Raw genomic sequence first — 135,296 nt, forward strand, 5'->3', positions numbered from 1 at the left:
TTGTGGCTATTGTTATGGACATTGTGATGTGATCAGTTTATTTCAAAAATGGATAATAAATTACCTAAATATATTATGAATTTAAATATAACTATGATATTTGTCTTGCACTAATGTTTATTTTAATTTTAGAAGGCTCCCTTCTTTATAGTAGTATTTCATTTGTACCCCCAAAAGTATGTAACAAGTAGGTTATATTAACAAGTTTCTTAATTCAGGTGTACCATATGTATTGCTTCAGCCTTCTCCTCGCACTCATTTTTTCCTCGCAAAAATGTAAACTCCATTCCCCAAACTCCTCCTAAGTTTACCACTTGGTTTGTGAATGTCCACCTAGGGTATAGTTGTTATTTCTATGTACATAATAATTATATGTAATAAACTTTGAAAATCAAAGGTATTGTATGATTTCTTGAACACATATGTCAAAATAATGCAATTTCCTTTGTTTATGACCTTTTTGTTTTGTTTTTGATTATGTTTTTATTTAACTTTACTTTTTTTAATTCGTCAAAATACATATATTTAAAAGTTACAATAGTACTTTTTGAATGCTTTGAACTTTGTTAGGAATGAGCTCAAAATAATGTATATTTACTAATATTAACTAAATAATATGTAGATGACAAGTCAAACATGACAACGATTGTTTTTCAAAACCAAAAGTGAGTAATGCTACAAAAATAGTTTAGGGTTTCTCATTTTCCAATGAATTATGTTTGACTGGGATACCGAGAAAAAATGTTGAGGTAATGGGATCTCAGGAATTATCAAGATCCCATAGGGAATAATAAATACTGTTAAGTTGAAGTATTTCTTTTAAAAAAGTTATTTAAAAACGAATAAATTTTAGACTAGTCTTACCCAAGGCTATAAACCAAGTGGTGAAACAAAGACCACGTGATCAATATTGGGACAAGTTCTGTTTTTGCCATCACACTTTCGCAAGATGCATTCTTGATGGATCTGTTCTTTGTCACTATTATAATTTTTGTATGGTCGATATGACTCCTTTATATACCAAAAAACCAAACTTACGATTACAAGTTACAAGTATTTTTTAAACTTGCATATGGCGAAAATTAAGATCAAAATCACTGATTTGATGATACTTATTTTGTTCATAAAACGATATTTGAGGGTCCTTTGAAAAATTATTCGGATGCTTATACCCTCTAAAATAGACGAATACAGTATATAACAATAATATTAAAAAAAAATCTGAATCTTACAAAAGTAAAATCAGATGAAGACAAATAAATAAACCATTTGCACAAATGCTTGAGCAAGGAAAACCAACATTTAAAATAAAATACCTTTAAGAGCAATATATAGCACTTGAAATCTTCGAGGCCCTGTGACATTTCCATAGAGTTGGGCTCAACCATGTGTATTGAAATTAATCAAATTAGATGAATATATAGAGTTGTAATATTCATATTCTTCAATAAATACCACTTGAGACATTTACCACAAACAAAGTTACATATTCCTAAATCCTTCTATCACACAAGAAAAAATAAGCTTAAAAAATCATTCAAAAAACATATAAGTCACTTGTTTTGGTTGTCATAACTTGACTTGATATCCATTGGAGGTATACACTCATAGTCCTGGATATGCAACTCTAAGGATTCGATTTCCTTGAGAACAAAGTAATACAGCCTGTTTCGTCTCTTTGGACAAGAAATACGATTTACGAAGAGACAAATACCATCGTTCTTACTTCATTTTTTTCTGTTTTCAGATTGCTCATACTCTACAAAGCTTTACGATTTTCCTCGCTTACATCGCTCATTTCCTGATGCTCTCACACGATTCCACCTTTGAGTGCCTCCCGAATCCTTTCAGTAGTTTGCCTCACGATAGTCAACCGCCTCTTCTTCTAAAACATCCAGGATCATGAAAAGTGGAAATCCATGCTATTGTTGGATATTATATTTGTTCGTCAATCATGGGTCTTTTCCAATATGAATACTCCATCAACTCATGTCTAATCATAATCGATAACAGAGAAGAAGTGATTGCCACTTCTTCAATTCGAATCCATCTTTTTTATTTGTTCTTTTATCTTGTTATAAGAATTAACTTTACTTAAATAATATAGATAATATGTGCTCCCCTTTTCTTTCCATTTGTAATATGACGCTTTGCTACACAGTTTATTCTTATGAATATTAAATATGACACGCTAAACATTAGCTACTCAAATTCGTTGTTACAACGTTAATTCTTAGATCAAAAATGGCTTTACAGCATCTAAACATCCATTCATTCAGACATACTTTGCTTTATTAATATAGAAAAGAATATTAATATTAATTATATGATCTATTTTTTGTCTGAATTTAATTTCTTTATATAATGAAATTTTGATAGTATGCATCAAAATGTTGGAACATAGTTCCAACACTATCTCAATAAAAAGCAACCATTAATGTTTTTATAGTAATAAACGTCCCATATTTTAGTTAAAAAAATCAAAAGAAACATCAATTTTAATAAATAATTAACCATAACAACATTTATACCTTATTTATTTATATATTAAGGCAAAATGATTAGTTTAAGGCAAAATTCTCTAGCGTCATTGAGACAATATACTAGGTGTGTACAAAAATAAAGTGACTTTGTATTTTATAAAAAAAAAATTATTTATTAATCAATATTTATGTAATTTTGTGTTGTATTAATAGAGTATTTCTCCTCCGATACAATACACTTGTGCCATACCTTTTTTTCCAACCCTCGAAGCACTTCTCATAAACACTTTTCGGTATAGCCTTGAGCTTTTCCAGCAAAGCAGTCTTTATCTCCTCAATCGTTGCAAATCTCCGTCCTTTCATAGGCCTCTTCATTTTTGGGGACAAGAAAAAGTCACATGGGACCAAATCCGGTGAATGTGGTGGCTGAGGCATGATTGTGGTGTTGTTTTTTTGGCTAAATGACCCAGCTTTGGGATCACTTTCTTCATTTTTTTACGCCGAATATAATTATCACCGTAATTATATTAACGTTATTGTCCTCCAGACCCTTCAAGTTTAAACTAACTAATGATCTCAGAATATGTAATTGTGGACATTCCGAATTTTTTTTTTTTTTTGGTTAATAAATACGACGATATTTTTGGTCAAAATTAAGTTGTTTTGGAACAAACTTCGCTCACCCATCATCTCATAGCCAAAACGTTCGTAAAAAAATTATAACACGAGCCAACCAATATGTTAATATCCTCAGTAATTTTCTCTATTGCTTCAACGTTTTCATCTGTTGTTGACGTGTTTGGGTGTCCAGAGCGAAGTTCGTCATTTGCATCTTCACGGTCATCTTGGAAGAGTGAATATCACTTGTAACTATTTTTTTTTACTCAGAACAGTTTCGCCGTATGTCACTCTCGACATTTCAAGTGCTTTAGAACACTTAATTTCATTTTTTGCACAAAATTTGATGCAAATTCTTTGATCCATGTTTTTTAATAGCAAAATTTCGCCAAACACGCGAAATACGTCTACAAACAAACTAAACATATTATATAGTTTAAACAGTAAATAAGTGTTCGTGGCGAGTGTCCTAATATAAAAAAATCGAACATACAAATATACGTTGCCTGCAAAATTTGAAAAGTTACCTTACTTTTTGAACATACCTCTTACGCTGTTCATACAAATAATTTAATTAAATCTGCTTTAAATCTGTCATTATTTAAATTTATTATTTGAATATTTACAGTATTATGTGACTTTACATTAAAATATTTAAAAAAAGTGTTGAAGGTTCAGACATGCATAATTTATTTAGATTTCATTAATATTCTCGGGATTTGTGGGAGTTATTTTATAATAGTATCGTAGGTATAATATTCGGACAATTTAAATCAAATAATTAACACTTTTAAAAAAATTGATAACTTATAGATAAATTTGAGATCCTTTGAATAAATAATATTATGGGAATGACATTGGAAAGATAATTAGAAACTCAGTTATTAAAAATCTCAGATATAGTAATTTAATTATTATTTTCTAAGTAACATTTGGCAAATTATGTTTAAGTAAGGGATAAGTAGAAAGTCAATTCTTTGATTTTATAAGAGACATAAGGGCAGTCTCTGAGGTCAATGCACGATCAACATATTTGGTTGTTGGACCCATTTCACAAATTCCCTTAGAATATCATCCTAGTACACTCTAAATAATACTTTCAGAGCACCATTACCATATAAAAGATATAGATATTCAAATCAAATTACAGTAAAATAATCTAAAATGCTCATTAATTAGTTTTTTAAGCCCTTAGTATTTATACGGGTTTTTTTCCAATAAGATGTATTATTTTAAATAAACCACTATTTCGGTAGATGTCACTTTTGAAGCTCTAATTTGTTTACATTTGACAGGTAAAACCTACACTATTAATAAAAATGGAACAATACAGATTTCAACTATGTATGAAATTATTAAAATTCACTATAAAAATGGGGAAAACTTGACAGAGACAGTTTGTAAAACTTAAACATTTTTGGTTGTCGGACCACAATACAGTAAAAGTTGGGATAGGCTAGTGGTGTGAAGAATAATTAATTGAATAAAATATATTTTCAACCCGGCACATTTTTGGAAGGAAAGTTTTCTAGACGGCGAACAATCTTAGATACGATATTTCAATGAGTGTTGTATTAGTCTTTAAAGAGTGGCGCTGTCTTACTGTCAAATAATACAAACCCCTAAATGATGGCATTACAAACGTTAGGATAAAATTATTTTGTTATTAGATGACAAAAAACCATTTTAATAATGGTGTAATCTATGCTACAAAATATAAAAAGGTATACTTATTTGTTGAATATTAAAAAAAAATTAAATTAATATATTTTTCATAAGTACAAAGTTTTTTGCATAAAAGGCTGTTGTGAAGTTTTTCATTTGAAGATCATTTTAATAAAATCCATCATTTTCATGTAAACATAGCAGTACTGGCATTTTCAAACGCTCCGGTATATCCTCATAATACATTTCCTGGATTGTAAATATTTCAATTCGTTTCTCGTATTGCTCTGTCATATTTTAAACAATTTTAATTTATAGGTACTGACTTAAAGTATCCTAATAAGGAAGAGATAAAGACAAGCCAAAAATTATGCAATGTCTGTAAGATGAATTAGTGTCCCATATATGTACATACTAAAATTTTAGATTAACATACATGTAGCGTTTGTTTGTAAGTTATGAATATAATCAACTCATTCAATTGAATTAACTAGGCAAATTCATAAGTATAAGCAAATATTATAGTATTAACTACAATAATATATAATCCAAAACTTAAGGAATGTTCTTTGAAGCCTATATAAATTAAGTATATTTTCTTCGCTAGGAACGACCAGGCACAAACTTACGCATATTGATTTCAAAAGAATAATTCTCCCGAGCGCGTATTCATTGAGTTACGTTGTTCCATTGTAAGATTGATATGTATTGAAGTAGTAGAAAAGACCTGGGACAGTTGCAACAGTCCCACTTCCTCGAACATAAAAAACCACAGCCATAAAATTTACATCATAATTTTATAATATAGAGTAGATTATTGTAAGATTATTGTTTCAGTAATTCTCATTTGCTGTGTTTGGAGGGCCCTTCATCTTTATTGGATCTGGGAACTTTGGCACAGAGGTCATTTATGGAGTGATTACCTCAGAAAATTTTAATGAAATATGGTGCTGAGTATTCAAGGGACCCTTGTACTGGACTGGCAAAAATTCTGAAGAAGTTAAGTCAGTACTCTCCAAGAATACATTTTGAAAAATATTTGGAGTGGGAGATGTCAGTAATAGGGTAAATTTATGCAATGAATTTGAAAACTAAAGGTTTGAACATTGCTGCTGATGCTGCAATCTCCCCAACTCTTATTAATCGAATTGGCCTACTCCATTATTGTTCTATTTTCCTTGGGGAGAATAGGGTAGCACACCCAATTTTTCCCTTTAGAATGAGGATTTCAGTGGTGCCGTTGTCTTTATTTGGAAAATCCTCTCAAACTCCAATTGCTTTCCTTTTCTTTTTCTAAAGGGTTGTTCATCTAAATGTTCACAAGCCAAAAGAAAAAAGTAATTCTGCAGGGACTTTATTTTTTTGGACCACACCTTCTAACGGCCATGGAAACATCCCTCTGCCTTCTTGATCGTCCCACTGAGTAAAGTCCAGAATGCACTCCTTATCCCAGCTCGCAGTGATCTTGTGGTACTGTGAGGAGCTTCATTGGAAACAACATTGCCCTGGATCATGGTTCAATGGTTCAATTCTGGCAAGTTAGAAGGCCAATAATTCGGCGGGGCGTACATTACATTCTCAGAATCAAGAAAACCGAGTGTTTTTTTGCTGGTGTGATCGATTTTCCCATCTTCCTGGCAGATTCAAGGTAGATCTTTCATGATGCGGCGGATCCAGGGGAAGACTTTGGTGCACAGAACACTGGTGTTGACCTTGGTGTTGATCCTCTTTACCTACTTGCAGATAAAGGGCGGTATAACGGGACTCTCGCAACAAACAACGCCGAGAACTATAACTTACACGTTATAAGGATTTTTTGCCAACCATCTATTGCTTCTCAAGTTATGATTCTGGATTTGACATAAATATTTGTCATCTAAAAAGAACCAGACAAGATCTATCACTGGGAGCTTCTGCTTTAGTTTGATCAAAGCCTTGGTTCGGGTGACACTTTTCTACCTATTTGACGGTGTTAGAATCTGTCCCTTGGGACGTGCATACCTGTAATAAGTACAGAGAGGTAATGTAAAATATTAGCTTAAAAGTGAACATATAACGTCATAAAACATCAAATTATAATTTAAAAATGCCTGATTTGACAAACAATGGCTTATATTTATCTACTAATATGCAAATCATTATTCAAGCTCTTAAATAAGGAAGGTAGAGACTTGAAACTTGCAGAAACACGGTCTTCTGTTCTGTTGGGAATGGGCCACCCCTCACCTGCTAGGGAGATTTCTGTTTTGGAATTTTTGTCCTTTTCGGGACGGGGACTTATCTTTAGTCTTTTAATCCTTTTTTTGGTTCCCTAAACAGGGATCACTAGTGCACCATGTTCCCTATAGTTATTTGCTCTCTACCTCCCTTTGTATATTCTGTTCTAGTACAAATATTTACATTCATATATAAAAATTTAAAAAATTGAGAGATAAATATGTGAAATAAAATAAAAACAATGTGCATTAAAGTACAATATATCAAAGGGATAATCAGAAAATATTTTTAGAATAGTTTAATATGGCATTGTCTTCGACTTGTCCATCATGTTATTAAGCGTCAGATGTGTTTGAAAACGTATAATTTATCCATTGTTTAAAATTTTAAAGACTTGTCCAAATTGCAATTCCGTAAACCAATTGACACCCAGTATTTAATTAGAGGTTAAAGATATTGGGTTAGTAAATATACGATTTAGAACAAGCTTTGTTTTTTTTTTTTTTAAATGAATGAATTAAACTTAACCATTCTCCCACTTTACCCACGCTATGAAATGGGGAGTGGGCTTAAAAAAGAATATAACACTAAATGATTTTAGACTAAATACTACTTATCTAGTTGAATAAAAATAAAAACATGTGAGTTGGTGCGCTCCTATGACCGATAGTACAAATTCATACTGATTCGATCATAAGGAGGCTAAAATAAAATAAAAGCCCACGTTTGGGTATAGCAAGTTTGTGTTAAAATATGTATAGCCCCTAGCTATAAAATATTTTATACAAAATTGTGCTAAAATTTACTTTTATTTCTCTTCCCCCGTTCACAACTACACTAGTGTACTGGGTGAGAGCTAAAATGAATAAAACCCACGCTCGGGAATACATAAATTTACTTTAAAAACAGATCATATAGAAATAAAATAGAAAAAACAAATGTATATATTTTTTAACTTTAATATAACTTAATTTGAAATATTAGTTACTTGTTCACCTAACACCCTTCTTTACCCGTTTGTGAATTGGAGGAAAATGGAGGGGAACTAAATGTACGTAAATCAGTTATTCTAAAACCATGGCCTCTGCATCATATTACGATCCATTCTGTATAGAGCATGCTGGGTTTTGAGTACTTTTAGTTGGATCTATTTAATGCACATTGGAGGGATACCCAGAGCCTTATTTAGGTCAATATAGGCCTGTTTAGACATTACCCCTCTCTAATTTATTACTACAGGTATTACAATATCATTTAGTTCATACTTGTCACTGAGTTCAAGATACGCAATTATTGATTTTTTAAATACCGTAACTTATTTCTTTTTCTCGGTCCGCAAGTTCACACGCATCCGATACAACGATCGGATCCGCCACGTAAACCTTGTCACCCTTAAAAATTATAATCTCTGGCTTCAAGCACGATCCTTCATGCGGCAAAACGTTACTTTCCTGGGATTTTATTCCCCTCTGGCTCAGGGAGCTCACAATCATCCTTTGAATCAGATTGTGTCTTTCTGTACGGGCATTTTTTAATTTTGGACATGTCTGGAGGATATGAGCTAGGTTTTTTTACTTTTTCTGGGCATAAGTTGAATTTATTTCCCACTTCCACTGTCCTGAATCAGGACTGCTTTGATTTAGTGCTGACAGACCCGGCCCTTATTTGCAGATCAGGTGCAAATCCTTTGTCTGAAACATTAATATGCCGTGTCAGCAAGAAAGAGAAGTTTTGATGCCTTTGCTGATTTGAGTCTAGCCCTTTGTGCCTACTTTTAAATAAAGTGCCTTTTTGTACAACTCGGAGGTCTGATCACTGGAGGAGCATGATACCCCCCTCCCTATATGGACCTTCTTTAACTCCAGCATAGGGCTGTTATATCTGCAGACCTCTATGATGGTTGCTCTCCCGGAGCGCCCGAGCTTTATCGTTTGCTAGGGTCCGGCTGGAGATGAGAAGCTCTTTTAGCCCCAGCCCTCCATCGGTCCCCTGAGTATGGTAAAATTCTTTTGGAGTATCGTGGGACAGCCCTACCACTCTCTTACGGATCTCCTTATCAGTAGGACACACCCCTTTATATCTGTAAACCTGTATATTGCGTAGGCGAGTGGGTAGTTTAGACAAGGGATGAGACGATCTCTTAGACCTATATATCTGTCAAACACACTGAGCTTACTGGCCTCAAGGTTTCTTATCCAATCTCTCAACTGGTCAAATATGCTGGTATAGCTGACTCCCAATGGCGAGTAATGCACCCCCAAGGTACTTATACGTTTCATTTACTGGCATTGGGGTCACACTCTGGCCATCTATGACCAGTTTAGTGCCTGCATCAATAAAATGGCTATTTGTTTTGGAGTTATGGTCGATATAAGTGTACGTGCACTTTTTATAGTTTGCGCTAAGGCCTACTTCCTTACATTGACCCAAGAAAACGTCACAGATTTACTGGAGACTTTTAGCGTCCTCCGTGTCATCCGCGAAGAGGAGATATTTTATTGTTTCTTTTCCTAGTTTAAAGCCCTTAAAACCTCTCATTGGGGTTTTGTTCATTTCTGCCAGGCATCGAAGTTAAAGAGGTACCGCAACAGGGAGTCCCCTTGCAAGATGCCTGACTTGAACTATATATTTTCACTACCCTGTAGGATGGCGGAGGCGTTACCATGAGGCAATGTCTGCAACACTGGAAGATCATAGATCGTCTATTGATTATATATTTGCATCGATGTTGTTTTTGAGTAAAAAAACTGTTCAGCTTCTGAAATCAACCATTCCAAAAACTCACGTATTCAATATGATACGTATGAGGTTCTAGGGTTAAGAGATGACTTTGATGCAAGGTCAAATTTTGCATGATGCTACTCACGGTGAACTAAAAATTCATCTCTACTCACTAATGCATTTTGATAATTTAGATTTTAGAATGACGTTAATTCTTTTTAATGATAGAGAGTTATATATAGTTGTACATCCTAAACATTTTTTTGCGTGCGATCTGTTTTATGATGAGGTCTGTCACTCCACTTCTAGGTTCCAACATATTGTAGTTGTTAAATCAAAAAATAATATTAGGACTTTTTCCCCTTAAGTAACTAATTCAATTGAATCAATTCTATTTAATTAATTATGTAAAGCGCAATATCATTTGTATAAATCAGATTGACTAAACAGAGGGATTTGAATTCCCATAATATGAATGCGAGTAAATGTTCACTTAACTTATGAAAATAAGTGCACAGTTAGAAATAAAAAGTTTTAGTTATGTCAGATATAGATCGAAACTAATTCAACTAGTACAATGAAAAAAAGAAGATTGATTATATCTCATTATTATTTCTGAGGTTGTTTCTATTTATATATTATGAAATCAACATATTATTTTAGTTATTAAACAATAAAACTGATGACATAAACACACATAAGAGGTTGAAGTAGTTTACAACTACATTTTTTGTTTCAATATTTCAAGTCATCTCTGATAGTTGTTTTTTTTGTGATAATTTCCTTAACTAAACATAAAGGTTGATAACAATTTATTTACCGTATGTTTCAATATTGCTCGGGCACTTTTATTATATACACAAAAAGTTAATAACTTTTTGAATACTAATTTTACTTAATTTTTTAGTTATAACAAGTTAAGCTACTTAACACATGGGCTGAAAAGTTCATGGCTTTAACACTTTTTTTTCGTTCAAAATTGGTGTTATTCATCAATATAATCTTCATCAAGAGCAACACAATCATTCCAGCGCCATTTTGACTTTTTAATGCCATTTTTATAAAAAAACATTATCTTTTTCCTCAAAATAGTCCTCAATTTCAGCGACAACATTTTCATTGGTGCTAAATTTATCAGCGTCAAGCTTCTTTTTTTTGTAGATCTGCGAATGGTCAGTAGTCACTGAAAGCCAAATCTGGAGAGTGAGGGGGACGTGGAAGAAATTTGAAGTTAAATTCATTGGCCATTGTTTTGATTGACTTGTGACACAGTGCGTTATCCTGGAGAAGCAACCCTTTCTTCTTCTTCAAATGGTGGAGTTTTCTCTTGATTTCTTCCTTCAAATTCACTAATAATACTATATAAAATTCGATGTTGATGATATTTCCTTTCTGAAGGTACTTTATGAATATTATGCTATGCACATCCCAAAATATTAAGGACATAACCTTTCCATCTAATTATTATGCTTTCGGGCTCTTTGGATCAGGTTAACCAGTTGCTGTACACTCAAATTATAATCATTTTGATTCTGGAGTAAAGAGATGCATCCATGTTTTTGTCATTGTCACATAAAGACCCAAGAATTCCGGTTTTTTTTTAGGTTTAAACATGGCAAACTACTGCTTAGGATCATTAGCACACTTTTGTTTTTGGTCAAAATTGAGCTAACGCAGTATCCATATTGAAAACCATCTTTTCAAGATGAATAATGGTGTTTTCTAAATTTTTCAAAAATATGGATCTGATCAATTTACTTCAACAGTCTGAATTTCTCTTTTTTTAAGTATTAACATTAAATATTAGACTTCTAGGATAACATATCTGCAATAACGCTAATATTTGTAATTTTTGAGCTACGACAATTTGACCCTCAACCCTCGACATAGTAGTAAAATGGATTTAGATATAGTGATGATTGAGGCCAAAATTAGACTGAGCGAAATCCCCTTACCCTAATTTTATTTTTAAATAAGATTGAATGGCCTTTGATGTGTAACATGGATAGGTATCAATACCCAATTCCCGACCCCATAGGAAAAGCATTGTGTGCTAGTATACTTTTAGATTGAATGCTATGCATTTTGTCATTGACTTTAGTCCGTTTTCCATAAATTATAATTGCCAATCATTCCCAACATCTTGGGTGATTGAGGACACTTTGACTTTCCCATATATCTACAGGAGCACTCTTTCTAAAATATGTATAAATTTAAATTTACACTCACCACAATTTGAACAATTTTTCCATTCCTAATTATGAAATAGTTACTTATTAAATCTTTAAATCAGTATTAAAAGTCAATGTTACATTCGGATATTTATAAAATATTAGATTATTGACATATGTGAAAGTGATTTCTGTCAGCGATATGTTTTCTTTCTCAAACTTACCGTATTTTTATGAAACTTTTTAATACGTGGAATTACGCTCACCGCATTTTTTCAATCCCTAGTTATGATAGATATACATATATCTAGGAAAGTATCATGGAAACCAGAAAACAAGATATCACAATATTCCCAATTGACAAAATAAGAACTTTTAAACAAATCGATTTCTTCGGGACCTGATTGAATAGGTATTTGCAGTATCTACTACATGTATATAACTCTCAAAACGTCTTCTTTAAAACAAAGACATATGCATCCCAAATCTATAAGCCAAGTGGCGAAATGAAGACCACGTGATTGCCATTTTTCCAATTTAGTTATCTTTGCAGAACCTGTTTTTGTCCACTAGGGAAGTTATACTTCCATGAATATAAATCTAAAAAGAACTATAATGAATTCATCCTTTTTATTGAATTAACATTATGAATTCTGCGACGAAGGAAAATGATTAACATATGCTACCGATCCTCTAACATCAAATGAACCCATGGAGTTTGTCTCTGATTCGAGCAGTGTATTAGTTAGGTATTTAAATCTACTACGTATTAATAAGTGGTGAGACTCTGTCCAACACTATTTTTTTCCTTTATTGTGTCTTAAGTGATGTTTCTAATCTGGAACTATATTTCGATTTTAATCCGCGGAAAAAAATGTATTCTTCTTAGAAAAGGTAATACATGACAAAAAAAATATTTAAAAAAAAAGTTATTTTAATGGGACCGATAGATCAAGACAGCTATTTTTTTGCATGTTGACCGAATTTTATTACGAAACTGGTCAAGATCAACCTTAACCCAAATTAGCTTAGGACTTACACAAATTATGATGGTCTTACACCAAAAGCAATCACTAGTACCAATTTTATCTCATTGATCGTGAAGGACCAGAAGCAGAGGGGGAATTCAACCCTCAATACTACATATCTCCCTATCACGGATGGTGATAATGCTGTAACTGTTAACTTAACAAGAATAATATTTTTGTACAACACTCTACTATTAAAAATTAAAAATGAAGGGTAGCTTGCATTAACCAGTTGATTGCTTCAATTTTTATGAAAGGTGGTAGAACGCAAAATACTAATTCATTTGGAGGTAGAGTAATTTTATTTGGGGGTGATAAATACTTCCAGTTGTACAAAGAGGTACAAGAGAGGATGAACTTGGTACATGTATTAAGCAATCTTCACTTTGTGCTAAATTTGTGAATTAATCTTAAGTTTTAAGACATTGGATTCCATCGGATTTAATTTCAATAACATTAGTAAAAAAAGGTTATTATAATATATTGTAATAAAATCAACTTTTTAATTGTATGTTTATCAAGATACTGAGATGATTGTTACGTAGCAATCTGTTGATTGTTTACTGTTACTGACTATTTGATCTACCAAACTTTAGCAATTTTCATGTTGACATTTTCACTTTTTAGGTGTTCACGTGTTAGTGCAAATTTGTTCGGTCATCTTCAAAGTAGGTGTAACTGTGGGAGTATCACCGTGCACGATATCCGTTCAGGAGTAAGTTTGACGAACTTAATTTCTTTTATCAAAAACAGGAGGCCACCACGCAAAAATTTTAACTTGGGGTTTGCTTATTTTCTGGGTTTTATTGATAAATATATTCAGGTTTTTTAGTTATTGTTCTGAAATAAATTAGGTACTTTTATGTTCGATTTAAACAGACAAACATAAATTATAAACTAAATTATTCCTTTTGAATTTTTAAATTATTTGATAGACAAAAACATGCATCCCCCTCCCCATGCGTACGTAGTACAGGCTCGTAATAGTCCTTGTGAATATACAATTTAAAGAAAGTGTATGTTGGTACTCTGCAATATATTATTGCTCTTATAATAATTGTCACTATTTAGAAAATTCAAACGTATTAGCAAGCAAGGAACACTATACTTTATTTAGAGATCTTTTTAAGTATATATGTCGTCTATCAAAGAAGCCAACTATACTTTTCTTTTGGATGTACACAATTTTTCTATCTTTAATGATGTGTTCCTTACACTGTAAGAGAATGAGTTTGATGTTCTCATGTGTTTAGTATCCATGAATATTGCTTGCAAGTTTATGTTTATTTGTAAGATTTGATTGAATGCTATATGTATATAATATTTTGAATTTCATTTTACATAATTCATTTGTGTTTGGTAAATATGTTGGTTTATAAGATTTTATTGTCTAATTCATTTTCCTTTTATTGTAAAAAAAGACAAAAAAAAAACAGGTTGTTTCTAAAATTAGTTCATCTGTGCCATCTTGTGAATGTGATTTTTTTTTTAGTTTTCTCGAACCTTGTTATATTCATTGTCCTATCTATCAAACAATTGTTCAAAATCCTAACACATGGGCTGAAAAGTCCAGGGTTTCACAGATAGAAGGTGCTTTTTTTAATTCACCCCATTTTCAGTAAGGAACAACCTACAATAGGCAAGTGTCACAATTTCATGACAATCTGTTCTTCAGTTTATGAGTTATTGAGCTATGTGTGAAACTATTTTTGTTATTTCCAAAAAATGAATTAAAAACAGTTTTCTGTTTTAATTTCACACTGCTACTTAATGGGAAAAATAGCGTACAAGCTCAGTAATTGCTTAAATTGGGGACTTTGCTCCATAAAGCGAATCAAATATAGTAATTATAGTTGTTGTTTTTTTAAACAATTTTGAACGAAAAAAAAAACACTTGTTTTTTTTAAGGCCAGTACTTTTCAGCAGATGTGTTACTTTTACTATGAAAATTATAATTATGATTAATTTTTACTTAAAAAAAAACGAGTATAAAATACCCATTTGTAGACGTCTTTTCAACAACCTTCAACAGCCCAAAAAGAAAGAACTTGCTAATTAAAAGTTTAAACCAATAAATGAGTAATCTAAGACTGAGTCAAGTACATCCCATGAATACCTACATTCAAAATCATGTTCTCGAAGATATTTTTGGAATAATAATGAGAGAAAGTAAATTACTTCACGTGATTGAAAATAAGAGTAATTAACATCTTATCCTTAATCAAGAACATTAACAGTATTTCTAATGATGTAATAAAAATCAATTAGTAAGTAAAAATATACGTAGAAATGACACTGTATTTGTGGTAACGTTATTAACAAGTTAAGTATGAGAATGAATTAATCGTTCAGTAATTTTGTAATTAATTAAACATTTTCCTTTTGTTTTTACATTTGAAAGAAAAAATATGTTGGTCATTATGCATAAAGCAGCTTACTTTTCAACTTTTAGGCGTAATTTCTATTACGGCTATGGCAGAAATGTTTCTTATGGTACATTGAATAAGTTTGCCCTTGTGTAATATTTTATCTTTCTATCTCGAAATTGGAGACAGCGACAGTAGATTGTTGAAATTCAATTATCGTTACCTTTTAATAATAAAGAAAAAACTTCCCTAAGTTTATTACAGTAGAAAAAGATGGATTTCAACACAATCGATCGCAATTCCTCAAATAAGTTTCCAGAATCATTGGAGATCATACTAGCTATATATTTTTATTTATTTATGTTTATAGTTAATATAATTAGTGGCATTGAAGTATATGGTACTCATTACGTTCATCCTGTAATGGTTCATGGTAGATACAAAAAAGAGTTGCAGATCTGCTTCAATCATTAAAAAAGACAACATTCTGCATTTATTCAATATAAATTAAAATATAGGTTTACTTTTTATTTTACTATTTTGATAACCTATAACATGAATTACTTAACATCTGGATTGACACAAGACACGCAACATCAGTATTACAACTTTTAGAATAAATAATTACTCCATTAAATAACAAGTTGTAGAAGAGAAGAATTAATTCTTGTTAAAAAGTGATGAATCATGAACGTAGAGATAAAAACTTATCCAATCGTTCATTGAAGACCCTCATTTGTGATTTAAATAATCAATCATGGAATTGTGGAACGTCTGGTGAAAGATTTTGTCGGAAAATTAAATCGTATCGAAGAAAGAGATAATTTAGATAAATAATGTTATATTTTTTTCTTTTCAGATCCAACTTTTAATCACAGATCGCCTTTATTAGGGAGAATTCAGGAAGGACCTCTTTTTTGAAGGAATATCCATAACATAACTATGAGATTGTCATTTCTTTCGTAGTTCATCATATTTATCTTGTATTGGAGAAGAACGTCTCTTGATGAACCTGTTTTCATCTATAGATGACTTCACATTAAGTCATTCTTATCTTAATTAAAGCATTAAAAGATCTTTTAATCCTTTATTCTTACCTCTTTTGTTTGGATTTGATCTCCCTTTTCTAATTCAATAAAAGTGTGGATTATTCTAATACATGTGAAGCATGAATTAGTCCATCATTTGCCTATTTTAATCCAACAAATCGTTATTATCGCCATGACTAAAAACTGAAGACACAGCATATAATGAAGTTGGTTAGGTATTTATTTCATTTCAAATTGATTCTAATAATTTATTGTGACAGCAAGTTCAAATTTTACTTCCGAATATTTATGTATTACATTATAATTAGATATGAATCTTTAATTGGAATAACTCATGATTACATTGATCACTCGATGTTGTAAATATGTTAAAAATATTTAAATATCGTCCTTAAAAGAAATGTTAGTTCATATTTGATTGGGAAAAAGTAGGATAGTCTTTTGAAAAAATAAAATGGATCTATATATATAAAAATAGAAAAATTACTTTCTTAAAAAACTTCATTAAATGAAATAGAGTCAACCCTAGCTGGTATACACAGTTTATTGTAGAATTTCATACCCTGGCAGTATCTGAAGCTGCCATTAGTTGGTCTTTGATGACTATGGGGACCACATCCCCAATATACTGCATGGCAAGAACAATGGTGTTGCAATCAGAAGAAAAAGCAAGAAAAACCATCTTTAGGCCTAAAATACTCAAAATTGGTAGCGTACTACCCAAAGACAATTTTGGCAATTTGAATGTGTGCTTCAATTCCGTTAAAAACAGAATGGATTTTCCGAAAACTCCTCCTTGATCCATAGCAATATCTTTTTATTCAGATGGTCCCAGTAGGTGTCCTTATATATCTCAAATCCTTTAGGAATGTGTAAAAAAGTGTTTTTTTTGCCATTTGATACCCCTGTTTCCCGTACCATGATGGAGTTCAGTATTCCAGATGTGTTTATAATTTCTCAAATGGTCAAAGAAACAAGTTCGAAGTCTTTAACAAAATCTCGAAAATGCCCAGAAATCGAAAAAATGATCGAAAAATTGAGGAAACGGCAATTTGAGACAATTATGTAGAGCAAGGAATGCACTCTGGGTTTATTTCACTCTTACTAAAATCCCGAGGTAGTGAGAAAAAATAAAGTTTAAAAATGAGAGAGTAATATCGATTATCTACTTTATCAATGTTTGAAAGATTAACTATTCCTCTTAATCTTGCAATGCAAAACATGGTAGTCAAGCTAGATAAAAGGATCTCAGTTTTTTTAATTTTGACTATCCTTTTCTTCCAGACCTCTTAAGGTAGGGTTTGGCATTAACCTCAAGTTTACCTTGCTTTATGCTTTGTCTACAAATATAAAGATTTTACCTCTTTTAAGCTTTAAAAAAAATATTTATCTAGCAAGGAGCTACTAAGTTTTCAATCCTAAACAACATTCATGAACATTTTAATTAATCTATTAACCATGTTTTATTATTTATTTTTATGTTAAAAACGAAAACGATACATATTTGTTTAAGTTACTGCATATATTATACAAATCTTGTCAATTTTTGCTTTGATTTTTATTTGTACGACAATACATATGTATTTGCTACTCACATTAATTTTCCTCGAAAGTTAAAAATGTTTTTCACGAATTAATTATAAATATTTATATATTATATTATAGACATTCTAGTATTACAATTAGTGTGTGTCAATCCTTATTTAGGACTGAAGACTCTAGTCCCGTCCAAGTCAGTCTCAGTCCGGTCCAGTTAAGTCCTACATATCAGACCTTAAATTTTTAGAGTTTGGTCCTTGATGACGTCACTTAAATTTATTTACTGATTTTTTAAATCAGATTTAGTACTGACAATCCGAAGGACCAGTGGTCTTAAGGACCACTCCTACGACTGGACTCGAACAAATAAATAAGAATTGACACAATACCAATTAAAATTAATCCATCTGAACAGTGAATGGTCTTTAAAGTCCATATACATAATGTATACTTTCATTTCATAACCATACCATTAATAGGAAAAATAGCCGTTAGTTGGTCAATAAAAAGAAAAAGAAAGTGCAGGTTTCATGTAAAGTGTATTCCTTTTATACCAGTTGGTCCATTGAAATCTGAACACTTGATAATTCAATAATTGATGAAGGTTGAGTGATTGAAATAAATTCATATTTCGATATATTAAAGCATAAACAATTAGTTACAAAATAAAACAAAACAACTAAGCTCTCTAGCTTACGTACAAGTCGAAAAATGACACTTGAACGTGATCGACGAATTTCCATTCTTACTCTCCAAGCAGTTGGGTGTCTCCAGGGTCACTGTTTACGCCGTCATCAAGTATGACACATTGAAGAGGAAGAAGGGCTCTGTCAAAAAGGTCCAACTAGACCCGGATGTGTGAAAGTAAACAACCCATCCAACCCCCTCGAGTCCATGAGGGCCCACGCAAGAGATCTTGCGATTTTACACCAGACTGTACAGAGTGCTATAAAAAAGCGGGTGTAAACAGCTTTGTGAGGGGGGGGGAAGGCCACTTTTGACAGCAGGAATGAAAGATACCCGTTGTAAGACTTTTTTGAATAAGTCTTTTGAACTCTTTTTCAACACTTTTGGCCCATCTCCAGGCCTGATGACAATCCTCTTGACTACGCCTTTTGGTGCCACTGTCAGCCAGCATTGGGACGCCTTGACAGATGAATACAACCGGAACAGGTGCTAGGCCTTCCAATTAAAACCATCATTGCCCCTATGGGCGGTTACATTAATTATTTATTGAGCTCAGACACACATCTATTAATTGTATTAATTTTGTTAAAATTTTATTGTTAATTAATAAAGTATATCTTGATGAAGTTTAAAATTGAAAGTGTTCAGATTTTAATGGACCACTCAGTAGATACCTAATCTTGTATTATTCGTTAAGGAATGAAATATAAATGTTCTAAGTGTATACACACACATTTTCATTCCTAATTATTCTTGAACCCTCCTTTTTCATGATACAAAATAAATTAACATAATAGTGGGTTATTTTTATAAATTTAGAAATTTTTTACCTTCGAGCACAGAGGAACTTTCATTTTTAACCTATCATTATTTGAAAAAAAATCGTGTTGTAAATGTACATATATTTTTGTTTTCTTGAAAAGATACAATAATAAAACCACAGTACGCATCTTTCAAATAAATTAATGATACTTATAGAGTAATTTCACTTTAATATAGCATAAAGCGGATATAATAATTAAATAATTATTATATTTAATATCTATAAAATACGTATGAGGATTTTAAGGACTCTTTTACTTATATTTCTATAAATATAGTCCATAAAGAAATAAATACATAGAGACACTAAGGATTGGGCAATAATTCCAGATGACACAATGAGTATATAACATTGCATATATATATTTTTTTCCCCTTACATTAACACTTCATTGCTAGCTTGATTGGCAAATACAACTACAAAGCAGGGTGTTAACTTGCTAACACAAAAATAGCCTATTTAATTTGTTGTCAGCTGTCGATCCCCTCATCTCGCTTGATATGTCATGGCTTAAGCTTGATGCCTATTTCATAATTTATTATTTTAAGAACTAAACGAATTAATAAGTTATAATACTTTTGCTTCGGAAAAAAATGTAATTTCTTGTTGATCCCTTGTCGTAAATATATATATATATATTGACAATTTTATTATTTCATGAAGAAATTTTGTCTATCATATAGAAATACAAATGTATAGTTACGCTTTAGGAAAAAATATTACTAGGCAATGTTCTAACAAGTATCGAATATAATACTAATAGTCCGAGAGCCTGCCACAGAAAATTTCACCCCATAAGGCACAGAAGGTTTGATCCCCTGACAATAGTTATGCCACCTACAACACTGATTTTTTTGTCGCCTGACCGCCCAGGCTGGGTCTGGCCTCCAGACCCCCCTGAAAATAGCCTCTGGACGTTTTTTTAAACCATAAGTTACATGGACAAAACTTGCACATACCTATATAGTAATATGTCAAGACATCATAAAAAACAAAGACTGACACAGAAATTCCATGGTAAAAATGGGGGTAGACCCCCCAAAAGTCGCCCCAAAAGACTTTGAATTTACGGTTTATTTCAACCCATAAAGTATATAGACAAAACTTGCATCAATGTATAGTACTATTTCAAGGCATTATAGAAAAACAAGACTGTTAACCAACTTCTGTCCTGGAAAATTAAGTCAGACCCTCAAAAAGTACCCCGCCCCCCTAAATTCAAACAATATGGCGATTCTGCTTTATCAGAACATTATAACAATCCCAATTTCACAATATTTCCAGTTACACATTGTATTATAAACTTTATAAATACATATTTAAATAAAAATTAGAAGGACATTTGTCATAGATAGAGTGGATTTAAAATCTCCTCTTCACTGTCTTCACTTTCCTCACTAGTATCGTCATATTCTTTAACATGCACTATTGATAAATAGAATTTCATCAACATCATTTTCTAAGCAATGTTATCCATTTACCAGTTTTAAAATTGACATAAAATGTAATTTTGATTTATGTGACATTAGTAAAGAATTTAGTTGTACCAAATTCAGGCATGATAATTTCCAGTTTTAAACTGGATTCAACCTTTTTATCCAATACATGAACAGTTTGTTTTATTTTTGCCATTAATTGGGGGGGAGGGGGCATTTTTTTCAGTTTCATTCTTTTTCTTGAAAAATCAGTTTCTAAAACTTTCAGATTTTGGAGAAGTATCGCAACCATTTATATTCTTCCATCCATACCCTTGGGGAGATAATTCTGCTTGGGTCGATCTAGTTGCAGTAAGCCACCGTCTTGCAACTAAATGAGTGTGGTGTATCTTTTGGAGAAGTGATCTTGAACATGGTTGTAAAGAACTGCCATCCAACTTTTGCACACATGTGATTCGTTCCACAGCTTTATTTGGTTTGTACTTGTTCAAAAACAGCTGGAACCGCACCTCATTTACAGATGTTATTTTTTTTTCGGTATACATCTCGCACACAAACTTTTCAACAGCGGCAATAGTGGATATGTTGACTTCGGATGCAAGTCCAAGCTGGCTAAAAGCTGACTGTGCTTCTTTTTTTTCTGGGGGAGCTTTAGTGGTCGTATTTTCTCCTTTTGATTGAATGACAATGTATAGTCACAGCCCATTAAGGCATTATAGGAGGGTAGGGATTTGCAGAATGTATCTCAAAGAGCTGCATGATCTGAGTAATGCGTATATATCACTGAGTGTTATTATTTTGTGATCCGGCTTCTATCCATATCTTTTTAAAAGAAGGGTCGTAAGAGGAACAGCAGCAAGGCCAATTATAAGACAATCGGTGTCGGATGTGTGGATAACAACGTTGTTTGGAGACGGTATGTTTGCAAGATAGTAAAACCTACGACTATCAGCTTCTTCATTATCGCTGTACGACTCTTCCATTGAAAACATTGTAGCTGTAGCATGTATCTGCTGAATATGGTGAAATTGGGATGGATATAATGTCCTGATAGAGCATTATCAACATATTGTTTTTATTTGAGGGGGGTTACTTTTGGGTGGGTCTGACTTAATTTTTCCAGAAATAAATTGATAACGGTTTTGTTTTTTATAATGCCCTGAAATATACACTAAACATTGATGCAAGTTGTCTATGTACTTTATTGGGTGAAATAAACCTTAAATTCAAAGTCTTTTGGGCAACTTTGTGGGGGGTCTCGCCTCACTTTTCCGACGGATTTTTTTTTTGTCAGTCTTAGATTTTATGATGTTATGACATATTACTATACATTGATGCAAATTTTGTCAATGTACCTTTCGGGGCGAAACAAAATGTAAATTTGATGTTTTTTGTCCTCAAGTTTCCGACCGAATTTTTGTCAGTCTTAATTTTTTATGATATCCTGACATAGTACTATACATCGGTGCAAGTTTTGTCCATTTACCTTATGGTTAAAAAACACGTCCAGAGGCCAGACCTTTGATTGGATAAAAGATTTTAGTTAGATATACTAAAGAGGATTGTTTATGTCAACTTATGTATTTTCTGAAAAGAAGTGCACTCTCCATGTACATAGTGCTTCCTCCCTAAACAACTAAATTTATATAAATTAAACCCCTCTTTCCATTAATTTTAAGGAAAATAGTAAACTTTTGGATGTTCAAATGGACCAATAAATACAAAGACATACTCATTATTGTCTATCAAAATTGTATACCTCTATTGCCTAGTTTGATTATATATATGCCCCTAAAATGTATTGAAAATATGCTTTAACATCGTTATAATCATATTTCTATATTGCATACAATAAATTAACTATTACAATGGAAATAATAAGATATTATTATCTAATTAGCCTATTTTTCTTGTGCCTAATCGATCAAGAAATTGTAGAAATCTAAGCATTTTTAGGGATTTTTAAACTACATTACTTTGTCGTAATTCAAATATCAAAGTTTATCATTTGTATCAAGTAGTATTCAATGCAGGTATAAGTCTTTTTATGATTCATAAAGCCATTTAATGGAGTTTTATCCAGGTCTATTGAAAATTTGTACATTTTAGGTAGAAAAAATATCAATTTTGAGTCCCCAAAATGGTTTCTCCTTCATTTTGATGCAATTTATGACGTCAGTGAAAATATTATATAGCTGAAGTTGAAATTATAATATGGACTGTTTACACGTCCTTACCTTTATTTCATGCAACTTTTATTACCAAAAGAAACAAAAAAAATCCAAAATCGTTTGGTAATTATCATGCCAACTGATATTTATCTCTTATCTACTCGCAGACTATCACTGACATATTATTTCTGCACCATTTTTAAAAAATTACATTAAAATTCATTTAGTATTTTATTCGATACTGTATTATAATATTGCTTAGTAATATTTCATTAAAAAAGTAGTTATGATTAGATATAAATGATTTCTATGAAGAAAAATAGCCAGAATATCTTCATAGAAATAATAAAATGGCCAATATATATATTATGTAAACGACGAGGGATCAACAAGAAATTGTATTCATGTTCTTTTCGAAACGGAACATATGTATTACTTATGTGTAACTTATTACTTTGTGTATTTATAAAAAAAGAATAAATTATGAAATAGCCATGACGTATCAAGGGAGAAGAGGGGATCGACAGCTGATCAACAAAATATATAGTGTACTTTTGTCTTAGCGAGGTAACGCATGACAATAAAATAATAATTAACAAATAATCCCATTCAAAGTCCTAAAATACAATCTTAATATACGTAAAATGTCATCAAAGTTATCGTCTCTTGTAGTGATTATTATTGTGTCGATTTTTCCGTCGTTTGCTGTTGATAAAAAATTATTTTTCGAAAGTTGGAGGGCAAATCCCTCTTCAATGATGATTATTACGCCATTCTAGATTTCTGTTAATCTGCTGCATTCCCAGAGTATGTAGTCAGTTGTTTCTCTTGTTAAACCGCAGAAAAAACAATCTGCTCGCCCGTCTTTGTAGTATTTTCCGGCAGTTTCAAGAGTACCTCAAAGTACTCTGTATTTAAACCATTTATCAGGAGCGGTTGGATATTTATTTTAATAGCTTTGATGCTAGGCTGTGGAGTTCTTGGGATTTTGCGACGGCTTAGATAAGGGATGAAAAAAGTAAGCGTAGGTTGTGTTAGACATGTTCGCAGGTTGAGAAAGTACTGATCTTGATTCTTAATTAAAGTTTTGGTCGTTTTGATAGCACAAACGTTTTAAAGTTCTGTCAGATAGTTGAAATCCTTTTATCGTGGCTTCTGAGTGAACATCACGAATAAGTTTGTCCGGGCATGATTAAAATATTAATTATTATTTAGTTATATATGATATTATTATTAAAGTAGTATGTAATAAGTGCTACTTTTGTTCTATAATATTATTTATGCGTAAATAAAATTCATGTTTTTAATGTATTTAATGAAATTATTATATCTATTGTCCACGGAATAAAACTGCCGTGCAATTTGTCTTCTTCACATATTCCGAGTGCAATTTATAATTATCGACTCTCCCTTGATGAAAAAGTCGCATACCGAAGCTGCTACTATTATTACAACATCATGAAGTTTTTGGTTGCACAAAGTAACCAAGTTAGCCTTTTCCTCTCCAGATTTATTGATGACTATTTATGAGAAAATATCCTCTTGGCAATTTGAAAATAAGTAATAAGTAAATTGAGTAATTGGTTTGTTTTGCTGCGACGGAAAAGTAGATCTGGAATTGCAGTTCCATTAAATTCTTATAAAATTTCATTAGCTCCTTGCTTGACATACCTCTGCTCTCTTAAGTCATCAATTACTTCCTTAAATAATAATTAAAAAAATAAATATTTTTGTACTTTAAGTTTCATTTAGTATTAGGGATATTATTTTTTTACCTGTATGGAATTCACCTCTTTCTTATATTTGTAGTTTTTTTTTTGCAAGTGCTCCACTCTTTCAGCATTTTCCATTTTCTTTTTGAGTGTCTTAACATCACCAAAGGAAGAACAATAATCTAGAACAACATTTTTTGAAGATTTTATAGTAATTCTTGCTGCCTTATTTTCTTGTTTTGCCTTTCAGAGTTTCTTTTAGCAATTATTTTCCCATTCGTCAGACCTAATGATTGATTTAATTAAAATTACAATATCTACATTTTAAGATGGATTATTACCATTAAATTTTAATTTCTAATCCCAATTACTGCGGAGAAAAAAATACCTTCTTTTTGGTGCAGAACGTCTTGAACTTTTTTGCTGGATTTCTTTTTGCAAAAGTTCTGGAATTCCATTGAAACTGGTTGGAATGGTATAATCTTTTAGGCAAGGTCGCTCAGTCCTGGGAGTTCTTTAACAATGAGCCTCAAAGTGACTTGAACATATAATTACAGTTTTAGAGGGTTTAAAGGTGGCCCTCTCAGTGTTTTGGATCCACTTTCTAAATCAAATAATGGCACAACATGAATTTCTTCATAGTTGAGATGTTGGTTGAAGAATTAATCATGAATTTACCTTTTAAGGGACTCATCCTTAAAACATCTGTGAAAACTTAGATTTCTACAACTTTTTTTATCCCCTGCTGTATATGAGCAGTTAAACATGGAGCCACACACCATTTTGATTTTTTAGATAAAGCTCTATAACACTATATTAATATAATATTAATTATTATACGCTGTAACTATTAGCTATAATTTATTATATAATAAACCCGATGTAATGGTAGATATAATACTTATAAATATTTGTTGTTCTGAATTTCAGCTGTTTAACACACTACAAAAGAAGACTACCAATTCATTTGGACTGCCGCATTGCCCTTCTAGTTAATTATATATATTCTTTGGTATTTATATATAAATACTAATATAAGTATGCATACATAAAACTGCTTAAGATATTAAAGGAGATTGAGAGGGGGAAGATACTAACTTAGTGATAATACACACCAATTTGAATCTAATAAGGCCTTACTATGCCACACTACCAATCGAAATCACGTTGTTTTCCTCTGAATTTCTTTCTTTATGATACCAAATGTTCGAAAAGTCTTTGATTTGGTCAAATTGAGTTGCACTGATTAAGTATATGTAAACATTACAGTATTTCATTTAATCCATCTGACCTAGGAATCTTCTTTGAAGTCCATATACGTAAAGTATATTTTTCTTCTCTAGAAACGACTAGAGCGTGAATATTTGAAAAGTCTTGAAATGTTATTAAAATGAAAATTTAAGACGTTTCGTAGGCATATTTTTTTTTTTTTTTTGTAAACATCCATTTCAAACTTTTTGGCACAATAGTTTAAAAGTGGGTTTAGATGTTCAGGTAAGATTAAATAACCCTAAGTGGAAAAAGGGAAGCCAAAAGAAAGAAGGTTACCGTTCTACTCCACGCCTGGCATACCAACAACAACATCCTGAATATGCTCTAAGTTAGCAACAATGGCGAGTCATCCATATTTACTCTAATGCCCCCCCTCCTTTCCTATAACTAAACTGTAATTACGGCACTGATAACCCTACCATTGGAATAGGCAAAGCTAGGTCTCTGTATAACTTTCCTCATTGCAAAACAAATCACCCTGTAAAATTTTTGGGAAATTATCCTACAAAGTATTAAAATAATTTATTTGTGGGTGTGTTCGTGTGTGATGTAAAAGCTTAGAAAAAAAGTGATATAAACACATTTATTTCAAAAAAGGAGACAGATACAGACTTTAGACATAAAATAAAAGTTGTTCAGAATTTTGAGCTACGTACGTAAGGTCATGTTTAATTTTGATCAGACCAGATTCCTGGGCTCTGGAGGGCAAATTTTATTTTTCGCTTATAAGGTGATCGTGTCTCAATGTTTTGATTAAAGTATGGGTTGTTTATTTGAAAATGCACAAAAAAATAAATCCAAAAAACGAATTATTGTTATTGCAGGAAAAGGAGAACGTGTATTAAATATGAATTAAAAAAGGGAATTAGGAAGAGGATGAGCGAGTTAATTTTAATATGTATTTTCAAACATCATTGACATTAAGTTTGAAGAAGGAGCATGACAAGTTAACAATTATTTATAACAATAAATTAACCACAGGGTCAAAATATAATGAAAAATTGCTTTATATTTACCAAAATCAGTATTTTCACATGGTCAATTAAATGTTGCATTTTCAAGAGTGGCAAAAGAAAGTGCAAGTTTGAATGTATTTACATCAAATGGACAGAAAACAAGGAAAAATTTTTGTATACAAGGAAGTTTTACTATAGAAATTTACCTATTATAAAATAATAGTTCATAGTAGATCGTTTTAGTTTAGAATTTTAACAACCAAGATTTAAATTAAATCTTTTTAATTTGTCATTGGCTATCTTTAAGTTAGCGTGCTTGTCCCAGTATCATATAAATAATATTGTTATTATTTAAGAGTTGGCTTATTGTTGTATACAGTCCAAAGATGCCTTTTGTTATTGATAGTTGGTAAATGGCACATCAACTATCAATAAAATGAAGATAAAGGAAAGCCGCCAAATTCTTCCAAATGTCCTTGCAGACAGCATTGATATAAGTCTCGGATATCATGACACATTGTTCATTGACTGTGTTCTTCAGGTATTTAATTTTTGGGTGGCGATACTTCTAGTCTACTCTCACTATCCGATCCGAAGAAATACTCCTTCTAGAACCCCGCTTCCCCGGCTTCCATCCTCTTTTTGACCTTGTAAACGATCACCCTGCCTGTTTCTATCCACTTCATGATCTCTGAATGAGTTTTTCCTGTGTGAATAAATGTTCCAATGAAATATTTAAATAGTGAAAATAAAGTCTCCTAAATATATCAGTTCTTAGAGTTAATTTATTTGTATGTTAAAGCTTTATTTCGAATGTTAATTGACATATTTAAGTTGAGATTCTTAAAAATACTTCTCTAATGTATCATGAAAGGAAGTTTGAAACACTTGAACAATCAATTTACTTTCTTTCCATATGTACGTAAATGTTTCAAATTCACTATTAAATTCATTTTTCCCAAATTCTTTAGTATAGAGTAATTTTTTTTTTTAAAGTAAAATTTATATTAATATAATCAAACAAAAGCGTTCGGATACATCCAAATTGTGACAAAAAAGAAACTTCGACAGCTGTATTTCCTTCACTCAATCACCTTTAAACGTCCTCAAAATGATATTTTTTCTGATTAAAACACGAATTTTCAACTAAAAACATGTATTTTGGATAATTAGAAAACAAATATTGTCATTTAACCCCTTTTACACATTAATTCCGACATAAAAAGCTTAAAATGCGGTATTTTCTTAGCTCAAATACATTTAAATGTTCTCAAAGGGCTATATTTGATGATAGAAACACAAATTTCTAACTAAAACCATATTTATAATTAGAGTAATTGATCTAAAAAAATAATGAAATCAATTATTTAATTCGTTAATTTTAAATTTTTCTCTCTACAGATAATTTAAATATATAGTGAGTGGGACGCTGAAATTTGAATATTGTCCTTGCTCAAAAATCTTAATTTGGTTATCAAGTTTTTCAGAGATGGACATAAATAAAGTTAGACACGTTGAACATCGCGTAAAGAACCGCTCGCTTCTTGATGCAGGAAATAAAATCTGGAGGCTCAATTTCCCCCAGGGGTTGGTATAATAATGTGGTCGTCCTGGCGCTCCTCCCTACACTGCCAATGTTACTCATAGATGGTTGAAAAAAACATCAATTTCTGACTAATAGAAATATATACCCCATTGGACTACGACTTCTAGACGTGTGCAGAGTCTAGGGCCTGTATCTTTATGCACGAAAACAGTATATGCCATGAATACTACAGTAAACGAACACTGGGCTGATATGTCCAAAAAATACATAAGAAATACACCCCTAACCGTCAGGAAGTATATTGAGGCCATTGTGGACGCCATAGGGGGCTACATCGATAATAAGAGGAGACAATATAGCTTTATAGCTGGTCTTCGAAAAAAATTGTTGTACATGTCTTAAGGCTACGGAAATATATCTCCTTAAAATTTAACAGTATTGATTGTACAGATTTCAACGTCGCACCCAGTAATTTAAAAAAAGTCAGTTTTTTTTTCTTGAGATGAATTGTTTAATTTGCAACTATTAACGGATTACAAGGATTTATATTTATGTTGGCACAAAAAGCAATAGTTAACAAATTTTCCCTACATATTTTCATATTAAATTATATCAATGTCATTATAATAGAATAATAACGATTCTGGTAAAAATCCCAATGCCAATTCTTTTATAGTTTAAATAATAGTTAAAAAATACCATTTCGCTATAAAATTCTAAGAATTACAATTGATAGAATAAATTGCCTTCCTTTATTTAATGCAAATAATATTTATTGTGATGTGCCCCGAGTTAAATTTTGCTGCATGATAATTTTCGAGTTTCTGAAAAAACAAAAAACACAGTCGAGGAATTACGAGCGTTACTTTTTACTCCCCAGAATACTCGTTACTCACCCTAACAATTTTGCTCACTCTAAAAACTCGTCAGATATAAATCATATTTTTTTTAAATTATTGAAACTTGTAATTTAAAAATTGTTTTCCTCATTTATTTTCCAAGATGAACTTAAAAATTAGTTTAACTTTTTCAATCATATTTATAAGCGTAATTCAATAATTTATATAGTCTACTCATCAATATTTTACTATATTATGGTTAAAACTTAGAATCAATATGTTTTAGTGGTACTGATGCGCATTAATATTAATGTATATGATAATATGTAGACAAATAAAAGTTTTTAGAAGGCTAATATATTTTTTTTTCATATTCATCCTTAAAGAGGGAAAATTGATTTAAAAAAATTCATTGAATACGAATACATATTAAAATTTTAACCAGTAAATTCATTTCAAGTTGTAACTACAATTTAAACAAAGGAGATAATGATAGTTACTAGGTTACTCTAGTACCGAAATGTTGCAAGTGCTAGAGGAATGAGGATAATGTTTAAGTTTAAATCTCAAGGGATATGCCAAATGAATCAGTAGCTAGTAGATTGAAAATCAAATTTGACCATTCAGATTTATGTTTAATAGTAAGTTTGTCCTATGCATATTGGTCTGAGGAGGACTTTTGAGTGTGTTCTTAATTAACTGCATAATTCCAAGCAAGTGTCGCTTACTCCCGCTAGTCTAAAAAAAAATCCAACAAAAATTACTTTTCTAACGAACTGGGATTAAGAATACTCATTGCAGAAAAGTCAACAAGTTTCTACTTAGTGTGCCTGTGGGATAACATAAATTCTAAATTTCACAGAGAAAGGAAGGCAGTCTTGGAAGATGCACAATGTATATGTTATGGTTGTAGGACTCTTACCCTCCGACCAAATCTTTTAATTCACCGCCCATTACTTCCACTTACCCCCTTGCCAAACATTCAATCTTTTAACAACCATACAAACGTAATTATTAATTTAACTTAATAAAATAAATATTAGTGATGTATCGGACTTCTCTTAACCTGATCTCTTGTCACCTCTTGAAACTATAAGCAGAGTTTTCAAATAACTGAAATAACTATACATTTATTTATGATTTATTAATTGTTATTATAATAATTAAGAGTATAATAATAATTGTATAATTCAAGATACAATGGCTAATTATTGCCAGAGGTGGGAACTTGGAGTCAAAGCTTGCAATTCGACTTGGAGTTGAATCCATATTTTGAAGACGATCTTACAACCAAAGACTCAAGACTTGACTTAGACTCCATAGTCAATTTGACTTGGACTCCAAAGCTAGTATATTGTGCTCACAAGAAAGTCTTTAACACTATGGACCCCGTATTATAGTTATGGACTAGAAATGAGCTTGAATGAAATCTGAGAATTCCATGAAAATATTCAAGGACTTGGACATATATTTTACGTTGATTTGCAGTATAATGACTTTTTCCCTATTCTGATTAATGCTGTGTCGTAAGTTGCAGGAGTGGAAACGACATTCAGAAATATTTGGAAGCTATGGGTTAATGATAAATGCAGAAATGATTAGATACCGATTAGAATTCAAATGTGGTCCCATTATATTTTTGAATAAGGATTTTAAGAAGAACCTATCTGATAACAAATCTTATCATTTTACATGTCATGGACTAATAAAAAGAAGCAAACTAAAAAAGATATATGTAGTTCTATCAATATTTGTACTTGAAACACATTCCTTCATCTTGCTAAAGGTAAAATACTAATTGGGTAGCTTCAGAAGCAAGACACAGAAAATCATTTGAATTATTAAATGAACAAATAGACGCGTTTCACTCATTCGATCAACTCAATAATTTGTTAGATATCCAATTAAGATTGCAAGAGCTGATTTTTTATCCTTATCTAAATCATTAAACGCTTCCAGTTTTAAAGCTTGTGTTTATTTTGAGGTCAAATAAATTTAAGATTGTTGATGCAATTGTTAATGTCATGGCTGATTTGAAAGGTAAAAAGACTATTATGTGGAACCAAATAAGATTTACAAAAATTGAGGAATTGATTTCTTGTAATGTCTTGTATACCAATAAGTTAAAATTTTCGAATTTTATACATTGGACCTTATCTTTAAGTGTTATGTGCGTAGTAAAATTATACAACGATTTTTAAATTGATTGAATTAATTGCTTAGAAATCATCTAATTTCATTGTTAAAAAGTCCCTATGTTAATGTGCAAGAAAAATAAAAACAAAGACAAAGTGATCTTCTTGTTCTTCAATCCAATAACCTCCCTACCCATTCCATTTTTATAGGAGCTGAACTCTCTTCTAGCGAGGAATATATTCAAAAAGAGGTCTGCGGCAGAATGCCAATCTGCCATCAAAAATATTTTTTTTGTACCTCTATATATTTCTTTCTCTATGGTTAGAGCTCTATAAGTAGAGTTACGTCACCCGGCTATCCGATTTGACGATAGCTGACTTCCTCAGGTGTTTGAGTCACGGCCCAAAATATTCAAAATTTAATATTATATTTTAGATGAAGAACTCTACAAAGGCGATATATTTTGTTAAAATACCCCAATTATGCCTTCTTGTCGTGCGCCGTGGATTGCAGGAATCGTTCTTGAGCTGAGAAGATGACACTTTTTTAATTTCCAAGGGAAAAATTCCTTTGAAGGCAATGATCCCTAAAAATGAAATGAAATCTTTGGAAGCCATAATATAATTCTCGATTGTGCTCTAAATATTTTGGAGAAACAAGGAATTCCAACTCTCAAGCCATTCCAATATTGTTTAAACATCTAAAATCTAAAGTTCCTAGGCTCACCAAAAACTCCAACAAACCCATTTTCATTCGGGAGAACAATGCTGATGCTAAGAAAATTTAATAATTAAAGAAATCTCAAACAACTATTTATTTCGAATTTCAGGTAAAAAAAGATCTCCACAATTTCAGGATCATAAATACTTCACACCTTATTTGGAATCTTCTACTTCCGAAAATAGAGAAATATACTCAGTAAACATGAATCTAATTTCATCAACAACAGAAGATGAAACTTCTTATAATCATTTATATTTTTTTTTTTGCATTAGTTACTTTATCGTTAGAAAATAATAATTGTATGTTGTATTACAGATATTTCTCCTGAGTTAAAACATCTGAAGGAAATAAATACCAACCTACAAATCCAACTTGGACTCTATGAAGCAAAAATAAAGGGATTAAAGAAGAAGTTGATGGAGAAAGATGTCAAAATTTGGGACGCAGAATCAAAGTTTATGTCTTTAAAAATGCGCCTCTCTTCGGTATTTAATTCAAGCCATAGAAATTTTTTAAGTTGCAAGTCTTCACATTCCAGAAGCCGCCTTTGGTCTCATAAAACCATTGAGAATTCACTTCAGTTAAGATTCGTTGAGGAACTATATGTTGTCCAATTAATCTATTGCGTGAAGAACTGTTTGGATCAATTTGCAAAAATAGAGGCTTTATTCAAATCTTATGTAAATCAATTCAAAAAAATGGTATACTCAATATCTGAAGTAGTCTATAAATATGCCAAATGTCATAAAATTTTATTTTTTACTGTGTCCAAGTATGATAGTATAAGAATGCACACACATTTACGAATGCAAACTGCGATTATCAAAGAAAATAGAATAGCTTTTCTACTTTTAATTATTCCCTTTTTTCATAATAATTAAGCTCGATAAAATTATTTTCTTAGTATTCATATTGTATTAAGTTCTTTTTGGACAATTTGATATCTGTTACAAGAGGGCGCTGAAATCTCGTGACGTAACTCTTGTTATGGGGCTCTATATCGTATCAGTTATCGGCCATCGTAAATACTTGTTTTGAATTAAACGTTGCGCAACTAACTTAAAGCTAACGCTCAACCTCTTACTTTAAAATTTAAATACCAGAGTTAAATGCTTTCCTTATAGTTGGATGTAGTTAAAGATAGGATAGTCCAGATTTACCTGAACGACCCTATATATAGTAGAAACGTTATTGTACACTGTATAGTTGGGTTCAAATTTATAACATTTCACTTCGAGATTTTTCTTTAAATCCAATATATATCTATCCTGAAGATGTTTATTCGGTCTTAATAAATTTGACCCCTAATAATGTAAAATAAAAAGTATATTTCAAGATTATAAAAACATTTCATCAACAATATCTTTTATAGCTGCGTGCGACTCTGCAATATCCTGTTCCGTGAGTAGATTTGAAATTGCTACACGTATACTCACTGGAGGAAGACTAACCTCTGAATGTTCCAAGTAACTCGCCAGTACTAATGCAATTTTCTTTTCACGAGCCTAAAAAATTTAAGATTGAATTTTGTTAAAAAATAAAATTTAAATCAATATTTAAATTTACCTTATCAACAAGATTTCTTAAAAGACTCGTTTGCTCCTCACGACATTCCATTAAATATGGTGATTTTAGTCTAATATGTTTGATAGGTGAAATTGAATCACCTACAAGCTCAATACCACTCATATTTGTAAAAAGTTCTGTCACATAAATACATTTTTTACGAAGCTCTTCAAACATATCTATATTATTTTCCATAAGTTCGATGGCTTTAAGGACGGCAGCTGCAAACATTGGTGGCAATGAGGCGGAAAAGCAATAACCAAGTCCTGCCAATGTTTGATGCTCAACGACATAACTAGATCCTACACAAAATCCACCAATGGATCCCATACTATGTTCCAATGTAGCCATAATTAAATCTACGTCACTAATCTGAAAATAGTCGACAAAAAAAAATAAAAATCATCACATAATTTCAAATTTAAAAAAAAGGTAATAATGATAAGTGTGAACCTATTTTGATTTCGACAAAGAGGATATGGGCATAGGAGGGGAGGAGTTTGATATTTTAAAATAAATATAAGTAAGAATGAAGTATTATTGATTGTTGTTCTTTTAGAAAAGATTTTTAAACTAATATAAAATATTTTGGATCCAACTTTTTTCCAAAAATATATTTTACACTTGTGGTGCGTCAACATAAAAATAATTTTGAACAAAAATAAGTTAAAGGCCTTGTATACGAGATTTGTGGGATGCTTAAGATAGCCAATAACTTTAATTAAAGGTTATAACTTTTTTTAAATTTAAATATGGTCTTTAAATACTTAAAACATACATAAATTTATAATTATTTTATTGTGATAATCAATTATGGCTACTTTAAGTGCAATTTGCAGAGCACCCAAAAGATTAGTAAGAATAATTTGTTGATACATATTTAATCCACAATTTTAATTCAATTTAATTTTTTTAAGAAAAATCATTTTAACTTGGTTTGGTGTTGACAGGGTATATATGATTATTTAATCATAAAAATATTTTCTTGTAGAAACCATGAACATAAAAAAAAAATCTTATGAATGTATTTCAAAATAACATTATGACGTGCAGAAAAGATTCCGTATAATATAATTTTCTTGCAACTCTATCCGAGTCTTGAATTAATATGTAAATTAATTATAATTTTATTTCACTTCATTGATAATTTTATCAAATGAATTAAAAAATTTGTTAAAATAAATAATATAAAATAGTTCCATTAATTATGCATGGTTCATGGAGTGAATATTATGTTTATGGATGTGAAAATGCTCTAAATCCTCCTGAGTGAAAATCAAAATGAAAAATATAAATTTTTAACTTTGATAGATTACCATTTTACTAATAAAAAAAGATCACTAAATAAAGTAAAGTGCTCTTTGTTCGCTAATACGTTTGAATTTTCAAAATAAGGATAAATAATTAATAAGAGCAATAATATCTTGCAAATAGTCAACATTTCCTTTTTTTTTTTGAAAATTTCCACTTCCCTAATTATGTTACTTGATAAAGCAAAACTAGTAAGAAAAAATATTTTACATAAATATACTGGTTGAAAATTACAGTGAAACCTATGAATAAAAATACTTTCTATGTGTCCGTACACACTGTAAAAGCTTGATAACTACTACACTACAGTATAATATTTTGTTTATATAAAAGATAGAATACTGCAATTGATTTTAAGTCTCCTATGAGTACAATCAATTAAATTATTTTTGATAGAATTGAAATCATATGATTAATATATCATAATTTTAATAAGTTTACTGTAAATTAAGTGAGCCAAAATAATTAAATCATAGGATGAGGTTCAACTGAGCATAATCCCTCATCAATTATCATTTCACCTATAACTATAAATATATACTAAGAAATGAAAACCAACACTAATTAACAAAAAAAAAAAAAAAAAAAAAAAGATAACATCAAAAGAACTACAAATTAACAGCAAAAAATAATTTGATTAAGTTTAAAGAAAATAATAGTTCATTTTAGCTATATTTACTCAATATATGTGTGTGCCAGAATGATTGAATATTAAAGCCTATAGAATTAAATTAACTCTTAAATCAAGGAAAATGAAATAAAATGGTACATCTAATATGCTGAAGATTCAATAAACACAACCGAAATTGTAAACTAATAAAAAATTGAAGCACAAAATAGCATAAGTGTACAATTACAAAAATTGACCTTTAAACTTAAAATGAAGTTATAAAGTCAAGGAATATAGCATTTTTCAACTCTTATTTTCTAAATATATACATATATAATAACTACCGAAATATTAAAATGTTCTGTTATACCACGCCCATTTGCACCGAGAGTACCAAATGATATCGTTTCATCAATCATTAATCTAAGCTTGTATTTCTTTTTAATAGCAATCATTTGATCTAATTTGCATATACTTCCTGTATTCATATAAATGCCTTCTACAACTAAAAATCTTCTTGACACCTTAGCTTGTTTTGGGTTCTGAAAAGTATATAAAATATGCATATAATTTTGTTTTCAAATTGATCAAAATTATAATTGTGAATAACCTTTTTGTCTTCTTGAGCTTGTTGAAGAAGTAACTGCTCCAAATGGTCCACATTATTATGTTTAAAATACCTTATTTTACTTCTACTCGCATCAAAGGCTTTTTGAATTGGAAATTGTACCATTTCATCCCTAAACACGTACACAAAAAAGACTATAAACAGTTCAAATATGATTGAAAATGTATAAAAATTGAGTTTTGAAAAACGAAACAACTTTTTGGATATTATTAACAAAATTATGCTTTAAGAATATTAGAAATAAATAACGCACGCAAAAATTACATCTCCCTTTTTAGCATAAGCAGGTATTGCACTGGAAATGGTAGAAAATCCATAAGAATAGAGAACTGCTTGCTCTGCTCCAAAAAATTCGGCTAGTTTCTCTTCTAAGTGAACATGAACATCTAAATAGTATCAATAAAAAAAGTTATTTAGATATATTAACCAAATATTACCAACAAGTTTTACACTAAAAATGTACAATATATATATATTTATTTTACCAGTAGGAATTTTTTTAAATAATTATTTAGTTTAAAATTTAGTCGTTAATGGGATAGAAAATGTAAAAAACAACGATTAGCTAGCTCAGTAAAGTTTTCTTCTGTGTTTTTTTAATATCAAAACGGCAGAAATATTTTTCATCTTCTTGAGTTTAAATTGACCAATATAATGAGAAAATGTTATTGTTAAAGTCATTCTAAAACAATCTAATATACAAAATACTCATACTGAAATTAAGGATTTGGTAACTTTGAATCTTTAATTTTGAAATTAGACAGGTTATTTTTTATTAATAGTATGAAGCGGCCATCTATTTTCAGTATATAATTGAAACTCATAATTAAGAACCTCAAAAAAAATATAATTTATGAACCTGCAGTTCCATAGAAGGCTCTCGGCCCACACGAGCCTACACCATATTGCTTGACACACTCGATAGCTGCTTGTTCTATTTCTTGATTACCAGCAAAGCCCAAATAATTATGAGTAGAAAAGTTGATGCACTTTTCACCAAATATATTAAGATATTTCCCAGCTTTTTGATCTAAAACTGGTACATGAAGAGCCGGATGATTCAAATCATATTCTGGAACTAATGGTTCGGGTTCCCATTCAGACAAAAGTTCTTCTTCTTCTTCCTTACAAAATTTTTCTGCTCTTACTTTTCTGGAACGGTTTTGAACTCTTCGAACCAGAAGGCCCCCAATTACAACAAATAAAATTCCTTCTAAGAGCAAATGATAAGCAGGAACCTATAAGTAAAATGTTCAATCATATCTATGTTTCATTGAAATATCATTCATGTATATATTATAAACATTGCAACCATGTTTTACTTTAATTTTTTTAAAGAATAAAGTTAGATACTGAAATAATGATATACATAAAAAAAATAATGATTAATGCTCATGATTACAAACAACTACAAATGGAATAATATAATCTCAGTTTTCCTCACAAGTATTTATAGAATGATCAACATACTTGCGTGAAAGTTTTGACTAAAGACCACACTTGTGTTAAAACATCCAAAGACATGATTTGTTTGAAATTTGTAGTACGATCCACGAACTAGTTTAAGAATGACTAAGAAAATAAAAATATATTAATTTGGTGTTGGGAGCACGCGTTTTTTAGATTACATATGATATTTAATATTTTACTATCCTTCTCGGTTAAATTTATTTCTTACTTAATTATGACTTTTGCACTACATTCTTCCACCTCTCATTATATAACATTTGCATAAAAATCTATTACACTTAAACCCACAAAAAATAGATTATATCAACGTAGTTGAGAAATCCAAACATTAACTAATTAATAAGAAAGGACCATTAGTCGTTAACCTTTGAAATGAGTTAGTTATTACTTATTTAATAATCAAATGAAACATTATGTAAGGGTAAAAATGTTATAAAATCAAGATTAAGACCCTTTTAGATAATTATTATCTATTCTATTGATTAGTTTTATAAATTAATTTAAGGGTAATCTAAATGACAAATCTAGTTAAAAATTACCACTATTAATTATTATACCTACAAAGATTTTTTCAGAAGCTAGAGTTTCCACAACATTACATAATACACAAAATACGTACCTACTTTCAATAATTCTAATTTATAAATGTTGCTAAGATCCAATTTAGTCACTAATCAATCCAAAAAATGTAAAAACCAATTTCCTACGAATTACAAATGATAAAACCTAAAATACAAAAACATTAAAATAATTTCTTATTAATAGAGAAGACAGAAGAAGTTTGTAACAGTAGAACCATTAGGATTCGAATTAGGTAATATGCAACATGGTCTATGATACATTCAAATCGTAATTGTTACATAACAATGTTACCCATATTAAAGCTAAATTTCAGTTTCATACAATTTGTATCATTAAAGCATCGGTAAGAAATAGACTGTAACAACCTTATCCTGTTTTGCCTAAGCCATCTAATTTTCCTAGTAGTAGTATAAAATATTAATAACGAAGTTACTTGTAACAGTGATATTTACCATGATTTTATAATGTTTTATGTGGTCATATTAAATTGTTTACAAATGAAACAATTGTACCAACAATAGTCGAGACCCAAGGCTTATCGACCCTATTTTAGTCCTGTAAATTTTTATTTTTTATGTAAACATATGAATTATCATCAATGATATTTATGATGTGTCATTATAAAAAGGCGAAAAATACTTTTATTATTGATTGGACTATGAATTTAGTAGTGCATCCATACAATTGCTAACAAAGATGTGACTGAAGAGGAGAGCATTAGGCTATGAAATATATTTGATATTGTACCCGTGTAAATATGTATTGTTGTGTAAATAAAAGAATTTGGAGTGCTTGGAGGCAGGAGCACCAGTACTGTTGCTGTGGTGAGGAAAAGAAGAAGAAGAAAAGCTGCTGCTAAGCTAAGAATTCGAAAAGGAGAGCTAGAAGCTGAGTTGAAGAAGAGAGAATGAAGTAGCTAGAAAAAGCTTAAAAGGAGGAAATCAGTAGCCATGAACGTGAGCTGCCGAGTTTCATATTGATATTATTCTCACCGCATACACAAGTATTTACTGTGAGCAGCGACGTCCGTGTTTGTATATATAGAATTAGTTCTGGATTAGTGTAAATCATGGCGGAATATCTGGCTTCCATTTTCGGAACGGAAAAGGATAAAGTGAACTGCAGTTTTTTCTTTAAGATCGGAGCTTGTCGGCACGGAGAGCGCTGCTCTAGAATTCATAACAAACCCACTTTTAGTCAAACTATTGTGCTCAACAATCTCTACATTAATCCTCAGAACTCCGCCAAATCTGCAGATGGATCTCATATGGCTCATGTATCGGATCGAGAGATGCAGGAACACTACGACAACTTCTTCGAGGATTGTTTCGTTGAAGCGGAGGACAAATATGGAGAAGTGGAAGAAATGAATGTCTGTGACAATTTAGGTGCTCACTCTTTTTCAACTTAAAATAGCCGACAATCCCACGATTAGAGGCACTTAAACAATAAATCCCCATTTCCCCCTAGTTCCCACTTTTAACTATCCCTCCCTATAAACACAATCACTACACTAGTCTTGAAATTCCTCAAAGACTAGACATGGGACCATATCCAAATATTTCCCCATCCCATATTTTAAAATGATTAGATGTACCAGAATCAATCAAATCATTTCTTTTCCTTTGTCCCACTTGCTTTGTTTCGTTTGCCAACAAATTTATATCCTATATTTAAGAAAAATTTAAACTAAATATTTATTAGCAGCTTTTCAGAGATAAGATTTATATTTGTCTCTGTAATCTGACTATTCATTTTGGAGTTGTTATAATTTAAGATGATTTTGCTCATTCATCTTGTTTTAGCCCTTGTTAATTAATGATTTGCTTGATATGAAAGGCTCACGCGTAAGAGACAAATGTATTTGAATACAAAATATTTGAGTTATAAAGTACAGATTCATTCATTTGATCCGTGTTTAATAATATTAGCAAGATGAGTTTCAAATAAAGAGAGTGATTATAATGGAAGTCAGTCTTGACAAGCCTGGATTTTTTTACCTAATATAGTTTATATACTTTTTTAAAGAAATACATAAGTCATAACAGATGCAATATTCATTCATTTAAGTGTGAGTGCTCTGTATATCAAGTATTCCCTGGCTACAAAATTATTATTTTTTTCTTTTCCACCTTTTTTCTGATTACATTATAGAAAATATCGAAATTTCTAAAAAAAAATTAAGATACCAATAGAATAAAGAAATTGGTTATTTTGCCCTATCTATTATCTACTTTAAGTAGGCTCTAGTAGATATATCAGCAAACTGATTAAATCCATTAATTATAGGCACCTTGAGAATAAACGCTAATTGACCATAGTTGCCAATGATTACTCCTATTTAGTATCTCTTCCTATAAATATAGTCATAACTCTTTAAATTGTTTAGCAACCCTTGGATATCTAGACGTGTCCGGATCAACAATTTTTGAGTGTTCCCATTCCTCTTCAAGTCTTAATTAATTAATCTTTTTGATCCAAACAAATTGTAATTTAAGACTTAGTTTAATCACTTTAAATTACCACAACTTCTTTTAACCATTTTTAAACATTATTTAATTGATTACACAGGCGAAAAGTAAGGGATGGGGGAATTTTGTACAAATGAATTGAATAGAATTATCTCAATTTGTCTTTCAGTCATCTGAATTCTGAAATATCTGGGATTATAGTAATTAAAGACTATTACCGTACAGAGTCATTTTTTTATCCTTAAAACAATCCCCAAATTTTAAGTAGGATTAATAATACTTATGTAAAAGGGTTTTATTGATACAGTTTCCATTTTTAGGTTGAAAAATGAGAAAAAATGACACTTTTCTATAGATTCTTATAACTTATTCATAACAAATAGTGATGAAGAATATCATGGCTTATATTATAGAAAAATATTCAATGTATAATTTATTAAAAAAAAGATCTTTTTAAAAAATATGTTTTATTAATCCTACTTTTAATTTGGGGATTGTTTAAAGGGTAAAAAATGAGTGAACGATAATAGTCCCGAAATACTAGAATCCCAGATATTTCGTAATTCAGATGACTGAGAGAAAAACTGAGATCCGTTTTGGAATCTTCCCTCAAAAATATATTCCTTTTTTTTTTTTTGCTTGAATTCATTTATACAAAATGAATGTTCCCCTGTGTTATTTTTTGTTCAGAAACTAAACGCTTTAAATGAATCCCAGAAATGGACATCAGTAGAATATGTTGAGAAGTGAGGTTCAAAATTGTCGTAACTCAAAAATTAAAAATTATTGCCATCATCTTAAAGGTTTAATAATTCATGTTAATACTTAAAAACAGATAAATTCAGACTGTTGAAATGAATTTCTCAGATAATTTCTATTGTAAAACTTGGAAACCACCATTTTACAGCATAAAGAATGCTGTTTACAAGCTTAATTCTGTAAAGTAAATATTTGAGTTACGACCATTCCATTCTCGCACCACGATTAACTCTGTACAACAATGAATCCACAGTTCCTAAATAATGTGGGGTTAAGGAAAACTATTGAATGCCCAAACTTTTTTTGAAAATATTATTACTGTATTTTCAGTGATTAGTTTGGGGGAAAGATCGTCCCATTATCAGGTTTCCCCTCTCAAGTATAGGCCCACAAAAATCCTTATCGGTCAGACCCTAACTTAAACATTCTCAAATCATCTTAAAAATTACATACTAAATTCATTTTACAAATAAACAGCATATTTTGTTTTTTAAAAGTTTACAAATTTTAATTATTAAAGTTGAAGTAGGTATGGTCTGATCAGATTTTAATACCAACGTAGCTTAAATTTGAATTTTAAAATTCGAAATTGAGATAAATTTGGATCGATTAGTATTTTTTGCTTATTGTTCTATAATTTTCATCATAGAAATATTTAAGTTAACTTTGCATCCGTTAATTGTGTTAAATTATTATTATGGCTATGCTTCAGTAAATAGAATCTGATAGAAGACAATGATTATTTTGAATTATTATTAATAGAAGAACCATTAATAAAATAGTTTTTAATAAACTAAAGATTCATAGTTATATTGGGGATATTTTGTGTTTATAATTAACAAAGTCCCTTTTAACTAGTCTAAAGAATAAATTGATTCATTTTATCTATCCTAGCTACATCAAAAGCAAAATCTTAATATTTTCAAAGATTTATTCTCCTTAAAAAATATATAATTTAAGGAACTTACTGTTCGATTTCAATGCCAACATTATTTGACGTCCTTGGAAAAAGAATTTATTCCTTACAAAGTTGAATTTGCATACTTTTTGTAAACATTTTCAATGATTTATTTCCTCTATTAGAGTAGCAATGTTCTATGATAATAATAATTATTTTAGATACAAAGTTATTGACGTCGTTTGATGCGTTTATCATTAATTATTTTATAAAAAAAACCATTTTAATATTTAAAAAAAATATTAATTTGATATTTATTAGTATTGTGTTAGTCCTTATTTGTTCGGTCCAGTCTAGTCTTAGAACCGGTCCTATCAGTCCTTCGGACTGTCAGATATAAAGTTGAGTGATGTCATCAAGGACTGAACGGGACGGGACTGCAGTCTTCAGTCCTAAATGAGGACGTACATTACACCAGTATGAATTATTAATACAAAGTTTTATTTATTGATTAATGATTATATTTCTCTTATAGGAGATCACTTGGTTGGAAATGTGTACATCAAATTTCGACGAGAGGAAGATGCGGAGCGTGCAGTGTCGGATCTAAATAATCGATGGTTTGGGGGTCGTCCTATTTACGCAGAACTGAGCCCTGTTACTGATTTCAGAGAAGCTTGTTGTAGGCAATATGAGATGGGAGAATGCACTCGGTCTGGATTTTGCAATTTTATGCATTTAAAACCGATTTCAAGGGAGTTAAGAAGAGATCTCTATGGCCGAGGCTCTGGAGGAGGTGGCGGAGGTGGAAATCACGGATCACGCAGTCGACGCTCTCGATCCCGATCAAGAGAAAGGAGGCATGCAGCAAGAAAAGAACATGGGGGGAGAAGGTCATCCCCTAAAAGCCGTGAGGGGCGTTCGGGACGGTACTGAATTACATTATTTATAATTGAATGTAAATAGCACTCCAAAAATTATTTTAATGTATGTATGGTTTGCAAATACATATTGTTTTTTTCTTTGCTAAACTGGTTAATTTGATAAATAAAATAATCACCTTCATTTTATATAATATTCTAATAATAATCTATTTTTCAAATTGAGTACCGTTTAAAATTCTTGCAATAAAATAAATTGAACTTAGTTGGTTATTTTAAATGTCTTTACCAAACTGGTATAGAAGAAAGAAAATCATTAAAAAGATAACTTCAATTGTTTTGTACCATAGTTATAATTCATACATATTCGAGTGTAAATTTACTTGTTGCTTAAAGGAAATATTTCCGTGTAATATAAAACAATAAACCTTACTTTTTTATAAGAATTTATATAAAAACAAAATTATGATTCTTCCTTTTTAATTTTCATTGAAACTAAGAACAGGCATAGGCAGGGATGGTTAAACTACGGCCCATATTCAATTTTTGTAAGCCACTTTAAAGCGTTGTACTGTGATTCAGTTGGAAGTTTCTGCATTTATTTAACAACGTCAACTACATTCATCATATATATATATTTTAAAGAATCCTTGTCCATTTTTAAGCACAATAAATTTTGATTTATTTCATGGAAATTTAGTCAGTTTTTGTTTATTTTTTTCAATTAATTTTTTTGAATTTTTGGTTATAAGTTTAGTATTTTTGATTTTTTTTCAAAGTGAATGAGTGTTTTTGCTAAGTTTATTTTAAAAATGAAGGATTTTCTCCTTATAACACATCTCTTAAACACATTTTTAATTTAAAAAAAAACAACAAAAAAACGTGGTTTAGATAAGCACTTACTCGATGAGGCAATTCGTTTGCAACACTGAAAATGAGATCTTTTAATTTTTTTTTCTGTGTTTAAGGATTGTATGTTTGCAATAGAATTTATGAAGTTTTTGAGCCAAAAAGTTGTGAAACTGCTCAAATCGAAGTTTCCAAAACTCATGTACGTCTAATATGTTACATATGCCATCATTGATTAAAATAGTTTTAAATATCAATGAAATAGCAATCTTTATATCTCAACTTTACCTTCAGAAACAGAACGATAAAAAGACTTGAATTTAACTGGTAGTTAACCAATTCTGCTCAGCGTAGGGACTGCTTGATGTACAAGAAATGACACTAGGGTTTATCTAACCAAAACTGGACATTATCTCAAATTATAAAAACTAAGAGGAATTCGAATTTCTGTCAAAAATTCAAATTACTCCGTGCCATTATTTTCATGTGATATACACTTATCTTTCAGTTTGGATTTTTTTACATTTCATAATTTTTTCAGTCATAATTAATTTATTGTTTAATATCTTATTGAGTTTTGCCGCGATACTAACGCCGTGCATCTACATACAAGTCGTGTCGGACATTAAACATTCCCTCTTCATTTAGTAGGAAATTGTTCACAGCTTAACAACATCTGATTTGAATTCAGCCAATCAACTTTCCGAACAGTAATACAGGAATTAGTAATACAAAATAAACAAATGCAGAGGTTACTCATGATCAGTGATGCAAATCCGGTGTGTTTTTAGCTGGCCCGTCAATTTTCAATTGGTAAAATAAAGAAGGAATTTTCTTTTCTTTAGCAGTTGTCATAATTATTTAATTCTTGAGTAGTGAACACCCTTTTCTAAATAGATTCAATTATATTCAAACCCTGATATAACATTCGTGTGTGCCCATAAAAGAGGATTTGTTGCGTAGTTATAGTTGTAAGTCCTTGTTGGACTCAGAGTAGAATTTGGGATCGACATAGGAGTAATTCCAGCAAATGGCCTTGTTTATATTCTTTTCTCCTTCCTCTTTTGTCACAGCTAATTGTAGTTGATCTAATGAAACGTTATGGGCATTATTCTTTCCTCCAATGCATTTTTTAAATTGTCTGGATTACCATGTTGATTTTCGTTTTTTTAAACACGTCCGTTCTACACTGTATTTTCATCATTACGGATGATATTTAGGGATACCATTGTACAAAAATTTTTACTTACATAAAATTTTAGTTAATATCATTTCAAAAAAATGTGTTTTTCTCTATGGAGACCTTTAAAAATTACAATTACTTTAATATACCCTTTTACAGAAATTTTTTCTTACTCCTGAACTAAAGTAACTCCACAAAAGTGATGACAAATTTTCCTAATTGAAAAAAAAATATCACTAACATTAAACGTCACCATACGGAGAAAGTTTCCTGCAGTACGAAGTTAAAACATGCGCGAAGATGTTGGGTTTATTAAATGGCACAAAATAACGAAAATTCAAACTACTGCCCGAACTATTGGTAATAGTTCTTGGTGCATTGATCATGAATCTGCAATTATTTGTTTAGACCAAGTCATGTAGTAGAGTAAGAAAAAAATACTGCAATTTTCTTAAAATTAGACTTATTTCCTACAAAATGTGTTATTCGTTCAAAATACCGGTTTATATTAGAGTCGACCCATTTCCGGTTTTAGGACTTTTAGCCCTGTGTTTTAAGGTATGAAAATGGGGACTTGCACATTGTAAATAAGAACAGCGGTTAGACTATTTTTTTAAAAATACATTACATAAAAAGTGTCAACAAGAGACATTAAAAAAATATTGATTAAAACAAAAAAAAGTAATTCAAAATTTCTCACTGAAAAAAAAAAAAAAAATAGTTACTACTTTAAAAAAGTCTAGCATTTTTTTTTTCAAACCTCGAGTTAATCCGGCTCTTGCTCGACCTCTATCAATTTTTTTAGACCGATATCAATTGTTTAGTAGTTTAAACAACCAACAAATCGGCCGATATCAATTATTTTGTAGTTTAAACAACCGATAAATTCGCCCATATCTCAAATATAAAAAAACAATGACATAAATGTCTTAATATGGGCAAAGGAAAATTTTCATTAACCATTGTAATATAACAGACCCTTTGCCAAGATTTAAAAAAATATATAGTGATAATTTTTTAAATGGAGAATATTTAACAAATAGATTCAAAAAAATTAAAATCTAGTCAATGTTGTTTTTGAATATGGGGTGAACAACTGTACTCTTTTCCTCAGACATGTCCTCTTTTTACCATCCTGTGTGTCCCAGGACTATTTTTGTAAATTCATGAAATGTCTACTTTTATGAAAAACAGGGAAATATTCACAATCACCTTAAATCAACTAAAGAAAGCTCAGACACACATCTATTTAAAGTATTAATTTTCATGAAATTCTAATGTTAATTATTAAATTATTTTTTGTTAAATTTCAAAATTCAAAGTGTTCAGATTTTACTTGGCCACTCCGTATTTCAGTAAATACTGGAAATAATCGATTTAGTTTATTAGTTTAGGTGTTAAAAGAGAGATAGAGGCTAGTTGGAACGCGGGTAAATTGACGTGAGTGTATCTTAGGACTATGTAAATACCAAGGTTAATGGAAATACAAGGTTATACGATAACGCTTTTCCGACTGATGTTTGACTTCCACCACGCTTTTTTTTGTTCATTTGTTTGATTGTATTGGTGAAGAGTTATTTTTATCAATTAGCTCGTCGTATTAAAAAAAATATTTATAAGAGGTTTAGCAACAAGTGTGGCAGCTAAAGCTCAGCCAGGGAGCGCTCTAGAGACTAAAGTACTCTCTGCCTCATTACATCATATTAAAAAAAGGAGCACATACATATATTTAGGCTTATAAAGGCTAAGCATTCTTTACCTTGCAAGTTTTGTTGTTGTTGGAAAGTTGAACAAAGTTTATCATTTTCCCTGGCTATCATTATTATTTTTTCATTAATGAGGAGAAAACATTAATTACTGCGTGTGACTGTGCTCATGAAACGTAGAGAAACACTGATTATTTGTTGGGGGAGTTATCTCCTACATTATTAAAGTAAAGTTTATATGTTCGTCTAATGAATATAGGCAATGCCGGGTATTACTGTTACTAATAAAATAAATGAATATTCTTCGATGGAATTGAAAAGAATAATTAAATATTAAATCAAATGTTTAAAAGTGATAAATCATGATCCCAGAGATAGAGGTGTATACCTAAGAAGGCTTTCATTTGTGTAATTACAGATGGAAATGAGGCTATGAATTGCTTCGTGAAAGATTTCATTGAATAAAAATAAAAACTCTTTAAGAGTACTCCAAAGTCTATTCGTGATCATGTTCAAGTACTCGTTTTGATAGAAAGAATTCCTAATTGGAATATTTGATTGCATTAGATTCATTTCGGATTTATCATTTAATCTCAGATGTTCTAATATATTGAGTATCAAGTAAATACTTTTTGTTAAACCTCAAAGAAGAAAAGTTTTCAAGATGAAACTTAATTCATTTTATTAACTATCTATTTTTACTTGTATTGGAGTAGAGCGTCTCTTGATGAACTTACAATTCCAGTAAAATATATTATCACGGATGCACATAGGGATAAATGATATCTAATTGACTCTGTGGCATTAATCGGAAGAAATTTAAACTTAAATTATGGATTAATTACACAAGGGACCAATTAGGGGTGGGAATTTTGTACAAATAAATTGAAAACAATAATCGAATTTATCTATGATAGCGCAAAATCAATAATAGATCTCAGTTTTTCTCTTAGTCAATTGAATTCTGAAATATCTTGTTATAGTTATTTAGGATTATTATCGTTCAGTCATTTTTTAGGCTTAAAAAATCCCTAAATTTAAAGTAGGAGTAATAAAACTTACGTAAAAGTGCTTTTTATGATTATATAGTGTTTTTATTGATTCTGTATCTTGTTCTGAACTCGGTATATTATCATTTTTAGGGTGAAAAATGATGAAAAACGACACTTTTCTTTAGACCCTTATAACTTATTCATAATACGTTAGGGATGAGGAAAATCATAGCTTATATTATAGAAAAATATTCAATGTATAATTTAAAAAAAAATCTATTTAAAAAATATTCATCTCCAAGGATTTTTGTTCCATTTTGTATTTTTTAATTTTTCACATAAGGACTGATACAAAACAAAAAAAAAGGACTCGTAGTGTGGCACACTTATTTTTTACCATTTTTGTATAAATTAATGCAAAATCTCTACTCTCCAAAATATTTGTGTATTGCAAGTAAATTGTTCCTTTTTGGGGTTTTAGATTATAAACTATATTCTTTATTGTGTCCTAATACCACCAAAATAGTATTTATATGGGGTTAAACTAGTATAGTCTTATGTAGAAAGAGTAAATTACATATAATTAAAAAGGGATACTTTTTAAAAATGCAACCTTCAAAACAGTAAAATTCCATTACTTTTGGATGTTCATAGCCAAAAGTTGCTATATAGAATTGTTGTACACATAGGAAAACCCATAATTTTCTAAAAGTTGATAAAAATCAGCTAATATTTTATATATATATCATTGTCATAATTGTTAAATATCAGAGTAGATAAATTTTTCAGGCAATTGTCCATTTAATAAACTCCGGCTCTTGAAGTGTGTATATCTATTTGTCACTTATTACTACACAAAATCCACGTCACAATAAGAACTGCAGTTTGACACTGTAAATATTCATAATTGATTTTCTTAATGCTGATCCTTAAAAAAATGTTCTTAACATCTAATAAAAATCATTATTTTGTATTTTTCTTCTACGTAGGCTGCTATAAATATTTCTGGCCTCGGTTACACTAAGTGTTGCCAGGTGCAATTTGACATTTCTTTTGGTAAGTTTGACATTTTTGTAGTATAATCGTACTCAGAATGTTTTGACGTGCGACCATCATTTGTGTTGTTTACAGTGACTTGAAAAAATTAATCTGGCAAAAAAATGGAATTAAGTCGTTAACATTTTCGTGCGATCATTTTTCACAACTTTCGACGTGGATTATCACGACAAAAGTGCATTGATGAATTTAAATCTTTGTATGGCGATGAAGCACCATCCTATAGCGCTGTAAAAAACTCATTTAATGAATTCATTCGCGGCTGACGCTCGCTCAAAGACGAATTCCATGAAGGTCGGCCAAAAACGCCCGTTGTGCAAGAGAACATTGATGCTGTGCGGGAAGTGATAATGCAAGATCGTTCTGTGACATACCGTGAGATAGAGGCATCCTTGGGCATTTCTTCCACCAGTATACATTCGATATTGCATGTACACCTGGCCGTAAAAAAGGTTTGTTCTCGTAGGATGTCGTAGAATTTGACAATCGCTCAAAAGAAGGCTCGTAACGATTGGTGCAAAGAAATGTTAAAAAAGTACACTCGCGGTGCTTCTAAAGACGTTTATAAGATCGTCACAGATGACGAATCATGGATCTATGCGTATGAGCCCGAAACAAATCAACAATCGACACTGAGTGTCTTCAACGATTTTTGTCGCCAGAAGATGCTGTTGAAGCATTTAAAAACCATGTCTTGGATGTGTCTCAATCGGAGTGGAAAAAGAGCTTCGACAATTGGTTTGAGCGCATGCAAAAGTGTAAAAAACATGCTGGATAATACTTTGAAAAACAATAAAACCATTTTTGATGATAAATATTCGAATTGTCATTATAAGGACAGAAATATATATATAACAGCCTACGTACAATAAATAATGATTAGACGATTAATCGGGAATCGGAGAATTGGGTCTTTTTTCTGGAATTAGCATGGGGAAATTATGTTTAATTTGCGATTCCGATTCTTATGTATTCCTTTTCTAAGTTATAAAATAAATTATTAAATAAATCCGTCAAGATATTAAAAACGACCATGTGATTTTGTACCTTGAGTCTTATAAATTTATAAATCCTACTAAGTATTAAAATAATTTATGTGTGTTTGTGTGTGATGTACGTTCCGCTTAGAAACAAAATAATAAAAACGCATATATTTAAAAAAAAACGGAGACAGATACAGACTTTAGACATAAAATAAAAGTTGTTCAGAATTCTGAGTTACGTACTTAAGGCTACGTTTCATTCTGATCAGACGCGATTCCTAGGCTCTGGAGGGCAAATTTGATTTTTTGCAAATAAGGTGATTTTTTTCATAAAAGAATATCGATTCTCCATGCCTCAAAGTTTTTTTAAATGTAGGGGTTGTGGATTTGAAAATGCATGGAAAAAATCAAAAATCGAAAAACAAAACGTTTATTAAATACGAATTTTAAAAAGAGAATAAGGAAAAGAATGAGGGAGTTTAGTATGTATCTTCAATCTTCATTATGGTTGAAGAAGGAACATGGCAAGTTGGCAATGACAATAAATAAATCACAAGGTCAAGAATCTGAAAAAATTGCTTTATATTTACCAAAATCAGTATTTTCACATGGTTTTGGATTTTCAAGAGTGTCAAAAGAGGTTTGATTATATTTACATCAAGTGGACAGAAAACAAAAGAAATGTTGCTTACAAGGAGGTTTTACAATATAAATTTATCTATTATGTAATTATAGTTTATAGTAAGTAGATCGTTTTAGTTTATAATTTTAACATAAAAAAGTTAAATATAAATAAAATCTTTTGAGTTTTTCATTTAAGATAGCGTGTTTGTCCTAGTATTGTAATAAAATAATTTATGATAATAAATGCTCAAAAACTGAGAAGAAACAAATTGAACAGAAACTAAACGTGAACAAATGTATTTCAAATACACTGACTTCCTGAAATTTAGAATTTATGTTTTACCACAGGCAACACTAAAGTGTAACTTGTTGACTTTAGTCGTATACTCTTAATCAGAGTTCGTTTGAACAGTAATCTTTGTTTTATTTTTTTAGACTAGTGGGAGTAAGCGACACTTGCTTGGAATTATGCAGTTAATTAAGAACACACTCAAAAGTCCTCCTCAGACCAATATGCATAGGACAAACTTACTATTAAACATAAATCTGAATGGTCAAATTTGATTTTCAATCTACTAGCTACTGATTCATTTGGCATATCCCTTGAGATTTAAACTTAAACATTATCCTCATTCCTCTAGCACTTGCAACATTTCGGTACTAGAGTAACCTAGTAACTATCATTATCTCCTTTGTTTAAATTGTAGTTACAACTTGAAATGAATTTACTGGTTAAAATTTTAATATGTATTCGTATTCAATGAATTTTTTTTTAAATCAATTTTCCCTCTTTAAGGATGAATATGAAAAAAAAAATATATTAGCCTTCTAAAAACTTTTATTTGTCTACATATTATCATATACATTAATATTAATGCGCATCAGTACCACTAAAACATATTGATTCTAAGTTTTAACCAGAATATAGTAAAATATTGATGAGTAGACTATACCAACTGTTGAATTACGCTTATATACATGATTGAAAAAGTTAAACTAATTTTTAAGTTCATCTTGGAAAATAAATGAGGAAAACAATTTTTAAATTACAAGTTTCAATAATTTTTTAAAAATATGATTTATATCTGACAAGTTTTTAGAGTGAGCAAAATTGTTAGGGTGAGTAACGAGTATTCTGGGGAGTAAAAAGTAACGCCCGTAATTCCTCGACTGTGTTTTTTTGTTTTTTCAGAAACTCGAAAATTATCATGCAGCAAAATTTAGCTCGGGGCTCATCACAATAAATATTATTTACATTAAATAAAGGAAGGCAATTTATTCTATCAATTGTAATTCTTAGAAATTTATAGCAAAATGATAAAGTATTATAGTCAAAAATTTCAAGAGTTTGACTGATTAAATATATAATTTTTTTGTAAAATAGTAAACTTATTTTCTGCGAATCATGGATTGATACTGTACCGTTGCAGTCCTGGTACGTAGATATTTTATATGTTCATTTTCCAGAAAATTTTACTTCAGTGAAGTCCCAAGAAGATAATTTAAAAAAAAACGAGATCTTGGTAAATTACGGGAGGATATAATAAATAATGTGAAATTTAAGTATTTTATTTTAATTTTAAGAAGAAACAATAAATTGTAAGTTAGTCTTATTTAAACATTCGTGAAAGATCCAAATTTAGCTCATACTTTCCTAAGGTTATAATTATAGATTATTTTGTACATTACTTATAATTAGAGATGATATTTGTGTAGAGCACGGGGAGAAGGGGGAGCGAGACATATGATATCACTGAATTAAGATCCTTGTTTATATCAGTTTTCTTTTATAGGATTTTTTTTTTTGGGGGGGGATTGAGTGAGAAAATGAATTACTGCCCTAAACAATGATGTAAATCCGATATGTTTTTTATGTATTGTAGCAGGCTCTTTAATTTGTTTATTATTATAAGAAAGGATTTTCTTTACCTTTTCAGTTGTCATTATTATTTAATTACAGTGTAGTGAAAATCCTTTCCTTTAATAGATTCAATCATATTCAAAACCTGAGCTGGAGGATTAATTGCGGAGTTATAATTGTAAGTCCTTGTTAGACTCAGAGTTTAATTGGGGATTGTCATTGGAGTAATTCTAGAAAATGTCCTTGTTTTACATCCTTTTTCCTTTCTCTCTTGTCACAGCTGATTGTAGCTGATCTAATGAAACGTTATGGGCATTATTCTTTATCTCCTCCAAAACATTCTTCTAATTTTCAGGGTTACAATGTTGATTTTTGGTTTTCTTTTTTTTAACCTACCCATTCCAAACAGGATTTTTACCGTTGACCATAAAGAAGAGAACATTTTAGATTTAAATAGTGTAGGGAGAATACTGTAGTTGTATATAAATTCATTGGATTTTTAAACCAATTTATACCCAAAGATATACGAGAATTCTTGTGTAAAGGGAGATGTTTACACATTAGTAAAAACAAGGAACAAAAAAGAAGATTAAGCACACTCATCAACCGTTTTTTCTTTTCTAATCGGTAAACTTAGTTTTTTCTTTATACAGATCCCTTCTATAGTTATAATCTGCAATATATATATATGTATATATGTTTTTTTAGGAGGGGATCCATGTACTCCAGCCTCTGCTTGGGCATAATTTTTTATCTATGCACATCATTTGCACTCTAACATAAATCGTTAAAAACTTTATCGAGAGCGAATCTTCCGTAGTGTTCCGGGGCGTCCTTAGGAGTATATATATAAATTTGTTTTGGGAGGGGGGTTGGGTTTTTTGAATTTTTGGAAAAAAAATTAGCTCCGCCTTATAATTTGTTTGAATTATCTATTTTTTTTTGAAAAAGATATCCTTCTTTTCTTTTATTTATTCATTAAAATGTATACCTTTTTCATTGATTTTTTTTAAAGTGGTAATTTCTCAAAAAGATCCTTCATTAGGGAGGGGAGGGGGGTTGAGCCCCACAAACCCCCTCCTCTGAGGATGCACCTGGTGTTCAACTTTTCATAGAACGAATGATTTTAAGATAGCTTAAATTTTGAAATAATTAAATCCGAAACTTCCCAGGAATTTATCATATATGTTTATAACGCCCAAAAAATCTCTAGGAAACCCTATTTTGGAAGAGAACCGTTCAAATTTATACTATGGGCTATTAAAAATCAATAATAGAATAAAAATTCGTCATTTAAACATGCAAGAATGATTATCTTAAGAGGTTATCTTATTAATGAAACCCATTAGATGATAGGATATTAATCGAAAGGAATAGTGATACTACACTACCTTTAAGTAGGCAAAATAGTACTGAACGATGTTTTAACAGGTAAATATGAAAAAAAAAAAAAAAAAAAAAAAATTAACATCTTCACGACTCGAACATAAAAAATTTCTAAATTGAGATCCTCATATACTTAACATTCTATTCTTATATAAAAAATAAATTAAGAAAAATATTTATAAAAATACTTCATTTATAAAACACACCCATGACTCAAGGCTTCAGAAAAGAAGAATATAATTGATAGTAAATGTGTATGGATGTATGTTAAGCTTTTTATGATTAATCGCTGAATAATATGATTACTTCTATTTCTTGATGAACCTGAAGGATGAAACCAAGGATACAAATCATTGGTTTTATCAAATCTTCTTGCTAAATACTAAAGATATTGTCATTGTCTATAAGATATGATTTGTAAACATGATAGATTATTTAACTTGTAGTTTTAGAGATCAACTGAATCATATAAGTTGAATGATACAATCCCCGTTTTAGAGGGAGGCATTGTGACACTTGACATAAGCCTTGCAAGTTATTGTAAAGGAAAGGTCCCCACGATAAGTATACTACATAGTATTAAAATAATATATGTGTGCGCCTTATTTACGTCCTACTTAGACAAACAATGATAAAAACGCATTTATTTCAAAAACGAAGACATATACAGACTTTCGACTTAAAAATTAAATTTGTTCATAATTCTTAGTTACATACGTAAGGCTTTGCTTCATTCTGTTGATTTTTTTCATAAAATAAGATTGATTCCCCGTTTCTTAAAGTTTTTTAAGGTTTGGGATGTCGTTTCGAAAATGGACCAAAAAAAAAAAAAAAAAAAAAAATACATGTTATTGTACTAACGGAAAAAGGGAGAATATTTATTGAATACGAATTTTAAAAAGAGAATTAGGTAAATAAAGGAAGAAGACAATTAGCGATTTAGTCTTCGTATGTTTCTTCAATTTTCATTATGGTTGAAGAAGGAAAAAGGGCAAGTTAGCAATGCCAATAAATGAATCATAAGGTCAAACATTTGAAAAAAATTGGTTTATATTTACCCAAATCAGTATTTTCACATACTCAATTATATGTTGGATTTTTTAAAAGTGCCAAAAGGGGGCGCAGGTTTGATTATATTTACATCAAATGCACAGAAAAAAACTAAAAATGTTGCTTACAAAGAGGTTTTACAAATAGAAATTTACCTACTATATAATTATATATAACTTTAAAAGTTTTAGAACTGATATACAGGACTGAACTGGACTGGACGGGACTCCATTCTTCAGTCCTAAATCAAGATCGACATAAAACTATGAATAAGATCTCATTTTTTTCATTTGCTTATAATAATTAATACCGGACTTATTTAATATAAAACATTAAAACAGAGTAGGGAAATGAATTTACCAAGTTAATTCAGTTACAAGGTGGAATTTATAAAGGTGAGATATGGAGTAATATTCAACGCACCTAGCGGACAAAAGAAAGGTGCCACTACAACCACTGTCTTGTACAAATATTTATCACGTGGTCTTCGTTTTGCTACTTCTTTTATAGCATTGATTGAATTAGTTTATTCAAATGCATAACGATATGCAGTACCGGTTTTATGAAGGGGGCATTGGAAGCACTTGCCTTAGAACTCACGCTTGATTATAAGAAATTATAAAACATCTCCTCAAAAATATCTTTTATAAAGAGGCCATTTGGGAAAAAATAATAAAAAAGGTGTTTATAAAAATACCATCATTAATCAATTCATTCAAAAGTTAAGAAATAAATATACATATATACATTTGTCACCTTGACTATAAAAAAAGGACTCAGTATATTTTCAAACCGGCTAACGTCTGGATATCGCTTTATTTTCATGGCAATAAAGTAATTCATTTGAAATTCAAATATTCTAAAGGCGGGTTACCGCATCTATCGTGCGTGTACACGTCTAAGAGTATATATAGGTATCTTTATTTATATAAAATAGAGTATGTGTGTGTCCTTTATAAGTTCCCACATCATTGGACCTAGCAGGCTGAAATTTTGCATGGGTACCTCTTGAATCTGTTCAAGCTAAAACGGGGGTGGAGATTTTTATATACCTGAAACACAAAAATAGTTTTTTTAAGGTCTAGGAGACTAGATAGGGGGTTGAGATATAAATAAAAAAGTGACTGGTGTCTCAAAAAACAACTATACGAATAACCACGTTTTCTAAATTAATTCAAAACCAAAAAAGTTATGGGGTAAAAAAGAAAAATTGCAATTTTGTTTTTTCAAGTGCAAAAAAATGAACTTCCAATGAAATATAGAATTCGTAAATAAAATAAAGTTTTTGGAAATTTGTTTGCATATACATTTGATACATAAAAACTAATGTTTAAATGAAATATCTGTTATTTCCAGAATAATTTTTCTAATTGTTTCATTCTTTATCTCTTCTTCTTCATCGAACTTTAATTTTTAATTTTTAGGAAGAAATGCCACAAAACGATGCATTTTGACAAAACAATTTAAAACTATTACATAATTCCTAGAGTACTTTCAATTTCCTGAACACTTTATTATACCATTTCTCGAATATTTGCAAAAATAAACCGGAGCAGCCAAGTTAATATATATTGGTCTCCTACTAATTTCTCGTGAGGAACATTAGAATCAATATCCGATGAAAGATATCATCAAGAGAAACATATCAGTTCAATCTAATCTATGTATGAGGTATATTTAAACAGTAACATGACTTTTCAAATTTCGCAGGCAACGTATAGTTGGTATGCTAGATATTTTTATTTTACTACATCCAAAAAAGAACATGTACTTATTCTTTAAAGATTTATAATATTTGTAGTTTGTTTGTGAGAGGCATAATGGTTAGAAGTATTTTGTGTGTTCCGCCCTTTTTTTCTATTGAAAAAACATGGATAAAAGAATTTGCATGAATTTTTGTGGAAAAAATGAAAATTAAGTGCTCCAAAACACTTGAAATACTGACAATGGCATACGGAGAAACTGTTCTGAATAAATAAATGTTGATAAGCGGTAAAAATTCTTCCAATATGGGCGGGAAGATGTAAATGACGATAAGGAAAATAGAACATTTTTTTATTCATTAGTGAAAAAAATATAAAAATTGATTCATGGAATCAATTTTTATGAAATTAAAAAATTTGTTATCGCTAATAAATAATAGGACTATTTCTTTTTATTCAAATTAATTTCAACGTTTTGGGCTAAAAATGACCTTTCTAATAGTAGAGAATTTTTTCTAACCTAAGGAAACTTGAGCATTTTTATATTCAATAGTGAAAAAAATATAAAAATTGAATGACACAATCAGTTTTTATGAGATAAATAAATTTATAAGTGCTAATAAATTATGATAGGAGTCTCATGTTTTGTTATGCTCATTCCTTTCCGGTCACTAAACCTCGTACAATTCACAACTAGGAAAGTCATCCCTCGATAGAAGGATTGAACATATTAAATTTTACTTCTCGCCCTTACTCAGCCCGGCGTCATAGATTTCTTTGTTGAGGGACATGTCATAATTCATCCAATTATAATAAATTTATTAGTTTTAACAGTTTACTTAGTCCACTTTTGAGGGAGACACATGATTCCCTAATTTGATATTAAGATGTGATTATATGAATTATAATCGCCACATGGTCCGAAATCTTTGTTAGGCTTCAAGTTGTAATATAAATATTTATTCAATTAAAGTTGAACAAAAAATGCGTAGTTTTATAGATGAGGGTAATGAAAAGAACCACGTAAGTCCACATTTGTACAAATTGTGTAAAAAAACATTTTTATGCTTATGATTAACCCTTTTCTTTCAAGATATTATCTGACTTCAAGCATTAATATCTCAATAAGTTAATAACACGACATTATGTATTTGCTAACACAAAATTAAATTGTAAATTTTGTAGTCAGCTCTGGATGTTACTCCTTTAAAAAAAAATCCTAATCAATGTTCTGAACGTTGATTGGTGGAACTAGAATTAGCTTTTGAGAAGAATGGGCTAATTACTAATTGACTTTTGTGCCGTTTTTCTGTTTCTTTTGGGAGGAAAATTTGCTAGATGCAGTAAGGTTAACGAAGTGATAAACAATTAACTACATTTGACTCATAAATGAACTACATAATAATTGTATTTTGCATAAGAGTTTAAATAATACTTTTATTAAAAAAAAAAAAATCCTGCTAGGTTATAAATCTAGAAAATAAGTCACATTTATGATTGGGTGTGTTCACCATCCTAAACATACATATAACGACGCGCTATGTCGTCATTCCACAAAAATGTGCTGGAGTGTAGTTTAGTAAAAATTTGGCAGAAATTGATAAAAGGCAATTTGCCCACTGCGCCAACTATTCCTGCTCTCCCCCTATTTCATTCCTTAAACTTTCACTCAATGTCCTAAAAACTGTTTTGATCCTTTTCTGATTTCAGATCTCTATATTGGTGTACAGTTATTGAAAAATGCATTCCTTGGTTAGCTGACCTACATACATATATGTATATCCCCTGCTGTTCGATGAAGTTACATACGCATACAACTAAGTTGTAGCCCACTGTATTTGGAATTTTTGTAAGTGAACTTCATAATTGAATGCATTATATTATTTCAATCCTCTTGATTTAGTTAGACGGAAATGAATAAATAAAATTAGCTATTTAATTTCATATGCATCATAAATTTGACGAACAAATCATTATAAGAATGAGAATAACTTAGTCAAATGAATAAACAGTACTCGTACTTGCCATAAATAGTGGATAGAAATGAAATAAAAGTGAACTTACAAAAAAAAAAAATATGAATGTGTATATAAAATATAATCTGTTTGGCGATAAATATAAAAAAAAACTAATATTAAGTTAATACTAAAATTATAAGAACAATTAATTAAAAAACTAATTATCAACAATTTGATTCTGTATGTAAAGTCATCTTAAAAAATTTGGATTTTGCACCATTGAGGCTAATATTGGAAGATCCACTCATGGGCAAAGGTGTAGAAGGTGAGGATTTGGTGGAGGAAGAGGATGAACTCCCTGAGGAAGATGAGTTTTTACTCAGAGTTAGATGTGAGAGAAAAGAGGCTTTTTTGGCTATACTTGGCTGCTGATTGTGATGATGATCTGAGTTATTCAACTTTTTAACTTTTAGGTTTTCAATCTCAGACTCTAATTGTTTATTCTTTTTGTACATTTGAACATAGTTGAGTTGAAGTTGTTTTTGATAGCGAATCACTTTTTCCTTTTCGTCCAACCAATGTGCCTTTTCCACCTCAAAGTTCTCTTTACATCGATCTGTTTTCTCTTTAAGAAATAGAGACTCACGACGAGCTTCTTCAAGGTCAGATCGCAGTTTCTCAATTTCCAAGTCACGAGAAATAATAGTCTCTTTTTGAGAAACAATTTCACTTCGAATCGTTTCCTCATCACATTCATCATCCTCGTCAACAAAACTTGTTCGTCCCAAGGATCGAGGGGGAGTGAGGTTTTTTTTGTCTAACTGAGTTTTAAGACTCAGTACTTCCATTTGAAGGGAGCGTTTGGAAATGTGAAGATCTCTGAGTTCAGAGCTCTTTCTTTCTAGCTCCATTTTGAGATCCTTTATTTCCATTGTAGAGTTTTTAATATTTAACTTTGTTGATAAACCGTATGACGAGGATGACTGATGTTGTTGCTCCAGCAAAAGTGAGATCTCTCCACTTTTTGCACATGAACTCCATTCGTTTTCTTTCAGTGTTTTCCTTTAAGACAAGTAAAATAAATAGAAAATAATAATTTTCAAAAATTGAACAAAACAATTTACTTATGTAACTACGTAAAAAAGATTTTTTTTTGGAATTAAAATAGAAAGTTATAACCATTGTTGACTTGTAATTATGATCATAAATAAAAACCTCACTTTTTTCATACAAAATTAGACACAAACAAAAAGTACTTTAAAAAATATTTTTTGTAGATAATTATGAACTTTCAAGCAATCATTCGAACTTTTATTCAAATTAGACATGACTAAATAAGTATCTGTAATTCCTAATAATTAATCATTCATAATAATCAATAATTTTTTATTTTTTTTTACAATTGAAAAAAAAAATGTATTCATTAGTTATGTGGTAAGATAACACAAAAACAATCTTGAACAACAATTAAGAAAAAGGAGAAATGTCCATTCAATTTTTTTACAAGCATATTTCATGGACATATTTTGTTTAATTATAGGCTTTGTACACAAATTTTTGAAATCATTTCAAATACGCAGGAGTGTTAACTATAGTTTATAGCTTTAATTTGAAATCGGGATCTTAGCTTGGCAGCGATTTGGCCTTTTAAATAAAATCAAATTATATACAAATGTCTATATATATATATATTTTTTTTTTTTTTTTTGGGGGGGTAATTTTTGGATTATTTTGAAAAAAAAATTGAAAAACAAAAAAGTTTAGGAAAAAAAAAATCCATTATAATATTTCAAATATAATATTTTTGAAAAAAACACATTGAAATATAAAATTTTTTTTGTAGGAAAATGTCAAAAATCCATAGTTATTCTCAGAAAATTACATTTTTTGGAATAAAAAAATTCAAAAATTAAATATCAAATATTATATTTTCTAATAGAAAGGATAAATTCCTTAATTGGGGGAGGGGGCTACAGCCTCTCCAATAAGAAATGTAATCAACCCTGGTTCAGTTTTGAGAAAAATAATTCTAGCTTGTTTTTGTGTTAACGGGGCACATATATAAAATTACATTAATTAAAAAAATGGGATTCTTCTGGGAAGATACTTATATTTACTTAAAACTATTAAAGATCAATAGTTTTTAATACTTTGAATTATCAAAAATGAATTTGGAAGATCAAATCAATATATCTAGTAATATGTTATTCGAAATTTAATTTTTTAGGTGACTTCTAGGTCTTTCACATAGGTAGTTATATCAATAAAATATTTGTAAATTGAATGTAGTCTTACCGTAGATGTTGAAGCTCCTCACGAAAAGAGTGATTTTCTTTTTGTCTCTCCTCAGCAAGTTTTTTCACGTCTTCAAAATCTAATTCTAATTTTCTTTTTTCATTTTGTAGCTAGAAATTAAAATATTCTTATTATTATAATACGTAAATATATTTGTGGAATTCTATTTTTATGCTACTGAATGGATTGAGCTGATTCCCTTTATAACACTACCTTCAGTAAAATTAGATTTTTCTACCTCCTATTTTATACAAAAAGAAAATAGATTGTTTCATCATAAAACAAATACCATAGAGCCTCTGCCTTTTTCTCAGCAAGCGTCAGCCTGTCCAAGATTTTTATTCAACACAAATGTTTACAGAAATACTTATAACTTATAAAAATATAAATTAAAATTATAGATACTCCCCAAAGTGGCAAAACGAAGACTACGTGGTCATTATTATTTGTTGAAATATGATTAACAAGAACTAGGGATTAGAGTATACTTGATTATTACCCTATACCTAAAGAAGGATCCGCGTAAAGAAAAAAAACTAAGTACTAAACTAGTGCTACATGAAATGACGTCCATCTAGATTGCCGTAATTCATTTTCTCCCCCAAAGACATATAACAAGCAGCTGATATTCACAATGGTCTAATTAATTAATCTTTATGTCCCGTTCCTTAATAAATTAGGAGGGTTTAGCTCTTTGAGTTGCAATGTGATTTGTTTTCTCTGTTTTAATTTTTAATAAAGAAGAAGTCTTTGGCTCACTCTTCTACCTTAGTGACTGCTGGGTTCTATCCATTAGTTTGTTTTTACGAGAGGCTAATTGCTTTATTAAGATTTATATTATTGGCGGGGGTTGCTACAAGAGTTATAACCTCCTTAACGTCTATTTTTTTAATGTGACATGAAAAAAATTGTCCATATTAAGTCATTTTGGAATTATGCTACGTTTTATAAGTTTTGTAGAAGTAGCTTGTAGACCTTTAATTCTTAGTACCTTTTTCTAAGCTGTATTTTTTTTGGTGGTAGGTTATTGAATTCATAGCTCTTTTGTGTACGAGGACTACTTAGACTATGGTGAGAGTATTTGAAGAGGTTGATGATAATGAGACTTTGCGATTTGATAAAAATCAGAGAAAGAAAAACTCTATATTTATTAAAATCATTCACCTGAGTAACTCTTTCATAAATTAGCAAATCATTTGTCAATTATTGAAAAAGTCTTCCAAATCAATATGTAGAGTAGGATTTAATCTTTATTTATGATCAATATTATCCACTCTTTAATTAACCTTACTTTAATTGAATATTTTTATGTATAACAATGGAGTCCTTAATAATATCTCATGCGCTACTCAAACTACCTATAAAAGTGAAATGAAAAAGAGCCTTTATATATTTTGAAATATATTCATATAAAAATGAAAGTTTGAATAGGTTAGTTAGCTCATTAAGAAGCGAAGGAGATCTATAGATTTTTTTTAGACCACACCCGTGAATATTCTCGATTAGGATTATACATATATTATATTTTGAAAATTAAGCTCTCTTTTTCTCACCCTCCTTTGAGTCACGTAATTATAAATTATTATAGGATGACTTAATTATTTTCCATATTAAGAACATAAAAAGAGATATTTATCTACTTAGGTATAATAAAATACAACGAAAAGAATTTTAATTCTTAAATTCTCCTGGAAGAGAAAAGGAAAATAGAGAAAACAAAAAAGATTCCTTGTTCTACAGTCAATAATTATTGATATCCTTTATTTGTACAGTGATCCCTGTAGATACTATAGCCCTAACCAGTGGCACTGAAACCATAGGGTACAAGGGGTAATTGGTCCTCCTCCTTTTAGAGAATTTTTAGGGTTATCACAATAAAAAATATTCGCCTTGTCTTTTTTTAAAAAATAAGTAATTCGTTCAAATTCTATACCTTCCAAATTAAGTCGCTTCCCAAAAAATTTAACTCTAAAATTAAGAAAAAAAAATGAAATTAGGTTAAAAAAAAGAAACGAAACTCAACATGGTACAATTTGGAGAATGTTTCGGAGGAGAGCAGCTTAGCTGTCGTGGCGTTTTAGCTGCAAGCAGATATGATTTAAGGGATATTAATACAAATCCCACTCCGTAACGTGATAAGGATATGAGCAGGATTTACTCGGCTATCGTTTCTCCATTTTATTCTCAGTCCAACATGGATTTACAATTATAACTGCACAACAAATCATCGTATTACTCTCCATTTTGCATGAGTACACACACAAGTGGTTACTTTGTACTTTGTATATATTATCTCCTCAATATAAATATAGAATAATTATAACAGCTTTGGAAAATAAAATAGAAACACTGCTCAAGTTGCACCTAGAATAAGTTTTACGTCATATTTTTCACAACTCTAATAATATATCCACCAAATGTTGAATAAGAGAACTAAAGTGACTCTTTTCATAGATTTTTGTTTAAAGGGGTCTGCGTCTACATTAAGTCTCAGTGCAAGTGAAGCTAATTTATTTAATTGAAAAGTTTAAGGTCATATTTTTAACATTTATAATGATAACACTTGTATCACTAATTTCCACAACATTTTGAATAGGAGAACTAAACTAAAATATTTCGTAAGATTTTTGTGTAATTTAGGCAAAAAATATAAAGCCAAGAAAAATGGAGAATAGTAACTCCAGTAATCACGAAATGAAAAAAAAAATATATATATATAAGTGGAAGTTTAGTTTAGTTAATTTATATTCTACAGTTATTTCTTATATGATAAATTAAATTGAGGTACGAGCTCCGTTCAGGAACAAATTAAACTCGTATGTAAAGGTATTACTATATATTGAAATTTCAAACAATTTGAACTAAATACGTAGCTTTTAAAAATTGAATAGCTTATTTTTTTTTATAACTATGAATTAATTGATTCTCATCATACTGTCTTTTTTTCGAAAAATCAAAATCTACTATTCTTTGTTGACGCATTGTCTTTATACAAATAAATTACGAATATCATTTTTTCGTGACACTTTCTCTCTAGTTAACAATGATCTAATCTCTACCATGATCAATAACAAAAAAAAAAAATCCAAATTTGTTTTACGTCTATGTGTCGAGCTTGACAATTTCATAAGTTATCTAGGGTGACCACCATCAATCGTCCTTTTCTACCTCAAATATGTACTCTTTTATATAGTTTTGTCTGAAAGGGGTTTTGTGAAAGTCATTGAAATGTCTGGGTATTACACTGGCTATGCAAAATTTTATTTTCCTACTATGTCATCCAGTTCAAAGTTTGAAAGGAGACATAAGTTCTTTACTTCGTCAATATAGATTAAAATACAGCATTGATCCTTATTTTACATGAATCAATGAAAACATTATTCTAACCTATAAAAACATAAATCAAGTTTTTTTTCTGTGGCAAGAAGAGGGAATAACATAAATTAATAAAGTGATACTTCGTTTCTAAAAATGTATAAAAAGGATGACCGCTATAAGCATATCATCAAATTTTTCCTTACTTTTTTCTCTTTTTTTGCTCAATATGACAATTTTAGAAAAAAACAACTTTTTAAATACTTTTTATAACTTAGAAAAATGTTAATTAAAACTATTTTATGCAAAATAACTAAAAATGTATTCTTACTATATATATTCACTAAGTAAAAAGTTTTTGCATTTTTCCATGATTTGATGGAGATGTGCTACCTAAAGATGACTTTGTAGGACAATACAATTTTGCAATGGTAATTTTCATTCCATACAACAACTTTTCCAAACTACCCGTAATATAAATTTGAAAAAGTTGAAAATCAAACCACTCTAGTGTGCAACCTTCTTTTCTAACGGAACTGCTAAATAGAGGACACCATATCCTTACTATTTTGTGTTATTTACTACGATCGAAAACACTAAAGCATATATATATGCTGTATAGGGACGTATAGAAAGCTTTTGAGGTTCGGTGCTCTAATACATATTATGTATGAAATATAGTTGGTTGCCACCGGACTACTGACATATTTAAAATGCTACTATACAAAATTGGTATTAGAACTGGTACTTGCAGCGCCATTATGCCGTACAAATATTTGCTCACCGATGACGTACCCTCCTCAAATTTCTGAACAAACTGAAACATGAAATTGAACATAATCAAACTTCTGGGCAAGCCCCCCTCAGAATACCCAGATGGGTACCCAAGTAGTTGCATGTCCTTAACCACATTTTTTTATTTTAGGCGAAAAAGTATCGAAATACTGATGACACCAATTTTCCAATTTTTGTACCTGAACCGGTACAAAAATATTGGTATCGTGACATTACTCAAAATAATTATATAAAAAAGAAAAAAGATAATCTTACTATAAAAGTTTGATTTGTTAGCACTTGTTCCATCTTGGATGCCTTTTGTTGGTTTAAACGTAGACGATTATCATAAAGTCCCTTTACTTTTCGAAGCTCCCGTTCCCACATTTTCTCCTTTTCCTCGTAGACCTTATAAATATTTTATTAACTCAAATTGAAAAATAATAATAATAACATACCTTAAATATGACTTGTTCATTTTGTTCCATGGTTTCTTTTAAATAACTTATTTCAGTATCTTTTTCTTTCAACATGTGTTCTAAATCTCCTACAGCTGAGTCTGAGGGGCTGGGTGTTTCATTTTCTCCAATGGTAGAACCATTAGAATAAATATTATTAGTCTTGATACTGGATGACTTGGAAGATATAGATGATGGCGTGTTTTCATAATTTCTACAAATGTGTGCGTTATTCTCTGGGCCTAATGTGATATTAGAGCATGTTCGTACAACTCCAGGCAAATTTTGAAATTGTGGCGTTCCAGCTCCAGGACGAGGTATTCTGTTGCTAATGGATTCTTGGCTTGAATAAATGGACGGGTCAGGAAGGCCATTAATATTCATGGCACTAAGCTTACTACTATTATCACAAATTTTGAGCCTAGAAATAGATTTGAGTAATTAACAAATTTACTATCATCAGGAATGCAGAAAGAACAACCTGTTACTATTTAAAGTAACACTTCCATTCGAAGAGACAGATGCTGTAAGGTTCCTATCGTAGAGTTTTCCATTCGTCTCTCCGTTGGATTTATTAGAATCAAAGCCTCGGGAAGATGTCCTATCATTCATTTGGACAAGACCATTAGCTGGCATGACTGATGGCGAACTTGGTATTTGTTGCGGTGGTTGTTCGGGTTCAATGGCTAACTTAAGATTCTGACGGCGGGAGAGTGCACGTCGATCAAGAGAGTTGAATTTATTGAAAGAGGTGGAAGATGTTGTAGTGGTTAAGGGATGCACATGAAGTTCCTGAGAGCCTGAATGAAACAAATGATTGGAATAAGTGTTATTTATCCCTTTGAATAAGATATTTTTATATAATCAGAAGTGAATCCTATGAAAATGATATGAAAACTCTAGATATTTAGCACTTCATAGCCAGAATTATTTTATTTTTTCATGCTAGGAACCTGTATTCCCTGTTTATTCAGGATTTATTAAAAAAATATTAACTTTTTTTTTTAATTTTTGAAAACTTTCATTTACTAATTTCGATATATTACGAATTTATAAAGAATTGTAGAGGTTTTTTTTTTTTTGAAAAATTTTATGGGTACACTAGAAATATAAAGAATATAAAAATAATTTTTTGACAGGTTTATCTCACCTGAATCCAATATAATATCATACAAAAGGCAATAGTTTACCAAAAATAAATTTACAATTGACAACTGAACAATTATTAGGACATGACATGCCAGTTGCAAAGATATATATATAAGCTTAATCAAAGTTGTGATTAAATTATAAAAATGATACTCGAGTGCGTTATATAATTTTGCTTACAAGGAAATATATATCAAATAAACCCTTAAAATACCAGAAAGTTTACTGTATGTAATATTAGAACCATATTTACTCTTCCGCATCTTTTTATACCTTCATTGCAATGCATGGGTCAAATTACGGGGTGTCTTTCTTAGCAAAGCATAATTAAGAACAAAGTCGAATACATATATATGAATTAACTGATTCATATCTTAAAGAACAAAGAAATTACTTTATAATAGAATTATTCTTTTCTTATATGTTAGTGGCTATATTTTATTGATGAAGCAACATTGAAATGAACTTTATGAGCCTATTGGGACAAATATTTGAATTAAATAGCCTTTATTCTTTGGGAATTTCTATAACATCATTTATTATACATATAGTAGGTTTTAAATTTTGTAAATAAGTGTATAAGCTTATATTGGGTCCATTGACCTATTGGTATTATATGCGATGTTCTTAAAATTTGGTTGTATGTAGAATATAATAATAGGTACAGTAAAAATAAATACATTATTTCGAATGGTTTTTTAATCTTTTCCCCCATTGATATTTATTTCTTGGGCAATCAAAACAGTGCTGAAATGACAGTCGGACTCAACAATCTTCATTATTTTATTCACATTTTTGTAAATTCGCCTCCAAAAAATGGTGCATCTTTGACTTTAAAATTACCAAAAACGAATCGAAGAAACCGAAATTGTGTGTGATTGACTGTTACAGTATCAGGACTATAAACATTATTCACATTTTAAGTCGTCTGGCTTGTGCTTTCGCCTTGCTTGAATTAAAACTGTAAACTATGGCATATTTTCTTTTTGCTTTGGATTTTTTTAGTACGAAATTTATCTTTCTAACGCTATCTACTGTAAAGTGATTGCACTGATAAAATGCGAGATACACTTTACTAAATCCAACTATTGGAAAGATAATTGGTTTCTTTTTACTACACCTAATATATGAATTAACTTATTCATATCTCAAAGGACAAAGAAGTAGCGTTCTAATAGAATATTCCTTTCTTTCAAGTATGTGTCTAATTTCGTATTGAAAAGATAATATGAAAATTAACTTTTGGAGTTCATGGGGACAAAAATTTATGGTCCAAACTGTGTTTCATTTAATAACTAGAGGTACAAAGTAAGTCACGAAATTATGGTAGGATGGGACTAATAGGGAAAGTAGAACTCACAATCAAATTTAAAAAAATGTCAAATAGACCCAATGTTATTTTAAGGGATAAAGTCAACCAATGTAACTGCGCCATTCATTTTAATTAATAAAACAATCTTTTTCTTTGTTTTTTGAGATTGTGATAAATTTACCTTGTTAAAAATACATTGAAGTTAATATTTTGTATTGTATGAATACTTATTCCTAAATTTGAAGAATAAAAGAGGAAGAGATTGAGAGAACAAAGTAGGCTGGCATTTCAATCGATAGTATTTAACCTGTTTACTTCCAAATTTGAATAACAATACTTCCATACACAATAGGAAACATAGTTCAATTTGAGGTTACTAATATAACTATAGGTTTTGTGTATAAATATGTTCACTTATTTTGAAGAATAATAGTCAAATATACAATGTTTGATATACTGATGTGTATACAATTTACTAAGAGATAACTTTTTTTCATAACCTTTAATGTATAAATATTTTTAAAAGGTCCTTGAATATAGTAATATGTGTATATTTACACAGTTTCTAGGTTGAACCATTGTTTGGAAAAAAAATGAAAAAAAATTAGTATCACTATCTATTAGAGGAGGGTATTTTTTTCAACGATCAAAAACAATCAATGTTACTTTGTAAATACAGTATAACCTTGGAACAGTGCAGTCGAATTTAGATTCAATTTCCACTATAAAAATTAATAAAAAGAGATGAAGCCGTTCTCTACTATCAAGGGTGTCCATAGAGGGGGGAGGCTGGAGGGGATGTAGCTTCCCTAAATAAAGGAATTTTTGCTTTTTACAAGAAAATGTAAACATTTTTTCAAAAAATTTAATACAATTTTTCAATTTTTTTTTCAAAAATTTTGTACTTAAACATTAATTTTTAAGATTTTTTTATTTTTTTTGTAAACGGCTGTGTATTTCTGAATAAAAAATTTTTTTGGTGGATTTTTTAATTTTTTTTTTTCCAAAAATTTAATACTTGAATATTTTTTTCCAGAAATTTTTATTTTTAGATTTTTTTCAAAAAATAGATATAAATATAATCCTGTGGATACCCATGACCATCCCAAGTTTTTATACTTAATTAACAAAAAATTCGGAGAAGTATACTCAGAGTTGAATATCATCTGTCATGGTTCTCTGGAGACCCATGTTTTAAGTCAGAAACAGTATAAAACTCGCAAAAACAACGAAAAGACAGGAAACACTCAGAACAAAGTCTTAAAATGGTATAAACCCCATAAAAAAACAGTACCATCTAGTAACATAAGCCCAAATAACGATTTTGTTCATAACAAGTCTCGTCTAACTCTAAGTTTTGTTTGAGCTCAGAAACAAAGATTTTCGTCATTTTACATCAAACTCCGACTATATCGAGGTCTAAGGGGTTCGAATTATGAAGTTCTGCTGTATTTCAATATATTGATGTTGTTTTTTGATACAACGCAATGCATTTATAAATCAAAAAATATAATTTGTAACTTACTTCCGTAATGTCTTCTTCCATCTTGTATCAAAGGATGTCCTGGAGAAAAACTATTTCCCTTATAGTTGGTAAAGCTATGAGGCTGGGGAGGTTGACAGTAGTTTAGAGTAGTGTTATTGTTGTTAATTCCTTTCGAAGTAATAGGCTTAGGCCTAAATGCTATTGGCCGGATAACAGCTTTGTCCTAAAGAAGGTAAAAAATCCCAAATTATATACATTAACATATTTCATTAGTGTACAGTGCCGTATCTATGACACTAGGGACCTTGCCTCCTCAAACCAAGCTGAATTCAACTGAAATACTGCAGAATTGTGACCACTTTCTAAATTATCATTCTTAACAATCATTTATTTTAAATATGTCCTTCAGACCAGTGGTTACTGAGGGATGTATTTATAACATTTTCACTTTTCTTTTAAAAAAAGATGATAATTTCATATTTTCATATTTTGAATTAAATTATAGGAAATATACTTTTTTAAAGAACCAATAAATAGTACTGTCATCTCAAGCTAGCTAATCCCCAAAAAATAGTCCTAGTCACGACCATAATCCCTTCTTCCATATAAACGGTTACGGCATTGAGTAGTTATTACTTAAAAAATATAATTAAGTTACCTTAAAATTTGGAACCCCACTAATTGGAGCAATCATTGGCGGTTGATCAATGTCAAAATTTTGAACTAAGTCTTGATTAAATGCAAGATTGGAGGACGGTGGCTCTGCTAAACTTCTCCGACTCCTTATCCCAAGATGTGATGCACTAAAAATATATGTAAAATTATGAGTTTGTACTTTCAGTATATTTCTTATTTACTTCGAAATAGTCGAGTAGATAACCTCTGAGGAAGCTCTTTCCACTGGATGAGAAGAATATTGATTTTCATAGCGGTGATTATGAGATTTATGAAGTTGTGGTGAGCTATCTTCTCCTTCAGAAAGAAGAGTTTCATGACCAGAATCAGGCCCACATCCACCATTATATAATAATGGACCCTGATTGGTCATCTTTTACGATATATGTATTTTATCGTTTCTGAAAAACAAAAAATTAGTCCATCTCTAATATAATTATGAAGTTATAAATAAAAAAAATTAGTCATCATTTTTATATTAAGCTATCTTAATTTCTAAGTCCATTAGGTTAAATTACTATACGGGGTGCTTTTGTTATTTCTTGAAAATGTTATCTTACACCAATTATTTAATTAATTTTGTATACTTTAGTTATGATATCTCTTAATTCCAAAAAATAAGAAAAATGATATACATAGTAAAGTGATTATATTTCATTTCCAAAGAAGTGTACACTTGCCCATAAGGGTTTAATATTTCAAAACAAACATATTTAAGAATTAAATATTTGTAATTCATGGTGTTTTTTTTTTTTTTTATATTTTGTATTTTAGGATTTATTTAATACTTCATTATTATACTACATTTTCTTTTTAAGTCGATTTTTAAATGTACCTTTATAAGACTGGACAGTTTAGAATTTATACAAATAATCTGAAGCAGAAGACATAATGTAAAAATGAGGTATGTTTTTACAAAGGAAACTCTAAACAATTTAATAAAAACATTCAAAAATTACTTAAATTTTTTCCACTTCTGTTTCTTTTGCAAAGAAATATGGATTTACTAATAGGAAAAAGAAAATCATTGTCAACTTCTTTAAGTTCATTTGACATTGATCTTGTTGCATTTCTTTTGTAGGATAAAAATGGCCTATTTGTTCAAATTTCAAAAGCTGAGCTATCACCACTCTGGTCCTATTCAGCTTATTCTGAACAGTATAAAAAAATTTCCATTAGTTTTATTATTGCAGCCATTATCAATTAAATAATGTCATATCCAGGAGTCCCCAAGTATTTTTTTTTAGCCACAAACAGGTTTTATGCTAAGAAGATCGGGACAGTTCATTTTCTCTAACCTGACCAATTTTCAAATTTCCTGAATTGACTTTTTTATTCTTTAGCAGCAAAATGACAATGAATATACAAAAGTCTGAAAAGACTCCAGACCTATCCGTCCAGCGGGAATTAATGTTGTTAGTAATAGAACCTGTCTTTAACGGGTTTTAATGGTAACCACAACATTTGAAATTTTATTATAACCACTTTCAAAGAAACAAAATACGTTAAGTTTAAAGTAGAAGTTGTTTGCTCGAGCTAAGTTCTAGCTACAATTTCGACTTTTCTTAGTTTTTATTTTCTTCATTCCTAGATAGGAGTGAAGAAATAAAAAGATAGCTAGGACCGAACGACTGATTTGTCAATCTTTAGGACTGAAGAATGGTGAAAAAGATCGGACCAATTAGAAAAAAGACTGAAAGGGATAGAAAAAAAAAAGATTGATTAGGAATGAAGGACTCACCCAACACTACGGTTCTTATTACAAAAAATAAATAACCGGTTAGAATACTTTTGTCTCCAAATTACAGTATTATTTGTATGCAAATAATAAGGCAATTGATTATATCTATTTTAATATTTCATAGAAAGTTATTTGAAAATTTTAATTAACTAGAATTACAAATTTTTAAATCATTTACTGTTTGTAGTTACATCTTATTTATCAAATTTTATGTAAATTTGATGCTTTGATTTATTGTTATTATTTGAGTGGCATAAAAAATTAATACTGGTTAAATAAAATATATTGCTCATAATTTTAAGCAACAAATTATATAAATGAAAACTTAAAAAAATAGTGTTTCTGATACTTTTTTCCTGGGGCGCGTTAATGAGATAAACGAACTCATGGGGTGCATAATTTAATATATTTTTTTGTCTTGTTTACTTATAAATGTTGTGTAAAAGTTGTACTTGGACAAGTAGATTGTATGAGTTATTCCTCTTATAATGCCTTATTTAATTAAAACATTTGCCATTTTAATTATCAACTATTACTTGATTCTGTCATTTAATTTTGATCTTTTAAAATAATTATTCATTATCTATATACTAGTAATATAACTGTGTTCATATGAACTCTATAATGTGCTACATCTAATACTTATCATTTAATAAAAACACACATGATGTCATCAAAAATTCAAATATTACATGAGATTGATTTCTGTGGGACCGATCTAGACCATGCTTTTAATTAAAAGACCGAATAAGTTCGGACCACTAAAAATAATAACGTTCTTAGACAAGTATAGAATTTTCAGACCAAAATTGCTAGACCAATACAATTTTTTTCCTCATTTCGTAAAATATTTTTTTCTAGACCGATTTTGATCGATATTTCGGTCCAGACAATGATATTAAATAATAGATCAAAATGTAATCGTTTTCAAATCGTGGACCGATTTTTTCAGTCTCAATATACTTTTCTCCTCTACTCCAATTGATGAGTTTTACAAATATGATTTAAGCAACATATTTATTTTCATATGACATTATTGTGTCCATGTTCACAATTATGAAACACACATGACGTAATCAACAATTCATCTACAAATCGATCTAGACCAAATTTCAAAACAGACCAAACTAAACCAATTTTTTTCTATGACTGAGCCCGATCAATTTTTTTGGGATCGAGCTATATATATATCGATATTGAAAATTACTTTTAGAATGAGTTCGGTTCATTAAAAATCATAATAGTCTTAGACTTGTCGTTGGTTTTCAGACCAGAGTTTTACTCAAATTACACCAAAAGGGAGGGGCTTAAAATTTAAGGATATGATTTAAAAAGTATATATGGGGCAACGGTAGCTCAATGGACAACGCAATCAGGAGAAATTATTCTCTGGAACTCAATGTGCGTCTTGGTCGCTCCTAGATACTGAAATATATAATGTATATGAACTTAAAAGAAGATTCCTTGGTCAGATGGAGTATATATGCATCTCATTTCCTACGGCTAAGTATTAGTATATATTGGAATTTAAATAATTGTATAATACTAATATAATACAAGGAATGTAAATTCTTACTTTGATATGGTTCATTTGGAGGGAGGAACATGTAAAAGTCTAATGAACAAGTTACAGTTTCTAAAAGATTTAAATAATATAAACTTTAATTCAACTACGCACCTGGCTATTATTCTGTAGTGCCCAGTTTGAGAGACATTGTATTAAAATACCATTTAGAAAGGCTATTTTCCCTCCGTATTTTCTGTTCAAAGCAGTTAATTTCGTATTGTCCCTGTTTCATCCTGGTTAAAATCGTATTTGTGGAGGTCAGTGTGTTTTCAAATTTGGATATTTTAATACAGATTGTAACATGTCTATAATTTAAAACTATGCATATATGCTGGAGTTTGTATTTTCAACAAATTCTTGGTTACAGAAAAATTATAGCTCACATATAAAAGAATAATATGTCATAGATGCGTTTAAATTATGTACACAATATTTGTGGTGGGTCAACATTGAACAAAAATCAATAAAAGAGAAAATCTCAATTTATTTTTTACTTCATGTATTTACATACAATCCAATATTTCATTGACATATTTGATTCAATTATTGGCATAGTATTTAAATTTATGCGATAATTTAAGATGCCCAAGATGTTTAGCCATTGTTTAAAATATTTAGTTGATTTAAGAGACTTATATTTGTCCCAATATGGCGTCCTTTAGCTAAAATATGTCAATTTATAACTATTAAATTTAATGTTCTTCACATATGGATTGATAATAATGCTTAAAAACAGTCAGGGGCTCATTCTTAGGTAAAGGTGACATACAGGCAATTATGCAAGGTAGTGGTACCTCGGCGTCTGAGTTATTTAAAGACGCTTATAAATACCCGGGGCTACAGTGAAATCTGAATACTTACTAATTCAATAATTAATGAAGGTTGAGTGAATTAAATTAATTTATATTTCGATATATCCAAGCATAAACAATGAGTTACAAAACAAAACAAACACAAGCTCTCTTCCTTACGTACAAGTCGAACAAATTACACATGAACGTGATTGACGAATTTCCCTTCGCCGATTCCAAGTAGTTGGGCGTCTCCGAGACGACCGTCTATGCCTGCAACAAGTCCAAAACGTTTGAGAGGAAGAGTCAACTCAAGTCTATGGAAAGAGACTTGTGAGGGTGGAGAGGCCACCCTCAACGCCAGCAATGAAAGAAATCCATCTCCTCCATTGTAGACTCCTTGAATGAGTCTTTTGAACTCTTTATTGACACTTTTGGCCCTCCAACAGCCCTGACGTCCACCCTTTACGCGGCATGTCGTGGACGGGGGAGGTCTATAGTGTCTGTCATCCAATCTCTGGGGCTCTCATTCCACTATCAGGTATCACTTGTACGCCATAGCAGATGGATACATCTGCAGAGGGTTCCAGGCCTTCCATCGCCACTTGGAAGACAGTATGGCCACTAACGGCGGCTTCATTAACGATTAAGAGAGCTCAGACATACACCCATTTTTGTTGAAATTTTATTGTTAATTAATCAATTATATCTTGTTGAATTTTAAAATTCAGAGGTTTCAGATTTTAATGGACCTCTCGTTAGTGTATCTGATGATTATTTCCACGAAATAATTAAAAAGGCAACTAATGTTAGCCAAAGCTATAAACCTAGTGGAGAAATATGACCACTTGATCCATTTTTGTCCAAATTTAGTTCGCAGTGAAAATATTTTTGACCGCTAGGGGGGGGGCTGATGATTTTATATGTTATACTAACCATGCAACCTGTATTAATTCAGCCTACTATTTTTTTTTTGATTTTATCACCTCTAAGGCACCTAACTTTAACCGCCTAATTGAATTATTTTTTCATGCCGATTTATAGCACCCTAATGTGAATAAGCGTATTTAGACTCCCCCCCCCAGACACACACAACTTATAAACAATTCAATTATGAGGTAATCACTTTGTAGAGTAAAAGTTCCATCACACTTCATACAAAAATATCTTATCAATACATTAACAATTTGTCAAGCGGGGTTGTATTTATGTAGATAAGACCTTTTTTTTCGAGTGAGAAAACATGATTTTTACAGTATTTATTTACAACATCATATTCATAAATATGTAATATTTCATTTCCAAATTTAATTATTTTTATTACTTTATTGAGGCTTTAAATGTATTTTTTAATTTAAAAAAGGAAAAAAAAAATGAAGAGAACAGGCATCTTCATGAGCGAGCAAAACCAACACTTTCTCTTACCAGCGTATTTGAATTATATTTTTTATAATTATATAAAAACCACGCTAGGAATATTTTTCTGTATGGGTATTATTGTATGACTTACAGGTTTCAAGAAACGGGTATTCTTTTTTCATAAAATTTTTAACGCATATTTTGAAAGTATGTTTACCCTCGAGTAAAAATTCGATTTTCCTTACATAGATCATCATCAGTTGAAGATAATAAGTATACGCTATACAGACGACCTATAATTCATCAATATACGATAGAATGTTTGTATCCTATAAATTAAATATATATTTATGTTTTGTAACTTTTTCTAAGTAATACTCGATATATGTGGAGTCAAAAGAAAAAAAAAATATATAACGAGTAAACTCCATACTAATGCATACATGTTGGGACTTAAGGATCATAGTATTTTGCATTTAGATAGTCTTGTGCGAGTCCAGTACGGTTCCAAGTACCAGCATTTGAATAAAACTGATCAATATTACACGTCGTTACCATTATTATATCACACAACCTTTATTTCAAAAAGAAACAGAAAAAAGGTCCAGAATCATCTGGTGGTTAGCCAAATAAGTCAATCATACCAACTGTTATTTATATCTTAAGTACTCTCGGACTATTTTTGTTATAATATTTCTCCATAATTTAAATAATGATTAATACAGTATGGATAAATCCTACATAGTAGTTTATCGATACTGTATTCCAATATTATAAAGATTAACATTTTTTCATAGGAATAATAAGATATCCAACGAGGGATCAACAAGGAAACGGATCATAACTATAAATTATAAAATAGCCATGACATATCAATTAAGATGGGTAAATCGACAGCTGACAGCAAAATACATAGGCTATTTATGTGTTATCGATGTGACGCCGTGAAAAATTTATAAAGAAGAAACATCTCACTGACGTCACGAGGAATTGAGTTTTCCTTCTTTCTAAGAGACACTAGGATTGGACTATACTGGACTGAACTGGACCACGATTCACGGCCCTAAATAAGGACCGACACACAACAACCATTTAAAGGAAAGATGAAGAGGGGACAAGTTGGGATATATCTTGATCTGAATTTCAGCTGTTAACGAACATGGATGTAATTAAGAAGAATCAGAAAAAGAGAAGATGTCTAAAAAAGAAGAATAAAAAAAGAGAAGAGTTGTAAAAAAGAAGAATGTCATGGAACATGAATTCAAACAGTTGATAAATCCATGCTGAGTATAAGGGAGTGAATCATACCGAAAGAAAGTTTTTTTTTTTTCTTTTCGGGACATTGTTTTGGTGAATCATTTAATCATTTCAATTAACTCTATTCATTAAAAAGAAATAATAATGTGTAGGTTTAACGTTGAATAGGGCATTTTCATGTGGCGTCAACATTGTTGATGTCGGTCATTTTGGGGACCTAAACAACCAAGTTTTTATAAAAATAAAATATCTATTTTTTCATTAATATTATGAAAAATGGATGAATTTTTTTATATCAAAATGGAACCAACAAATAAAATGACTTAAACCTTGCTGTCTATTAAGAATGTATCCCTCTATTGCCTAGTTTTATTATATATCTGAACCATAAATGTTTTATAAATATGTTATTACATCATAATACAATCTTATTTCCATATTGTAGAGAAAAATTGACTATTACAATGGGAATAATAAAATAATTTTATCTAATAATTCTACAAATTTAGACATTTCATATGGATTTTTACTTAATATTAATTTAATTATAGTTAAATATCCGTGTTAATCATTTCCATCAAGAAGTAATCGATGTAGATGTTAAGTCTTTTTTTATCCTTAAAGCCATTTGATGGAGATTAATCAAGATTTATTGGAAATTTGTACATTTTATGTAGTAAGAATATACATTTTGACCCCATAAGGTACCTTTTGACGTCTGTGAAAACGCTCTATAGTCCAAACTTCTTCTACAAATCAAGGACATCCCTACTAAATCTTTTATTATACCCAAGCTTTATATTGAAAAAGACATCTAGCTCATAATGCCAAACAACCATTAAAAAAACAACTTGTCATTTCGATATATTTCTTTCTCTACGATTTTTTACTATATTAAAGGTATTTGTACCTTTGACTTTATATGCAATGATAGGGAAGGGTCTATATGTCAGTGAGGTATAGTTTTAGTTTGCCTCTTGCTCCACCAAAAATTGACCTCTTATTAGCTACTATATTATACTTATTTGCCAAATAATTATTTATATTTCCATATATTATATATTGGCATATCGGCAAATGTAAAGTAAATATACAAAAAAATACAAAGAAAATAGAAAATCACAAAAATATGAAACGTGCATGTTATGGCTCCATGGGAAGGAAACAAAGTTGAAAAATAGTGGATAATGATTCATTGCCTGCCTATAGGCATAATTGAAAAATATGTATTTATATTTCGGTCTAGTTGTCAAAATTAAAAGTATGTCTGGGTCTAAAGTTAGAATATGAATAAGTTTGGCTACAATTATACGTATGTCAGGGCGAGTTGTTCCACTAAAATGAAAATGTACTTTATATACTTTTGTCAGCTGTTGATTTTTCAAGTACTCTGTCCTGTATTACTCGTGGATGTGTTGAACTCGAATTAAATCTTGTGTAGCTGGGAAGAAGTCCTTACTATTTAATAAAGAATAACGATGGTTCAATTACCAGTCCCTCCTAGAGACAAAAATACTAACATACATATGTATATCGACTTAAAAAAAAAAAATTCCACTTCAAATGCATTAATTGTAAAAATGTTTAGGACATTTAGACGCTCCGTCTAAATGGTTATATTTTGGTGAGGGCTTGATTTTTAAATTTTTTAGAAGAAAAAAATCAAAAAATCAAAAAAAATTTAAAATTAAATTTAAAATATTAAATTTTTTGGAAAAAAAAAAATCCAAAGAATTTAAATATTATGAAAAATATCTAGGAAATCCATAATTGCTCTCAAAATAATTCAAGAATCTATAGTTGTTCACAAAAAATTCAGAAATGCACAGCTTTTCACAAAAAATTTAAGAAATTTTTATTTCAAATATTACATTTTTTGTAGAAAAATTTCAAATATTAATACCTATTAACATAAAATTGAATTTTTTGGAAAAAAATTGAAAAATTAAACTAAATTTCAAATATTAAATATTCTATTAAAAATTCAAAAGTTAACTTTACTTCAGGCCAATACATGCATAAAAAAAGTTATAATCTGTCCATACGTCATAGTCTCTAAATATTGTGGACAGTGTTGAGCTTTCAATTCCGAAAATGTAAATTCAATAATTGCAACCGTTTGAATAAGAACGAAGGAAATTAAGGGATTAATATAAGCCGGCTGCATCATGTAAAAACATGTTGACAAGCAGGGGAATAGAAGTTGGGTCTCAACTCTTTCGAGTTAGTCGGAAAAATAATCCCTGAGTGTTATTTGAAAGTACACTAAAAGTCTTACTATGTACGTAGATGAGGTTGTGAATTGATGAGTATCAGTGGGTAGGCGGACTCAATTCGTGAATTGGAGGATTAACCCTGAGGAGGATCGTATCTCATTATGTAAGGTAAGATGCTACGGCTCCGTCTTATATCTACCATGAATTCATCAAAATATTGCAATAATTTAACTTTCTGTATTGGAAACTCAATGATGTCCACAGTATCGAGATAGAAAGAGAAACTATGACGCATGTCCATAATTGTAAACCGTTATTTAATTATTTTATCGGACTTTGATCGGTAAATCTACAAACACCAATGATTCATTAAATTGTTTGCCAAAATATCTGATAAAACATTTTTAACAAATATAGTATTGAATAGTAATTTCAAAATATTTGCTTATAAAATCTCTCCTATCTGCGACAATGCTTTTATTTAGGAGACAATAATTTAAAAGATATATAAACCGAATTTTTACAAATTATACAAGAATATGTATTAAAAAACAAATTTTTACAAATTATAGAAGAATATGTATTAAAAAACAAATTTTTACAAATATTTATATGCTAGTAAGGATAGTAACAATGTTTTGATTTACATGTCCCCAAGAGATTTGTAAAGTTTTACTAAACCAATATATAAGCACAATAGACCTTCATTATGCATTCATAAGTAGTCGTTATTTACGCAATGATATTAAGAAAAAATACAAAAAAAAAACTGCTTAAAACTTTCTCTTTTCCGTATATCATAGGCCATTACCTGAGCAACGGAGGTGTAAATTCATAATCATATTTAGATTTACAGATGAAAATCTTAATTTTTTTTTCTATATAATTAAAAAAATATTTCAAAGTTTTTAAAATACTACTACTTTTGCTAAAAAATTAAAGCATTAATACTCACTTAGGGAAGAAAAGTCAATTAATGTATTTTTATAAATCTTGGAGAGATACCTATATATTTTAAAAGTTTTGATTAAGAGAATTCATTGGGGAAATTCTGTAAATTTAAGTAAAAGAGAAGATCACAAGTTGGCATACTTTTTGGTATATTACTCATCTTGTAGAATTAATATTGATAGTGTAGTTATTTTTTTGCAAAGTTCAAAACAATACGCAACTTTTGGCATCCATTTTAATACATAGTATATGATACTTTAACTGTATATCAGTTTATATATTGGTAATTTTTTGAGCCAACTAACCCCAGTAACATTACGAATTGATATTTAGAAATTTAAAATATCGATATTTTAAATTCAAAAATGTGTCACATTTTATGATTGAATGTACTCTATGACTCTCAAAGAGCCCTAGCTAATGCAATACTGTACTTATATTATGTGAAAGTACTGATGGTCAACTCATAGAATTAATCTTACCAGATATTGATAAACGCTAACTTGCTCCGTTCGCCAACAAGCCTCATAAATCAAATATTTAATAACTATTTATAATATGATCATAAAAGATGATTAAAGTCTTTTTATTCTTCATGTTACAACTGTCCCACGAATTAATTAAACAATACCTATTTAACTTAACCGAATATTTGTATCATTAATTACAACACATGGACTCTATTCAATTAATTACAAATATTCCAAAATATGACATTGTTTAATATTTAACAAAAAAAGAATAATGGTTTCTATACAAATATGTATATTGTATATGCATTTTGGATCTACAGGGTCTCCAAGTTATTTATGACCCAACTTCAGCAAATTTGGGCACTTAAACAGCTGATTTTAGCTTGTTGGATAGCTTTTTAGAAACTGCAGCAGTTTGGAACAAAAAAGAATGAATTGGCGAATTCATTGCCCCCAATATTTGGAAAAGGCTCGAAGCTCTCCTATGAATCCGAGCCGGGAGTGACATAATCAAACTCTGGGACTCAGTGAGACGTTCTTTTGCAACGTTAGGAGGGAATTTGATGCCTCTAAAAGTGATTTTGAGGCCTTGTCTCAAAAAAAAAAAAAAAGTATCAAATAGATCCAAGACAATTTTTACGACTTTATCTATCCGGAATTTTGGTCTCCATACTCGCTTAATCTGAATCTGATGGATTTTTTTTCCGTATCGTATACAATCAAACCAACAAAAACCCATGCAATACCAAAGACGTACTTATCGGTCGGATCAAGAAAGAATTCGATAATTAGCCAAGTGCAAAGGCCTTTCCGCACTTTTGGCTGTGTATAGAGAATGTAATTGAGGCAGGGGTGATTTCATTAAATAAAATAAATCATAATCCATGACGGTTTCAGAATCTAGTTTTATCTTTTATAATCTGATAACTGGTTAGAGATTAAATTGTGTTTGGAAAAAAAAAAAAAAACTTTTTGCGGCACAGATAGTTTGCACACCCTGTATATGTAGAATAATTAATTAATGAAAATAAGGTGAGATGAGTCATAGCTTTCTTCCATTATCGATTTATAAAGTAAGGACACCAAATATGATTTATAATTATTTTATAGACATATTAGTAACCTATAAATATAATTCATTTAATGTCAAACATTTTCTCACAAATATAAATTATATATAAATTAAAAACATGTCTGATATCGACACGTATATACATATATTAACTGAAGATTCTTCTACCTTTATACATGTATAGGCAAATACCTACGGTATCTTAAAATAAGGTTGTTCTATAAATCATTTTTACTATTGAAAGCCTTACATATATAGATGGTAGTTATATAATTTAACGTGTCTCGTGTTGAAGGGATTTTTTTTCCTTCAAGGTGATTTTTTCATAGAATGGGCAATTTAAAGATAAACAATATGCATTTTTGGATCTAAATGGCAAAATTTCAGACTTCTTTTTATGTCCCGATATTAAAACTATGAATCAAATACAAAATTTTTATTGTTGTATAGGATTTGAACTACTTAAAAAGCTATAGTGTACCTTGATTTAAAAAAAAAGATTAATGTTGTGTCGACTTAAGAGGATAAAAAATTAAGTAGCTATTCATGGGCCCATTGCCCATTTATTAATATCTATTCAATAAAATACTTTTTTGATGTATTATTGGAGCAAATTATAATTTTTTGCTTTTATGAGTACTAATGAACTAATATTATTTAGTAACTGTGAGATTGTGCAATTCTTTAGAAACCCCTACTATATAAGTAGTCTGTCTCCTCAGACATGAAAATACTTTCATTAGAAACTGTGATTGGTTAGAAAATCACTCAGTCACAAAAATGTAATAAAACTCAGAACATTTGATAAGGTTTAGTGATAAAAATGAAGGCGACTCAATAAAATATGAAGTCCACTCGGACTTCTTAAAATTTGTAAATTGACTCATCATTTGAATGGAATCATCTACATACTCAAGTCGAGTCAAATCAAGTCAATCATTGCTCGAATCGACACAACACTATTTAAAATGCTTACCATGGGTATGATAGTAATAATTTCTCTCTAATAAAAACATATCTTAATTCAATGAAAGTTTAACAAGGACAAAACACTAAAAATAACTATACAATCGTATTTGAAGCGACATATACTTTAAACACTTCACAGGTACCTTAGATTTTCAAAGAAGTCACAATGGTATATAATATTAAATTTTACCAAACTGACCATTTGTGAATTAAAATATTTAAAAGATCAATTTAGAATCAGCTCAAAAAAGTATCAAATCCCACTGATTAAATCAGCTTCAGAATTGGCTCTTGTTAAACATTGTAAGCAATTTCGAACAATTTTTGAATAATAAATGTATGGTTGGGAGGAATTGGCTAAATACCAAGTGATTGTGGGCCTTTTTTTATGTATTTTTTTCAGGGGAAAGATTGTGGGATACAAGAAAGGTAACGATGTGTGAAGTTAATAATATACAATAGACTAAGCAAGGAATTTAGTCTTGAATCTACCAGAGGCAGCTCTAAATTGACAATTTCTAGGCTAAAATAACATTATCATATGAAGATTTAGTTTTGAGTCTTTTAAAATTAAAACATTTAATTATCATACTTTCTGAAGCTGTTACATAAACCAAATCATTTTATTTATTTAAAAATATATATATATATTAAAACATCAAATAAAGTCTGTGGATGTGAAAATGGCTTTATTGCATGAGAAAAACTAATTTCAAAGGCATAATATTGATCTTTTTTGATTGAAATATCCAAAATACAATTGAACCATTAAAAAAACATAATGCGTTATTAAAGAAAGTTTTAAGATATGAAATGAAGATTCCTAATAGTATGGAAATACGTGACAATAACAACATCAACAAAATATTTCATATCGAATAATAATAAATCAAAATTGTAATTAATCGAAGATCAATCAATGGTTGAAGGTAGATAAATTGTATTAATCAATTAATCTAAATTTTCTAGAATTAAATATTAAAATACAAATGTATAACAATAGTCAATGAAAGAATGAATAACTTAAATATTGATTATTGTTCGTTGCTTTGTTATTGACTTATATGTAACTCGTTGATACAAAAGCAAGCAAGAATGATTTTTTTAAAAAGATTGAGTGTGTATTACATTTGTATACTTTGAGAAATTATCGTCATTTCCTATCAACAAATGATTATTATTAACCATTTAAGGCACCGCAAATTGCACTTGAAGTAGCTGAAATTGATAGTCATTATTTATGAAAAAGATTCATTGACAGATTTTATTTGAAAAAGCCATATCGGGGTCGATAAAAATCTTTTTAATAAAATTAAGGTTCTAAACTATACCTAAATTTTTTTGGTATCTTAAATCATCCAACAAATTTGAATGCATTGTTTATAATGAACTCAAATTTGTCTATAAAATATTAGCTTGTATGCTGGGGCGTTGATATTGCTCATTATTGGGGGGAGGGGCTTAGCCCAAAAATTATCAACGCCACTGTTTGTATGTATATATGAAGTAAAAAAAAATTGGATTCTCTTCCTTTCTTGATTTTTGTTCAATATTGTTTTTATATTAACATACCACATACGTACTTTGCAATACTGAGAAAACCCTCACTTTTAAATATATAATGGCCATATATGGTCTTCAGAGTTAAATCATTAATTTTAAATTAATAGTATCTTGTACAGAGATTCCGTTATCCAAGTAAGAAATATTGCCACAGCGTTTTGTTTGATAAAATATTGCAGTGTGGGCCCCAGACCACACTTCAAATAAAGTACAAGACTGATGCAAATAACATTTTGAGCACTTTTGGCCTCTCAATTCAGCCTAAATAAAACCTCTTTACTTTGCAATGTAGGGTCTGGGGAGGCCCATGAAGATTTCAGACTGAGCACGAACTTCATGATGGCAGAAGTAGAGGCACCGTTGGGAAAAAAATCTGTAAGACGTTATGCGTTATATTTCTCTCTCTCTCTCTACGTATCTTCCCTCATTCTAAATCCCTATCTCTGTCTCCCTCCTTTCCTTTTCTATCTCTTTTTTTCTACCTTCATTCTTTGTTTCTAATCTACCTTTGCTAACTTCTATTAAATTTGGAGCCTTTTTTCTTTCTCTTTTTATGATTTTTTTTTTTTAATTTTAAATTTTCACATAGAAATAGATTGAACTTAAACCATAATTAATTCACTCCATTATTTTTTTACTACGTTGATTGAATGCCAAATTGCGACCACTGCATTAAAAAAAGATATGGCTTTTAAAAAGGTTATTAATGTTAAGGTGATTGATAAACCTACTATTAGTATATAGTTTGTAGGTTAATGTGAGACATTTATGGGTGAAACTACTATAATTGTCAATTTAGTTCCAATTTATCATTCACAAAAAACACAGTTAACACTATTTAGCACTCAACTCACGAAAAATAACTACTTCATAAATATTTTGTATAGTAAATGTGTGTGTGTGTGTTTTTTTAATACTTTAAACTTGTTTTTGAATGTTTTGATTCATTGTTTATTGCAAAATTGATACATGTATAATGCATTTTCTAAATAAATGTTACTTTTGATATTTAGAATGATTGATGTTGTATTTGTTATCACACATTTTTGTAATTCATGAATATTAATTTATCCAACTTTTATTGATCTACATATATTTTGGGGATAAAAGGTCTATAGAGTTCCTTCAGTTCCTATCTTGAAAAAAAAGTTTTGTTCATACAATTTTCGTTGATATAAATTTTATTAAAAATTACATAACCGATTAAAATGAATAAAAAGGGCTTATATCCAAAATCAATTTAAAAAAGACTTTCATATATTTACATTATTGATTTACAATGGTTCAAACATTTTTTTCTTTTTATTTTTTGCTTTATTTAAATATATATTTATATATTATGGAAATTAGTGTAGGAATAATGAATATTGATAAATCCACCCTAAAACATTTCAATGCTCAACAATAGCATATAGCCGACTAAAGTAATTGATATCTACTTGCTAGGTTTTAAACAATGTGGGGAAAAAAATGCTAATAATTTAATATCGATCATATACAAAAATATACTACAAATAATAATCAACTCATGACAAATTATGCTGGCATAAATATAGCTGTAAGCACATCGGGCCAAAAAGCTAGCTCATGGCCGGCATTGCGCTGTTCTCTACTTACATATAGCCAAGGAACTGTTTCTTGAATATATGTTACAATTTGAACAAAATTCCCATAATCCTATTGCCTATTGAATCAGAGCTTATTTAACATATATATATATATAAGATATTTCAGTACCCATTACTAGCAGCCTAGCTCAATTTGAGTAAATATTGTCAGCCTTTGGCATTTTTATGATTGATTGTTTTAAGGGCATTATTTTGATTTTGTTTATGTTTGTTTGATAACATATATTTTTGATATGTTTTTATAACAATTACGAATGATAAAAATAAAACAATGAATTTTTGCCCTGCTTTTTATTTATGCCTTTAAGTTGAAAAATTTATCCATTTGCTACCCTTTTAAAATATTTGTCTCAGGAAACCCCTTGTCTTCTTACCTACCTAAAGTACAAATTTTCTATAATGACTAATCAATATAATTTATAGGCCATTTTCTAGGAATCCTCAGAATATTATGCCCTAAGAATTTCGTAGGAAAGTACCTTTGGAGTAAACTACTAACCATAAAAGTTTTAACAAGATATGAATTGTTGAGACTATAAGGTTTTTTTGTTAGTGAAACTTTTTTAGTAATAATATTTTATTATGTCACAAGGAAATTTGGATAAAATTGTTCAATACTTGATTTATATATCTTCATGGCACATTCGCACTTAATGAAAAAATAATCATATCAAGAAGATTAGTGCATTTTTGAAATACAAATAGTAAAACCAAAAGTATGGGGAGGGGAACTTTTTAAAATGTAATTTATTTAATGATGTTTTGAAGGCACCTATATACAAAATTCTTCACTTCAATATATATATATAACACATTGACGTGTAACAATACATTTAACATTACAAGAAACTTTTGCTAGCCTTGCCTCTAATTGAAATGCGAGCCCGCACCCTCTTCTTTCAAAAAAAAAAAGATAAAAGATACCTACATGCGTACATGGTTGGATGAAAAGAGGAAAATGTAATAATATTATGCTATGTTCTATAGAGAGCTGATGCATGAGAAATTTTTTCGTCAAACATTGAAAGTACGAGTATGTACATATGTGCTATAGACACGCTGGAAACTAAAGGAGGAATAAATTCTAACAAACGCTCAAAAAAACAACCATGAATCATGACCTTATTTGATCTCATGCATATTGTTAACATTTCTAAAATTATAATAATATATAAATATTAAATTTCCACCATATATTACATTTTTGTAAGTCGAGTTCATGGAGGAGAATAGATGCGGAAATGATTAATCCAAGGTATCAGCTGAAAAAAGGGGTATAATATAACGCCCCATTTGTTTGTTTTTCCATGAATAAAATTATAAACAAGTTGATAAAAATTGTATGTTGTGGCACTCGTATCCCAAGATAATACTGTATCTTTTTTTCTGTCCTTACATAGCTGACGTTCATTGCTACAGAGTACAGACTGATTATTTTAATCGACTACGGCCTTAATATGCAGAACTGTCAGTCAAATCCCATTGTCGTCTCTACGGGGGAGTCCCAACGATTATCCAAGTTAGTATTGTGTCTACTCGAGTCACAAAAACCCTAATCAGCTGTCCATTTTTCGCCTTTATTCTCAATTATTAGTGTTCTGAACGTTGATTGGTTGAACTCCAATGAACTCTTATGAACAATTTTCAACAATTACTGAATAATAATTCGATAACAAACCGATTTTGCTTTTTTTCTTTCTCATTAGAAATTGTGATTTTTTAGAAGATCCCTTAAAGACAGTGCCACAAAATTCAAAACATTTGATGAGGTTGAATGATAAAAATCAAGCTTGGCCAATGAAATAAAAATTTGAATGTGATTTTTTCGATCATAAAATCCACTCAACATTTGAGTCTAGTTGAAAAGTCATCAACTCAAGTCGAGTCGACAAAATACTTATTTACATAAATTTCAAAGGTTAAAAAAAAACAATAAATATTTGTATCTAATTTGTATTGTAATTTCGTGATAGTTCCATCTCCACTTTGATATTTTGCCATATTTCAAGTCAAAGTATATGTTTTAAATTTAAAACTATGCTGTATCTATGGAAAGTATTAGAACGGAGATTAATTGGTTATGATCCCTGTTAGACTGTTTTAATCTTTAATATTAGTACAAAATAAATTTACTTTTTACATAAATTTAAGTCAAATTGTTGTTGATAATCTCAATATATATCAAATCGTTCAATAAGTCCCGAGGCTTTCTCACAAAATGTCAGATCAATATTTTTTAACGTAGTTCTAGCCTTCAAACGAACCATGTCAAATTTTTATGACAATCGAACTATTTCTTTACAAGTTCTAGTGCTTGAAGTGACGCTACGTTTGGTGTTTGTAAAAAAATGGATTCAAACCAATTTCGTGAGTTGATATATCACCGCTTCATGATGGGAAAAAATACCGTAAAGGCAAAAGTTTGGCGTCATGTTGTTCCATCGAAAGCGATTGTGGAACGTTGGTTTGCTGAGTTTAAATGTGGATGTACATAAACCGATGATGCTGACTGCTCTTTTCGCCCAAATTCTGCAGTTGTTCCCAAAAACATACAAAAAGTACACAAATGGTTTTGTCCATCTCGTAAACTGAAGATTATTGAGATAGCTGGTATCCAAACAATATCAAATGTCAGTGTGTTTACTATTTTGCATGAAAAATTGTGTATGAAAAAGGTATTCTCAAAGTGGATACCGCGTTTGCCCACAGTCGACCAAAAAATGCAACGTGTTGAGGACTCAGAGCGTTGTTTGGCGCTGTTTCGCCACAATAAATCAGAGTTCTTGGGTCGATATGTCACAATGAATTAAACATTGTATTAAAAAAAATTATATCATGCTTGAAAGAGACTATGTTGATGAATAAAGTTGAATTTTGCTAAAATATTGAGCTTTACTTTGTTTACCTAGGGACTTATTGAACGATGTGTTATATATATGAAATAGTTTGTGTATGTGTACCCTTTACCGCTGGGCCTAGTAGCTGAAACTTTGCACGGGTGGGTCTTTTGAACCTAGTTAGGAAAAGAGAGGGTCCTGATTATTTCTCGAAGGGGGTCATATTAGAGGGGCTTATTCTATACCCAAAACACAATAATTGTTTTTTGGACCTTAAGGAAACTTGATAGATGGTTCAGTTATAAATCAAAAACTGACTGGCGTTTCAAAAAATAACTAAATAAATACAAAAAATTTCTAAATTTTCTGAAAATCAAAAAAAGTTATGGGCAAAAAAGTAATTGGCGAAAATTGAAGTTTAGTTTTTTTTTGTGCAAAAAGGGGTTTCTAATGGAATATTGGATTCGTAGATAAAATAAAGTTTTAAAAATTTAACTTAATAGTAAGATACTCAGCCTTCTCTTTAAGGATCCTCCGTTACGAGGATAGAGAATGGAAATACACTATAGATATTGTTCGATTTTTCCCACAATGGGCATGTAAGTTCTAATCAACCCTTAAATGTTTAATAAGTAGATACCTGATGATGAGGACAAGAACATCGATGATAAAGCTTTTGTTTGTTTGTCTGTTTTAATTTTATTCAATGTACCCATATTTTGTAGTGGTAGACATTAGTATATTTTATATATAGTCTATCATTGCATAAGTTGTTAATATTCAAGGGGTGTGCTTTGATCTAGGGTTTACTTTTAAACTATAACATTATTTTTGATTACTTTTATCGCAATCCCTCTTGATGTATTTATTATTATTTAAATCTTAATATTGTTGTATTTAATTTTAATATAAGTCCAAATAAAAAATAAATGTTTGTAGAAATTTCTCTAGAAATCCGTTTGCATATAATTTGACACATAAAACTTGATGTTAAACTGAAATATCTGTCATTCTTTGAATAATTTTTCATTTTTTTCTCTTTTTTTTAATCAAACTTCCTTTTTAAATTTTTAAAAAGAAATGCTACGAAACGATGCATTTTCGAAATAAAATTACAGACCTTAGCTATGTAAATGTAGTATTTTCATTTTCCGGAATATTTTATTACTTTGAATACATGAAGCTTATGAAGAGTGTTTCATTATTTGGATACCTGAGTAAATCCTGTTGGGGTTCCTTGCCATTATAAGGAAATGGGTATTTGATCCTTATAGTATGTTTAACAATTTGACATTTTTGAATAGCTTTAGTTCTGACGCCTTTGGCTGTATACATAATAGATGAAGTAAATAATGAAGGTAATGAGTTAACAACAAAAAAAAATCTTGAACAAAAATCAAGAAAATCAGATATGGGCAATATATTTTTTACGTCATATGTACATAAATAGATTCATTCCTAATTATTTCATTCTGACGATGATTACTACTTTAGGTGCCATTTTAGGCACCTCTAAAGGATTAATCAGAATAACTTTCAATATAAATCTATACCCATTTGTAGAAGAATGTAAATGTAATCCGTACTCAATTTTGACTAATTCAAGCTTGCTTTTGCGTTGACGGGTCACATACATATATACAATCTACACAATTCCTTCGTTTCAAAAAGGAGGCTTAGGGAAAAAAAAATTGTTTATGTAAGGAAACAATCAATAGAAGGAAATTATGGAAACATGTCAATGACTGACGAGTTTCCATAATTTCCTTTTTTGTAAATAATTATTTTTTTCCATATAGAGATAACTTTTGTTTAAAAAAAACAAACTTCATATTTTATTTCGGAGAGTAGATATGTTTTGATTATGTGTGCATGCGTATCAAAATATGTTTTGAGTATCCTTAAAATTATACCCCTAGGAGAATTCAAAAAATTACAACACAACACATACATTAATAGGTAAAAATGAGCCTTTAGACAGTTTTCGTATTTTATGAGTTCGATTAAAAAGCAACAAAAAGTTGATGAAATAAGCGAAAAACAACAGAAATAATGAGATTCAACGTCATTTTTTGGATTTTGTTTGTTAATCAAGTCACTTGTGGCTAAGAATGCTCAATACTATCAGATCTTTGTTACACATTAAAAATAATAATAGAAAACTCAAAAACAGAGATGCTATAATTTGGTATAAACCAAACTGACACATAATCAGAAACATTCAAAAAGATTACAAATTTATTGAAACCGTAGACCAAATTTCATAATTGGAGAAAATTCCAATCTTGAGCAATCCTATTGAAAAAAGTTGTGTTGCCATAGTTACTACTATCTAGTGGTTGTATGAAGGAAATCATGGAGGATAACTTTATATTGTAGGGGTTATTAGTTTATTTTGGTTTTGGAGTACAAGTGATCAGGTCGTTTATCTCATGAATAAGACAAAGTTTCACTCTTGAGCATTTATAATAACATCAATTCTTGCTTCTTTCAATCAAATAATATGTACATTAAGGGTATTAGGAACTTTCCATTATGTGACCATGAGATACAATTTGAGTATTCAGTTAGTTAAAACAATTGGACTGATTTGGTAGAAGCATCTGTTCTTTTTCAAAAAATCTAGATAACTGTCGTGATTTAAGAATAAAAGTAACAATGTAACAATGATTCAACTCCAGAGTATAACGAATATATTTGTATGTTTGAAATAAAATAATATATACACATTTTGGATCTAAGAAATAACAATGCATTCATATTAATAAAATCTCACAAGCGTTGTGGATGCAATATCAAGTGTATAATAGCTAAGGTTCACCATGTAGCGCTCTAGAGACTAAAGTACTCCCTGGCTCATAATGTCATTTTTTTATGGCTATTTTTGTTATTCTTTCATTCTTGAGAAGAGACCATCTATGTATTGAGTGACTATGTGTGATTTTGCTCATGAAAAACGTTGAAAAATACTCATGATTTCATGGGAAGTTATATTCTACATATTGTCGTCAAAGTTTATCTCTTTGACGACAAAAACAATAATGGGTCATTCTGTTGTCTGCCACCAAACAAACATTAAGTCCTGCAAGCTCATTAAGATCGAATACGGAATACATATACCAAAAATACGTCTATCCGTAGTACAAGATAAAAAATGTATTTCCCCCAAAAAATAACCCAAACTAATATTGTGTCGATCCTTATTTTCGACTGAAGCCTGCAGCTCGTCTATTGCAGTCTCTTTCCGGTCCAACTCAGCCAGAAAACTTATAAGGTTTGGTTCTTGATGACATTACTTTATTTTTTAATGACTGATAGAACCTGTCCTAAGTCTGGACTGGACCAAATAAATAAGGACTGACACAACCCATGTCAAACCCACTTTTAAGTAACAACTCACAAGTTGTAAAAACAGAATTTGAGTTCATAAAACATTGGAACTACATCATTTCAAACATATTTTGCAATTTGAGACTTTAAAAGTCCTCCAAAAATGAATAAGTCAAAATTGATTTGAGAGGCCTTGCATTTTAGCCATTATAGCTTTTTTGTTCGTTCTTGGCAGGACAAATGTGTTGGTATTGTTAAAAAAAAACTTTAAAAATGGGATCATGTCTAATGTAGGCACAAGTGATATTTATTTTGACAATTTAAACATCAAATTAATACGGATATTTAAAAAAAAATAGAATCAAGTTACTTTCCTAAAATGCTATAAAAAATCCATTTTTCAAGGTACAGAGTAATTGTATCTCGATATCTAGAATCCTATCTTATATTTCATTATTTTTTTAACTCTGGGCTATCCTCTAGCTTGTAGTACATGTATTTACTCCTATATAAAAAAATATAATATCTATAAAAACATCTTTAATATATATATATAAGTATTAATTTTCTTTAAGGCTATAAAAATTCTTTAATATCATATATTTATAGGTGAATACATTTAACTTAGGTATGAAACTTCTCGTAATAAATAAAGTATTTTCCAATAGCTGAAGATACTTTGTCGAATAGTGTGAATACAACCTAAGTACAAAAAATTTCCATCTATGTATAGTACATAGATGTTTACAAAATATCATTGTTAATTTGCTAATGACGTCATATGTGTTGATTTCTGTGAATTTATTCCTAAAAAATATTAAATTAAATTCAAATTATTTCCCAATTTTTTTTCTGTAAAATGAAAAATAATTCAACAAATGGAAATAATTGGCTAACTGATTTTGAACTCTTTTTTGTAAGAAAAGATTGAGAAATATCTACAATGAAGATTGATAATGTAATATATCATAATTTTTTGGAGTTAAATGCAACTGTAACTTCTTTATTTGAAAAAATATCGCTAACAATAAGATAAATCATAGATAAAGAAATTTATAGAGGTGCGAAATATTGATACTTCAGCATAGTAAGGAGGTAGTAGACTGAAATCTTATGTTTATTGCAATAAACATACGCTATGGCAAAGGGTATTAAGGCGTATTATCATTTCAATGGAATGTTAATGGAAAAAAAGGGTTATTTGTCTTTTTATTATACCATTAGAGTCAGTAAAAGTTGAATATAGTTTTCTAATCGCGTCTTTCCCTCTATTGTATAACGCAATCTTTCATTAAAAAAAAAAAAAAAAGACCCGAAATCATCTGGTAGTTAGGGAAATAAGTCAATCATACCAACTGCTAATTATCTCTAAAGTACCCCAGACTATCATTGCTATATTATTTATCTACAATTTTTAAAAATGCATTATATATATGTAATTATAGTAATATTAAAATCCTACATAGTATTTTACTCGATTCTGTATCATAATATTAGTTGTTAAGCTTTTATTAAATGCATAGATACAAATACTATAAATACTTATAAATATAAATATTTCTATATTATAGCCAAAACTTATTGATACAAAATATAAAATGACATATATATTTATGACGAGGGATCAACAAGAAATTGTAGTCCTGTCCTTTCGGAAACAGAGCATAGCTATATGATATGTATTACATCGCTTATTTATCAAAAATATCAAAGACGGATAGTAACATTGTGGTCTGAAGGGGAGTAGCAATTATAAGATCTTGTTGGGCTCAAAGTAGAATTAAGCATTGCCATTAGAGTAATTCCTACCTACATATGTCCTTGCTAGCGATATAGTGAGATATTTGTGTGTATTTCCTTTACAACATTCTTTGATTTGTACGAGTTACCATGTCTGTTTTCGGTATATTTTTTTATATAACCAAAGTGTCGTTATAATTTACAACTCTACATATGATAAAAAATAATCTAAATAAAACCTTTTGTCAGCTGAAGTCTATTACTCAATCATCTTGTGACCTCTACCTATATTCATGTTTATTTCTCAATGGGATAATCCTATAAAATATTATCTTATAGAACTGTTACTTAAATCTCTATATGGATCAATATGATTCTTAAAATCATATTCAAGGCTGCTATTGTAATAGATTTCGAATGAAGCAAAGGATAATGGAGTTACTTGCATAACATGTAGGTAATATTAATTAATGTATTCACAATCATGTAGGTATACAATACATATATACTAGGCATATAAAAATGAAACTTCTTTGCCTTTCTATATACCTATATTTACGTACATACATAGGCATAAGCCTTCATCCAAGCAACTCCTCTCTATATATAGAAACTAGTGATCGGACGGTTAAAAAAAACAAAAACCGGATGCAATTCTTGTAAAAATTCCCGATGCCGATTCTTTAATATTTTAAATATTATTTTTTTTAAAAACACATTTTGCTATCAAGGGCGTTTTTTTAACGGGATGGTGCTTGGTTTTCGGAATTTTTTTGGACAAATTAAAATTTTGTTTTTTATCAATATTCGAATTTTTTGGAAAAGTTTTTTTTTCCGTTGACAATATTATTGTTGCATATAATGAGGATGAAATATTTGACCTCGTGCAAAGTCATTAAAAAAATCTATAGCTGGAAATAATTGCCCAACTATCAACTGATTTTGGGCCTTTTTCTCTTTCTTTTCTAGGTTAGTGATCCAATAAGAGTAAGAACGTTTATCTCCTTATGAATAATTTGTATAAAGGGTTTAAACCATATTGATAATATACATAGGGTGCTTAGGCTGAGGGTATGCAAGGGATTTTTTGAAGACGAGAGTTATGTAGTTGACCAAAACAATGGAAAATATAGTAATTTAATCAATAATAACCCCAGATCTTGCATGGAACAATCCTATACTTCCATTAAATACTAAAGAGTTGAAAAAATATAATCAATTGTGAAATAAAGAGAGGATATAACATAAACACATTTAAAGGACCTTCTATGTTGCTAACATACATATACCTACTACAATTTGAATATTTTGGTCTACTCTACCTTCATGCTCTATACCGAATTTGAAATGTGTTCAATACAGGACCCCATCTTTTGAAAGACAGATTCAGAGTGAATTTTTCTTTTGAAACTGATCCTTACCGAACTTCTTTCACCCTTTACCGGATTTTACACGGGACATCTTGTTTTTAATTTCTACTTTTTTTTTGCGGCAGACACGATATCTCGTCTTTAAAGGAAAATTTAGATAATATAAAAGAGGGATACTTTCAGCTAGCTTAGACTGGGATTGAGTGCTCCGAAAGATAAGCAGTAGTTAATAATGAGTCCTCAATATGTCAAGTTGAGAAATTATATTAGGCCGGGACTACGAAGAGGGGGGAGGGAGTTCATAAACTTAAGGTATCTTTGATGGATGTGAATCCATAATCGTAATTACTTTGATGGAGAAGAATGAAAGGGATTCATGGATTGTATGGAAGACGTAGCCTTTCCATAGGATCGATCAATTCACTGATCCAAGATCCATGAGTCTTCCAATTTCGCATGATTCTTCTTTCGCATCAGACCTATAATTATCGACCCTTCTTCTCTACATCTATTCAAATATAAACAAGCTGATATATTCTGCCTCTCAGGAATAATGACTACCATATTTTTTTTAAATGATCTTAGGTCCGGTTATTTTACAACAAAAAAAAAGAAGGTATTTTTTATTGATTTCGCCAAGAAACTGTCCACGGCCTTACCTCACTAACAAAAAAACAACAACTCTATTTTGTTGTCAGCTGTCGAGTCCCTCGTCTCAGATGATACGTCATGGATATTCCATAATTTATTCTTTCTGATAAATATGTGAAGTAATAAGCTTTTCTATACTTATGCTACGTTTCCAAAAGGACAGGACTACAATTTCTTGTTGATCTCTTATCTATATATGTGCCATCTTATTGTTCCTATTAATAAATTTTGGTTATAAAATAGAAATACAAATCTTAATAAAATCTTACTGAGTAATATTATAAATTTTAATACAGTTTTGAATAAAATACTATGTAGAGTTTTAATATTATAAATATTTATTTATTTTATGTGTAATTCATTTTAAAAATTCTGAAGAAATAATATGACAAGGATAGTCTGGAAGTTCTTAAACGATGAATAGGAGTTGGTGTGGTTGACTTATTTGGCTAACTACCAGAGGATTTTGAAAAGTAGATCCATCTGTTAAGGGGTGAAAGAACCGAATGAGTTCCGTACACTAAAAATCATAAGGCTTTCAGACCGGTCTAATCTTTTCAGGTCGAATGCCAACACTAATTTTTTCCTATACCCTCATACATAAAATAATAATTATGAGGTCTTTATCAATCCCTGTGTGTATCTTCATATGCACGTGAAGTAATAACTAATATATATAGATACACGTACAAAAAGGGGGGGGGGGAGCGTGTGATTAAGAATGCTATAGTCGTATACATACATACATAATACCTATTATACGATCTATGTATGAATTCCTTCATTCTTTTTCAAGATAAAGATAAATGATGAGGTATAAGAATATTAATACATACATCAAATTTCTATATTTTTAAAGAGGTTTTTACAAAGGCAAACTTTTAATTATACAAAATAGATTCCAAGTGTGCAAAAATAATTGGGAAGAAGTAGTAGATGCTTAGAAACAATAGGATATATCTAAGGTAGTCTTATTTATACTATTGTACCTATGTACTAGATATATGTCTATGTCATGGTAATAGGCTTATTAGAGCGATCCTTATTTTTTTCTTTGTGAGCCACGGGGTTTCCTAGACATTTGGGCAAAGATTGTTAAAATAATTATAAAATAAATTAAAGTAAATTTGAAATCGATTTTTAAGCGTTTCGGCAAAAAATTATTTGACAAAAAGTAATAAGGATCTCCTAAGGGTCAGATCGGTCCTTAATAAAGGACTTAAAATCAATCCCACCCTCAGCTACAAACCAAATCGTGAAATAAAAGACAACGTGATCAATTTTTGTTATATGTATTTAGATACAAGTATTTTAGTATCAATCATTATATATTTGGTCCAGTCCAGTCTTAAGACCGGTCATATCAGCTCTTGGGGATTGATTGACGTCATCAAGGACCAAACTTTATAAGTTTTTAGGAGTGGTATGCAGGATTGAGCTGTACAAGGCCAAGACTGAACTGGAGAGGACAGTAGTCTTGAGTCATAAATAAGGACCAACACAACACTAACCAGTAGGATATTTTTTTATTCTTACTAAAATTGGTGATAATTGATTGATGATATCACTGGATGATATTTGTGAGTATGTCCTTTGGCAAAAATTGTTCTATGAGACGGTTTTTCTGGCCGATTCATGTACATCCTGAATGTATAGGCCAGGAGTTTTAATACCGCTTCATCCCTAAATGGTATATAAAATTAATTAAAAAAATAATCTACTAAGTTTTTAATTTTTAAGGGGAATCCCGAAATATCCAACAAGTTGCACTTAATCGATAGAATTGTAACCTGTCAACAAGAGAGTGAGTAATTTTTCTAACAATTTAGTCTGGAATACATTTGCCTTCCTCTATAAATAATTATCATCAATATCTAACAAAAAATTATTTTGATTAACCATTTGGAGTCACTATAAATTGCAAATTAATGTTTCAAACATTTATCGTCATAAAGAAAGCATAATAAATTGGTAGGCTTTATTTGAAAATAAATATGGGTGCTAAATTAAGTTTTAAAAATTAAATGGAGAATTTTAACTCTAATTAATATTCTGGAGTATTTTAAACCATCTTCTAATTGACCAAAATATGTCTATTAAATATTGAGCTGTATGCTGTGATAAGTTATATTGATCATATTTTCTCCTTTTCCTGATTTTTGTTTGAGACTGTTTTTATGTGACTTCACCATATTGTTCCTTTGAGTGTAAACATGTATATATCCATTGAAAAAGCAAAGTAATTGCTCAGAAAAATGTTTTATGATGTCAAGTTTTCACCCTCATTATTTTAACACCATTGACGTTACACGTCACTGTTTTTTTCACATATAACACAATCATATCCTACTAAAATATCAACAACTCCTATGTTTTTGTTTAACTGTCAACTTTCTACTTCTTTTGCCCCTGATTAGTGTTCTAAACATAGATGGGTTGAGCTCAAATTGGCTCTTTTGAAGCTGTGCAAAACTTCTCTAGTATTAAATAATCTAGAGTGGGGGAAATTGGGCAAACTACTACCAGCTGATTTTGGATATTTTTTATCTTTGTAGGTAATGAGATAACTGATGCTGTCATTTATAATAAGAATAATGAGGTATGACGTCACTTCTATAAAAATATTGAAAATAGTAAAAGACGTCATAAAACATTAAATATTTTTGTAGAAAAACTATCTCTTCTAGGCAATAACTCATTTTTATCAATTCATAATAAATACAGGTGGGGATTTTAAATCCGGAAAATTTAAGGATAATGTATTTAACAATTTATTTCCCAAAAGTAATTCAGTAATGCAAAAATCTTTTTCTCAAACATGTAGAGACCAAGAAGTGTTCGAAGGATTATTTCCTATTAATATTTTTTTTATGGGGGAGGGCGCTTGGTTTTTGGAATTTTTTTTTGAAAAAAAATTGAAAAATTAAATTTGTTGGGAAAAATTTTCGAAAATTAGATTTTAAATATAAAATTTTTGGGAAAAACTTCAAATATTAAATCTCAAAACTAAAGCTTTTGGGAAACAAATTAAAAAAAAATCTACAACTGCTTACAAAAAATTCATTTTTGAAAAAAAAATTCAAATATTAAATGATCTAGTAAGAAGCAAAAATTGCTTATTTTGGGGTTGGTCGGGGGGGCTACAACCTACCTTCTGTGGACGGCCCTAGGATCCATATTGAAGTCAATTACTCAAACTAACCCCCTCCAGCTTCGACTACAGTCTCCAATCTGGCCCTGAACCTGGCACACATTTTGATAGGGAACTCCTTGTCCATATTGGCTACCTCCTCGAGAATGGAAGCCCGTAAGGAGTCAACATTGTCATGTTGTCATGAAATTGTCTTTGCCTAAAACATAAAGGTCCTAAAAATGTTTGTTTTTCTGGAATAAATCCCGTTCCAACTATCCGATTTGGACAAATCGCACCCATTCAAAATTCTAGCATGACAGGGCATCCTTGGCACGGAGGCACACGATAATGGCCACACGGCGTTCGTATTGAGAATACATCTCAAGGATTTTATATTTTTCCTTACACAGTTTTGTCAGTTAAATATGATAAGCACACGTTCATAAAGATAGGTCTCAGAATTGGTAAAATATTGAGGTTTATACTTGTACCGATTTTAAAATCCCTACCCTGTATAGTTCTTCTCAGCAAAGCAATATCTATCGATTAAGCCCAACTTTTTAGATCATGATGCAGGGTTTCCTATAAGATTTATGAGCTCTTTCATAAATTTAATTTACATGAAAGATCATGAATAAAATATTTTATGCTACACACATACAAAATGTATTCTATGCTGTATTATATATTCTGACAGAGTAATATAATGGGTTTGAAAATATCTCCTATACAATTTAAGGAATATAATGAATAAGGTTATTCCTACGACCTCTTTGATGGGTTTTTATTTATTGATGTTTTAATCTTTTATTTTCACGGTAAACAAAATTTTTTTTAAACTAATCAAACAAAACTACATAAGAAAATAAGATATTTATTTGTATACTTAGGTAAATATATATTTATATTAAAGATAAGTGGTTCAAACAAACTAAAAGCCCCATTAGCCAACTATACTAGGAACATGGCATTATTTTTTTCCCCTGCTTCTTTCTTTAAGAACTATATACTATTTTCTATATGTGTAAGTGTTATGGAATGAAACAGCGAATCAGATTATAACAATCTTTTAATGAATGTCTTAAGGAATTAAAAGAACTTAATTAATGAATTATTATTCTCATAACACAGAATGAATAAACCAACACTTAAAAAATATTTTAATTCCTTTAGTCATTCATTACACGCTTGTTTTAATTCAATGCACTCTTTCATCATACAAATTATTATTACTATTTTTAACTATTAATAAAATAAATGATTTTATCTATATAACTAGGGCTGTGTCGGTCCTCATTTATTCGGTCCAGTCCAGTCTTAAGACCGATCTTTTCGACTGTCACTACTAGAACTTAATAATAATAATAAAAAAAATTGAGAGCATAATCAAGGAATAAATAATAAATAATTTATAAGTTTTTAAGAATGTTATGCAGGAATGAGCTGGAACGTTAAGGAGACTTCAGTCCTAAATAAAGACTGTCACAACACTACATATCGTATCTTTAAAATTTCATGTCTAACTTTTCAAAAGACGCGGGGGGTTCTAGTACTTTTTCAATGAGGCATATCCTTTGGAACACTACAAGTTGATCATAAGTAGTGATGAAAATCCGGTGTATTGTTTAGCTCACCCCTTACTTTTAGATTGGTAATCTTAATAATGATTTTTTTCGTCAGCTGTTGTCATTATTATTCAACTCATAACTTCATTTTCTACTAAATTCAATTATATTCAAAAACCTGATTCAAAGTTCTTGTGTGTTCATAAAAGAAGAAGAGTAACCTGGAAGATTTGTTGGGGAGCTTTAAGTTGTAATTCGACTCAAAGTAGAATTGAGGATCGATACCCGAGTAATTTTTCCCAATGTCCTTCTTTACAATTTACAAATATCAGGTTTACCAAATTAATTTTTGGTTTCTTTTTTTAACATGTCCAAAATGCACAGGATTTTTATCACAAGTAATAAGTAAGTAATATGATTTTTTTTCGGTAAAAAATGCAAAAAAAAAAAAAAAACCAAAAATCAAAATCTTATTACGTTGATAAGTTTATAGAAACTTCGACTAGCTGAATGCATAGACGGAATGTGTCCACTTCTAAGAAGAAAAATATTATTCTTGTTAAATCAATTTTTGATATTTCTTAAATTGATATTTATCAGCTATTAGTTACAAATTGAAATTTTTTAAATTATTAAATGTTACTGATTGACTGTTTATGCTAGTATTTATATGTACATTACGTATAAAATATTTTCTTCATATAACATCTTTATAGTTAGATTTATTATTTTTCTAAAGACAGGTGGTTTTAGCATTTATGTTTGCAATACTGCAAGGTCATAAGTAAGAAATTTGCATTTTTTTTTGTTAAATGGTCCATTGATTTTATATTTGCAATTTCATCCACGAATTTTTTGAGCCCGGAAAAACTGTCTAACTATTCAAATTGACTATTCAAAAATTCATGTATCAAATATGATATGTACGGTGTTATAGGGGTAAAGAACCATTCAATGATATGCATATATTAATAGAAAAAAAAAAGAATACAAGTGAGGCGCTTTTTTAAATACATACCTGGAGTGTACCTGTTTAAAAACCTTTTCCCCTTCGTCTCCTATTCAAAGACGAAGTAAGATAAAACTCTTTTTGAATGTAACGATATACACTAAATTGACCAACTTTTTCAATTATACTATCATCAAATTAAAAAAATGTATATCTCAATTTGAATATGTATATAATTAAGGAAAAGTTCTTGCAAATATAGACTTATCTGCTAATACAATTTATGAGATATAAAATATACAAGGATCAATTCTTATATCAGCAATTTATATAGCCTTGTCAAATCAATTTAGATATTGAATTTATTAAAAGATAATATACCCTACCTTATGCAATATTTTAATTAATTAACAAAAGGAAACATCTTTACCTAGGTAGCTTTAATTTGATTGGTAAAAATTAACAGGGTATATTTGTAAGTACAAAAAGCCACAAAAACTTTAATTATAATTTATATTGAACAAAAAATATTTGAAAAAAGGGTATCCCTTAACAGTTAATTTTAAATTGGAGAAATAGAACATCATGAAAAAGGATAGACACTAATTAAAATAAATGCCTTAGGCATTAAAATAATGGACTAGAAAACGAAGTTTCATGAAGATTGTCATTACCAAAATTAAACTTTCCATATATTTAGTGAACATAATAACAATAAAAAAATTTTTACGTTTTTTTTTTAAATATATATTTTTTTAGCTGTCAATTCATTCTAAAGATTAATCATGTGCCTCAGTACTACCAATGCAAGATTTACAATCGGGATATCTACATACATACAAATTATACTGATATTTTGTATCTCCAAATATGTAAAGTTTCCAACATTTTAATAGAAAAAAATTGATTTTCGTAAAATTGGTTTTCCAAAAAGGATTATTAAAAATTAACAATTTTCTAAATAATCATCTGTCCATGATATATCAACTATTAAAATATATACATGGGTTTTTGATGGGTTTATAAAATACATACATGTCACATTTTATAATGAAATTTTTTTAGTTTTTTTTCTTCATTTTTTTGTGGCAATTTTTTAGGCTGGATAGCAACATAATATTATATCTGACATTATTACGAGGAAAATATTAAGAGATCTCATTGAAAAAACAATTTTTTTCCACCATTGATATAGATCAAATGTTTAAAAGATGAAATAAAAAAAAAACGAGTAAAATTCTGAATAATTTATTGTTTTTGTAAAATATACATGAATAATTTATTAATATATAAAATCTTCGTTGGACTTAATTGTATTTAATATTTTAAACCAAATCGAATAATCAAACTATTTTTGATCTTATATAATATGGATGTATTAGTCCCAAAATTTTGACTTTCCTTCCTAAATCGTAACCCTTTACGACAAAAGTGGAAATAATAAAGATTTTTTTTTTTGCATGGGTATTATTTTTATAGTAAAAAAACAATAACTATTAGTGATTTTTTTTGCACAAATGTTTGCCTTCTTGATTATCAGACGTGTAACATTCGTGACATTGAAGAATTAAAATTGCTTGTCTATATGTTATTTCTGGCCAAGAACATATAATTGTGGCTATAAATTATACTTAAGTTTATATCTTTTCATAAAATAAATATAATTGGAAATAATATTCAAAATATGTTCCAATACATGACTTTACAATTATAACACAAATGATAACTGTTCCCGTGTCTCTTTATGAATAAAACAAGGGAGATCATATTGAAGTAATTGAAAATTGGAACTAAGGTTTAGTAAAATATATGGAGAACGCAAAAATATTAAAAACTTAACTTGACTTCTTTGGAGAAAGCTTTAATAACAAACTCAAAAGGTCCTTGCTGAGAAAATGGAACGGAAAATAATTCTAAAATTTATTACGGTGCGTAGAAGAAAGATTGGCCCAAGGGATTCCTTGTTCAACTTTATAAGAGGAATGACCAACAAGTCGATTCGACTTATACAAATTGTTGATTATGTAAAAAGTAAAAGCATAATAGGTGTTGCTTCTTTTGTAAGTCCATAAGGGAAACTGCAAATCATTTTTTGTCTTAATTCTGTGCCACGGAAAAATACATAGGTAGGACAGTGCAGATAATATATGAAAAATATAGAATAATTTTAAGACCTAGTCATTTTGCTTTTCTTTATAGTGGTCACCCCCAAAACAAAATTAACTATTTTAATTCAAAATTTTATATAGTCTTTTATAGATTTAAATGTACAGAAACACCCCTACCGTTTGACTTGCTAAAATATATAGAAAATTTCAGTTTGGTTTGTTAACAAAAGTAATATTTTTTACTTTTTTTTGGATCAAATGTTTTTATTGTATTTACAGAATTTTAGATAATTGGAATAAAGTTGTTGTACTTCCGTACTAAAATAAAAGTATTACAAAATTAAATGCACTTTAAGACGATGTCACATCATGTAAATCTGGAGAATTTTTTGGCTTGTCTGTTTTTTTTTTTTTTTTGAATTGGCAATCTAAAGAAGGAGTTTTCTTTTCCTTAGCAGTTGTCATTACTATTTAATTTCTAAGTAGTGAACATCCTTTTCTAAATAGATTCAAGTATTTTCAAAACTTGATTGAACCTTCGTGTTTGCTTATAAACCTGAGGATTTGTTCAAGAGTTATAATTGTAGACTCAAAGTAGAATTGGGGATCGACATCAGAGTAAGTCTAGAAAATGTCCTTGTTTATATCCTTTTCTACTTCCTTTCGTGACACCTGGTAGAAATCAGCAAGTTACTCATCATCAATAAATCTTGACTAATTAGGATTGAAAGTTTATAATAATACTAATACTTTAATTAGGCCTAAGTTAAGAATAGTGACAATCTATTCTCATGCATGAAAGAAAGATTAAGTTTTACAGTGAATTGAATGGAGCATTATCGTTGTTTACTTATATTAGTTTGTAAACAAAGGACAGAGATTGACACCTTTCTTGCGGCAAAATAATAAAATATAGGTTTATGTAACTCACATAGAGAGGCTTGTGATAATTCATCTCAGTATCCGCCTTATTTTTAAAAGAAATAGTTTAAACAACAAGCTAAAGACTGCCATACCACCTTGAGGATAATATATGCTTTGTAGTTTATCCATGCCCTATCGGTAAAGGGAGGTACTTCAATATAATGTTAGTAAAAGCTTCTAGACAGCGCTTTATATTTTGGGATTTTTTTCAGGGACTGATAAAAGGGTTTGTACCGATTTTTAATCCCACAATAACGACCGATACAATCCTATTATATGACTACATAATTTATAAACCATTTTTTGAAAAAAAATCATTCAATTCCAATAACTAAGCATTAGAATAATTTATCTATTTAAGTTCCATTTATGAATTATGAAGTTTTTATAAGATTATATATTCATAGAATCAGTGTACTCGTATTCATCTTTTTCTTTGTTTCAGAATATGTTTCAAGATAATGAATGACGCAAAAAAATAAAAATATATATATATATTTAACCTCTGATATATTCAAAAGTCATGCAGCAAGGTTAGTATATATATTTTTTTTGACTAATGTAAAAATCAAGATTTGATGTTAATGAACTTATATAATATACATATCTACATATTGGGTAAATATTGCAATATTACACTTTTTTGTTAATTGTCTTCATATTTTCCTAGTGTAGAATCCTACTTATAAATGTATTAAATGTACAAATAATTTTAAATAAGTAATAAATAGGATTTTGTGGTTAAAAATTCAATAATATGTAGGACCACAAAATTTACGTATCAATTTTAATAGCTAATGAATACTAAAAGTTGTTAAAATTATTAATTCATGCTCAACTTTTACAAGAGGTTATCAGTTACTAAGAAAGATTGTCTAAAAAAGAAAAACCAGTTTATGGGTTTCCTCTTATAATTCAAGATGTTTTTGAATTATATTCTTTAATATATTTATATATATGGATCATAACAAAATTGCTGGCGTACTCAAGCACCGACTTGATCTTAAGGCCCTTTATACTAGCTCCTAATAAGCAATAATTACTAAAGATGGCGCCACTGTCCTAGGTAGACCTCTTCAAATTTTAACTTTTGTTTTAAGCCTTTTAATAATTTACCTTTACCTGTTCTCCAAGATATAGAAACTAAAAATACCAGTCATTTGGATTTTTGAACTGCAGCTATGCCTGCTGCATGGGCCTTGAAAATTTATTATTGTTGGCTTTAAAAAGAGGCGAAAGAACATCAACGTTTGTATTTTTTTGACAATAGCTTCGCAATGGCTTATCGTATAGCATTGATATGGGTATCAAATAAAAGCCAATAAACTATGACTTAATTTGCATAAATATATTATTAACCTATTATTTGTGCTCATGGATAAATTGTTTGTAACATACACATAAATAATATCTTCAATGTACTTTGTGTATCTTTGTAGTAGGATCTGCGAATTTATCTATGTTCTATCAACGTAAATAATCAAAGTACTTTTAAGTGCAATCTGAACACTGAGTTTTTTCTTTGTTTTAGGTATGACGTATTAATTTATTTTGGTGCGCTGTTATTCATTTTCTTTATACTATATGCCATGCATCATGCTAATTAATATTCTGTTTTCTTCTGGTTGCTCTACTATAAATGAATATTTGTGAACAACTGAGATATATTATCTGGTCAAGACCTTCGGATCGGAAAAGTAGTGAGCTAGATACGTAAACAGGATGAGTCAGTGGAATTACGAACTAAAGTATTAAGTCCTTCCACAAGAGCACACAGAGATGTATACTTCATGGGACAACCCAGCTCCAGCATAAGAGGATCCCAACTACCGAGAAATCGTTAGATTTTTTAGCATTTAAGGAAATTGAATACAAATGTGATATCAGATTTCTTTCTCGATCAACAATAGATGCCAAAAGTGACTGTCTTATTACACCGGTTGATACCTGGGAAAATAATTAAAATTATAGAGTAGCATGAAAGTTTTTGAAGTGAGTAAAAGTGACCAATGATGTTCCTGAAAGCGGCGTTAAAATCATGAGTTACTTTGCAACTAGGATTACCAACGACCTAGAGTACAGAAACTGTTTACTATAAGTTATGGTATACTAGAGAAATACATATATTAGTTTCAAGAAATATAATTTAAACCCTTAAGAATCAATGTATTTCTAGTATATTATATTGTATTGCTTTTAAAAAAAGATTTATTAACTTTATTCAAGGAAAAAATGTATTTTTTGTATTTGATTCTATTCTCTTCTATTTTTGGTTACATATACGTCAAGATAATAATAACTTTTGAGAATACCTAAGACAAGATAGGGGAAAAAAGGAGACAAACAAGCCCTTTTTAATATCTGGGGTAATATTTACCCATGTGGACAAATAAAGGGTTACTAACATATTTATACCAATTGAAGCACAGTTTATTGGCTTTAATTTATACGCATACCAATGCTATACGATACGCCACTCCAAAGCTATAGTCAAAAAATACTAACAATCACGTTTTTTGCCTTTATTAGAGCCACAAACAATAAATTTTCAAGACCCATGTGGCAGACATAGCCCAGATCCTAAATCTAAATGACTGGTATATTTAGGCTCAATAGACCTTGAAGAACGGGGAAAAGTCAAATATTAAAAGGTTTTTAAAAAATTAATTAAAATTTGAATAGATCTAATCCTCGGGTATGTAAACAAAATATTTATAAGTAAATAATGTTCATACTACATTGTTTATAATAGTTAGAATAATAATAAATACTTAAATTAACAAGCCTCAATTAAAAAAAGACCAGCTATTTATCATCTGGAAATACTAATATTTCACACGTTGAATAAAGTTGGTATTTTATTTATTAAGGTGTTAAAAAAATATGACAAAATAAAGTAAGCTACAATCCCATTTTACAAAATATAAAGTACGGACTATATTTGTAATATTCGACGAATTATTGTCATTTTCTATCAACCAATTATGATGATTAAATCTTTGGAGACGCTGTAGATTGTACTTAAATAATCCAAAATTGATATTTACGATAACAAAAGAAGAAACTGACAGATATTATTTGAATGGAGTGAGTCATATCGAAGGCAATAAAAATCTCTTCAATCAAATAAAATTTATAAACTGTAGCTAAAATTCTTGGATATATTAACTTCTTCCACAAGTTTGAATACAAAGCCTAATGGATTATGAAATATTGGCCTCTATGTATATAGGAAGTAAAAAAATAAATTGTGATTTTCTCCTTTTCTGGATTTTTGTTTAGGATTGTATTTATGTTGATAAGTCACAAGCTTTACTATAATATTAATACTGAGGGTGTCTTAAAATGTAGAACTTTTTAAGGATACAATATAAGAATAAAGCAGAAAAGAGCATATTTTAAGTTCCAAATTTAGCAGTAATACAGTTATAACAAAAGTAATTAGAGTTAATATCTTTGAAACAGTGATTCTCAAACTTTTCAAAAATGTCCAAACATATTTTTAGGTGACTTATATATGGTGTCCAATCTTTAGTCACTTTTTTTTATCAAGTGTGAGTGTGTGAATGTTTTTTTGATTAACTAATATTTCGACTGTCTAGTCTCCTCTTTCGATAGAGTATACATATTTAGTTTGTATAAGTAAAGGCCTTGTAAGTAGGTTAGTTAAAAAACAAAAACATGGTCAAGAAACGCTTTTTTTTCATGTTTTAAAGATCTCTTCAATACTTCAAATCTAGAGTGAATATGCAAATGTAAGAAAAATTCGCCTTTAAAAAAGTAGGCTTTTGATATAACAATGAGTAGTTATCTTAAAATTCCTTCTATTCCAGCATAGTCTACATTTATATAACATATAAATATTACAGATCTAATTAAGTTTTTACTGAAATGAACCTACATTTTATATTCGTACGTCTTATAGACTACTATGAGTATACAAATATAATAATTCTCCAAATAAATTTGTAGGCTATTATTTATTTGGTAATTTGTGTGTCAACACAAAAACAATATTTAAAAAAATGAAAAATTCCCAATTTATCTTTTAATTAAAAAAAAGGCTGGCGCTGAGACTCTCTACGATACATATTTTTCCCCCGGTTCGATCTTAAGGGATTTTTTTACCCCCATTTGGACTGTTTTTTGGTTTGAAAGCGCGGTCTGAACTATGGACTAAGTACAAAAATAATTTTCTAAAAAGAGATCATACATAAAAAAATCTTTTTTATTATCAAATTTATTTTTTAGAAAACGTCATTTTTTTTCAAGACTGATTCTTTTTGTGTAGACCGAACTTGGATAAAATTGGTCTTTCAAAAAAAAATATATATAGAGATATAAAGGTCTCAGAACGTCCTATGAATTACGGACCGAAACACCACTCTAATAAATGGGTAGGGCTGAATATTTCATGAATATTTTTAATTCCATTATTAATCAAATTTCTGGGATGAATTGAAATGCCTGAGAATGTTAAAACCTTCATTTGATAAATGGAGCATAATTTGACCACGATATGGCCACTTTAATCGAATACATCAATTTCTAATTCCTTCATTTTGAAAAATTCATTTTTGCTATACTAATTTGCAATTTACAGTACCATTAAAGGATTAATCAGAATAATCTGATGATAGATATTGACTATAACTTGTCGAAGAAATACAAACAGCATACATACTCAATTTTGAGAAAAATAATTCTAGCTTGCTTTAGTGCTGATATGATAGATATATCAAACGAATTTTTGAGCCTTTTATAAGAGGTATATTTTAGGTTAATGTTAGCAATATAGTATCTTAAAAACTTTTCATACTCATTCGAATTTTAATTAGTAATAAACATTTAATTATGCAGAGTTATATGGGTAATTAAATCGTTAATTAAAAAAAGGGAAGAAGAAAGAAACCAGAATATTACGAAAAACAAAACAAAAAAGTGGAATTATGAGCCATTAGATGTCTTATTGTTCCTACGCGTACAATTAGTTTAATGAATGGCTGAATAAATTCAATTTATAAAACATCTGACTTTGGTAAAAAGGGGTAATGGTGAAAGTCAATTAATAATAGAATTAAGAATAATGAAGTGAAAGTGAGCGACCATTAATTCTAATTATACCCTTGATTGTCTTCTTGTGAGTACGGGTAATTGATCAATAATTCTATGGCATTTTACTAATAATTTCAGTTACGTGTAGGTTCTTAATATGGCTATTAGAAGTATAAATGTGGCATTAATCAGTAGATACCGAGTCCCACGATTTTTCATTTGTTATGTTAAAAAAAATCATTCCTTTGAAGCGTAAATAATGATTTGTCTTTTATTTATATAAAGATATTTGGTTTCAATGGGTCTAGTTCAGTAACAATATTGATTTGTTTTCTGCTTGATTAAGGCAAAAATTATTCGAGGTAGATACAATATTATAAAAACTCCGTTGTTGTTTACCTGTTCATAAGAATGAAGGTTTGAAAATGTAAACTTCGCCTATTAATTGTTTTTAAAGATGCAAATTAGATGTATTCTTCTTATTTGAATAATATATTTGATTAAGTGAAGTAGGCATGTAAATCTATGTACAATAAGTCTGGGTCCGCCTCAGTGTCAACCCAGTGGTCGTTTTAGGGGTAGTACGTTAGAGGCACTTATCCCAGCCCTATTTGATTATAAAAATAGTGACTCCACATTTTTAATAAAATATGAAATCTTCCATTTCCAAAATACATCATTATTTATTTAATATAAAATAAATGTGGCAATCAACAAAAAGCAAACTTAAAGGGTCTTTTCTCAAAATTGAGTGTAAATTACATTTCTACAAATCATCGTCAATTACAATAAACAAATTATTCTTATTTCCTCTTTAGATTAGTTACTAAATTGCACTTTTAATGTAGCCAAAATTCATTGTCACAGTGAATGAATGAGAATTTGATGGATTTTATTTGAATGTGGTCATATCAGGGCCAATTTAAGTCTAATTAAATTAAATGAAGGTTCTTCCCTATAGCTCAGATTATATGGTATTTCAATTCATCCAACAAATTTAAATAATAAACCGATAATTTAATCTAAATGGCCTATGAAACATTAGCCTATGTATACAGGGTTGATCTTATCAAGTTGTACACCTAATTTCAGTTTTAATAATTCGGGAATTTACTCGTGGATTGTCTTCAAACACGGTAAAATATAGGTTTTGTTACTCCAGATTGCGTATGTAAAGTTTCGACTCAATTAAAAACAAAATAAACAAGAACGAGTAAATGGAGCAACAAATGAGTGGATTTTGAAGCTTCTCTCAAGCAGCATGTCATATCTAAGAAAGCTCGGATAAAGCCGTACCACTATTTCTAGAGGCTTCCATTAAGAAGGAGTTTACCAAACTCGAGTCTGACTACATAGTCAAGGCCTGCAAGGGATTTAAGCATCGCATTGAGGCAGATATTAGAGCTGAGGGTTCACATAATGAATAAAAAATGTGCCAAGCACTATTTTCAGATGATTTGCTTAAATAAATGTCTTCACAAAACCTCTCATTTAAATTTTACTCTCGAAAATTGAAAATAATAAAATATGTATGTACCACTAGATAAGATCAACCCTGAATATATGAAAGAAGAAAAGGAAATGGGTATTTTCTTCTCATCTTGATATTTGTTCAAGATTGTTTTTATGTTGATATACAGCATAAATATTTATAAATTAAACATTACTCAATTCCTGAGGGTTTATTAAGGAACTCTCTTTGAGAACCAATGCTGTAATCAGGGTCGGGGTTTACCGTGAGCGGTGTCTATATTGTGTTGGTCCTTATTTAGTACGGAAGACTGCAGTACCGTCCAGTTGAGTTTCGGTATAAAGTTCGGTCCTTGATGAGGTTAATCAACTTTATTTTTTCTTTTTTTAATCAGTTCTAGTACTGACAATCCGAAGGACTGGTCCTAAGACTAAACAGGACCAAATAGATACAAACTCAAGCAAAAGTATGGGTAGGACCCGTTTTTTCTATTAATTTCGAATCTTTTTATAAAAAATATTTTTGAACAGGGCCTTTATTTTTAAGCTATTTTGAGCCAAGGACTGACATAACATAATGTGTAGGACTCTTTTTACTTTTAATTTCTTTTTTTTAATCTTTTCATTGGTCAAAATAATTTCTGAAACGATAAATGAGGACTGACTAACATAATGGTGCTAAGCTTTTAATTTCGGCAAGTGCCCCAATACCCCTCCTATAACCAGCTATATTTTAAAGTGAAGATGAGGTCCTTTTGTGCACATTTTTTAAGGAAGGAAAGGATTTTCAGTTCCTATATTTTTAGAGCATACAAAGGAATACAAAAATTAATGGTGTTCAATTGAGAATAAAATCCCTCATAAAATAACTAACGCAGACAGACATACATATGAAGCACAGATCCATTGTTTTAAAAACAACAATGAAGATATCGGCTATAAATATGTATGTGTAATGTGTATTTTAATAGTTGAAATCACTGAACACATGTATTTCATAGAAATACATTTTGATGAAAGGAAAATTATTTTTTCTTGCCTACGGCTTTACTAAAAAAGATACTTTTTTTTCTTTCTGTGTCTACCTAGGTATGCTCTATTTTTTCTATTCATACACACACTATAATCATCAACAACTACATACATCGATAATTGATAGAAATTATGTACATACTACATATAAGTAAGTATTGCTGTTAAATTGCAAAATGCAGTTTTAATGGTTAAATTGGAAGATGTAGAAGGTACAATGTACGCAAAGGTTTATCCAATGTAGTTACAAAATAAATAGGGACATCTTTAGACTATTTTAATGAATCATTATGTAAACCTTGTAAGTACATAAATACTAGAGTGGTTCTTAAATCTGCTTTGGGTCAAAATATTGGGTGACAATATAAAATTTGAGTCAAATTGATACATGTTTAGGCGTTGCAGAGGGGCCTTGAAGTTTCTAATTGTCATAAATTTATTGTGAAAAATAATAGTTGATATAAGTTAAAATAGATCAATTTATGATGGCACACGAGTAGGTTTGGAACGGTCCCCTTTCAGTCCTTTAAGTATCGGTCTTATTTTTACATTTTCTTCACCCTTAGCTAGGATTGAATAATATAAAGACAAAGAAAATAATGAATTATAGCTAGAACCTATAACAATTAGTTCTGGCCACACATCTTCTACTTTAAACTTGAGGTATTTTGTCTCTTTGAAAGAGGTTATAATGAACAGATGAAATGACATAGTCATTTCGTCATTTCAGCAGTTATATTTAACATAAAAAACGGATAAGGACCAGTCCGAGGACTAACAAATGTATTAAGATGGGACTGTAGTCTTTTTAAACCATTCCAAAAGTAGACTGGAGTTATTAATAGTTCCCCATAGTTTTTATCTAGTTAAGAATTCCATTTTTATCATAAAATTGTAATATCAAAGGCCCCACACAAGATCTAAACATTGATCAATCATTAAAAGTTGCGCATAGCCCTTGAACCTATGAACTTTATAGTTTTTTAAAGAAATAAATAGAACTTTTACTTCTTATCCAAAAAAAAAAAAAAAAGTGGATATGAGTAAAAATAGAAAAAAAAATTTAAACAACTATTTTAGATGAATAAACAAACTTTTTATTTAGTTTTTACCATGTTTTTGCAGGAAATAATTCTATTTTTTTAAAACAAAATTGTGACACTAACAGCTTCAAAGGCCCTACACAACTTTTAAATATTGATCATTTTTTAGAAATTGCACATTTGGTTCTTGAACCCGTGAATTTTATTATTTTATAGAAAAAATTTCACTTCTAAATATAAATATGCGCTATTTTTAGATAAAAATGGGTAAAAATACAGTAATTTATATTTAAAACAATGTTTTCAATAGATTTCAAACAGTTTTCTCCTAGTTTTTGGGGTAAAAATTCTATTTTTATCGTAAAATTAATAAATTCACCCTCATAATATTAATTATTATAACTTAAATTTTAAATTTCTTCATTTTTTATTCAAATAACAACTTTTGGAGACAATATGTCTCCCTTACATTTCGAAAAGCCCAATTTTAGAACCCGTCTAATATACATTGATTAAAAATAATAGCTATGCACTTTATATTCTTGTAAGTAAGATATTAACAATCTTTATTTATAATTTATAAAGCACAATCTACCCGAAAAATGTTGAAATAATAAGTAATCTCAAAAAATTACAACATGACATTCCTCGAATATATTCCCGTAATTACGTACAAAAATGTAAAATATAATTAATATCAGGAACGCATTTCTTAATATTATCTATCAATTAAGTATATAGAATTATTGAGCATGTTGCAATATACGTATGTATTGTCAAATCTGGACAATTCGTTTATGAGAAAAATACGGATATCTCCCAACTTTTTCCTTAAACCAAATTTTTACTACATAAACTCCATCAAAAAAGAGCAACATTAGTACAAATTGGAGGCACTTTTTATTGTAATACAAAACAAGAATCAAAATTTATTTATATTTTATTAATTATTCTACCCTAACAATATGGCTATGTGTCTTCTTTTTTGGAAATTCAAATATGATGACCTCAGTATCAGTTCTTTGGATAAAACCAACTTTGAATTTTACTGCTAGAAAAATATTAGGCGTAGTACAAAGAAATATATTATTTTTAGTGTATTTTCCTACAACTTAATTTTTTTTTAAATGTTTATCTCTTTGGCATTCAAAACGGCGGTTTACAAATTTATTTATTTACAAATCGGACTCAACAATTTCCTTTGGTTTATCCACACTTTCAACAATTGGTCTTACAGAGCGTAAAACATCTTTTAAATCAAAATTACTGGAACGGAGTCAACCAAACTAAAATTAAGTTATATTGGCCTTTACAATATTAGGACTATAAACACTATTCACATTTTTAGCTGACTGGCTTGTGTTTTCCCCTTCATTGAAGAAAAACTTTAGTTATGGCGTATTTTCTCCTTACCACTCAAACAAAACGGAGTCAAACAATCAAAAAACAGTTTTTTAGTACCAAAACTCATCTTTCCAACACCCTCTAGCGTCAATAGATCGCACTTTTACAGTACAAGATACACATGACTAAAGCCATCTTTCTGAAAAGTAATGGATTTATTTTTACTACCCCTGTTCTAATCAAAAAAACATTTACCAAATTAATACACGTGCATTCAAAATTATTTTTAAAACATATTTCTGTCATTAATTTATATTTTGTTCTTTTCATAATATCCATAGAGCTCTTTCACGTGACGTTAGATATATTGTGAGCATAAACAGTCAAATTTTATTAGAATAAAAACCCTTTGTTTCATTAAGATTAAGGAAAGTGATTAACTACTGCTTCGTATTTGGATGTCAAAATGAGACCGACAAATAAAATGACTGGACCATTTACTATCTATCAAGAATCTGTCACTCCAAAGGTAGACAATAAATTAACTATTAGGTATATTTCTAAGGATCAGATATTTTTTCCAATTATCCTATATTTCTTGTCCCTAATTGATCCAAAATATAATCATTTGTAAAAATATAAAGATTTCGTAGGAATTCTCAGTACTTTTTAATTTAAAGGCCATGTTGGGGAATATATCAAGTCTATGTCCACAACCTGGCCTCACTGTCAATTTATAATTCAAGCGGGGACATTAGTAAAAACCCTTTATACAGCATATCCACAAACATGGACTCAATAAATTCACTCTAGAGGGAGATTGGGAAAAAATCTTAGACTACTTTTTATTTACAAAAAGTAAGAAAAATGACAAATTTTATCCACAAAATATTTCTACAACTCAATTTTGAACAATTAATTAAATAAATATACATGCAATTATAAATTGATTTTAAGATGCACTTACGTCGAAAGCAAAATATGTCTTTACTCCGGATTTGAATGTATAGTTCTTTTTTAAATATACAATTATTAAGAATATGAGAAAATAATTGATATTTTTAAAATTTGTTTTTGTTATGGAATTTTTGTCAAATTGACTACATAATATACAATATGTGGTGTAAACCAAAAATTAAAATAAAATAAATATTTCTTTTGTTGTCAAAACGATTTGTTAGTTGGCGTTCAGCAGTTTCATGGAATTTACAATATTTTATGTTTTTATGCGAAACAATACGAAGATTACAATGTCTTCAAAATGGCATTTTGATTGGGTTCTATATAAAAAAAACTATTGTATACATACTATTTTGCTTATTCAATATATAAATATATACAACGTATTACGAAAATACAACAACATAAATAAATTTATGCCAATTGTTAATATAGCTCATAAATACAATGTTTGTCATGATTTTTCCTTCGCCAGACAATTACAAATGTTATTAGTGCTGTGTAAAAATAAATAAATGGAACAAATGCAGCGGTCAGCAACCTTTACAGCTCCATAAAACACGATTTATTTGCACAATATGAAACGATACAAATATAAAAAAATTTATATGGAACATAATTGATCCGTGGACCATCAGTACAACAGCACATAAAAACGGCGTCAACTTGATTATATTTGAGAGGGAGGAAGAAGGCTTGTTTTATGGATTTTTTTGGAAAAAAAGAAAAATCAAAAATCCACAGCTGTTCACATACAAATAAATCATTTAGAAAAAAATTTCAAATATTAAATTTTTAGGAATAAATTTGAAAAATCCAAAGCTGTTCAAAACTGTTTGTTTTTCAAATATTACATTTTCTTAGAGAAAAAATTCAAAAAATCATAGTTATCACAGAAAAAAAATCTAATGTTAAATTACTAAATACTAAAGCCTCTCCATCCCCTGTGGACGTCTCTGCATATCGTCATATACAGGGGTGGGTACCTCTTCCAGTCCACTTCACATGATGTTCAATAAAATTAAAACAGACAAATTAATTTTGATAAAAAAAATTGCATACAAAGTTAAATAAATTATAATACTATGTTTCATTTTTTGTTTATTTTGAACAAAAATTACCCGTGAAGTGTAGCAATGGAAGAATATAAAAAGTGATACATAATTTGATTTTAGGTGCCTTGAAAATTTATGTCTATATGTCACCTAAAAATTCTAAAACAGTTTGATGAATTGTGTTTTTTGTTTGCATGTTACACCATTAGGACAATGTGTTGTTACTTTATGTTCATCATAAGAGTCAATATGTTGAGCACCAATAAATACAATTTTATTTGAACTCTTGTAACTTTTGTAAATACTATTTTACACTAAAGAGTTGGCCCTATAACATTAGAATTGTACTTAAAATTCAAAGTGTTTAGCTTAAAAAAAGGATAAACAATAAGAAACATTTTTTTTTGGTTTTTTGGGTAGGGACTAACGTAGCAACAGTTGAATAAAAAAGGTTTTATCACAATTGCCCAGTATAGTCTCACATCTACTGATTTGTTTCGTCGTAAGCAACAGGGGGTGGGGTACCTAAGGACAACATTTTTGCAAAACACAAATCTTTATAGAAAAATCCTAGAGTATTAAATAAAGTTGTATAATAGCTGTATACCCAAAGGGATGTAGAAAAAAAAAATACTGTTCAGCGTATTAGTAAAAACTTTAAAAGAATGGAACAAAATAATGGTTTGATTTTTAAAAATCCATTTAATATAAACAATAAATCTAATAAAAACATATGACGAACAAAGCCGGCGGGTTTATATGGTATATTATATATAATGTTCCATGCACATGCTTAGCTATTGTGAAAGAATCCACTAATGGTTATACTACCATACTCAGTTTTAATAAAGTATAAAGACCTGCTCTTATCACAAATAATAAATGATGAACTCTATGAGGATCGAAGTAAATGCCCTTGTAAAAAGATTGCAAAATGTATATATTATATATGAATTGAAAATAAACAAGTCCAAATAAACACTTCCAAAGTAAAATACTATTCTTCTACATAGTTACATTTAAAATGATAAATCGCATGTCAGAGCCCTAATATGATTCATTCATTTTTCAATTTGTTGTCCATACAAAAACTTATTATTATATACTAAAAAAAACATATAATATTTTTATGGGTTGTAAAATTATACTTTCATATGCTTGGTCTAAAAAAAAAATTACTTCTATAAACTGCTATACATAGACTCAAGTATATCTCTTTAAAAGTTGAATTCGTCTGAGCAAAATTAACCATTCATATATGTAGAGCAGTGTTTCTCAAACTTTTACATTGCTTACCACCTGAGAAAATATCAAATAAATTTCCATGTAACGTCATTACACATATAAAACTTTTAAAATTTGACCTTTTTTGACAGAATGCAAGGCACCTTTTAGAAACAAGACATGTTTTGTTTGTTTCTTTAACAAATTTTTAAAATATATTTCTAATTTTGATAACAAAAATCTCGTCAATGAGATATTATTTCCCCTTCCAAACACCCCTCCATTAGTCACGCCTCAACGTACAACTAATCATAACCGTTGTGTCAGTCGGAAAAATGGGATATCTATGGGAAAGCTTATATAATTTTGAAGAATAGCCAGCAGTTGTCGTGAAACATTTAGAATATTTAATATATGAAAAAAAAAAAAAAGTAATTGCCTTTTTTAAAAACAATTATTTTTTTATATATTTTTAGAAAAGGTTATTCAAAAAAAAAGTATTTAAAAAAAAATATCATAATATTTTTGAACTGTTGACCCCCTCCCCTTGTTTCAAAGAAAAAATTCTAAAGACGGCCCTACCACCTGTGGCACACGTACCCCCAGTTTTAGAACCACTGATTTAGAAAAAAAAAATGAATCAAGAGAGATTTAAAATTCATAATTGAAATACAATGAATGACCTTATTAATTTTTTTTCAGAGTAGTAGTATTTATCCTTCCTATTAATGGTAATCACAAATAGTCACTCAAATCAGGCTCCCAATAACAAAAATGGCATTATTAATCTGGTTATGTATCTCAGTGATTCCCAACCTTTTCATCACTGAGGAGCAATATAACGATTTATAATATCCTGCATCATATAAATTATACTAAACCAAATGTTTTATTAATGTAATATCTCGCAAAGTCCTAGAATATAAATTGAGAACCCCCAGTTAGGAACCACTGATCTTAAGTGACTTTAAGAAAACACGAAAAATTTAGTTATTCATGCAAATTGGTCATTTCTTGAAAACCCTAAATTTCATTTTAAACGTATTAGAGGTGAAATGCATTTTTTGGTTCTAATGTCATCGAACTAAGATCCCAGGGGCCAAGAATAGTACAATTAGTATCAACTGACAGATTATCTTCTCGACTACAGCTTCAACTGGATTTATCTTAGTGTATACAATTGAATTTTGAATCCGTTAATAATAGAAAAATCAACTTCATCCTTATATCAAGTTCTTTAAAAAAAGTATAAACTGCCCTGCCAAGTTTTAGGGTTTTTAAGAAATGGCTAATTTTTGCGGCTTGGTAAATTTTTCACGGTTTTTTAGACACACTTTTTAAAAAAAAAAGTATAACTTGAGCTTGTATAATATAAAAACACATCCCTACAAAAACTTTCATTGTATCTATAATGTTCAGCTATATAATTTTTCATATTATATTACTTCAATTCAATTTAATCAACGCATTCCATAGGTTCTTTGTAGAAAAAAAAACACTATATTTTTTTTAACATAATTGCATTTCTAGATGTAAATTCAGATAACATTACAAATGATATGATCAATGTAATCTTTTCTTCCACGGCGTTAAACTTACTTTGATAACTTTCAATTTTTTTTTTTTTGCTCTTTATATATATACCTATATTTTAAAGGCGAATAAAGACCCGGAAGATATATTGTAACCTCATATAGAAAGATTGAATTTGTTCATCCTTCAATATTGTTCATAATTTTCATTTTTATTTATGTATAAACATACACACTAAGTATCAGTATTAATGATGTAAGTAATTTAATTCATTAGTAAATGGAGTGAATTTTTTTTTTTTTTTTTTTTTTTTTTTAACAATTAATTAATACCTTTATAGTGTATAAAAATATTGATTTATTTAACTAATTTCAGCGTCATGACTGTATTTCTTATCATAAAATAATTGTAAAAAATTAGAAAACTATAAGTACCCCATATTTAAAAAAAGAAACAGTGTAAAAACAACAATGATTCATCATTATTGAAGTACCTATAAACATATAAACAGATATTCAAATAATAACGAGTGGTAAACAGAAAAAAAAAACAAAAAAAAACTATCATTCATTCAATTTTTTTATTATGTATGAATTTTCTTGAATTTTTGAATAGAGAAAATATGTATATTGTATTGCCTATTATTATGGTTAAAATAACCATGAAATGAGGCTCAAGAAATATTTTTTGATTTTTTCAATGTACAAGTCAATATGTATGTACAATTTCATCATTTTAATAATCATCTTTAATTTAAAAAACACAATGGATTAAAACATGGGCGCCGTTAGGGAGGAGGACTTGGGGGGGGTGATGGAAAGGACAAATCCCCATCAGATTTTTTATAATCTCCCCCCAGGATTTGACATATTTTATGTAGAGAGTGACACCCTTGAATAGTCTTTCCCAGTCTAAAAATCCTATCTGCACTACTGGATTAAATAGTTTATTAATAATATGCGCCATTATGGGCGACAGCCAAAGAGGGGTTTGCACATATTTTCTGTTCACTTTCAAAATGTACCCCCCCCCGATGTTACATCACTTATATAGTGAACCCCTAGAATACCCCTTAAAAAGTCAATCTTCACCACTTGATTAAATAGGTTATGAATCATGGGAGCCGTTATAGGTAACGTACGTGGAAGTGGTTGAACATGTATTCTGTTACATCAAAATGTCCCCCACCCCTCAGATATTACATAATTTATGTAGTGACCCCTTTGAATGCCCCCTCCTCACGTTAAAAAAGCCCCATCTTCGCCACTAAATTAAATAGTTCAGAAATCATGGTAGTCGTTGTTTTCTGTAGTATCAAAATGTCTCCTTAGCCAGATTTTAACTTATTTATAAATATCGTAATTACCAGGGGAACAGGGGGAGGGACTCCTAATAATTTTTTCAATATTCGTATCTATCGGCCTATTAATATTGAGTATAAAAAAATCAATCTCCTCAATAACAAAACTATGATTACGACACTCTTCTCCCAATTTAAAAAATAATCCTAACTGCAATGGTGTTGTGAATTTAGTTATGATTTGACTATGTTTACGAGTTAGTTTTAGCTGTTAGTTGTACTCTACAAAAAATGTACAGATTCACAAATAAATTTGCTAGAGGTTTATAAATTTCCATACCTTCAAATAGCTATGTAGACTTTTTTTTTTATTGGAGGTTGATGAAAGAATATCAATAATCGAAGCAATGAGATTATCACTGATATTTTTAATATATGTATAGTAACCAAAAAATGAACTGAGACGAAAAGTATAAATTGAAAACACACTACAAATACATAAAGATATAATATAACCTGTAGTACAATAATACTACTACATAGCACCTAGGTATGAATCCCAAAACTAATAGTTAGAAAAGGAAAAAGTGTTTAGCTGTTCGTTATATTAAACGCGCTCTTAAAAACAAGACACGTTGAAGAGTAAATCTTATATTAAAGTAAGGAGCGGTAGGGCTTGATACAAGATATACTATATACACTATGAACAGTGAAAGAGGAAGGCAAACAATATCATAGAGTCGAAGGGATCCTTGTAAATTCTTATATTTCTTTTTCTTCTTTTTTTTTTACTTCATCAATATGGCGTACTACATAATATAATACATAACCGTCAAAATATAGATAGGTTGCGCGTCTTTATTTGTATCACTCTCTTCTTTTACTTTCTTAAACCTTGTACATACATCCAATAAGAATATGTTGCTCTTTTCCTTTTTGAAGAAAAAAAAAAAAAAAAATGGGCCTTGAACAATTTTCTTTCACTTTTCTTTTTATTATTATTAAAATTAGGATTACATAAGTCACATACATACCCATTTCTTCCTATCATACTCAGACTTGTAAAAGAATCTACTCTTGAACGCTCTTTTATTGAAGAACATTTGGTTGTGTATAATATATTGATAATAGTTTATCTACCTATACAGGGGAGTCCAAATTAAGGAGTTTTGACTTTTTACAAGTAAATTTAATATTTGAAATTTAATTTTTCAAATTGTTTTACAGAAAATTTCATTTTCTGTAAATTGCTTCTGATTAAAAATAAAAAAAACTAACCTCAGCTTCAACCCTAGTCTCCAACCTGTTTCTGAACATGGCAGAAGCATTAATGAGGGACTTTGTCCATTTTGCCAACTACCTCGAGAATGGAAGCCTAAAAGGAGTCAACAGCGTGTTGTGTGAACGTTTATTGGAATTTCTCTATACATTGTAGTCCAAGGGGTTCAGATCTGACGAGGATGGGGGCCTTTAGGAAGTCTGGAGTGTGTTTTTTGTAATCAAAACAATTGTAAAAAAAAAAAAACATGCAATTTTTTTTTGTGAACAGTTGTGGATTTTTGATTTTTTTTACATAAAAAAAATATCTTAATTTTTTTTGAGAATAGCTCTGGAATTTTTTCCAAAAAAATTTAATATTTTAATTTTTTGTCAACAACAGTGGATTTTTTTATTTTTTTTCCAAAAAATAATAATCCTTCAGGCGCCCTTGCTATAAATATACATAATTGATTATGTTCAAGTAATACATTGTAGGCTGTCAATACAAAAAGAAGCTACAAGGATATTCTTCATCATTGAGTCTAGATTATACATTTGTATTCAACGATAAAAATAAACTCTGCCTATGACCTTATTGCATCCTTTAAAGTTGTTGGACAGTCTGATTTGTTATTCAAAATAACCTTTTATTTGTGTATTTAATACATTCTGATAACAAATAATCTGCTAGCATAGCCTGTACTTCATCTTCAGTGACATTCAATCTTATATTTTGTGGATTGGCATAGATTCACCATAACATTCTCAATGGTATTGTCGTAGGGGCGTCTGCAGGATTATTTAGCTATTTTTTTCTCTTCCTTTAAGTGACTTTGTTTTTGAAATTTTTGAAAAGAAAATCAAAAAAATTAATTTTGTTTAAAAAAATTCAAAAATTTACAGCTATTCACAAAAAAATTCAAAAATCCACAGCTATTCTCGAAAAATTTAATTTTTTCTAAAATCTTTTACTTTTTTCTTCGAAAAAAAATTTCAAAAATCAATAGTCATTTTCAAAAAAGTACATTTTTGTAAAAAAATCCAAAAATCAACAACTTTTGGCAAAAAATAAAATCTTTAGAAAAAATTTCAAAAATCCTTCATTATTCACAAAAAGTAAATTTTTTTGGAATTTTTTTTCCAAAATCCACAAATGTTCAAAAAAGTTAAGATTTTTGGAAAAAAAATTGAAAAATTAAATTTCAAATATTTTTTATTTGAAAAAAAATTCAAATTTTCACGTAAAAAGCAAAAAGTTCTTCATTTGAGGGGGGGGCTACAACCCTGCTATCCCACCCTCTGCAGACGCCCCTGTATCATCAATGAAGAGTCTGAATATAGTGTAAAAAAATTATATAAGATTAGCAATAGGATTAAGACGTAGCTATGTGGATATTATTTCATAGGTAGAAATATCTGTGGTCCAGCAATGCACTATTAATTAAGGTTCGGCAAATTATCCTTCATTTCTATCAATAAATCATTTTTAGTAATCCTTTGGGTGTTTGGCAAATTGCAATTTAATTAGCAAAAATTCATTGTCCTTATTAAAAAAATAGATATTGATAGATTTTATTTGAAAGGGCCAAATTAAGTCTAATAAATCAAATGATGGTTATAACCTATAACTAACATGCTTTGGTATCTCATACTATTTCATAAATTTGAATATAAAGTCTATAATTGACGGAAATATTCTTATGAAATATTGGGGTGTATTTAATGTGCAAAAATAAATTGGTAATTTATTGTTTTCTTGATTTGTCTTTGTCTAAAATCATCAGATATCACATTAACCGTATATATGCGGTTGAAGTATTCTACAATTTAATTCCGAAAATTAATTCAGTAATTAACAAATCTGTTACTCTTACATGTCCCTAGTGAAATACATCTCTCTAACCAACCACCCTCAGCTTCAACCACAGCCTCCAACCTGCCTCTGAACCTGGCACAGCCATTAATGAGAAATCTTTCTCCATTTGGGCCACCTCCTCGAGAATGGAAGCCTAAAAGGAGTCAACAACATTATGTGCACGTTTATTCGAATTTTTTTCCACATAGCAGTCCAAGTGGTTCAGATTCAACGAGGTAGGATGCCACATTTCCTTTTGCTGTAGGGCCTTCAGGAAGTCTGGAGTGCATTTTTTGCAATCAAAACGATCATGAGTCTTCCGTGTTCCCGGGCATAGTTTTGTCAGTTGAATACGATAAGTACACTTTCATAAAGATAGATCTCAGAATGACCAAAATATTGATGATTATGCTTGTTCTGATTTTAAAATCCCCACTTTGTATATTTTATGATCAATTTAATTCACAGTATCACATTGATACTTTTAGGTATTAGTATACCCCTTAAAAATCAAATCCTTAAATCAATCCTTCCATTTTTTCCCCTTGATATAAAACCATGATGTGTAAAATATTTTTTGACTTTAATGAATATTTCCCGCATCCTTATGTTTTGTTCTATTTAAAAAAATTAGCTTTAAAAATTGTTATTCACATTTTTTTTCTGATAACATAAAGTTTCAATACTAACTTAGTCTGTAAGTATAAATAAATTTCATATCAATACCAATACCTAACTTGTTTGGTAGTAGTTTCAATATTCAGTCCTTTTTAACATCAATTAGACTATTTAATATTTATGTATCTACAAAAACGATTATTTGGTACAATCTTCTTTTCTCGGTAGTGGTCAAATCAACATTGATTCTACGATTCACTTCTTTAAAAAAAATAAAAACGATAGAACGGTAGATAACGAGGGTCAAAAGTTTTATAAACTAGGACCACCTATGAGTGTCGCTCAAACGTTACAGTATTTGGCACAGGAATATATTTTGAATATTATAACTGTTTGAGAGGATAAGAGAATAAAAATGAAAAAATTGTTTCTTTTAGTAGTCAGCCTAATGGACATATGTTTTTGTTTTGGTTGTACTAAATTGTGCATATACATACAAATTGTATCAATAAAGTATATTAATTTTGTTGGCTTCTCTTGCTGTTTAAACTTTTATTCATAGATATGTTTGTTATACTTATAAATATAAAATCATAAATTGATTTTTAATATTTATATATTAAAATCCCTGAGTAAACATTTTGATGGCATATAGCAACCTATGTGCGCGTAGAAAAAAGTGTAATGTCTGTTATAATTTAGCATGTTTGTATAGGATTTTTACAGCTTTATTAATGGACTGTTATTTGTATTATTAGTTGAGTTGTATAAAATAAGGCCTGTCGATATCTAAAAATAAAAGAAAACTAAAAATGACATGGTAAGCTTACAAATTTGTAGAATGTTTGAAAATAGAGTAGCCTATCTGCCAGATGTCTCATTAGATAAGCTGCAAAAAAACAACAACAAAAAAAACACAAAAAACCCAACTCTGTATCTAGCAAGGACATACGCAGGAACTGCTTTGATGTTGATCATCAATTATAGTCTGAGTGCAACAAGGACTAACACTTAATACTCCCCATTTCCGACCAAATCCTCAGTTTTCCTCTCCGTCATTCGTGAACACAGACACTTGTGGTTACTTTATAATTAAAAGTTGACAACAGCTTTCGAAAATTTAAAAAAACAAAAAAAAACACTCTATAAATTGCTAACTATAAAATAATTCTGCAGGGTCATATTTTATGCAACTCTAACCATTAGTTTGTCTGCTAGACATTCAATCCTCAGCATGTTAAGGACTTACATATATTGAGTAGCGTTCTAGCCAGCATTTGACTGCTAGGATATACTGGGTCGTGCAAAATTATTTACCGATGATGTAAATATACTTTTTAAGAGGTTTGGTGGAACCAATCTGATTGTTTCGTATTTTTACTGTTAAAATAAACAAAAATCCTTCCTGTGAGAGCGTAACAACTTCCACACATGAGACCATGTCCAATCAGGAAACAAAGAGGATCGAAATTGCAGCCCTCCTCCGAGCGGGAGTGCCTCATAACAACATTAGGGAACGGGTTGGAGCCTCGTTGAAGATAATTTACAACGTTTCCAAGCCCTTGGAGGCTGGGGGTGATCTCAAGCATTCCCCTGGGGCTGGCAGGAAGCCCACTCTCTCAACAAGGCAAGTAAAGGCGGTGTTCAAGAGGACTCCCAACAGGTCCATTGCCGACATGGCCAGAAAGATGGGAACGTCGAGATCAAGTGTTTCAAGGACATTGAAAAGGGCTGGAGGAAAGTCCCTGAACGCCCTCTGCTAACTGAACGTCAGCGAGAAAGTCAGACTTGAGTGTGCCAGAAAATCTTGAATGATATCAAGAGCTCATCTGGACGCATCATCATTTTTTCAGATGAGAAAACTTTTACGGTCGATCCTGTTTTCAACAGGCAAAATTACCGTATTGTGAGCTTTGGAGATGTGCAAGATAAGCACCGCTATGTGGCAACAACAAAGCACCCTGCTTCGGTGATGATGTTGTGTCTCGTAGCCTCGAACGGGAAGACCATGAAGCCAAGGTCCTTCCGTGGATCAAATCCATAGTCGGCAACTCTTCTTGGGGGTTTCAACAAGATGGAGCACCCGCCCACGCTTCCAAGAAAGCTCAGGAGTGGCTCAAGGACAACATGAACTTTTGGCGCAAGGACTACTGGCCACCTCAGAGCCCAGATATGAACTCACTAGACTTCTCTATCTAGGCGCACGTGGAGACCAAGGCCTACAAAAAACGACACGAGAACATAAATGCCTTAAAGGCTGCTGTCAACAAGGCCTGGGCCTCCATGTACGCCGATTACATTCAGCAAGTCTGTGGCAGCTTCAAACGTCGCCTGACCAGTGTCATTGAGTCAAATGGTGGCTACATTGATTAAATTTGATCACAAACTATTTTATTATTCTAAAAATATATGAATAATTGTTTCTCAAGTCATTTGAAATGTCATTATTCACTGCGATATGTTCTGAACAAAAATCGGTAAATAATTCTGCACGGCCCGGTAGTTACTCACTATTTTTTTTTTTTTTTTTTTTTGCTGAGAGTTTTACTACTAGAAAGTAAATATATTCTCTTTCAAAAGCTTGGCATACCTTAGGCTACTATATGCTAACTTTGAGCATTGAAATTTTCGTGGAGCAATTATTTGAGTTAAAAGGTAATATAATTGATTTTATTTCAATAATACTATGCATCAACATTTTTGAGCTCAGGCTTAATGGTTCTTTTAATATTTGTTTTTATGTTAAAAAAGACACATAAACACAAAAATTGACATTCAAAATTAAATATTTTCCTTTTTTAGTCCACAGAGGGATTTTTGAATTTATAACTCATTTACTAAATGAAAAGTAATACTGGGTACACCATAATTATCGCGTTGATTTCAAATGACTGTTTTGTCATTTTACGCCCAATAATGATAATGTACATGTCCAGAGAAAGATAAATTGTGTAACCTTAAATTAATATTTCCTTAATTTTATATAAATGGATGGAACTATAATTTTTTAGAGTCTAATCAACCTAAATATTTGCCTTTGGTAGATATTTTGGAAATTTGAAACATTCTTTCAACATATTTTACAGTCCTCTGAAGTTTCTTCCTTTCCAAATCCTTGAGCTTTTTGACTTGTGGCCGTAACCTTGGTACTTGGAAACCTTCCCTTCGTCTTTATCGAGGTACACTCCCCAAAAAAATTTTTTTTTTGTTAAAGTGTTGGCTATAAAGTTCTGGTTGAAATTAAGGATTTTATCCATATTCTATATGCCCTTGTCAGTTTGATATGTAGCCAAATATCTGGGTGTCAGCATATGGCCTTCTGATTATCCTATTTCTTTTGCTGCTTCTGAAGGTAAAAAACAAGTACATATAGTAAATTCTCAATAACTCGAATAATTATTGCTCAAAATTTGATCAAAAGTATCAATTTAAAAAATCTATGCTAACTAAATTATGTCATTTGTTAGGTTAATTTAAATTAGTATTTATTGATTAGATGTAAGTAATGTAATCAACTTATTTATATTTAATTTCTGAGCTTTTCCTGCTTCTAAAATAATATTCGTTACTCCTTACGATAAGTCAAATAATTGACTTCATTATTTACTATTTTACTATTTTCACGCAATTGTCCTATTATAGCAATCCTCTTAACAAAAGCATGGGAAGAGTGAATCCTATAAAACAGCAAACTACTGTTTATCTATCGAATCCAAACATTATATATTTATTAAATATTCTATAAGAAAAGTAAAAGTTAAACTGAAAAAATCCTTTTTTTTGACGAAAAATCTTTTTAAGTCTTAATATAATGTTTATTCTTTAGTTTTAGCTATTAAAAAATTAGAAAAAAAATCGGAAAATATATCCTTCTAAATAAAAACCTTCCTTTTACTTGATTTTTTTGTATGATTTGACCCATTTTGTTTGAACTATATTCAAGATGACTCAATAAATACTTTATCTTTTGAGTGCTGGAATATTTTTTTAGCATATTACTTTTGATATTTTAATTTGATTCTGAATCAAAATTATACTCTTAAAATATGATTTTAAAAAAAGCCTAAATCTATTGCAATTGGAAATGTTAAAGATCATTTTCATGTTCTATGGCTAAAAAAACAATAATAAATTCGAGTTTAAAATGACGGGCTTTCCAGAACAAGAATTTGCTGCATTGTTATAGTTTTTCTCAATATTTAATTAAAAATTAATAATTTAAAGCTCTAAGCTATTTAAATATTGTTACAAGATTTTAACCATTGTTAAATGTTTCAAAAATGGTACGCCTTTTTTTATCTTGGTTTTTGTTTTCAATTTTTTGGTCGTGTAGCTGTGAAAAGCTAAGTCACAATTTGTTTTGTTTATTAATCATCTTCACAAAAACTTTTCATCTTTCTCATTAAATATCTCTTTGAATGTATTAAAGCAAATAAATTCGACACACTAGTTTATGTAGATGAATGAAAAAAACCTTGAATATTAATGAAAGAATTTTAGTTTAATTTTTTTTTTTTTTTACTTCTTTTTTACTTTTTTATTATGAACTTGAGAAAATCGCTTAGAAGTGTGTCAATATAAAGAAAAAATGATCCATTTCTCTTAGATTTTTTTTTCAAAAATCCACGTTACTCTCCGTCCTTCAAGAGCACACAAACACTAGTTATTACTATAAACTTAAATATTCCCTACTCATGAATTAACAACAGCTCTGAGCGATAGAAAACCCACTCCCGCTTTCTATGATATATTTTTATACACCTCTGAATGGATAAAAATATATTGTAGAAAACGGAAGTGGTTTGTTTTTTTGCCAATCTGAACAGATTTTTTTATATTATATCATATTTAACAATGAAAAAACGGATTTTTTTAAAATTATTTTGGAAGAATCCTAGGAAGAGAATATGAAAGAGGAAAATAATATCGTAATAATGGGAGAAGAGCTCGTCGAAATTGAATGTCTATTCTGTATTTAATACTCGTACATCCTTGTTTTGCCGATATTTGTATCTTTCGATTGCAATCTACTATTGAAGGAATTATTTGAAGTATGTATTCATAACAACGTTCAAGACTTTGGGTAGGTTATTACGTTTGAAAGAGAGCTGATTCAGTATTTCGAAAGCAACGAGAGTAGGTTCATTGTAGTTCAAGAATAATCTAATTTAAAACTTACAAAAACAGTTAAAATATCAAAAAAAAAAATGAAATTGTATATTCCCAACATGATATTAAAAAAAAATTTACATATTCATAATTAACGTTTCAAATACTTTAAAAAATAATTATTTACATTTTTAAATTTAGGGAAAAGTACTATTTTCTTGACATGTGTCATTAATCTAACTATTTTTTTGTTTAACCTTTAGAGAATATTTATAGTCAGGAAATTAATATTGTATAAATAGTTGGAGAAATAATTACAAAATACAAGTATGAAATGGAATAACTGATATTTATTCGATTTTCATCAACCCATGTGAAAAAAGAAAAGAAAATTGATACAAGATTTACATAGCAAATAAGTATTATTCTTTGTCGGTTGGGTACTTGTTTCCTCTTTCACTCCTGAAGGGTTTTTTGGGGATAGCTATCTCTACTACAACTTTCAATAAAACTTGAAGGATTACATTGAGAATCCGAACAGGGTGATTATTCTAATGGAAGTTATATTTGAATGGACTGTTGAGGCCTTATTTTGGATTTACGAGTGAATATTATCAAGACAATTCTTTCATTTCAATTCCATACAACTCACTGTATGAATCAGACGTTTCAATCCCTTCCATAAGACTCAGTACACCAACGTTCCCCGTCTCCCTAATCCGTTCCCGCTTTTTAGCAGCTACCTCATTTCTCCAAAGCCGATTTTTGTAGTAGGAAGCAAAGCTGTTCACAACAATTGGAATGGGCAATGTCAGAATGAATATTCCCATGAGAGCGCAGAATCCACCTGTAATTTTTCCACCGAGTGTAAAGGGATTTAAGTCATATCCGACGGTTGTAAGGGTCATGAGACTGAACCAAAAAGAGTCAACAAATGTCCAGCCTGAGCCTTCTCTTTCTGTAAAGTAAATGAGGCAAGCCACTGTGAGCACAGCAACTCCGATAAGAAGAAGAAGTAGACCCAACTCTTTGTAGGCTTGTTTCATAGTGTGAATAAGACTTTGGAGTCCGGCAAAGTGACGAACTAATTTGAATACCCGTAAAATCCGCATGACTCGTACAAGACGAATGATTTTCCCAGCTTTACCGATGATTTTTATGTCCTCTAGGCTCCGAAGGAAAAGGGAGAGGTAAAAGGGTAGAATGGCAAAAAGATCCACTAGGTTCATGGGCTCAAGGACGAAGCGAAGTTTGACAGGACAACAAATGAATCTAATACTGTACTCGATTGTAAAAAAGGCCACACATAGCGTATCAAAGATGGAAATAGCAAAGACGACGTTAGGATAGTAAGTTTCTCCTTCACGAATGACCTCTCCATGCTCCAATTCTCGAAATTCTTCCAGTGTTCCAAGGATGAAAGTCCCTGTGGAAACAATCACAACAATCAGACTAAAAAATGCCATGATTTGAGCGTCTTTCCCACTCTCTGGATATTCTATTAGATTCCATAACTGTTTTCGAACTTTTGCTAGTCGTGTATCTCCAAACGTTTCTTCCTTAGACCGTTTAATAAATATGTCCTTTGCTTTTTTTCACTTTCTTGTTCTTTTACACAAATTTCCATCTCGGGATAATACTTTAGGGCACAACAGGGCTCTAGAAGTATTTCATCGATCCCCCAATAGTCAAAATCCGATTTCAAAATGATAGCACAAGATTTCTCCGTAAAATGAAGGATTTGGAATCGATAAATATCCAGAATAGTATTAAAGCCTTGTCCGTTCCTATCATAGAACACGATAGGGGAATTATTACTTTCTTCTTCAACGTAGGCATCACATAATTTCAAGACGTCAATAAGACTTTTGGCACGAACTAATTTCCCAAGCCGGGATGCTGGCAAAAAGTTTTTCAAATTTTCTATTCGAGTGTTGTGGATTTGACCTCCAACATCAATGATGATATTCCCTGTTTTACTCTGAATATAAGGAGGCTCGTCATCATCTTTGGAGTCAAGGAGATAAGAATAAGGACCTTTTTCTTTGCATTCATGGTCATCTCGCATTTTCCATTCTCGCTTTGCATGTTGCCTTGTGTTAGAGTTTGGGAAATAGTTAAGACCTTGTACGACTTCGCGTCACTCCTCAGCAACAGTCATCATGAGGGTTGGGAAGGAGACTTCGATGGTGGCAGGTTCTTCTTTTTTAAAGGGTAATCAATGGAGTCACCATGATGTTAAAGAGAGGAGGAGAGAACGACTTTAGCAACAAGGAAGCGTCTCAAATATGTTTCTTCTTTAACCGTGCATGCATTACTGACGTTCAGCTTCCGTGAGTAACAAAAAAATTAAAAAAAAAAAACGAAAGCAATGCATGTTGAGAGAAGAGACAATATAAACCATATAAAGGTAATGTAAAGAGGAAGAAAAGACGAGGAGAAGGAGTGGAAGGAAGAAGCTCAAAAACCAAATAGGAGCAAATTCATCCTAGCGTACTACCATACATTTACTTTTTTTAAATCTTTTATTTGACGTATGCATATACCCACATAAATCAAAAGTAAGTTAAAAATTAGGGGAAAAAATTGCTTGACCATTATTTTTGAATATATTATAGTGGAGAAAATAATTCAAAAGACCAAAAATGAAACAAAAAAAAGACCAAAAAACAGTTAGTAGTTAGCTAATTCTTTTACATTACGGATTGATTATTCCATTAGTATTATTAGTACCGGGTGGTCCATTGACATCTAAAAACTTATTAATTCAATAACTAATGAAGGTTCAATGATTGAAATAAATTCAAATTTCGATATATTAAAGCATTAATAATTAGTTACAAAAGAAAACAAACCTGAGCTTTACAGTATAGATGTTTTTCTTACTGAAGTAACGCCCGCCGGTTGGGACTGCCTAATAAAGCATTTTATTAGACGACGCCACTAATTGTATCAAAACAAAAGGGCTCATTGCTGATAATTAATTATACATAAAAAATGCATACATTTTTAACCAATCTTGATGTATCTAACTACACCAAATGAAGAAATACTAACTAAACTCCGGAGTATTGGATTCTAGTTGAGACAAATAAGTGGTAAAAATATATGTATGAGAAGACTAAATTTTTAATAATAACTGTTTGTTTCAGGAAATATTAGAAGGGACGAGAAAAGAAGAATGATTTGAAAAAAAGTATATGACCATTGCAAATGTATTAGTTTATTAAATAGATAATAAATCTAGACTATGGTAATTTGAATACATAAAAATGCAATAACATTATTTGCAAAATATATCAATCTTTAATTTATAACTAATGGAGACGTTAAAGCCCTTATTCCAACCGGAGTTTCGGTGAACAACAGGACTCGGACAGGTTTATCAAGAAAAAATCTACAAAAAAACTTCATCAAAAATTCCCAAGATTTGTTTTTTCTAAAAAAAGGTTGCAAAAAATCCAAGACCCAAATATTCAACCAAAAATTAAATATGTTCCTCTCAAAAATAAATTTACATTGGAACTTTACATTTTTGAAAAAGTTAAAGGATCTATTTTGGATGTAAGATTGATGTCTTTGTCACAGGGATGTCTAACCCATGTCCTACGGGCATCCTGTTGTACAGTCCCCTTAATGTTTAAATGCGGGTAACTACTCCTTCTCACTGTAAATTGTATTTTCTTGTAAATTAAAGGTCTTGGGGAAAAAAATTAATGAGACAACATTTTTGTTTTCTTTAAATTATGCAGCGGAGAAATGTTATTTTATTTTTTTCAAATTTAACATTTTGCCTAATTTGAAAATAAATATGTATTTAATTGTTTTGTTTTTAAAGCAGTTTTTGATGAAAATCAATTTAATGGGTTCTGTGGCCCATTAATATATTTCAAGTACCAATGTAGCCCATATACATATTATTTATTACAATGGTAAATTACCCCAATTGGAGTATTTTAGAAAATTTTGGGGATACATTTTCTTGTGTTTTATTTCCTATAAACAATGCAAATGACGTCATTATACCATTTTTGTTATTTTCACTCGCAACTTTTTCATCACTTTGCAGAATTTACCTTGTTAATTAAGTTAAAAGGGTGAAGTCATGGAGGTTGTATAGTTAGTTATGAAGCAATACTTAACGCTTCCAGTGTGCAAAAAAGTGTCACCAGGAACACTTCCATATAATATAATAATGAGAAACTGGTCTTTGTTTCCCCACTTGGTTGATAGCTTTGGGGTTGACAAACTTGATATGTACATGGAGCATAAGCCAGATTATTAAAGCTTGATGGATTCTGATTAATCTTATTTAAAAAGGGAACCTCCCGCTTAAATGACAGCCTCTATACGTGGCAGAAAGCACGAGCAGGCTTTCACCACTTTGTCCCTTAGAAAATCCTGGAATTCCTTCTTTATCATTAGATAAGTTTGCCTTGGGCGTTAGAGGAGGCTCGGTTGATAAGCACTCCACACGAATAAAAAAATCCTTGGGATTGAGATCCGGCGAATTAAGAGGCCCAAAGTCTGACGAGATGAAGTCATAAAAATTCTCTTGGAGCCATTTAGTATTTTTTTTAGTTTTGGGAGGGAGCCCAGTCCTTTTGGCACATCACAGTCCTTGGTAACCATATTATGACCTTCGTTTCTAGCACGTCCAGGTAAGCATCAGTGATGACATTGAGACCTTGGATGATCATATAAGCAGACATGAGGTGGCCTTCGGAGCTAAAATCCCAAACATCATTATACGGGCAGGAACTTCCTCTGCATGACGAAGAGCATATCCTTGGGGTAGAAGACGAACCACCTGTTGTTCTAGTTGTTGATCTTATGGTTCTGGCAAAATTTTTATCGTCTGAGAAAAACTAGAGCATACCTTGATAAAGTGGTGTCTTGAAGAGCTATTGGGGGTGCTCTAAGTGGCTTTCATTGATATTTTCCTTCCACTTCTTGTATGAGTAGAAATGAAGGTTTTTGCGAATGCAAAGGCAGATCAGCGACTCTGAACTGCCAACTTCTTGAGAAATTGCCCTGATTGATTTCCCTGTGTTTTCCTTTACGATTTGCTGGATTCTGCCGTGAATTTCTTGTGTTAAAAAACAGTCACTTCGGCCTAATCCCGCATAATTTTGGGCACAAACGTCTAGTTGAGTCCCAAAGTTCAAGCAATTGTTTGATTGTTGCTCAAGGCTTGGATTTCAAGGAGGGCATTCTACCTTTTATAAATGTTTCGAATAAAGAATTTGTCAATTGATTCAATGTTTTTTTCAATTGGTGAAGGTTTGAGCAAGATATCTAACAAGTCAGGCACCAAATCCCCGTGTTTGTCCAAGAAAATGCGCCAAAGTAACCGTTGCTCAACCTTTACTTATTTGTAGTACGCAAAATAGCTTCTATAAAGCCTTATAAATGTTGGGTATGCGAATTATATGTAATTATCTCACTTATTTAAAAAGGTATCTTAATTTTCCTACGAATAGTTAATTTAGAACATTGTTCACAGCTTAACAAATTTGTATTCAAATTATAAACCTTCAAAAGACTAATGAGAGATAATAAAAGTAGATGATGGACATCCAGAAGCATTACAGCATTAAGAAATCCATTGGTTTTTATTTTTTTACACATGACATGAAAGCCTTATTTTTCTTATCATATATTTTCCCTCGTATTTCTTGAACGATATCTGTTTTCAAAACCCCATATGTATATTAAGATATAATCTCACACTACATTTGACTTTCTAGTCATTTCCAGGAGAATAAAATCATAATTTGGAGGATTGGAAGGTAAATCAGCTTCAATCAGAAGAAAAAAGGATGCTCAGGGCTTGAACTCACGGCATTCATATCATGACACCAACACGTTCCCTACAAAAAGAGACTGACAACTTAAACATGAAGATTTCAGAGGCCAAAATTTATTTATTATTTCCACTGGTTACTGGTTATCTTGAAGACCAATGCCATACTTTAAATTGAAAATGTTTTGTTCATCAGTGAAACAGGGATCCGCCACCAATATAGTGTACTCCAAAATATCCAATGCCCCTTACCCCCATCACCACGTCCATGGGATGTCATAAATGTATC

General features: G+C 30.0%; 4 protein-coding genes and 1 long non-coding RNA gene across 11 annotated transcripts; 2 read left to right on the top strand and 3 right to left on the bottom strand.

The window, feature by feature from the left end:
- Nucleotides 1-31,785: 31,785 nt before the first annotated feature.
- Nucleotides 31,786-32,859, top strand: LOC139904790 (uncharacterized). Its single transcript, XR_011778994.1, has 2 exons — nt 31,786-32,264; nt 32,474-32,859. It is a non-coding gene; the product is annotated as an uncharacterized lncRNA (long non-coding RNA).
- A 607-nt stretch (nt 32,860-33,466) lies between these two features.
- On the bottom strand, nt 33,467-38,819 carry Spt-I (serine palmitoyltransferase subunit I). 7 transcript variants are annotated; one of them, XM_071886707.1, is made up of 9 exons: nt 38,778-38,819; nt 38,363-38,469; nt 37,744-37,845; nt 37,133-37,511; nt 36,527-36,659; nt 36,256-36,385; nt 35,990-36,187; nt 33,725-34,096; nt 33,467-33,663 (listed from the first exon to the last, which is right to left on the bottom strand). In XM_071886707.1, exons 3-9 carry the CDS (start codon nt 37,795-37,797, stop codon nt 33,496-33,498), a joined length of 1,434 nt encoding a protein of 477 aa, XP_071742808.1. In that variant the 5' UTR covers nt 37,798-37,845; nt 38,363-38,469; nt 38,778-38,819; the 3' UTR covers nt 33,467-33,495. The 7 variants fall into 7 exon arrangements, with proteins under 7 accessions (XP_071742808.1, XP_071742809.1, XP_040583984.1 ...); XM_071886708.1 differs by having other exon boundaries at nt 38,367-38,469; nt 38,778-38,815; XM_040728050.2 differs by having other exon boundaries at nt 38,367-38,469; nt 38,691-38,783.
- Nucleotides 38,820-39,139: 320 nt separating this feature from the next.
- On the top strand, nt 39,140-44,033 carry U2af38 (U2 small nuclear riboprotein auxiliary factor 38). The gene is made up of 2 exons (XM_040728051.2): nt 39,140-39,713; nt 42,989-44,033. Exons 1-2 carry the CDS (start codon nt 39,395-39,397, stop codon nt 43,387-43,389), a joined length of 720 nt encoding a protein of 239 aa, XP_040583985.1. The 5' UTR covers nt 39,140-39,394; the 3' UTR covers nt 43,390-44,033.
- Nucleotides 44,034-58,805: 14,772 nt separating this feature from the next.
- LOC121132615 (uncharacterized) lies at nt 58,806-120,926 on the bottom strand. The gene is made up of 9 exons (XM_040728046.2): nt 120,700-120,926; nt 70,332-70,550; nt 70,133-70,277; nt 69,514-69,697; nt 66,009-66,327; nt 65,528-65,948; nt 65,346-65,477; nt 60,981-61,090; nt 58,806-59,747 (listed from the first exon to the last, which is right to left on the bottom strand). Exons 2-9 carry the CDS (start codon nt 70,520-70,522, stop codon nt 58,910-58,912), a joined length of 2,340 nt encoding a protein of 779 aa, XP_040583980.1. The 5' UTR covers nt 70,523-70,550; nt 120,700-120,926; the 3' UTR covers nt 58,806-58,909.
- Nucleotides 120,927-129,815: 8,889 nt separating this feature from the next.
- Nucleotides 129,816-131,269, bottom strand: LOC121113891 (potassium voltage-gated channel subfamily B member 2-like). The gene is made up of 2 exons (XM_071894152.1): nt 130,817-131,269; nt 129,816-130,760 (listed from the first exon to the last, which is right to left on the bottom strand). The coding sequence occupies exons 1-2, from the start codon at nt 131,267-131,269 to the stop codon at nt 129,816-129,818; spliced, it is 1,398 nt and encodes a 465-aa protein (XP_071750253.1).
- Nucleotides 131,270-135,296: the final 4,027 nt, after the last annotated feature.

This window comes from Lepeophtheirus salmonis, chromosome 2, assembly GCF_016086655.4.
Source record: "Lepeophtheirus salmonis chromosome 2, UVic_Lsal_1.4, whole genome shotgun sequence".
Lineage (NCBI taxonomy): Eukaryota > Metazoa > Arthropoda > Copepoda > Siphonostomatoida > Caligidae > Lepeophtheirus > Lepeophtheirus salmonis.

Coding starts and splice junctions, on each gene's coding strand:
- Spt-I (XM_071886707.1), bottom strand. CDS start 37,797: ATGTCTTTGGATGTTTTAACACAAGTGTGGTCTTTAGTCAAAACTTTC. Junction 36,660..37,132: donor AGCCTTCTATGGAACTGCAG/GTTCATAAATTA, acceptor GATACTATTTAG/ATGTTCATGTTCACTTAGAA. Junction 34,097..35,989: donor CAGAACATTTTAATATTTCG/GTAGTTATTATA, acceptor GACTATTTTCAG/ATTAGTGACGTAGATTTAAT.
- U2af38 (XM_040728051.2), top strand. CDS start 39,395: ATGGCGGAATATCTGGCTTCCATTTTCGGAACGGAAAAGGATAAAGTG. Junction 39,714..42,988: donor GAATGTCTGTGACAATTTAG/GTGCTCACTCTT, acceptor TTTCTCTTATAG/GAGATCACTTGGTTGGAAAT.
- LOC121132615 (XM_040728046.2), bottom strand. CDS start 70,522: ATGACCAATCAGGGTCCATTATTATATAATGGTGGATGTGGGCCTGAT. Junction 65,949..66,008: donor GTTACTTTAAATAGTAACAG/GTTGTTCTTTCT, acceptor ATCTATTTCTAG/GCTCAAAATTTGTGATAATA. Junction 61,091..65,345: donor TAACAAATCAAACTTTTATA/GTAAGATTATCT, acceptor TTTAATTTCTAG/CTACAAAATGAAAAAAGAAA.
- LOC121113891 (XM_071894152.1), bottom strand. CDS start 131,269: ATGCGAGATGACCATGAATGCAAAGAAAAAGGTCCTTATTCTTATCTC. Junction 130,761..130,816: donor ATCCCGAGATGGAAATTTGT/GTAAAAGAACAA, acceptor AAACGGTCTAAG/GAAGAAACGTTTGGAGATAC.